Source organism: Schistocerca cancellata, chromosome 1, assembly GCF_023864275.1.
Source record: "Schistocerca cancellata isolate TAMUIC-IGC-003103 chromosome 1, iqSchCanc2.1, whole genome shotgun sequence".
NCBI lineage: Eukaryota > Metazoa > Arthropoda > Insecta > Orthoptera > Acrididae > Schistocerca > Schistocerca cancellata.
In genome coordinates this window covers 985,746,091-985,890,269 of record NC_064626.1, presented here as the reverse complement: position 1 = coordinate 985,890,269, position 144,179 = coordinate 985,746,091, and the positions used below count along the sequence as shown (strand labels likewise).

The 144,179-nt window shown below is 39.0% G+C and overlaps 1 protein-coding gene across 1 annotated transcript; it reads left to right on the top strand.

Annotated features, from left to right (window-relative positions):
* The first annotated feature begins 76,795 nt into the window (after nucleotides 1-76,795).
* Nucleotides 76,796-143,936, top strand: LOC126088524 (sulfhydryl oxidase 1-like). The gene is made up of 3 exons (XM_049906686.1): nucleotides 76,796-77,187; nucleotides 107,369-107,621; nucleotides 133,172-143,936. The coding sequence occupies exons 1-3, from the start codon at nucleotides 76,914-76,916 to the stop codon at nucleotides 134,577-134,579; spliced, it is 1,935 nt and encodes a 644-aa protein (XP_049762643.1). The 5' UTR covers nucleotides 76,796-76,913; the 3' UTR covers nucleotides 134,580-143,936.
* Nucleotides 143,937-144,179: the final 243 nt, after the last annotated feature.

The window sequence follows — 144,179 nt, the reverse complement described above, 5'->3', positions numbered from 1 at the left end:
ACGATGTGTATAGTATATTCTTGTTAATGCTTGTGAATTCTGACCCATTTACTCTTCATGATGAGGTATTGCATCTTCTTTCGTTCATTCCGAAGGTGAAATTCCCATTTCATAGTAATCCACTGTGGTTTGTTTAATTTATTTCTTTTACACGTTATTGCTTTCTGAAAAGCATTTAAATCATATACCCATTAAATAAAAACTGGTTTCTAGTGATATAATTAAGCATACAGCATAGCATGACAGAAAACGTATTATGTCAAAAAAGTAAAATAGTCACGATGTTGAGATATGATAAGACAAAATGTCAAAGTCAACTGGTGTTTGTTACATCTTAAACATTTCATAGTGCATACAAACAAACAGGAAAACAATCATACATACATGAAAAATGGAAAATGTGCACGGTCTGATGGGTAACGAGAAGAAAAGCGACCTGCTAACCTTACCTTGCCAGGCACTTGCCAAGAAAAAATACGATAATCATCAGTAAGTAATCACATAAATATAATTGCATAAGTGGTCATATAAAAATCAGGAAATGGCATTACAGTGTGATAAATCATAAAGTATGTTCATTCAATAAAGGATTTAATATTGGAGACATGGTGATTGCCTTTACTTTTTCTGGTTCTCAGAGTTTCGACGTGTACTAGATTCGGGTGAGGAATGCTGCGAATTCGATATGGACCTGCATATAGAAGCTCAAATTTACTACATCTATTCTTTCCTCTGTTGGATAGATAGTGTGTACGTACTAATATCTTCTGTCCAATGTGAAAGTCACGGCGTGTACAAACCTGTTTTTGCTGTCTTCTCCGGCGCTCTGCGGCACGTTTGATGTTGTTCAGCGCAATGTCAATTATTTCATGGTGTCGTAATCGACGAGATGTAGGAAAGGATACTAATTCTTTAATTTTGTTAGGTAGTTCAACATTTTTCATTATAACAGTCGGAGATAGCATAGTAGATTCATTTGGTATGGAGTTAATTACATCCCGGAATGACAGTATGTGTGTATCCCAATCAATATGTTTTTTTTTATGGCAGTATATTCTACACAGTTTACCAATTTCTTTCGGTAGTCGTTCACAAGGGTTCGAAGAAGCATCGTACCTGGATATATAGATCGGAGAAATGTTTCTAGCTCGTAACATACGTGTCCATATAGCAGATCGAAACTGTGATCCATTGTCGGAAATTACTTTCAATAAATGCCCTACATGGAATAAAAAATGTTTTACAAATGCTTTCGAAACAGATTTAGCAGTAGCTTTGCGTAACGGAGTGAAGGTAACAAATTTTGAAGTGAGTTCAACAGCGACAAAGATGTAGCAAAAACCTCTATTAGTTCTGGGAATCGGACCAAAAATGTCTACAGCGGCCATGTGTCTCAATTTAACATGTACAATGGGATGTAATGGAGGAATATGTGAAGTCGTATCTGACTTAGCTTTCTGGCAGATTTTACAAGACGCTAAAACTCGTCGAATACGTTTCTCCATGTTGGCAAAGTAACAGTTCTGTCTCAGTATAAGAAAACATTTTCTGGCTCCGTAGTGTGCGTTACTTAAATGAGTATACCAAATTAATTTGTTAACAAGTTCGTCAGGAATACATAGTAACCAGTTGTTGCTGTCAGGGTGAGAGCGGCGAACCAGGATATTATTGCGTACAGTGTAATGGTTTCTAATGGTAACATTATTCCTATCTTGCCAAAGGTGTTTAATTTCTTTCCATACGTTGTCTTTACTCTGCTCTTGTGCTATGTCTCGTAATGACGACGAAATGAAATTTTCAAATGCAACTTGTTGAATATACATGACGCTGAAATTTGCTTTGCAGAAGTTGGTTGCGATGTCTTGCTGATTGTTGCTAAGAGAACGGGATAGTGCGTCTGCTACAATATTTTGTGTACCCGGAATGTGAACAATTGTAAAATTAAATTCCTGTAAATAAAGTTTCCATCTGCTTAATCTGTCGTGTGTAAATTTTGCGCAAAGTAAAAACTGTATAGCTCTATGATCTGTGTAAACGGTAGTGTGTCTTCCACAAAGAAAATGCCGAAATCTCGTAAATGCCCATACAACACATAATGTTTCAAGTTCTGTGACAGAATAATTGCGTTCAGCAGGTGACAGAATGCGACTCGCAAAGGCGATGTTTTTAATTACTGTAGAACCATCTTCTTCAATTTCCTGAAAAATGTGTACGCCTAAAGCGGTGTTAGAACTATCAGTGGCAATGTAAAAAATTTCTAGTAAGATCTGGATGTGATAAAAGTGGTGCATTCAACAAAGCTTGTTTCAGATTAGCAAATTCAGACTATTGGTTTTTCATGTAAAAGTGTGTCTCAGATGTCGTCAAAAGTAATACCATTTTCGTGAACAAGATTTTCTGTGTGTCACAAGTATTGCTTACGTTGCTGGAAGATGCAGCCTGTACTGTATCTAGTCAAATTCTATCTGACGTGCTGTTATTTGCAGGAGGATGCTGTGGCATTTCGATTATTTGTACTGTTCTGTTACTTTGTCCTGACGTATTACGTTTGGGATGATATCTACTGTCTGGTTCATTCATGATAATTTGTTGTTGCGGATGATTCTGCTGCTGGTAAAACCGACTGTTATTAAACGTACGCTGAAAATTGTGCTCAAATGATAGTCATTTCTATGCGGCGCGTTGCGGTACGAGTTAAAATGATGTGTTTTCTGTACGTAGTTATTTCCTTGTTGTGGTGCGTTACTATTTGGTGGAGCCGACGCTATACGTGTAGGCGGCGAAACATTAAAGCTTGGTTGACCTTGCAGACTGCATTGTCGGTTAGGTATGCTAACCGGTTGGTTTTGTTGCTGTTGTTGGGAAAAAAACTCTATTGTTACCAAAATGTGGTTCCTGTTGCTGATAATTTTGACGATACTGATAAAATTTTGCCTGCTATTAAAATTACGCTGGTAGTTCTTGTCGCTTCGGGAATGTCTAATGAAACTGTCACTTTCGGTAAAACTTGTCATATCAGGTTTTCTTTACTAATTCCTAATTATAGATAGGTCGATAGTTGAAGAGCTGTTTTGATAGATATAAAGGATAGTAGAAGAGAAGGCAGCAATGCAGAAAACTAAAGATGAAACAGCACTACTACGGCTCGGGGCCCTGTGCACGCTACGGCACATATTCATCGAAGTGTAATGAATCCCCTGAGGTCTATTACGCGCTACAAATAAATTTTAGTTTCTACGTTACAGGCAATGCCGGGAAAATTCTAAAACAAATTGTCGTATCCAGTCCAATGCAAGTTTCTGCATTACAGGCCAAGCTGATGAAAATACAAAAGCAAATTGTCGTATCCAGTACAAAGCGTGAATCTGTGTTCTGTCATTATTAAGTACCTTAAATTTTTTTACGGATAAAAAATGCTTATAATCAACGTTGTCGTCTCTGAATGTGAGAACAGGTTCAGGATTGCGTGAGAATCTATTTATTTGTGTCTCTTCGGATTCTAAGTCGCGTGGTCTCTGTAAATTACTTCAGTTATACTGGCTGTGTGAGTGTGACAAATGTTCGGAACGTGGCGTATGCTGTGACGTGTTAGTGATTGAAACATTTTTCATTTCTGTCACTTTAATACGTTCGTCAATTTGGCTGATCTGTTGTTCAAATTTCTTATCGAGTTCCGTATCCAGAGTGCGTGAAACTTCTGCTGCCATTAATTTAAACTCGTCGCGTATCTGTGTTGCATTTTCGGAACATTGTTCAGTGACTGTACTACATTCATCTCTAAGTAATTTCGTTGTGGCTACACGTGTACTACTTAATTCTTGTACAACAGATCTAATTTCTTCACTACTGTTCCTAGCACAAGCCTCAATTTCCTCACGTAATTGTTCTTCAGTATCATAACGTTGCACGGAAACGGCTGTAATCTGTTCACTAAGTTGTTTGTTCTGTTCATTAAGGTTGTCGTGTTTTTCGTTCGTCTGTTTGAAACTTTCATTAAATTGTTTGCACGATTCATTAAGTTGTTTATAATTGTTATCTAATGTTTCACTCAGTTGTTTAGAATTGTTGTCTAATTTTTCATTTAGTTGTTTGAGATTTTCATTATTTTCATTAAGTTGTTTGTAATGGTTATCTAGTTTTTCATTCATTTGTAGTAATAATGCGATAACTTGATCCCAGCCAAAATTAGCGGCTCTATTCTCTGTACTGTGTGATGGTGTATCTGCATGTGTCACGCTTTGTGTAACCATTTGGTCATTCTGTGATTCTCGAAAAGGTTTGCCAATCGGGTGTGCACTGTTGGTCACTACAACGGAATCAAATAAACATGACGTGTTTTGTGAATATTGTTCACCTTCGTTAGAAACAATTATCTGTTCACTACGTAAATTTTGCAAATTAGGCGTGTCAAACTGGACAGCGTTCATTGCAACGGAACGTGCCGCGTCATCAATTGTCGTTAAATTAACAGAGGACACAATTGAATTTGTTTGCTCATCATTAGAATTAAAATCATTACTAGTGATCAGTAGGCACTGATTATCTGTAATTAGACGATTATCACTATTACACGGAGTGTCGCAAATATTATCAGTCAAATTATTCGAGTTGGCTATTTCACTCATTGCACATCGCGATGTACTGTTAACAGTTTTTCGCGGCATTTTTCACAAATCAAAAAATAAGCACAAAAATGAAACAAAGACAAAGCAAGAATGGAACAAACACAAGTACAACAAAGAGCAATAAATTGCCGATGATCTGTGAAAGAAAAAGTGACAAGTTAGTAAATGCGTTGCACCAGATGCAAACTACATTTAAGTAAATAAGAGCAGATATATGACTACTTCTCAGAGATTCACAAAGAAATCCGATCCTGGCCGGTTGTCGCCAAGTGTAACCTCCCCACAAAAAAAAAAAAATAATATAATAATAATAAATAATATTGATAGTGATTCTAATTTGTGTGTAACCTCACAACAAAACTGGTTCCCATTTATAACCTCCCTACAGAAATTCATTCACATTTAACCTCCACACAAAATTTGTTTCCCATTTAATGTAAGCTCGAAACAGAAAAATTCCTAAACCTCGTAATAAAAAATAAATTCAGTAACCTGGTAGAATTTGGACGACAGCAGCGCTGCGTCATGGCCCTGTAAGATCATTCTGAATAAAAAAAGGAAAAATTCGTACCTCAATAAAAACGGCGAATATATCTGCTCTTATATAAAATTTTTCCGGGACAGCTCTGTGCAATGCTGGCCGATTGATTTGTCATTTATGAAAGGAAGCAACTGATTTTTCTTTTGTAACAATAGGAATGATCATGGATTGAAGAAATTAGTAAATTCTTTAAATTGAAATGAATGTTTTTTTTTAGAAATTACTTTATATCACTAAGATTATTATTAGGACATTTTTAAAAGATTTACATGGGACTTTACATAACATTACTAGATGTGCGCGAGGCTGCTTTTTACCTTATACAATAATACACAGGCTCCGGCATCGCTGCACCGCGACCGGCCCAGCCAACAAGATACACCAGACCAGAGCAGACACGCGACTGCTCGCTAGCAACAACTTACTGCTGCTACTACACAGTTCGTACTGCAGTCAACACTGCTCTTTGGTCTCAGATTCTCTTATAGCTTACATATCGCAGGCAGCACATACCTCTTACAAGCTTCTGTGAAGTTTGGAAGGTAGGAGACGAGGTACTGGTGGAATTAAAGCTGTGAGGACGAACCGTCAGTAGTGCTTGAATAGCTCAGTCAGTAGAATACTTTCCCATGAAAGGCAAAGCTCCCAAGTTCGAGTCTCGGTTCAAATGGTTCAAATGGCTCTGAGAACTATGGGACTTAACATCTGAGGTCATCAGTCCCCTAGAACTTAGAACTACTTAAACCTAACTAACCTAAGGACATCACACACATCCATGCCCGAGGCAGGATTCGAACCTGCGACCGTAGCGGTCGCGCGGTTCCAGACTGAGGCGCCTAGAACCGCTTGGCCACAACGGCCGGCGTAGTCTCGGTCCGGCACACAGTTTTTATCTGCCTGGGAGTTTCATATCAACACACACACTGCTGCAGAGTGAAAATTTCATTATCTACCAGTATGTCGGGGAGAGTCAAGAGTTCGTTAGTTCGACAATGAAGGAAAACCGTCGCATAGAAAGAGGTTCCAGAAGCACAAAATAACTTTGAAACTGAAATCTTAACCAGATTTTGCCAGAATCCTCGCAGGTTATTGTTGAAGTAAAATTAGTTAGTAACATAAATGAATAAATACATTTAATTCCTACTACTTACCGAGTTTTCTTACTTTGGCCTCACTCCTAAGGCCGAGCCCTATGTGAGCGACAGAAGCGACCGACAGCGGGAGACTTCTGGATAAGCGACACTCCAGCGACAAGTAGCAACATCAGGCGAAAAGCTGGGATGTCCTACGTGCGAGCGACCATGTCGCGCTACAAGACGGCTGCTAAGAGCCAACCAGTTGTTTCTATTCAACGGCGCCGCTAAACTGTAGAATACTGTAGCTGGAGAGTAAGGCTACAAAATTAGAAAGTGAAAAGGAATGCTGTGCATGAAATTTACAAAGAGAGGAATCTCCATCGAGAATTTCATAAATCTCATCAGCTACGAAGGTCACCATACAAATTCTTCGAATGCACTTGATTGAGCAGAGGAGCACTAGACTATCTCATCAATAAATTAAATACGAATGTTTTTTACATGATCAAGAACTTTGAACAGCCGCTAAATGAGGAAAATTGGCTGACTACATGACGAACTGCCCTAAATCCTTAGATAAAATCACAGATGATATTCGAATATCATGCTTAGCATGACCATAACGTCACCAGTACCAGTCGGACACATCAAGCACCATCTGACACACATTTCTGATTTCATCGTCGACTTCAGTTACGCTCACACATACATAACGACCACGCGTTCTCCTCGACCTAAAGATTTTTACACCCCACTGCTTCGTTACATATCCAGCATCAATATCGAACTCAGACAGCAGTCCAAGCGGTGGCCCACTGTTTGGCGTCATATCCACCAGCCTTTTCTTCCCTCCAACGTCCGGGCAACATGATACCACGTCGCAAATGGAAAATTCGCCACAAATCAACGTCTCCACTTTGTTCAACATGCCACCTCGTGGATGACGATGTCCACCAACTGACTTGTGCTGCCAGCAGTGACGTTTGAAAACTTGGCCGACAGTTCGTTGACTGTTACCTCCGCGTTTCGCCGGATTCGATTGACCCATGGACTTTTATCTATCCTGGGGATACTTATTTCCCCGCCACCAAAAATCATGCGATTGTATGGGTCAAGGATGGACGATCACCTTCATGTATAATGTTGGCGACAAATCGCGCCTTGATTTCTGGCAGTACTTACAAACCGCCCACAGTGAAGTTGAGCACCAACCGTGCTACCGCACCTTCTTCGCCAATTACCTACACGCGATCTCTACGTCATCCCCGCTCAGTTGGATGGTGCCACACGCCGACAACACCCCCACCCCCACCCCACCCCCCCTGCCGACGTCTGAGACTCTCCGTGCTGCTTTCATTATCGTAACCCACAGTGGAGTAGGCGCATGGACACGAGCCTCCTTTCTTTTATGCACTATCTCAGAACACGCTAGTTATTCTCCCCACTCTACTGACTATTGCTTCACACTCCTTAGCTTACATCAGTATTTTTATTATTTTTTCCTACACCTTGTTAATCAAAAAATTGCTCGCCTTGTTCGAGTGTAATGTCTCTTGTTATTTCCGCTGGAAGGATGGCATTTCTGTTGTATTTAAGCTTGTACCAATAAAGATAATTTGTTCATTTACCCTGTTCCTGGTAAAAAAATAATAATAAAATAAAATAAAAAAGATAAATAAAGAAGCTACTTGGAGAGAGTGATTCAGGGATGGGGGGGGGGGGGGCATCGCGGCCAGGCCTCGGGTTTGCCCGCCTTGTTCTCCACCTGTTCGTAACTGACCACTCTTCTCTAAAAAAAAAAAAAATTAAAAAAGGCGAATGAGTGGATGAACAAAAAAATCCGGTGTCTTCTTATACACTCCTGGAAATTGAAATAAGAACACCGTGAATTCATTGTCCCAGGAAGGGGAAACTTTATTGACACATTCCTGGGGTCAGATACATCACATGATCACACTGACAGAACCACATGCACATAGACACAGGCAACAGAGTATGCACAATGTCGGCACTAGTACAGAGTATATCCACCTTTCGCAGCAATGCAGGCTGCTATTCTCCCATGGAGACGATCGTAGAGATGCTGGATGTAGTCCTGTGGAACGGCTTGCCATGCCATTTCCACCTGGCGCCTCAGTTGGACCAGCGTTCGTGCTGGACGTGCAGACCGCGTGAGACGACGCTTCATCCAGTCCCAAACATGCTCAATGGGGGACAGATCCGGAGATCTTGCTGGCCAGGGTAGTTGACTTACACCTTCTAGAGCACGTTGGGTGGCACGGGATACATGCGGACGTGCATTGTCCTGTTGGAACAGCAAGTTCCCTTGCCGGTCTAGGAATGGTAGAACGATGGGTTCGATGACGGTTTGGATGTACCGTGCACTATTCAGTGTCCCCTCGACGATCACCAGTGGTGTACGGCCAGTGTAGGAGATCGCTCCCCACTCCATGATGCCGGGTGTTGGCCCTGTGTGCCTCGGTCGTATGCAGTCCTGATTGTGGCGCTCACCTGCACGGCGCCAAACACGCATACGACCATATTGGCACCAAGGCTCATCGCTGAAGACGACACGTCTCCATTCGTCCCTCTATTCACGCCTGTCGCGACACCACTGGAGGCGGGCTGCACGATGTTGGGGCGTGAGCGGAAGACGGCCTAACGGTGTGCGGGACCGTAGCCCAGCTTCATGGAGACGGTTGCGAATGGTCCTCGCCGATACCCCAGGAGCAACAGTGTCCCTAATTTGCTGGGAAGTGGCGGTGCGGTCCCCTACGGCACTGCGTAGGATCCTACGGTCTTGGCGTGCATCCGTGCGTCGCTGCGGTCCGGTCCCAGGTCGACGGGCACGTGCACCTTCCGCCGACCACTGGCGACAACATCGATGTACTGTGGAGACCTCACGCCCCACGTGTTGAGCAATTCGGCGGTACGTCCACCCGGCCTCCCGCATGCCCACTATACGCCCTCGCTCAAAGTCCGTCAACTGCACATACGGTTCACGTCCACGCTGTCGCGGCATGCTACCAGTGTTAAAGACTGCGATGGAGCTCCGTATGCCATGGCAAACTGGCTGACACTGACGGCGGCGGTGCACAAATGCTGCGCAGCTAGCGCCATTCGACGGCCAACACCGCGGTTCCTGGTGTGTCCGCTGTGCCGTGCGTGTGATCATTGCCTGTACAGCCCTCTCGCAGTGTCCGGAGCAAGTATGGTGGGTCTGACACACCGGTGTCAATGTGTTCTTTTTTCCATTTCCAGGAGTGTATTTTAACTGACTCAGTTACAGTTCTCTATACTAAGTTTTATGCAGAGGCCTACTGGTGTGGCGGTAGCGTTGCAGTTCATGATGGCGTGCTTCATAAAGTACTAGGTTGAAATCTGGTGTCTTCTTAATTTTAACTGACTCAGTTACAATTCGACATACTAAGTGTTATGTATAATGGTGTAACGGTAGCGTTTACAGTTCGTGATGGAGTGCTTCATAAAGTACTAGGTTCAAATTCGGTGTCTTTTTGTATTTTAAATGCCTCAGCTACAATTCTGTATACTAAGTTTTATGTATACTGTTTACAATGTATTGCTAAGTATATTTTTAAGTTCTTGCCAAAGAACTTGATCTTTAAGTGTATCACACAAGTTAAATTCCTAATAAATTACAATGAACCATGAAGTTTTGCAGATATTTGATGTTGCGAACGTAATTCATCAGCAGTCAGTGTTAAGGCCAAGCGTTTCAATTAATCTAAATAGTCTGTAAAATTAAAGCATACAATATTTTTGAAAAGAAAGTCAAACGTTTATGTAATGATTTGTCTAAAAGTGTGAAATAAAAAATATTAGGGAAACGTTTGGTGCACCTCATTTTCTGTTCATGATTTCGAACATCACTCAAAGGCACGTAGAACGTTTCTCTGATCTACTTATTTCTTTTACACAAATCATTTCATAAAATATTTGATTTCTTTCATTTTTTATTTTCAAGTTTTATCCAGAAAGCAAGATCTTACTTATTCCTCATTTGCCTTCCTAACGTATTTGATTCGAAGGAAGCCTCTTTCACATGTAAATATCGGACCAATGTATCTGTTTATGTGCAAAATAGCTAGGCTTTGAACAGATGAAATTTTTGACACTTCATTTATATAGCTTGGCAGCAGCTTTTCGTGAAATATTTCAATTTTTCCTCAACTCATTAACTAAGTTTTCGTTAATTACCCTGATTGCCTTCATGTAGTTTAATATTTTAATGCAAAACTAGACCTCACGCTGGTAACTTTAATACCCCGTTTACCTGTTTCTCTCCCTTTGTGTTGCTATGAAAATACGGAAAAAAACTCATTGTGTAATTTATAGGGAGGCTTGTTTTCGCTCTGCTCACGCGTTTACAAAAACTTATCGAGTGTTAATCAAACAATAAAATAGTCCTTTCTGCGTGCTGTCATTTCCAAAAATCATCCTTTCGGTATCTTGAACCGTTTATGAGATAGGACGATTTTTCGACCACTTGATTCCCGAAGCGCAGGAAAGATTCGCTACCCGTCCGGGGAAATAACAACCAATATCTCAAGAATGAATAGAGGTATCATTCCGGTCTCAACTTTAAATACAATTTAGATACACTTCTGGCCATTAAAATTGCTATACCAAGAAGAAATGCAGATGATAAACGGGTATTCATTGGACAAATATATTATACTAGAACTGACATGTGATTACATTTTCACGCAATTTGGGTGCATAGATCCTGATAAATCAGTACCCTGAACAACCACCTCTGGCCGTAATAACAGAGCTTGGATGGCGTGTACAGGTACAACTGCACATGCAGCTCCAACACGATACCACACGTCATCAAGAGTAGTGACTGGCGTATTGTGACGAGTCAGTTGTTCGGCTACCATTGACCAGACGTTTTCAATTGGTGAGAGATCTGGAGAACGTGCTGGCCAGGGCAGCAGTCGAACATTTTCTGTATCCAGAAAGGCCGGTACAGGACCTGCAACATGCCTTCGTGCATTATCCTGCTGAAATGTATGGTTTCGTAGGAATCGAATGAAGGGTAGAGACACGGGTCGTAACACATCTGAAATGTAACGTCCACTGTTCAAAGTGCCGTCAATGCGAACAAGAGGTGACGGAGACGTGTAATCAATGGCACCGCATACCATCACGCCAAATGATACGCCAGTATGGCGATCACGAATGACGTTTTGCCATTTGTGCACCCAGGTTCGTCGTTGAGTACACCATCGCAGGCGCTCCCGTCTGTGATGCAGCGTCAAGGGTAACCGCAGCCATGGTCTCCGAGCTGATAGTCCATGCTGCTGCAAACGTCGTCGAACTGTTCGTGCAGATGGTTGTCTTGCAAACGTCCCCATCTGTTGACTAAGGGATCGAGACGTGGCTGCACGATCCGTTTCAGCCATGCGGATAAGATGCCTGTCATCTCGACTGCTAGTGATACGAGGCCATTGGGATACAGCACGGCGTTCCGTATTACCCTCCCGAACCCACCGATTCCATATTCTGCTAACAGCCATTCGATCTCGACCAACGCGAGCAGCAATATCGTGATACGATAAACCGCAATCGCGATAGGCTACACTCCGACCTTTATTAAAGTCGGAAACGAGATGATACGCATTTCTCCTCCTTACACGAGGCATCACAACAACGTTTCACCGGGCAACGCCGGTCAACTGCTGTTTGTGTATGAGAAATCGTTTGGAAACTTTCCTCATGTCAGCACGTTGTAGGTGTCGGTACCGGCGCCAACCTTGTGTAAATGCTCTATAAAACTAATCATTTGCATATCACAGCATCTTCTTCCTGTCGGTTAAATTTCGCGTCTGTAGCACGTCATATTCGTGGTGTAGCAATTTTAATGGCTAGTAGTGTATTTCACAGCTGCCGTCGCGCCCGTCCTCTGTTTTGCCGAGAAGACACGTGACTGTCGCTCTCTGTCGCGCGTTATGAATTCAAACGTCGCCGGTTGCAGCGGGAGACAGGCAGCGACACAGATGTCGCTCATGTAGGACACTTCCGTAACTATACCTGCGGCTGTGTTTCGTCGCCTGAAGCTGAAGCGCGCTGTCGGTCGCACGCAGGACGCGGCCCAAGCAAATGCTAGGTACAACCCATAGCGCCAGTACTTTGTTTTCGTGAAGTTTTGCTCAGTAGAGGCACAACTAGGATGTACCTCGATAATGCAATGCTTAGCAAGCTGTCTCTGATCTGGCCTATAATACAAGAAGCAACAGACGTAGATCTTAACCAAGAGGGCCTATACCTGCGGTTGTGTTTTGTCGCCTGAAGCTGAAGCGCGCTGTCGGTCGCACGTAGGACGCGGCCTAAGCTAATGCTAGGTACAGCCCATGGCGCCAGTACTTTGTTTTCGTGAAGTTTTGCTCAGTAGAGGCACAACTAGGATGTACCTCGATAATGCAATGCTTAGCAAGCTGTCTCTGATCTGGCCTATAATACAAGAAGCAACAGACGTAGATCTTAACCAAGAGGGCCTATACCTGCGGTTGTGTTTTGTCGCCTGAAGCTGAAGCGCGCTGTCGGTCGCACGTAGGACGCGGCCTAAGCTAATGCTAGGTACAGCCCATGGCGCCAGTATTTTGTTTTCGTGAAGTTTTGCTCAGTAGAGGCACAACTAGGATGTACCTCGATAATGCAATGCTTAGCAAGCTGTCTCTGATCTGGCCTATAATACAAGAAGCAACAGACGTAGATCTTAACCAAGAGGGCCTATACCTGCGGTTGTGTTTTGTCCCCTGAAGCTGAAGCGCGCTGTCGGTCGCACGTAGGACGCGGCCTAAGCTAATGCTAGGTAAAGCCCATGGCGCCAGTACTTTGTTTTCGTGAAGTTTTGCTCAGTAGAGGCACAACTAGGATGTACCTCGATAATGCAATGCTTAGCAAGCTGTCTCTGATCTGGCCTATAATACAAGAAGCAACAGACGTAGATCTTAACCAAGAGGGCTTTCAGTGGCTATGATGTTGAGAAACAAATAGTTTAAGAATCATGGATTTTTTTGATAATTCATGAACAGCCAATGATTCTCTCTGCTCCCAAGCTGCTAATAGAAGTGGTAAAGGCTGCCAGTCTTGCTTGCGAGAGGAAAGCGGAGCCCACCATTTGCAGCATAGAACCGTTTGCGGACCTCTGGTACAGAGCCGAGTGGAGGGTCTAAATCAGAGGCTCAGACGGTTCTGCGACCATGTAAGCTGCAGATTCTTCAACTTGCGTCTTTGGGTAGTCGGGTTTCGGTTTCCGCTGAATAAGTCAGAAGTCCACTACACATATGAGGCCGCTACACGGATAGCAGTGGCTGTGTGATGTGGACTGGGCGGTTTCTTAGGTTAGTGGGTCTTGGGGAAAAACAAAAAGGGCTTAAGTATCAAAGGATGCAAGTCGAACACAGGAAGAAGGGCGATCCAGGAACCATCTGTATAACAGTTGTAAACTGTCTTAGCTGTGTTGGGAAAATACCAGAGCTCCAGCGCTAATAGAAAGCACTGATGCTCAACTCTTTATAGGTACTGAAAGCTCCCAATAGCTGGAGAAAAGTTCAGCGGAAATTTTACCGAAGGTCATAAGGCTGCTCCCAAGGGACAGGCTAAAAACAGTTGGCGGTGGTGTGTTTTTTGCGGTTAGAAACAGTTTATCTTGTAGCAAAATTGAAGTAGATAGTTCTTGTGAGTTATGGGCAGCGACCAAGGCCATGGCCATGGCCGAAATCGGATGATACAGTTGAGAAAGGTTCACAGAAAACATGAGTTTAATTTCAAACACATACCCGACTCATACAATAATGGTTGGCGGTGACTTTAATTTACCTTCAGTAAGTTGGCAAAAATACATGTTTAAATACGGAGGTTCGCGTAAAACATCAACCGAAATGATGCTAAGCGCATTGTCTAAAAATTATTTCGAGCAGTTAGTTCATGAGCTCATGCGAATAGTAAACGATTGTGAAAAAAAGTTTGATCTATTAACAACAAATAATCCTGAGCTAATAAAGAGTATCAAAATGGATACAGGAATTACTGAACGCAGAGTTATCGTAGCGAGACTGAATATCGTAATCGCCAACTCCTCCAAAAACTGACGTGAAATATACCTATTCAAAAAAAGCAGATAAAAATTCACTTGACGCCTTCCTGAGAGACAATCTGAACGTCTTCCAAATTTAACAATGAAAATGTAGACCAAGTGTGGCTTGAATTCAAAGAAATAGTATCGACAGAAATTGAGAGATTTATACCAAATAAATTAACAAACGACGGAGCTGATTCCCCTTGGTACACAAAACGGGTCAGAACACTGTTGCAGAAACAACGAAAAAAGCATGCCAAATTTAAACGAACGCAAAATATAGAAGCTTGGGGTAGATGCTTATAGCAGTTTCCACAATGAAACCTTGTCTCGAAAACTGGCAGAAAATCCAAAGAGATTCTGGTTGTATATAACGTATGCTAGCGGCAAGAGACAATCAATGCCTTCTCTGCGCGATAGCAATGGAAATACTATCGACGACAGTGCTGCCAAAGCAGAGTTACTAAAGACAGCCTTCCGAAATTTCTTCACCAAAGAAGATTGAGTAAATATTCCAGAATTATCAAGAACAGCTGCCAACATTATTATCTTAGAAGTAGATATCCTCGGAATAGTGAAGCAACTTAAATCACTTAATAAAACCAAGTCCTCCTGTCCAGACTGTATACCAATTAAGTTCCTTTCAGACTGTTCTGATGCAATAGCTCCATACATGACAATCATATACAGCCGCTCGCTCGACGAAAGATCCGTACCCAAAGATTGGAAAGTTTCACATGTCACACCAATATTCAAGAAAGATAGGAGGAGTAATTTACCACATTACAGGCTCATATGATTAACGTCGATAGGCAGCACCATTTTGGAACATATGTTGTATTTGAATATTATCAATTACTTCGTAGAGAACGGTCTGTTGACATACAGTGAAGACGGATTTGGAAAACATCGTTCTTGTAGAATACAACTAGCTCTACACACACGAAGTATTGAGTGCTATTGACAAGGGATTTCAAATTAATTCAGGATTTCTAGATTTCCAGAAGGCTTTCGACACTGTACCACAGCAGCGGCTTGTAGTGAAATTGCGTGCATACGGAATATCGTCTCAGTTACGTGAGTGGATTCGTGATATTCCCGTCAGAGAGGTCACAGTTCGTAGTAACTGACATAAAGTTATCGAGTAGAACAGAAGTGATTTCTAGCGTTCCCCAACGTAGTGTTACAGGCCCTCTGCTATTCCTTATCTATATAAACGATTTAGGGGACAATCTGAGCAGCCGTCTTAGATTGTTTTCAGATGACGTGTCATTTATCGTCTCGTAAAGTCATCAGAATATCAAAACAAACTGCAAAACTATTTTAAAAAGATGTATGTATGGTGTGAAAATTGGCAATTGACCCTAAATGATGAAAATTGTGAGGTCATCCACATGAGTGCTAAAAGGAATCCGTTAACCTTCGGTTACACGGTAAAACAGTCAAATCTAACGGCCATAAATTCAACTAAATAGCTAGGAATTACAATTACGAACATATTAAATTGGAAAAACACATAAAAATGTTGTGGGGAAGGCAAAACAAAGAATGCGCTTTATTGGCAGAACACTCACACGAGGCGAGAGGTCTACTAAAGAGACTGCCTGCACTACGCTTGTCCGTCCTCTTTCGGAGTACTGCTGTGCGCTGCGGGATCCTTACCAGACAGGATTAATGGAGTACATCGAGAAAGTTCAAAGTAGGGCAGCAAGTTTTGTATTATCGAGAAATAGGAGAGAGAGTGTCATGACCATGATGCAGGATTTGGTGGTGGACATAATTAAAACGAAGGTGTTTCTCATTGTGTCGCGATCTCCTCACGAAGTTTCAATAACCAATTTTCTCCTGTGAATGCGAAAATATTTTGTTGACATCGACCTACACAGGGAGAAATGGTTATCATAATAAAATAAGAGAAATCAGAGTTCTCGCGGAAAGATAAAGGCGTTCGTTTTTTCCGCGCTGTTCGAGACTGGAAAAATAGAGAATTATTGTGAAGGTTGTTCGATGAACCCTCTGCGAGGCACTTAAGTGTGATGTGCAGAGTATCCATTTCGATGTAGATGTGGATTAATATTTTAGTTTCAAGCCGATTCACTATACACTCCGAGGAGTTACTGGTTAGGTAGGAAGCACGCCTACGTGTTAGAGCGTAAATAACATTATCGGTTCGTATGTACAGAGGGCACCGAACAGACTTCGCTTAAGATAGCCATATCGCCTGCTGACACAACTTCATGTGACCGCCCCTTGCTCAGTTTGACGGAGATTAAGACATGTTGCTTCGTAAGTTAGACTGCTCCCTCAGGAGTAAAAAAATGCACGCTACATGGGAATATAAGATCGAGTGTTGTTAGTTTAAATAAAAAGCTTCTAGGCGTGTAACCACTCATGTTGAAATTTGCACAAACATAATAGCCAGTGTTGTAAAACACCATGATGCTGGCCTTTGCAAATGCAGCCTGCTTTGTATCCTCGAAAAAGTAACGAAATTCGGAGAAAGGACTTTCTTTTCTGCAGTCTTTTAACATAGCGATAATCGAAATATTGACAGACTTGGTTAGTGTTAATTTAGTCCTATTTAAACAAAATACAGAGTTTTTCCACAGACTACACCCCACCTAAGGCTTCCGCAAAAGGGTACCGCAAATATTAACGGTAAACATGGCGAAGAGACAAGTAAAAGAAATATCTTCCATCTGGTTACAAAGTTAAACACCAAATAGTTGGGGCGCATATCTCTCCTTGCTATGCCTATGAAGGATTACCTTGCCAAGTCTAAGTGAACATCTACGTCTACATACTCTGCAATCTACTGTTAAGCGAATGGCAGAAGATACTCATTGTTAGCGTAGTACGACCTGATAGAGTTTATTCCCGTCTCAGTCGCATTTGGAGAGTGGGAAGAATGACTGGTGATGCCTGCTGTGTACTCATAGTTTCACTGTATGTATACTTAGGCAGCGGCGTAGCTTGTCTTAGACGGGTCCTGTATCAAAATTTGTTGCGGAGCATTTTTACCCGACTGTGGCGAAGTTCAAAAGGAGGGTAAAGGTTTTCACAAAAGAAACAAATAAAGATTTATTGATTGCGTATAGGTTACACAGGTAAGTAATTATTGACAATTAATGCTCCTAGGACCGAGGTTAACCAAACAGTTCAAATACATACATTTCTCGCCTTTTTTCCTGCAAACTTACTTATTAAATCACCTACAGCTGCAGACGATTTTAGTTTTTCGAGATGTTCTGCTTCTATAGACAGCACTGACAACTCTGGAAGCCGCTCTTGGCTCATAGAAGTCCCAAGACAGTTTTTAATCAGTTGTAATTTCGAAAAACTTCTTTAAGCTGTTGCAGTTTAACAGGAAGGGTCAAAAATAGGAAACATGCTGTTATGACTTCCAGAAAACTGGATGCAAGGCTATTGAATATCAAGTAATCAGTAATAATTCCGTGACTTCTTTAATGGCATGGATTTTCTGAATTTCACTTATCAAGTACATTTTCAAAGAATTTAATTGTTCATACAGATCAAGTGACATGTGTTTACTGTAATAGCAGTCAGTTTTCCCACTTCCTATTTTACTATTTCATTTGAAAATGATAAAGAGTTTCTCCAGTAGTAACACTTCGAATGTACTACTAAGGTCGCAAGTAGGTGGGCTGGGCCATCTGTGGCTCATACTGTTAGTTCAGGTTGCCTCTATCAGGGGCAGCTATGCACTCAGGGACAAACCTATTGTTCTCCTTTGATTGACAGATAGTTAAACTATTGTTCTCCTAAAAGGATCCTTCCTTTTGATAGATAGACACTTAACCTATTCTACTCACACCCCTACACCCCCTCCCCACCCAAAACTCAGGAAACCTCCCTACCCTACCCCCCCCCCCCCCCGGCTGGCCAGAGTGGCCGAGCGGTTCTAGGCGCTTCAGTCCGGAACCACGCAATCTCTACAGTCACAGGTTCGAATCCTGCCTTGGGCATGGATGTGTGTGATGTCCTTAGGTTAGTTAGGTTTAAGTAGTTCTAAGTTCTAGGGGTCTGATGACCTCAGATGTGAAGTCCCATAGTGCTCAGAGCCATATGAACCATTTGAACCTCCCCCCCCTCCCTACCTGCTACAGTGTTACAGGTACACTTTCAGGTCTGAGTTATTGGAATAGCCCCTCTCACTCTTATCAATTTGATTGACATGTACTTAATCTATTGTTCTCCCTTGATTGACAGGCCCTTAACCTATTGTTCTGCTAAAAGGAACCTTCCTTTTGATTGACAGGCCTCTAACCTATTGTCCCCTCCCCCTCCCACTCCCCTGCCCCGCAGCAAACCACCAACCCACTCCCTCCATCTCGCTGTTACAGCTACACATTTGATATAAATTTGATTAACTATTTAATTAAACCTAACCTCTTCCCCCACCTCTCCCAGGAAATAGTGGGAAATTCAACTTTCACCAGAACAATGCAACACACCATGGCTACATCCACTAACCTAAGAAAATCCCGGGAAGAAAGGTCACTTGGGCAACCTCCACTAACCTAAGTCATCCGACTGCCATCTCTTCCTAGGAATTGGCAGGAAAAGTACGCAGCCTGTGCTGGATAGGATGGATGTAAGTCTTTATTTTGCAGGCAGTCTTTATTTAAACAATTTGAGGCAGTACCGCCATCCAGTGCGTCCACCACGAGATCCAGAGACCAACTGACCTAGTACACAGTACCGCCACCAGAGGGTGCCATCGCCCCTCTCATGACGTAACCCAAGCTGGCATTCTGGTGTGGAAAATGGTGGAGAAAGGACTCAGCCTGTGCTGGGCTGCTCGAGAGAGGAAGGAGTGTACTTTATTTATTTCGGAATAATTTGCTATGGATGGATTTGCCACAGTGTATTTATCACACCGATACAAAACACTCACCCTGATGTGTTTGAGCTCACAGTAAATAGTCTACATACCTGCAAACTACTTGTAAATAATGCAGTACACTGATGTGCAGAGACACAAACAACTCTGGGCAAACATGTTGCATAACCCAATGTTCAGCACTGTACTCTGGGTGTGTTAACCTAACAATCGCCCCTTTGTCGATACTTAAATTATTGTCCTGTTAAGTACTTTTCCATGTCACCCTCACTGCCTTAAATTATTGTACCGCCTTTGATACCAAATTAAGTAATTAGTTATGTTTTTTCTGGTACACGTTTCGAATTTCACATGCTTTTGAACATCATTTCTGGCACATGCTTCTTTGTCACCCACCCCCTTAAACTATTGTACTGTGTTTTACATAAAAATTATGCAAATTAACATAGTGTTCTGCACTTAACCTGCTGTTCTACTCCATTTCAGCCACTCACACACACCCTCCCCTTAACTATCGTACTGCTAACATCACATTGATATAAAAAATTTATTCAAATTAATTAAATCGATATTCTTCACATGTATAGGGTAGTTTTTTTTAATTTGTAGCATTCTATTGCTTGGTGAAATCAATGGAATATAGTTTAAACAAAAGATGGATAGTAAAAAACACATCCCGCCATCCCCTGTCCATTGGACTGCACAGGACATTACTGCATATGCTCCCAAGAGTCAGGATGCACCGGCGGCCCCCAAGAACTGACAATGTGGCTATCAGTTGCCGAACCATGCACAGGTGACAGTTCAGCCCCCCCCCCCCCAGGCTGCTTTCTCTTACTCTCGATCCTTATGCGACAGTGGAGCTGCGTCTAGCCTTGCTTACCTGCCCAACATGGCTGACGCATCACTGCAAAATGCGCGCCCATAGCAACACACCATCGCAAGAGCATCTAAGGAGGTTCTCAATGTTATACTGATGTCACATCACTATGTAAAATAAGAGCCAAGTCGACCTCTCGTATAGTGTCCCAGAAATAGTTCAAAAAATGGCTCTGAGCACTATGGGACTTAACGTCTGAGGTCATCAGTCCCCTAGAACTTAGAAGTACTTAAACCTAACTAACCTAAGGACATCACACACATTCATGCCCGAGGTAGGATTCGAACCTGCGACTGTAGTAGTCGCGCAGTTCCAGACTGTAGCGCCTTGAACCACTCGGCCACCCTGGCTGGCCCAGAAATAGTTAACACTCTCCTTTGTAAGAGCTTTCATGATGTCTCAGCTTTTCAGCATGGAAATTCTTGCCCTAGCAGAAACTGCTTAAGAAAATTGCGCAGAATAACGTCGAATGCAATCTTCCTCATTGTTCTAACATTGCATCCCGTTCATCATGTGTTACCCTTCCTGCCTTCAACACTGCAAATGTTCTCACCAATATGTGGAGACTCCTATTTCCCAGCACAAAGGACATCTTGTGAATGAATGGAGCATTATGAATGGCTGTTGTCGAATTTATCTCCTGGATTACTGATGCCGCCAGTGTGGAAGCACTGTCCGCCTTTTTCTTTCTGGCTGAAGACGAAACTTTCAGAGGCAAAAAACTATTTTCACAGACAGCTATATTGCAGCAATAATTAAACCTTGCAGTGCCCTACATATCGTTAAATACAGAAAGACTCTTACTCAACTGCACTGCACTCCCACTGAGGACAGGAGCTTGAATATTAGAGCATGAAACTGGTCTCCAACTGTGTCACTGTAGTAAACATACAATTCATATCCTGTGCCATACAAAACTCCTTTTACATCATTTGTACATATACCGCTAAGACAACCAGCATAAGCACATGCACCATAGGTATACTCATGGCACTAGATATTCCCCACGAGGTTGGATGGTCATCCACTCCCAACTCATGATCAGTGTGTCCTCAGTGGATCAAAGTCACTATCAGAACTGTTGTAGACATCGGGGCTGCTCCCTTAGGCACAAACGCGTTACTGTTTCTGGGCTGACCTGCTTGCTTGCCTGCTTGTTTTTCTACACACATCTCCAGACTCTGAGTTTACAAGAACATATGTAATTTCGCATGATTTGCCTAAATATCATACCAATTATGTGATACTTCATGATATGCAACACATTGTAATATCGCTTACATTGCTTTCGTGATAGCGTGGAAATTTGAGAAGATTCAATATGGACATGTGTTTGCGCTGGATCATTATTCCTTCCCATGTAAATTGTCCGGTTGACTGCTTCTGCACATTTTGCACCTTTATTTAGTTGAGGGTACATCGATTGTGGTGTGTGCATCTAGCAGGTGAAAGACAGGTGGGAGGCACATTTGCTGGTTCTCTAGACATAAGAAGCACCATGGTTGACTTTGTAAATTATAGGGATGATTTGGAATCTAGTACATCACTGACACTGGTATTCGCCATTGGAAATATCTCCTCTATCTTCTTTCAAGTTTTCATGTAAAGGTCTTCCCAGATGGGAAAAATTTCTAGTTACTTAGTGGTTTACAGCATGCTCCATCTTGCTGATGTTTCGGGTTTCTAGAGAAATAATTTCCAGTCTATATCTTCGGAATTAAGTTGCGTGAGTGGTACTGCAATGCAGTTCTGATAGTGACTTCGATCCACTGAGGACACACTGGTTGGGAGTGGATGACCATCCAACCTCGTGGGGAATATCTAGTACCATGAGTATAGCTATGGTGCATGTGCTTATGCTGGTTGTCTTAGCGGTATATGTACAAATGATGTAAAAGGAGTGATTTTGCATGGCACAGGATATGAATTGTATGTTTACTACAGTGACACAGTTGGAGACCAGTTTCATGCTCTAATATTCAAGCTCCTGTCCTCAGTGGGAGTGCAGTGCAGTTGAGTAAGAGTCTTTCTGTATTTAACGATATGTAGGGCACTGCAAGGTTTAATTATTGCTGCAATATAGCTGTCTGTGAAAATAGTTTTTTGCCTCTGAAAGTTTCGTCTTCAGCCAGAAAGAAAAAGGCGGACAGTGCTTCCACACTGGCGGCATCAGTAATCCAGGAGATAAATTCGACAACAGCCATTCATAATGCTCCATTCATTCACAAGATGTCCTTTGTGCTGGGAAATAGAAGTCTCCACTTATTGGTAAGAACGTTTCCATGTGTTGAAAGCAGGAAGGGTAACACATGATGAACGGGTTGCAATGTTAGAACCACGAGGAAGAATGCATTCGACGTTATTCTGCGCTATTTTCGTAAACAGTTTCTGTTAGGGCAAGAATTTCCATGTAGACAAGCTGAGACAACATGAAAGCTCTTACAAAGGCAGCGTTAACTATTTCTGGGACACTATACGATTTCCGAGAGGTCGACTTGGTTCTTATTTTACATAGTGATGTGACATCAGTATAACATTGACAACCTCTTTAGATGCACTTGCCATGGTGTGTAGCTATGTGCGCGCATTTCACAATGATGCATCAGCCATGTTGGGCAGGTAAGCACAGTTAGATGCAGTTCAACTGTCGCGTAAGTATCGAGAGTAAGAGAAAGCAGCCTGTGCTATTCTAGGAACCAATGGAATAGATTTCTATAGCGCTGGACCCGCAACTCTGTGTCATCGCGCCAGCAACACTGCCTAGGTGAACACATATTTCGACAGGAATTTCTCAGGTGTCAAGTATGAAAGGGATGCTGCTGCCTCATCCATGGGGGGGGGGGGGGGCCTAAACTGTCACCTGTGCACGTTTCGGCAACTGATAGCCACATTGTCATTTCTTGAGGGCCGCCGGTGCATCCTGACTCTTGGGAGCATATGCAGTAGTGTCCTGTGCAGTCCAATGGACAGGGGATGGCGGGTTGTGTTTTTTACTATCCATCTTCTGTTTAAACTATATTCCATTGATTTCACCAAGCAATAGAATGCTGCAAATTAAAAAAACTACCCTATACATATGAAGAATATCGATTTAATTAATTTGAATAAATTTTTTATATCAATGTGATGTTAGCAGTACGATAGTTAAGGGGAGGGTGTGCGTGAGTGGCTGAAATGGAGTAGAACAGCAGGATAAGTACAGAACACTATGTTAATTTGCATAATTTTTATGTAAAACACAGTACAATAGTTTAAGGGGGTGGGTGGCAAAGAAGCATGTGCCAGAAATGATGTTCAAAAGCATGTGAAATTCGAAACGTGTACCAGAAAAAACATAACTAATTACTTAATTTGGTATCAAAGGTGGTACAATAGTTTAAGGCAGTGGGGGTGATATGGAAAAGTACTTAACAGGACAATAAGTGTCGACAAAGGGGCGAATGTTAGGTTAACACACCCAGAGTACAGTGCTGAACATTGGGTTATGCAACATGTTTGCCCAGAGTTGTTTGTGTCTCTGCACATCAGTGTACTGCATTATTTACAAGTAGTTTGCAGGTATGTAGACTATTTACTGTGAGCTCAAACACATCAGGGTGAGTGTTTTGTATCAGTGTGATAAATACACTGTGGCAAATCCATCCATAGCAAATTATTCCGAAATAAATAAAGTACACTCCTTCCTCTCTCGAGCAGCCCAGCACAGGCTGAGTCCTTTCTCCATCATTTTCCACACCAGAATGCCAGCTTGGGTTACATCATGGGAGGGGTGATGGCACCCTCTTTTGGCAGTACTCCGTACTAGGTCAGTTGGTCTCTGGATCTCATGGTGGACGCACTGGATGGTGGTACTGCCTCAAATTGTTTAAATAAAGACTGCCTGCAAAATAAAGACTTACATCCATTCTATCCAGCATAGGCTGAGCCCTTTTCCCGCCAATTCCTAGGAAGAGATGGCGGTCGGATGACTTAGGTTAGTGGAGGTTGCCCAAGTGACCTTTTTTCCTGCCATTTTCTTAGGTCAGTGGATGTAGCTATGGTGTGTTGCATTGTTCTGCTGGTATTTGAACTTCCCACCATTTTCTGGGTGAGTGGGGGAGGTGGTTAGGTTTAATTAAATAGTTAATCAAATTTATATCAAACATGTACCTGTAACAGTGAGAGGGAGGGGGTGGGTTGGAGGTTTCCTGGGGGGAGAGGAGTGGGAGGGGGGAGGGGACAATCGGTTAGAGACCTGTCAATCAAAAGGAAGGACCCTTTTAGCAGAAAAATAGGTCAAGGGCCCGTCAATCAAAGGTAGACAATAGGTTAAGTACCTGTTAACATCGAGTATAGATTTAAGTGTCAGGAAGTCATTTCTGAAAGTATTTGTATGGAGTGTAGCCATGTATGGAAGTGAAACATGGATGGTAAATAGTTTGGACAAGAAGAGAATAGAAGCTTTTGAAATGTGGTGCTACAGAAGAATGCTGAAGATTAGAGGGTAGATCACATAACTAATGAGGAAGTATTGAATAGGATTGGGGAGAAGAGAAGTTTGTGGCACAACTTGACCAGAAGAAGGGATCGGTTGGTAGGACATGTTCTGAGGCATCAAGGGATCACCAATTTAGTATTGGAGGGCAGCGTGGAGGGTAAAAATCGTAGAGGGAGACCAAGAGATGAATACACTAAGCAGATTCAGAAGGATGTAGGTTGCAGTAGGTACTGGGAGATGAAGAAGCTTGCACAGGATAGAGTAGCATGGAGAGCTGCATCAAACCAGTCTCAGGACTGAAGACAACAACAACAAACAAACAACCTGTTAATCAAACTGATAAGAGTGAGAGGGGCTATTGCAATAACTCAGACCTGAAAGTGTACCTGTAGCACAATAGCAGCGAGGGGGGGGGGAGGTTTCCTGAGTAGTGGGAGTGGGGGGTGGAGGGGTGTGGTTAGAATAGGTTAAGTGCCTGTCAATCAAAAGGAACGTTCCTTTTAGCAGAACAATAGGTGAACTACCTGTCAATCAAAGGAGAACAATAGGTTTGCCTCTGAGTGCGTACCTGCCCCTGATGTAGGCAACCTGCACTAACAAAATGTGCCATGGACGGCCTAGCCAGTCCTAAGGTTACAGAGGCTTTGAAATCTTTGTTTAGTTTCAGGAATTAATATATCTAAACAGCAACAGTACACATTGACTTTAAAGTACGATTCCGGGTCTGAAATTCTCTCACCTTCTGATAACTCATCGAATTATGGCTTCATCAACTTCCGTCTTTAATTTTTGATTGCAGTTGTAACCCCCCCCCCCCCACTCTTTTGCTAGGTCTCTCAGCTCATTTAGCAATCCATGGAATGAATTTTGATTTCTTATTTCGCTCAGTCTATTCAAAAGATTACCTATGAAAATACTAGCTTTCTATAGGTCATTATTTTCATGCTGTAGAGCCTTAGGAACTGGATTAATGATTTCAAATAATGAATAAAAAAGAAGAAAAGCACTTATAACCGTAGTTCTCTATAATATTAATAGTATTTTTATAGACTGGCTAGTGAGATAGCTTTTGAACATAAAAGAAAGAGGTTGGTTGGGTTGTTTGGGGGAAGAGACCAAACAGCTTGGTCATCGGTCTTACTGGATTAAGGAAGGGCGGGGCGGAAGTCGGCCATGCCCTTTCAAATGAACCATCCCGGCATTTGCCTGGAGCCATTTAGGAAAATCAAGGCAAACTTAAATCAGGATGGCCAGACGAGGGATTGAACTGTCGTCCTCCCAAATGCGAGTCCAGTGTGCTATAAGAAAGAGGGACAACATGGAAATAGAAAGAGTGGATGGTGCACTAGGCGAAAAACCACAGGAGTTTTTGAAGAGATGGCAAGAATACATTGAATGTCTGTATAAGGGGGATGAAATATAAAGCGGAATTAAGGTTGGAGAGGAGCAATACGTGCCAGAAGATGTAAAGGGATTCACCAACTTGGAAGCAGAAGTAGAAAAGGCGCTGAAGAAGATGAAGAATAGGAAGACATGTGGAATTGATGATTTTCCAGCAGAATTGTTGAAGAGTCTGGGAAACAAGGCAAGAAAAGAAATAATCTATGAGATATAATGAGATATAATGAGATATATGACAAAGGGGATTGGCCTGACGTCTTCCTGGCAACAGTTATGATACCAATAGAGAAAAAGAGAAACAATAAAAAAGTGAAGAGTTTAGGACCATCAGTCTAATTTTTCATGCAGCTAAAGTATTGCTGAGAGTGTTGAATAGAAAGCTATATGGCAAGCTGGATAGAGGGATTGCAGAGGAGCAGCTCGTATTTAGAAGAGGAAAAGGAACAAGAGATGCTATAGGCCAGTTAAGAACTACAGGGGAAGATATATTGAAAAAGGTAGAGAAATCATTGCTGTTTTTATAGATTTAGAAAAGGCTTTTGACAGAGTTCAGTGGAACAAGCTGATGGATATTCTGAAATGAGTAGATTGTAAAGAGAGATGACTGATACAGAATCTATATTTACACCAGAAAGTAAGGATAATGATTGGAAATGAAATGTCAGAAGGGAACAGCATTAGACAAAGTGTTAGACAAGGTTGTTGCCTTTCCTCACTGTTGTTTAATGCATACCTTGAAGAGATGTTTGCAAAAGGCTTAGGTGGGAAAAGAGGAATATGTATTGGTGGAAAGAGAATGTATAAGATTTGCTGATGACATGGTATTAGTGGCAGAAAGTGAGTGGACAGTGAATAACATGCTGAAAAATCTGAATGTAGCTTTTGTGGAATATGGACGTAAATAAACTCAGCGAAAACAATGAGTATAGTCATCAGTACACGACGCAGGATGTCCAATATTAAAATAGAACAATCTGCATTTAAGTATCTTGGAATCACAATAACTGAAGACTAGAGATGTCACCATGGGGTGAAAAACCGGAATTGCCATAGCGAAGGAGGCATTCAACAGAAAGAGGAGGCTGTTATATGGCAAATTAGATAAGGGTCTAAGGAAAAGGCTTGGCAAATGTTTTGTTTCGAGTGTGGCACTACATGGGGCAGAAACATGGATGCTGAGACGAAAGGATGAAAAAAGTTTAGAAGCATTTGAGATGTGGATGTGGAGGAGAATGGAAATAATAAGCTGGATGGAAAGAGTGAGTAATGAAAGAGTATTGGAAAGGGCTGGTGAGAGAAGATGTCTGCTGAAGGTTATAAGAGAAAGGAAAAAGAACAGGTTGGGACATTTATTGAGAAGGGAGTGCTTGCTAGCAGATGCTGTGGAAGGACTGGTTTGTGGGAGAAGACTGAAAGGAAGAAGGAGATACAAGATGATAGACGACATAAAGGGAAGAGGAAATTATGCAGACCTGAAGAGGATGGTAGAAGACTGGACAGCCCTGAGAACTACCAGGTGAAAACCTGCCTTTTGGCAGAACAATACTGATGATGCTAATGATGATACTTTGACATTCGTCATGCTCGTCTTTTTTAATGGAACTTAAATTTATCTGGTACAAAGATTGCATTATTAATGAATAATTTTTCTTTATAGCTAGTAAGGGGTTGTGTCTTGAAGACCATCTAGTAGGGCATACCTTCTTAAGGGTAATTTTGTATTTTTAATACGTATCGTCACTCAGCATTGACCAGCGTTTTATACTATTGCCAAAAAAATATACATATTTTTCAAAATTATCGAAAAAAACTGACACTTTTGGCAGCATCATTTAAAATTAAATTTAATGCGTATGCCGCACAATGAATATATCAGCATCTTTTATAAGGGCTTGTAATCCTCCATACACACCCGACATAACATTTGCTCCACCCAATCCCTGCCTTCTAGATTTGGACAAATGAATTCTATGTTCTTTTACAGTATTAAAAATTTCAATTTTAAGCCCTTCTGCAATATAGCCAGCAACTGATATAAAACCCAAAAAGGACTCGAAGGTTTTTATTTCTTTGGCACACGATCATCATTTTCTGCTGTCGAGATGTATCGAAAAACTACAGAAAGTTGCTCAGTTTTTTATAGGTCTTGAGTTTTATCCAAAATAATGGCCACAAATGGAGCTTTTTTAATTTATAAAACAGTCTTTTCTCTTACTGCGGTAGCAAGTAAATTAAGAATCTCATTTTGAACCGTGGTGCTCAAATAATTTACTTCACCTTTGGGCTTTAAATAAGTTCTTTGAAAATAGGATCGTAATTCGATAGTAAACGTAAAATTGACATGAAATTTTCAGATTGAGAATTATGGCCTCTTAGAGGTAAATTGCATGAAGCTAAAGTAGTTATGACATTAATAAAACTATGCGATACATCTCGCCAGAAAGTAATTTTACTACTGGATACACTTTGCAGTAAAGCATCTATGGCATTACCTTGTAACCAATTATTAAAAGACAGAGCCATGTTTATACACTGCTGTGAGTTTTCATGGTGACATAGACTGAAGAGCCAAAGAAACTGATACACCTGCCTAATATCGATAAGGACCCCGCGAGCACGCAGAAGTGCTACAACACTGTGTGGAATGGACGCGACTAACGTCTAAAGTACTGCTGGAGGGAAATTATACCATGAATCCTGCAGGGCTGTCCATAAATCCGTAAGAGTACAAGGGGGTGGACATCTCTTCTCAACAGCTCGTTACAAGGCATCCCAGATATGCCCAATGAGGTTCTTGTCTGGGGAGTTTCGTGGCCAGTGGAAGTGTTTAAATTCAGAAGAGTGTTCCTGGAGCAATTGTGTAGCAATTCTGGACGAGTGGGCTGTCGCATTATCCTACTGGAATTGCCCAAGTCCGTCAGAATGCACAATGGACATGATTCGATGCAGGTGATAAGACAGGATGCTTACGTACGTGTCACCTGTCAGAGTCGTATCTCGACATATCTCCAATTGTTCATGCCTCACACCATGACAGAACCTCCACCAGCTTCAACAGTCCCCTGCTGACAAGCAGGGTCCACTGATTCATGAGGTTGTCTCCATACCTTGTAACCTCCCCCTCTCTTATCGACCTTAATTATAGTGAAAAATTAAACCACGTCCACCTAATGGAATTTGGGAAAAGCAATTGTCACCGAAGTTAATTTGTCGGTAAAGAGGGAGGAAAGGGTTACATCTGGCTGAAAGGAAAAACGCAAATGAAATAGGTGAAAATTAATTTTGAGAAAGGGTAAAACTATTAAAGAAAGTAAATGTGCGGTCGTTACGTTAACAATTAATTGGCGTTAATTATATATTTGAGATTTGGCACTTATATTGAAAATTATTAAAATGAGTGAAGGCAACAATTACCAAAATTTGGTAGACTTGGATACGGAACAATCGATCGAACAGTGGGAAACACGCACCGTGGAACCCATTGTTCAGGGGGATCCGCAAGTTGGAATATTTGCGTGATCGCCGCACAGAATCCGAAATAGTCTGGGAACTCTATGGGAAGCTTCCAGATGATACAAAACGCTACATAGGAAGCAATTACAGGACAATCAACGATTTCCTGGAAAGAGTTGAGGACGAGGACAATTGGCGCAATAATCGCCACAGTGGTAGAGGCCGTGGTAACAACAACGGGTACCACAACAACGATAACCACGGGAATGATGCATACCGCAACCATGGCAGCAATAACAATAATGGTTCGGACCGTAATAACAATCGGTACAATGCAAATAATAACAGGAATGACGGACACAAATATCATACTAGCGTGATACGGGCTTCGCAGAATAGTAATAACGCCAGAGGGTGTGATCAGCCGCCTGAGCAGCATCCGGGGAACGTATCAGCTGGGACGAGACAGGGAAATCATTAGCCGCGCCGGTGAGGGGCCGACCGGGCGTGGAGAAATTTTGGCGGCCCAATAACAAGAGAAAACCGAGATGTCGTCGTTATGAAAATTCCGTATGGAATAATCAATGGCGGGAGAGTGTGCCAGTGTTAGGAGAAAGGAGTGCGCCCACAAGTAGTAGATCAGCTGTAGACACGGCAGTAGAAAATACATTCACTGTCAGTGAGAACAATTTAAGTAGTGTTTCGGAAATCTATTATAAAGTGGCAGCTGTAACACCCGCAGCAGAACTGGAGACTGAGTTTAAGAATGATTCGCAATTGTTGAGAGAAGATGAGATGTCGGATAACACGTCCGTCATCGAGCGAGGGGATGCAGAGAGGGATGAGGTCTGGTTAAAGCAGTTCGGTCGCTTATACGACGTACTAACAGATAATAGGCGCCTGTACGGGAGAAGTGTTTATGGGGAGCGCGGGCAGGAATCGCCGCGTCTCGTCCTGCAGAAAGATAGTGTTTGTGAAGTGATACAAAGTTCTGGCCATAACCGGCAGACTTTACCAGAAATAGTTGATGTTAATGGGGAGCACGAGCAAGATTCGTCCCGTTTCGTCCCGCAGGAGTTGGATGTTGAAGTAGTAACGGAAAGTTCTGGCCCTAACCGGCAGACCTTACCGAAAGTTATAGTGGTAGAAGTAGCCGACCCATCCGACGCAAAACTGCAGTTTAAACATTGCGAGAGTATTAAGGAGAAACATTACGAAAATTTTAGTGATAGCCGGACACGACTGGTAGAAAAGCACGTAGATTACAGCGTGTATGAGGTTAGAGCTGACGTTATACGGTCAGACGGTAGCAGTGTGGGTTGCACAGATCCAGAGGAAGTAATTGCAGATACTACTGGGCACATTCCTCTAGGTAGATTGGCAGATGAGATCAATCTGACCAAAGAGGAATCAACGAAGGTGACAATTAGTGAATTGATAGCAAAGCAACACTCACTAGTTGACGAGTTACAGGAAAAGGTTTCAGTATTGGAGGCGGAGCTACAGACTAAACCTCAGGACAAACGTGTTGAAATTAAAACTGTATGTGAAAAGAGGCTGAAAAAAGCCGCCAGACAAGTCGGATTTAGGATCAAAGCCAGATGGTTTTTTCTGGAATGACCTGGATATAGACGAGGACTTACTGTGGGAAAATGAAGAAACAGTCGAGGACAAGTGTAGACAGATAGTAGTGTCTGTTAATATGCACGACCTACAACTAAACGTGTTGATTGACACCGGTGCAGAATTGAGTGCTGTATCTGGGAAAATATTTGAGTTACTGAAAGACAGACCTGGCATCGTAGTTTTGCCAGTAACAGGAGTGAAAATTATCGGTGCTACTGGGAAGGCCAGTAAACCGGTCACAAAATAGATTTTTGTCAACTTCGAGACATGTGGGGCACGATTTGAACAAGAGTTTGTCGTCGTGCCAGACTTGACTACGGAAGTAATTATCGGGTTAGATTGGCTATTAAAGTACCGTACAGTGAATAATTGCGAAAGCAAAACTTTGACGTGTACGTCACAAGATAAAACAATAGTAGTTAGTTTTGACGAAGTAGGAGACGGTGTGCATAGGCAATACCAGCCTATACACATTGTTAACTGGCTGGATGCTATTGACGTAGGTATGAATTTAAACTGCTGTAATGTGAGGAATCTCGGTATTGACAATAGTGCAGAAAGTGAATTGGAAAGTACTGTAGACGGTGTGTCAAACGTAAGACGAGGCCTGTATGAAGTAATAATGAGGAATAAGAGTGTGTTTTCAGACAAACCGGGACTTGTGGAAGGATAAATGCAAGTTGCATGTAATTCCGCACGAACCATTCTTCGTGAGACCGTATGCTATACCGCTGTCCAAAAAGAAAGCAGTGCAACGGGAGATGGATAAGATGATCGAATGGGGAGTGATTGAAAGAAGTACGAGTCCATACAATAACGGTTTGGTCATTGTAACAAAACGGGATGGTAGTGTGTGTATTGTGATTGACGCACGCACGCTGAATAGGGTCGTTCAATGCAAAACAGACAGACCAGAGAGTATGGAGGAGATTTTGCAACGTTTTCATGACGTAAAGTTCATGACTAGACTCGATCTGACAGCTAGTTACTGGCAAATAGAACTCGAAGAAGAATCTAGGCCATACACCGCTTTCTTGTTCGCGGGCAGGTGTTATCAGTATAGAGTACTGCCGTTTGGACTTAATATGTCTGTGTCCGTATTCATCAGGGCCCTAGATAAAGTGCTCGGCCCGGTTTTGAGTTCAAGACCTATAGTTGGCCAATGCCACTTGGCATGACCATTGCGACGTGATAGATGAAGTTTTTAGAACATTGCGCCGTGGCGGAATGACTCTAAAGCTAAAGAAATGCGAATTTGTGAAGCAGGAACTGAAATTTTTAGGGCATGTAATTTCCACTGCTGGTATTACGAAAGACCCAGAGAAACTAGAGGCAATAAGGAATTGTCCTCCACCCAAGTCTAGGAAACAGTTAAAAAGTTTTCTAGGGCTAACAGGATTTTACCGTAAATTTGTAAAAGGACAAGTGTTTAATGATGAAAATTTGAATAACCTCTTATGCAAAAATGTTCCGTTTGTGTGGACTTACGGATCTCAGGCCGCTTTCGAGAAATTAAAAGACGAGTTGTTAAGATCTAACATACTATTTCATTCTGATTTATCGCTACCCTTCCATCTGGGAACGGATTCGTCGAATTACGGGGTGGGGGTAGAACTGTTCCAAGAAGTTGGTAAAGGACAGGATAAAGAACACCGAACGATAGCGTTCGCGAGTCGAACTTTATCAAAAAATGAGCGAAACTACACGATTTCTGAGAAGGAGTGTCTCGCTATCGTGTGGGGATTAAAGAAGTTCAAGGGTTACCTATGGGACCGTAAGGTGATTATTCATACGGACCATAAGGCGCTCACTTATCTGAAGGATTGTAAACTACTTCACGAAAGACTGACTAGGTGGTCGCTGTATTTATAGCAATTTAACTATGACATCTGTTACGTAAAAGGAACCGACAATTGCGTAGCGGATGCGCTGTCGCGGTTGCCCGAGTCTAATCAAAATGTATTGAAAGATGAGTCAGATGGAGTGGTCAAATTATACTATTTTAAAGAAGTTGAGGGACGTAAATTAATAGTGAACATCTGTAAGAATCTACGTCATCATCAAAACGAGGATGGTTGTTTCAATATGGTGAAAACCCGATATGACGAAAGGAGTCCAGAAGGAGAGAAATTAAGGAAGTATTACAAGATATACGATCATATCTTGTACATACGTAAGGGTGAAGGTAGTAATATTTGGCGGGTATGCTGGCCCACCAAATACGTCTTGGAAATAATAGACTACTACCATTTGGCGTATGGTCACTGTGGACCAAATCAATATACGGAAAAGCTGAGTGAAGTAGTGCATTTTAACAACATGTTAAAACGCGTAACTGACAGAGTGAAAACTTGCGATTTATGTCAGAAGGTGAAGGTTACCAACTGTACGAGTCTTGGTCCTATGCAAAGTATAAGGCCTAACGACACATTTGAATTACTGTGCGTGGACTTGTACAGACCTTTGCCCAAGTCATCAGGAAACTTTGCCTACATTTTAGTAGTGCTAGAAGCTTTTACCAAGTTCATCAAACTAAACCCGATTACGAAAGCTACAGCCAAAGCGGTCTATAGCAAGCTTGTGAATGATTATTTTGTTCATATTCGTAAGCCCAAGCTGATTCTATCAGACAATGGGGCACAATTTACTTCTAAGTTGTGGAATGAAGGCATGGAAAGTAATGGGGTCGAGGTGATTCATATTTCAGCTTATTGTCCGGCTGGGAATCCCGCTGAGAGGTATATGCGCGAGATAGGCCGACTTTACCGTACCTATTGCCATTGCAACTATAGGGCATGGGGCAAATATGTAGCAGTAGTTGAGAGAATTATCAACATCTTGAGACACGAATCTACGGGATTTTCTCCAGAGGAAATCCTGTTGGATGACAAAAGTAAAAGTTTAGTGGAAGAGATAATCAAATTCCCTCCACGGATTGACATTAGCATTGGTGTGAAAAAAGATCGTTTGCGTGAAGTAATGAAGCTAAAAGCCGATGTTCGCATACATCGTCATGAGGCTAAAGCGCATTTTGCTAATTTTGCAATCGGAGACTTAGTACTTGTAAAAGCTCATGAGAAATCGAGCGAGATAGACAATGAAATGTCTAAATTTAAGTTTGTTTATAATGGACCATATAAAGTCATTGGTATACCTCACACAAATGCTTATTGCTTAGAGTATCCAAGTTCTGGAAAACTATTAGGTATATGGAACATTGTAGACTTGAAATTGTACCAACCAAGGATTGATTAATACCACAGAATGGGTAATTTGTACTGTATGTAAATATAGAGTATAAGACTTAAGGATTTGCCATGTTGCCATGCTTTTGCCTGACAAAGAGGACATTAAAGAAGTTGTAATTAATAAGTAATTATTTTTTACTAAATGATTTAAGAGAGAGTGATTATTAATCAATTGAAAAATTCAAGCTGCAATTTTAAGTTTTCAGCTGAGTCACAGTAGATTAAGGAATGTAAATATGATTTTGTAACTAGCCGTAAGATTTCATAAATATGTGATTTACTAGTCATTGCCGATGTACTTAGATGCTGTTTTAAGTTTCAGGCTAGTACATGCGTATGATGATAGACAGTGTTGAGTTATCCACTGTGATAGTGTTAACGGACTCCTTGAGATTACTCGGGAGTGAGTTTTTCCGAAAGAATTCAGTGAAACGGACGTTCCGGAAGTGCTGTGACAAGGGCGAGTGAGATCAAGCGTGCCACACAGGCGGGCGCAACAATACTGGCGAGGCGGAGTCGCTGTCGGCTCTTGTGCCACTGTCGGCTCTTGTGCTGTTGTCGGCATTCTTTGTACTTGCGGGTATGGAAGGCGGAGTTGCTTTTCTTCCCGGACAGCCTATGTGAAAGAATTCTGTTGTCAACATTTATGTTTTTGTCGATCTGCTGTAGATTATTTTCTTGCTTAGCATTAAGTGAACTCTCAAGACGAGAATATTAATTATGAAAAGGTTATATAAAATGTGTTTTCTATGTAATTAATTATTAATTTGCGTATTATGATATACCTGTTTTTTATGACCATGTACTCTGATTAATTTTGTAAATAGTATTCCATTTCTTGATACTATTAGGAAATTTGATTTTTTGGATAGCTAAACCATTTTCTACCTTTTCTATGAATGCCTGCACTCAATTATTATGGTCTAAAAATTGGTTTATGGTTAATTAGCCTAATGCTAAATTTTCTTGATGTTTTGAGCATATGCATTTCAGCTGTCTTTTTCTTCCTTTTTGGGACATTTTCTGAGTCTGTTTAGGTTACACGAACACCCTCAGACAATGTGGGACACGTGTAACGCCGGAAATGCGTATCCTTCTATTTCCATCTATTGCACTGCCAATTTTTTTCCTTATTTTGTTACCTGAATAAATAACATTTCTGCGTCTTTGTATATTGTAATTGTTTTACTATTTGTATACACACACACACACACACACACACACACACACACACACACACACACATATATATATATATATATATATATATATATATATATATATATATATATACACACACACAAAGAGTGCATTTATGTCGATGTTTGGTTTGGTTTGTTTTGTGAATATTATTTGTGTATATATACGCTGGGTCTGGCCTAGGGAAAACTATGCTATCGAACGAATACATCGATAGGTCGTTTGCAGAACCAAAGTGTTTAGGATCTTTGGTAGTGTTAAATCTGTCGCGTGGAGCACGGGCAGAGAGAGTCTGGCGGGAATAGGCCTGCGGAGCAGGTGTGTTGTGTGACGCTCCCGCGAGTTGCCGCGCTTTCGCCGTTTGGCAGCATGTAATTGCGCTCGACTTGCTATGATATTCTCTGACACGGTGTCACGGTCGGGAAGCATTAGCTGGCACACGTCAAGAGCCCGTTTCGCCTGGTGACCGTGTCGAGAAGAAGGCGTGCCAACATCCAGCTTCTGCAACAGCGACGGCCGACAATGAGTGACTGTCGCCACCTCCTCGATCGACGGCTTTAAAACTTCAATCAACCAACAAGGAAGACTGGAAGCACGTAAAGTTTTAGAACGGTATGGCAAGACCTCAGCTTTTAAAATTGTTGCATCACAAAATTACAGCAACTTAGCATGAACTTTTGTTGCTCATTGTCCCAATTGCATTACCAAGCAGGGTCCCTTCCTTTTCCGAAATGAACCCGAGTATCATTGAAATTCAGACGCCAGCATTAAAGTAATATCATTCCATTTCACTGATTAAATTTCAAAGTTCAGTTCAGATATTCATAGCTGGCTACAATATTTAGATTACACAAGCACAAATTAAGAGTGCAAGTTTTGTTACCGTATTTTAGCTTACCTGTGGCTGTAGCTTAGCTTGGTATGTACTAAATTTTACTATTGTTAATTGTTCAGAATCATTTACTTCAAGTTCAAAGTTAAATCTCTTATTTGTAAATTGCGGAGATTCAAGTAGCTTATGAAATGATAGTTGAGGTAGCCCAAAACTAACCTTATTTTATTGAATTACGTAGTGCTTCAGAAACAAAGTTCTCTATTAATTTCAGTCACTAAATTGACTTAGAATTTTCCGGTTTTATTAATATATATATATATATATATATATATATATATATATATATATATATATACACAAATAGTAAAACAATTACAATATATAAATAGACAGAAATGTCATATCTTCAGGAGACAAAATAAGGAAAAAATTTATAGTATATTAGATGGAAATAGGAGGATATGCATTTCTGGCGTTACACGTGCCCGTCATTGTCTGAGGATGTTCGTATAACCTAAACAGACTCAGAAAATGTCCCAAAAAAGAAACAGTGGAAATGCATATGCTCAAAAGATCAAGAAATTTTAGCATTAGGCTGATTAAGCATAAACCAATTTTTAGACCATAATAATTGAGTGCAGACACTCCTAATCTTATTCCACTCTGTCATCTTACACAAAAGAAAAAAGGTTGACAACATATTAAAATTCATAGAAAACATAGAAAATGGTTTAGCTATTCTAAAATCGTCAAAATTCCTAACAGTATCAAGAAATGGAATTCTATTTGCAAAATTAACCAGAGTACTTGGTCATAAAATACAGGTATATCAAAATACACAAATTCATAATTAATTACATAGAAAACACATTTTATATAACCTTTTTATAATTGATATTCTCGTCATGAGTGTCCACTTAACACTAAACAAGAAAATAATATACAGCAGATCGACATAAAAATAAATATTAACAGCAGAATTCTTTCATATCAGCTGATCGGGAAGAAAAATAACTCCGCCTTCCGTACCTGTAAGTAGAAAGAACGCCAACAGCGGCACAAGAGCCAACAGCGGCTCCGCCTCGCCAGTATTGTTGCGCCCGCCTGTGCGGTATGCTTGATCTCACTCGCCTTTGTATCGGCATTTCCAGAACGTCCATTTCACTTAATTCTTTCGGAAAAACTCACTCCCGAGTAATCTCAAGGAGTCCATTAACACTATCACAGTGGATAACTCAACACTGTCCATCATCACACGCATGTACTAGCCTGAAACTTAAAACAGCGACTAAGTACATCGGCCATGACTAGTAAATCACATATTTGTGAAATCTTACAGCTAGTTACAAAATCATATTTACATTCTTTAATCTACTGTGACTCAACTGAAACCTTAAAATAGCATATTGGATTTTTTAATTGATTAAGAATCAGTTACCCTTAAATCATTTAATCAAAATTAATTACATATCAGTTACAACTTCTTTAATGTCCTCTTGGTCAGGCAAAAGCATGACAATCTAGCAAATCCTTAAATCTTACACTCTATATTTACATACTGCGCAAATTACCTGTTCTGTGGTATTAATCAATCCTAGGTTGGTACAACTTCATGTCTACAATGTTCCATATACCTAATAGTTTTCCAGAACTTGAATATTCTAAGCAAAAAGCATTTGTGTGAGGTATACCAATGACTTTACATGGTCCATTACAAACAAACTTAAATTTAGAGATTTCATTGTCTATCTCGTTCGATTTCTCATGAGCATTTTCAAGTACTAAGTCTCCGATTTTTCCCGAGGGCATGCAGCTTTACTGTATGATTAAATGATGATGGCGTCCTCTTGGATAAAATATTCCGGAGGTAAAATAGTCCCCCATTCGGATCTCCGGGCGGGGACTACTCAAGAGGATGTCGTTATCAGGAGAAAGAAAATTGGCGTTCTACGGATCGGAGCGTGGAATGTCAGATCCCTTAATCGGGCAGGTAGGTTAGAAAATTTAAAAGGGAAATGGATAGGTTAGAGTTAGATATAGTGGGAATTAGTGAAGTTCAGTGGCAGGAGGAACAAACTTCTGGTCAGGTTACTACAGGGTTATAAACACAAAGTCAAATAGGGGTAATGCAGGAGTAGATTTAATAATGAATAGGAAAATAGGAATGCGGGTAAGCTACTACAGACAGCATAGTGAACACATTATTGTGGCCAAGATAGATATGAAGCCCACACCTACTACAGTAGTGCAAGTTTATATGCCAACTAGCTCTGCAGATGACGAAGTAATTGAAGAAATGTATGATGAAATAAAAGAAATTATTCAGATAGTGAAGGGAGACGAAAAATTAATAGTCATGGGTGACTGGAATTCGAGTGTAGGAAAAGGGAGAGAAGGAAACATAGTAGGTAAATATGGATTGGGGCTAAGAAATGCAAGAGGTAGCCGCCTGGTAGAATTTTGCACAGAGCACAACTTGATCATAGCTAACACTTGGTTTAAGAATCATGAAAGAAGGTTGTATACATGGAAGAACCCTGGAGATACTAAAAGGTATCAGACAGATTATATAATGGTAAGACAGTGATTTAGGAACCAGGTTTTAAATTGTAAGAAATTTCCAGGGGCAGATGTGGACTCTGACCACAATCTATTGGTTATGACCTGTAGATTAAAACTAAAGAAACTGCAAGAAGGTGGGAATTTAAGGAGATGGGACCTGGATAAACTGAAAGAACCAGAGGTTGTACAGAGTTTCAGGGAGAGCATAAGGGAACAATTGACAGGAATGGGGGAAAGAAATACAGTAGAAGAACAATGGGTAGCTTTGAGGGACGAAGTAGTGAAGGCAGCAGAGGATCAAGTAGGTAAAAAGACGAGAGCTAGTAGAAATCCTTGCGTAACAGAAGAAATATTGAATTTAATTGATGAAAGGAGAAGATATAAAAATGCAGTAAACGAAGCAGGCAAAAAGGAATACAAACGTCTCAAACATGAGATCGACAGGAAGTGCAAAATGGCTAAGCAGGGATGGCTAGAGGACAAATGTAAGGCTGTAGAGGCTTATCTCACTAGGGGTAAGATAGATACTGTCTACAGGAAAATTAAAGTGACCTTTGGAGATAAGAGAACCACTTGTATGAACATCAAGAGTTCAGATGGAAACCCAGTTCTAAGCAAAGAAGGGAAAGCAGAAAGGTGGAAGGAATATATAGAGCGTCTATACAAGGGCAATGTACTTGAGGACAATATTATGGAAATGGAAGAGGATGTAGATGAAGATGAAATGGGAGATACGATACCGCGTGAAGAGTTTGACAGAGCACAGAAGGACCTGAGTTGAAACAAGGCCCCCAGAGTAGACAACATTCCATTGGAACTACTGACGGCCTTGGGAGAACCAGTCCTGACAAAACTCTACCATCTGATGAGCAAGATGTATGAAACAGGCGAAATACCCTCAGACTTCAAGAAGAATATAATAATTCTAATCCCAAAGAAAGCAGGTGTTGAGAGATGTGAAAATTACCGAACAATCAGTTTAATGAGGCACAGCTGCAAAATACTAACACGAATTCTTTACAGACGAATGGAAAAACTAGTAGAAGCCGACCTCAAGGAAGATCAATTTGGATTCCGTCGAAATACTGGAACACGTGAGGCAATACTGACCTTACGACTTATCTTAGAAGAAAGATCAAGGAAAGGCAAACCTATGTTTCTAGCATTTGTAGATTAAGAGAAAGCTTTTGACAATGTTGATTGGAATACTCTCTTTCAAATTCTAAAGGTGGCAGGGGTAAAATACAGGGAGCGAAAGGCTATTTACAATTTGTACAGAAACCAGATGGCAGTTATAAGAGTCGAGGGACATGAAAGGGAAGCAGTGGTTGGGAAGGGAGTTAGACAGGGTTGTAGCCTCTCCCCGATGTTATTCAAACTGTATATTGAGATATTGAGCAAGCAGTAAAGGAAACAAAAGAAAAATTTGGAGTAGGTGTTAAAATCCATGGAGAAGAAATAAAAACTCTGAGGTTCGCCGATGACATTGTAATTCTGTCAGAGACAGCAAAGGACTTGGGAGAGCAGTTGAACGGAATGGATAGTGTCTTGAAGGGAGGATATAAGATGAACATCAACAAAAGCAAAACGAGGATAATGGAATGTAGTCGAATAAAGTCGGGTGGTGCTGAGGGAATTAGATTAGGAAATGAGACACTTAAAGTAGTAAAGGAGTTTTGCTATTTGGGGAGCAAAATAACTGATGATGGTCGAAGTAGAGAGGATATAAAATGTAGACTGGCAATGGCAAGGAAAGCCTTTCTGAAGAAGAGAAATTTGTTAACACCGAGTATAGATTTAAGTGTCAGGAAGTCATTTCTGAAAGTATTTGTATGGAGTGTAGCCATGTATGGAAGTGAAACATGGACGATTAATAGTTTGGACAAGAAGAGAATAGAAGCTTTCGAAATGTGGTGCTACAGAAGAATGCTGAAGATTAGATGGGTAGATCACATAACTAATGAGGAAGTATTGAATAGGATTGGGGAGAAGAGAAGTTTGTGGCAGAACTTGACCAGAAGAAGGGATCGGTTGGTAGGACATGTTCTGAGACATCAAGGGATCATCAATTTAGTATTGGAGGGCAGCGTGGAGGGTAAAAATCGTAGGGGGAGACCAAGAGATGAATACACTAAGCAGATTCAGAAGGATGTAGGTTGCAGTAGGTACTGGGAAATAAAGAAGTTTGCACAGGATAGAGTAGCATGGAGAGCTGCATCAAACCAGTCCAAGGACTGAAGACCACAACAACAACAAGTCTCCGATTGCAAACTTAGCAAAATGCGTCGTGACGATGTATGCGAGCATCGGCTTTTAGCTTCATTACTTCTCGCAAACGATCTTTTTTCACACCAATACTAATGTCAATGCCGAGATTCCACACGTTACAGTAGTTCAAATTCATACCTACGTCAATGGCATCCAGCCAGTCAACAATGTGTATAGGATGGTATTGCCTATCCACACCGTCTCCTGCCTCGTCGAAACTAACTACAGGACTGCGAAGAGAAAAAGAGGGAGCAGGAAGCAATTACAGAACAATCAATGATTTCGTGGAAATAGTTGAGGACGAGGACAATTGGCGCAATAATCGCCACTGTGGTAGAGGCCGTGGTAACAACAACGGGTACCACAACAACCACAACAAGGATAACCATGGGAATAATGCATACCGAAACCATGGCAGCAATAAGAGTAATGGTTCGGACCATAATAACAATCGGTAAAATGCAAATAATAACAGGAATGACAGAAACCATTATCATACCAACGTGATAAGGGCTTCGCAGAATAGTAATGACGCCAGAGGGTATGATCAGCTGCCTCAGCAGCATCCGGGAAGCGGATCTGCTGGGACCAGACAGGGAAACCATTTGCCGCGCCGGTGAGGGGCCGACCGGGCGTGGAGAAATTTTGGCGGCCCAATAACAGGAGATAACCGAGATGTCGTCGTTATGAAAATTGCGTGTGGAATAAACAACGGCGGGAGAGTGTTAGGAGAAAGGAGTGCGCCCACAAGTAGTAGATCAGCTGTAGACATGGCAGTAGAAAATACATTTACTGTCAGTGAGAACAATTTAAGCAGTGCTCCGGAAATCGATTATAAAGTGGCAGCTGTAACTGGAGACTGAGTTTAAGAATGATTCGCAATTGTTGAGAGAAGATCAAATGTCGGATAAAACGTCCGTCATCGAGCGATGGGATGCAGAGAGGGGTGAGGTCTGGTTACGGCAGTTCGGTCGCTTATACGACGAACTAAGAGATTATAGGGGCTTGTATGGAAGAAGTGTTTATGGGGAGCGCGTGCAGGATTTTCCGCGTCTCGTCCCGCAGGAAGATAGTGTTTGTGAAATGATAGAAAGTTCTGGCCATAACCGGCAGACTTTACCAGAAATAGCTGATGTTAATGGGGAGCACGAGCAAGATTCGTCGTGTTTCATACCGCAAGAGTTGGATGTTGAAGTAGTAACGGAAAATACTGGCCCTGACCGGCAGACTTAACCGAAAGTTACAGTGTTAGAAGTGGGCGACCCATCTGACGCAAAACTCCAGTTTAAACATTGCGAAAGTATTGAGGAGTAAGATTACGAGAATTTCAGTGATAGCCGGAGACGATTTGTAGAAAAGCACGTAGATTACAGCGTGTATGAGGTTAGAGTTGACGTTATACGGTCAGACGGTAGCAGTGTGGGTTGCGCAGATCCGGAGGAAGTAATTGAAGATACTACTGGGCACATTCCTCTAGGTAGATTGGCGGATGAGCTCAATCTGACCAAAGAGGAATCAACGAAGGTGACAATTAGTGAATTGATAGCAAAGCAACACTCACTAGTTGACGAGTTACAGGAAAAGGTTTCGGTATTGGAGGCGAAGCTACAGACTAAGCCTCAGGACAAACGTGTTGAAATTAAAATTGTATGTGAAAAGAGGCTGAAAAAGCCGCCAGATAAGCCGGATTTAGGATCAAAGCCAGATGGTTTTTTCTGGAATGACCTGGATATAGACGAGGACTTACTGTGGGAAAATAAAGAAACAGTCGAGGACAAGTGTAGACAGATAGTAGTGTCTGTTAATATGCACGACCTACAACTAAACGTGTTGATTGACACCAGTGCGGAATTGTGTGCTGTATTCGGAAAATATTTGAGTTACTGAAAGACAGACCTGGTATCGTAGTTATGCCAGTAACAGGAGTGAAAATTATCGGTGCTACTGGGAAGGCCAGTAAACCGGTCACAAAACAGATTTTTGTCAACTTCGTGATATGTGGGGCACGATTTGAACAAGAGTTAGTCGTCGTGCCAGACTTACTTACGGAAGTAATTATCGGGTTAGATTGGTTATTAAAGTACCGTGCTGTTATTAATTGCGAAAGCAAAACTTTGATATGTACGTGACAAGATAAAACAATAGTAGTTAGTTTTGACGAGGCAGGAGATGGTGTGCATAGGCAATACCAGCCTATACACATTGTTAAGTGGCCGGATGCCATTGACTTAGGTACGAATTTGAACTTCTGTAACGTGAGGAATCTCGGCATTGACAATAGTGTAGAAAGTGAATTGGATACTATTGTAGACGGTGTGTCAAACATAACACATGAACAAAGACGAGGCCTGTGTGAAGTAATAATGAGAAACAAGACTGTGTTTTCAGACAAACCGGGATTTGTGGAAGAGATAATCAACTTCCCTCCATGGATTGACATAAGTACTGGTGTGAAGAAAGATCGTTTGCGAGAAGTAATGAAGCTAAAAGCCGATGCTCGCATACGTCGTCATGATGCTAAAGCGCGTTTTGCTAAGTTTGCAGTTGGAGACTTAGTACTTGTAAAAACTCATGAGAAATCGAGCGAGATAGAGAATGAATCTCTAAATTTAAGTTTGTTTATAATGGACCATATAAAGTCATTGGTGTACCTCACACAAATGCTTATTGCTTAGAGTATCCAAGCTCTGGAAAACTATTAGGTATACGGAACATTGTAGACTTGAAATTGTACCAACCAAGGATTGATTAATACCACAGAATGGGTAATTTGTACTGTATGTAAATATAGAGTATAAGATTTAAGGATTTGTCATGTTGCCATGCTTTTGCCTGACCAAGAGGACATTAAAGAAGTTGTAATTAATAAGTAATTATTTTTTACTAAATGATTTAAGAGAGAGTGAATATTAATCAATTGAAAAATCCAAGCTGCTATTTTAAATTTTCTGCTGAGTCACAGTAGATTAAGGAATGTATATATGATTTTATAACTAGCTGTAAGATTTCATAAATATGTGATTTACTAGTCATTGCCGATGTACTTAGTCGCTGTTTTAAGTTTCAGGCTAGTACATGCGTGTGATGATGGACCGTGTTGAGTTATCCACTGTGACAGTGTTAATGAACTCCTTGAGATTACTCGGGAGTGAGTTTGTCTGAAAGAGTTCAGTGAAACGGACGTTCTGGAAATGCTGTTACACAGGTGAGTGAGATCAAGCGTGCCGCACAGGCGGGCGCAATAATACTGGCGAGGCGGAGTCGCTGTTGGCTCTTGTACCGCTGTCGGCTCTTGTGCCGCTGTCGGCATTCTTTGTACTTGCGAGTATGGAAGGCGGAGTTGTTTTTCTTCCCGGACAGCTGATGTGAAAGAATTCTGCTGTCAATATTTATGTTTTTTTTTTCGATCTGCTGTATATTGTTTTCTTGTTTAACGTTAAGTGGATTCTCATGACGAGAATATTAATTATGAAAAGGTTATATAAAAATGTGTATTCTATGTAATTAATTATTAATTTATGTAATTTGATATGCCTGTTTTTATGACCATGTACTCTGGTTAATTTTGCAAATAGAATTCCATTTCTTGATACCGTTAAGAATTTTGATTTTTTGGATAGCTAAACCATTTTCTATATTTTCTATGAATTTTAATATGTTGTCAACCTGTTTTCTTTTGTGTAAGATGACAGAGTGGAATAAGATTAGGAGTGTCTGCACTCAATTATTATGGTCTAAAAATTGGTTTATGGTTAATTAGCCTAACGCTAAATTTTCTTGATGTTTTGAGCATATGCATTTCAGCTGTCTTTTTTTTCCTTTTTGGGACATTTTCTGAGTCTGTTCAGATTACACGAACATACTCAGACAATGTGGGGCACATGTAACGCCGGAAATGCATATCCTCCTATTTCCATCTATTGTATTATAAATTTTTTCCTTATTTTGTTACCTGAATATATGACATTACTGTGCTTTCATATATTGTAATTGTTTTACTATTTGTATATATATGTTTATGCATCTATGTCGATGTATAATTGGTTTGTTTTGTAAATATTATTTGTATTTTACTCTGAGTCTTGCCTAGGGAAAGCTACGCTGTCGAACGAATACATCGATAGGTCATGTGGAGTACCAGAGTGTTTAGGATCTTTGGTAGTGTTAACTTTGCCGCATGGAGCGTGGGCAGAGCAGTAAGAGTCTGGCTGGTGTAGTGCAGTGGAGCAGGTGTGTTGTACGATGCTCCCGCGAGTTGCCGCGCTTTCAGGGTTTGGCAGCATGTAATTGCGCTCAACTTGCTATGATAGTTTCTGACATGGTATCGCGGACGGGAAGCATTATCTCACGCACATCAAGAGCCCGTTTCGCTTGGTGACCGTGTCGAGAAGAAGGCGCGCCAACATCCAGCTTCTGCAACAGCGACGGCCGACAATGAGTGACTGTCGCCACCTCCGCGATCGACGGCTTCAAACCTTCAATCAACCAACAAGGAAGACTGGAAGCACGTAAAGTTTTAGTACTATAGTAACTGAAAAAGAAAGGTTATTACACGTATAATTAGCACTAGAAGCGTGGCAACTGAAGGTTGACACGTGTAGTGTGAAAACTGAAAGTTTGTTAGAAGTAATAAATTTCGCTACACTCTGTTTTAATTTAGCAAAAGAATTAATAAAAGCGGAAAATTGTAAGTTAATTTAGTGACTGAAATTAATAGTGAGCTTTGTTTCTGAAGCACATCGAAATTCAGTAAAATACGGTTAGTCTTGGGCTACCTCAACAATCATTTCATAAGCTACTTGAATCTACGCAATTTAGAAATAAGAGATTTAACTTTGAACTTGAAGTAAATGATTCTGAACAATTAACAATAGTAAAATTTAGTACATACCAATCTGAGCTGCAGTCACAGTTAAGCTAAAATACGGTAACAAAACTTGCACTCTTAATTTGTGCTTGTGTAATCTAAATACTGTAGCCAGCTATGAATACCTTAACTGAACTTTGACATTAAAGCAGTGAAATCGAATGATATTTCTTTAATGCTGGCGTTTGAATTTCAACGACACTCAGGTTCATTTCGGGAAAGGAAGGTACCCTGCTTGGTAATGCAATTGGGACAATGAGAAACAAAGGTTCATGCTAAGTTGCTGCATTTTTGTGATGCATCAGTTTGAAAAGCTGAGGTCTGCCATACAGTTCTAAAACTTTACGTGCTACCAGTCTTCCTTGTTGGTTGATTGAAGGTTTGCAGTCGTCGATCGGGGAGGTGGCGACAGCCACTCATTGTCGGCCGTCGCTGTTGCAGAAGCTGGATGTTGGCGCGCCTTCTTCTCGACACGGTCTCCAGCCGAAACAGGCTCTTGATGTGTGCCAGCTAACGCTTCCCGTCCGCGACACCGTGTCAGAAACTATCATAGCAAGTCGAGCGCAATTACATGCTGCCAAACCCGAAAGCGCGGCAACTCTCGGGAGCGCCGCACAACACACCTGCTCAACCGCACTACTCCAGCCAGACTCCCTCTGCTCTGCCCGCGCTCCACGCGACGGAGTTCACAGTACCAAAGATCCTAAACACTTTGGTTCTCCACACGAGAATCTGCAGCAATTTGTGGAAGTGTTGCACTTCTGTCACGTTGAACGATTCTCTTCAATCGACGTTGGTCCCGTTCATGCAGGATCTTGTTCCGGTGGCAGCAATGTCGAAGATTTGATGTTTTATCGGATTCCTGATATTCACGGTACACTCGTGAAATTATTATTAATATTGAGAATTTTTGGAAATTATTTAAACTGTGGGATTAAAAATGTTACTTAAACAGATCTTTATTTTTTAATCAATCTTTAAATCAGGTCCGGCGAGCCTAAATGGTATCACGGGCCTCCTTCATGACGTGCAACGTCAAATCAGGCCATATTTTGTCTATTGTTCAGTCTTAAGATCGCTGCGGTGTGGGGAGTTGCGAGGTGCAGGAACCGGATGAACAAAGGTGCGCTGGAAGAAGTGAAATAAATAGACCGAATTTGCGCCATCTCATTCAGTGCAAACAAAACGCACACACACACACACAAATACCATTTTCCTGTCGTGTCAAACGACAGCTATGGTGGAGATTCGACGAATATAAGTGACACTTCGTGGAAGCACTTTCTTTGCAGAGTCATTGATATTCGTTTGTGGTATATGTTCCTGCCAAAGAATATGACATTAATGTAAGCCAATTCTGATACAGAAATTTCATGAGTAAGAGAAATACTGTACTTATTAAACTAGTACGATCCTATTACGTGCCCTTGAGACATTGGAAAAGTACACTCCTGGAAATGGAAAAAAGAACACATTGACACCGGTGTGTCAGACCCACCATACTTGCTCCGGACACTGCGAGAGGGCTGTACAAGCAATGATCACACGCACGGCACAGCGGACACACCAGGAACCGCGGTGTTGGCCGTCGAATGGCGCTAGCTGCGCAGCATTTGTGCACCGCCGCCGTCAGTGTCAGCCAGTTTGCCGTGGCATACGGAGCTCCATCGCAGTCTTTAACACTGGTAGCATGCCGCGACAGCGTGGACGTGAACCGTATGTGCAGTTGACGGACTTTGAGCGAGGGCGTATAGTGGGCATGCGGGAGGCCGGGTGGACGTACCGCCGAATTGCTCAAGACGTGGGGCGTGAGGTCTCCACAGTACATCGATGTTGTCGCCAGTGGTCGGCGGAAGGTGCACGTGCCCGTCGGCCTGGGACCGGACCGCAGCGACGCACGGATGCACGCCAAGACCGTAGGATCCTACGCAGTGCCGTAGGGGACCGCACCGCCACTTCCCAGCAAATTAGGGACACTGTTGCTCCTGGGGTATCGGCGAGGACCATTCGCAACCGTCTCCATGAAGCTGGGCTACGGTGCCGCACACCGTTAGGCCGTCTTCCGCTCACGCCCCAACATCGTGCAGCCCGCCTCCAGTGGTGTCGCGACAGGCGTGAATGGAGGGACGAATGGAGACGTGTCGTCTTCAGCGATGAGAGTCGCTTCTGCCTTGGTGCCAATGATGGTCGTATGCGTGTTTGGCGCCGTGCAGGTGAGCGCCACAATCAGGACTGCATACGACCGAGGCACACAGGGCCAACACCCGGCATCATGGTGTGGGGAGCGATCTCCTACACTGGCCGTACACCACTGGTGATCGTCGAGGGGACACTGAATAGTGCACGGTACATCCAAACCGTCATCGAACCCATCGTTCTACCATTCCTAGAGCGGCAAGGGAACTTGCTGTTCCAACAGGACAATGCACGTCCGCATGTATCCCGTGACACCCAACGTGCTCTAGAAGGTGTAAGTCAACTACCCTGGCCAGCAAGATCTCCGGATCTGTCCCCCATTGAGCATGTTTGGGACTGGATGAAGTGTCGTCTCACGCGGTCTGCACTTCCAGCACGAACGCAGGTCCAACTGAGGCGCCAGGAGGAAATGGCATGGCAAGCCGTTCCACAGGACTACATCCAGCATCTCTACGATCGTCTCCATGGGAGAATAGCAGCCTGCATTGCTGCGAAAGGTGGATATACACTGTACTAGTGCCGACATTGTGCATGCTCTGTTGCCTGTGTCTATGTGCCTGTGGTTCTGTCAGTGTGATCATGTGACGTATCTGACCCCAGGAATGTGTCAATAAAGTTTCCCCTTCCTGGGACAATGAATTCACGGTGTTCTTATTTCAATTTCCAGGAGTGTAATAGATAGTGTGCCAGGAAAACTTTCCTCACCCATCTAGTAATATTAGAGATTCAACTTAGCTCTCAATAAAGCGATAATAACATCAATAAAAAATACACAGCGTAACTCATACCGCAGCGCAACAAAAATGATCACTGCACAGATTGGCTGATGTTTCAAAGCAGCACGAAAAGTTCTAAGCATGACGGGCGAGATTCCTTCTGAACAAACGTGGATCTTCAAAATGCGAATCAAATAGTGGAGTACATGGCTTAATTTGGGCCGGAACACGCTTGAACAGCGCTTCGGCACCTTCAAGGGAACTTTTTTTTTGAAACCTAGTGGACGAAATCCGCACCGGAAACTGCAAGTACTACACTTATTTTAAAACGTAATGTAAAATACAATCCGCCTCTTCACAGGAAAGATGAACTTAATAGTCATTGGACCGTGTGTTACGAAAGAGTGTCAGCAATTTGTTTGCAAAAAACATACCTCTCGAATATCAATTAGCAATACCTCCAAAACTGCATAGTGGGTTGACTGACCTCTCTGTATTTGTGCTCTTCTCATTTGTAATCCTTTGCGAGTTTGGTGTATATCGAGAAATATTTCTGTTCGTTCATGTTAAACTTTTGCAAAGTGTTTTTAACGTACATATACTGTAGTATTCCTGTTCTTTTTCGATATACACTACTGGCCATTAAAACTGCTACACCAAGAAGAAATGCAGATGATAAACGGGTATTCATTGGACAAATATATTACACTAGAACTGACATGCGATTACATTTTCACACAATTTGGGTGCTTGGATCCTAAGAAATCAGTACCCAGAACAACCAACTCTGGCCGTAATAACATCCTTGATACTCCTGGGCATTGAGTCAAACACAGCTTGGATGGCGTGTACAGGTACAACGGCACATGCAGCTTCATCACGATACCACAGTTCATCAAGAGTAGTGGCTGGCGTATTGTGACGAGCCAGTTGCTCGGCCACCATTGACCAGACGTTTTCAGTTGGTGAGAGATCTAGAGAATATGCTGGCCAGGGCAGCAGTCGAACATTTTCTGTATCCAGAAAGGCCCGTACAAGACCTGCAACATGCGGTCGTGCATTATCCTGCTGAAATGTAGGGTTTCGCAGGGATCACATGAAGGGTAGAGACACGGGTCGTAAGACATCTGAAATGTAACGTCCACTGTTCAAACTGCAGTCAATGCGAACAAGAGGTGACCGCGACGTGTAACCCATGGCACCCCATACCATCACGCCGGGTGATACGTCAGTATGACGACGACGAATACACGCTTCCAATGTGCGTTCACCGCGATATCGCCAAACACTGATGCGACCATCGTGATGCTGTAAACAGAACCAGGATTCATCCTGAGAAAATGATGTTTTGCCATTCGTGCACCCAGGTTCGTCGTTGAGTACACCATCGCAGGTGCTCCTGTCTGTGATGCAGCGTCAAGGGTAACCGCAGCCATGGTCTCCGAGCTGCTGCAAACGTCGTCGAACTGTTCGTGCAGATGATTGTTTTCTTGCAAACGTCCCCGTCTTTTGACTCAGGGAGCGAGACATGGCTGCACGATCCGTTACAGCCATGCGGATAAGATGCCTGTCATCTCGACTGCTAGTGATACGAGGCCATTGGGATCCAGCACGGCGTTCCGTATTACCCTCCTGATCCCACCGATTCCATATTCTGCTAGCAGTAATTGGATCTTGACCAACGCGAGCAGCAATGTTGCGATACGATTAATCGCAATCGCGATAGGCTACAATCTGACCTTTATCAAAGTCGGAAACGTGATGGTACGCATTACTCCTCCTTACATGAGGCATCACAACAACGTTTCACCAGGCAACGCCGGTCAACTGCTGTTCGTGTATGAGAAATCGGTTGGAAACTTTCCTCATGTCAGGTGTCGCCACCGGCGGCAATCTTGTGTGAATGATCTGAAAAGCTAATCATTTTCATATCACAGCATCTTCTTCCTGTCGGTTAAATTTCACGTCTGTAGCACGTCTTCTTCGTGGTGTAGCAATTCTAATGGCCAGTCGTGTAAAATGTGCCTTTCTTTTCTTTGGTGAGATATTTTTCATACTCTCCATTCGTGGCAAATGAATGTAGTAATAAATGATGTTTTCCAAGGCGCATCAAGATTAGGAACAAATACTTGAAGCAGCTGTTAGACAAAATTAATGGTCTTGGGGAATACATAACCAGGAATTAATATCCTTGATTCAGATGTTTTTGTCCCACCTATAATCCATAAATTCATCGAACGTACTCGAAATTCCATTATCGTCCTTACAACAAATTTTCCATCTGGCCATTTCACCCACAAAGCGCAAATGTCTGTGAAACATCTTTTTATAATCTTTGGTTAAATGTACGTACACGTTGATAATCGCGGCTACCGACCTACAATATGTTAGAAACGAGTCAGCAACGGATAGTTGGCTCTAGTTACATTTCTTGCATTCAGTTCGGAAACAAATTACTGTAACATCGGATTTGTGATAAAATGAAATTTATTTACGCTTGGGACTGAGAAAGAGTTCGTAATTCGCCTTAACCGAAATTTATGTTAACCGACAAAATTTACTGTTAGAACTAATGTATTCCTGCCTGGACCAAATTTTTTTCGCCTTGAGCGATTTCCCGCTAACGAGGTGAAACAGTAATGTGGTACTATACTGACAAAAGTTTCTTTGATTAAATGTGTACTTAATAAAATCTGCCTTGACTGCTTTTATTTTTCATCGCCCTTTCCACACCAGATGTGTTGGTAGAGATCTGTTCTTGGTATAAGCTGACTGTTATAAACAAATTTAATGTATCACCAACCTGTTAATTATGTACAATAAAAATTTATTTAATTAATACACTCTGCACGAAGCATGTAAAATTAAACATCCATGTACGTACACCTAATGCTGAAAAACTTGTGTCTATAAAATTATGGAATGTATTTTCTTATAAAGGTGCGTACTGCGTGTGTACAAATCTAGCGGACGCGCTGCACGCATGTATTTACCTAGTGCAACGTGTTCAACTAGACGATAGACCTAGATGCAACTTTTCACACGCCGCCGCTCTCGAGCGACATGTATAGCATGCGGGCCCTTACTCTAACGCTGTGGTTTTTTACCATGATTAGAATACACTGAAGCGCTAGAGAAACTGGTATAGGAATGCGTATTCAAATATAGATATGTAAACAGGCAGGATACGGCGCTACGGTCTGCCGCGCCTATATATGCAATTGTCTGGCACAATTGTTACATCGGTTACTGCTGCTACAATGGCAGGTTATCAAGATTTAAGTGAGTTTGAACGTGGTGTTTATAGTCTGCGCACGAGCGATGAGACACAGCATCTCCGATGTAACAATGAAGTGGGGATTTTCCCGTACGACCATTTCAAGGGTGTATCACGTATATCAGGAATCCGGTAAAACATCAAATCTCCGAAGTCGCTGCGGCTGGAAAAAGATCCTGCAAGAACGGGATCAACAACGACTGAATACAATCGTTCAACAACAACGACTGAATACAATCGTTTTACGTGACAGAAGTGCAATCTTTCCGCAAATTGCTGCAGATTTCAATGCTGACCCATCGACAAGTGACAGCGTGAGGATCATTCAATGGAACATTATTGATATGGGCTTTCGGAGCTGAAGGCGAAGGTGACTGCACGACACAAAGCTATGAGCCTCGCCTGGGTCTGTCGACACCGACAGTGGACTGTTGATGACTGAATACATGTTGCCTGATCGGACGAGTTTCGTTTCAGATTGTATCGAGTGCATGGACGTGTACGGGTATAGAGACAACCTCATGAATCCATGGACGCTGCATGTCAGTAGATGACTGTTTAAGCTGGTGGAGGCTCTGTCGTGGTGAGGGGCATTTGCAGTTGGAGTGATATGGGACCTCTGATACGTCTAGATACAACTCTTGACAGGTGACACGTTCGTAAGCTTCCTCTATGATCACACACCTGATACATCCAGAATTGCTATGAGTGGCTCCAGGAACACTCTTCTGATTTTAAACACTTCCGTTGACCACCAAACTCGCCAGATATGAACACTGTTGAGCATATATGGGATGCCTTGCAACGTGCTGTTGAGAAGAGATCTCCACCTCCTCGTACTGTTACGGATTTATGGACAACCCTGCAAGATTCATGGTGTCAGTTCCCTCCAGTCCTGCTGCAGACGTTAGTCGAGTCCATCCCACGTCGTGTTGCGGCACTTCTGCGTGTTCGCGGGGGCTCTTCACGAGTTTAGGCAGGTGTACTAGTTTCTTTGGCCCTTCAGTTTAAAATTGTGTATGTTGTACATTTCCGCGACGACGTGTAATGATACGTATGAGTCCTACGTTACACAGCCTAGAAGGCTACATAACGTGACCTAAATTATAAACAAGAAGTATTTTTTTCTGTGGATATAGATAAGTTTTTAGTACTTACCATTGCAAAGCAAATTGCGCACAACATCTGATTTCTGAACAATGAAGAAATTTTGGGCAATTTCTTTATGACTTCCTTCTTCTGTTTATTTATTCTTTTCGTAGCTCAGTTGGGGTAATCTGTCTTTCTTTCTCTCATTTCTTTCACAATTAAACTTATTAACGAACAAATAATCATCACATTTACAACGTTTGAACATCATGAACCGAATGCACAGACTGAAATTAACGCGTATAGATTGTTCTCATTCAACTGAAAAGGAGAAATACCGTAAATATTGTTGTCTGCTGACGTGAACCGCGTGAAATCTGAGACGTTTAGTGTTGTCAACATGTGGACGCCCGGTTCATTAAGCGTTTATTGTACTGCCTAAGACTTGAGCGTTCACCTTGACTGAGACTGTGGAAAACATTTTACTAATTTTTGCTAACACATGTCGCGGCCACTGTAGCCGGGACCCCCCTATCATTGACACGACTGATACGGCCATAGCTAGGCCCTCGTATTTACGTGACAAAAGGTTTACTTTTGAGAACTTTCGGATGCTTACGTGTGTTGTGCGTAATCTAATGTATTTCGTGGTAAATAGTGAGCTTTAGTTGTGTATTCTGTAAACTTTAACAGCAATAGCTTTTTCAGGAAATCATTTCCGTCCTTATTGCAGCGCAGGTGGTTTTGTGATTAGTGTAGTGTTCCACTTTTTAACCTCTTTGACCTGTTCCTTCTAAAACAGTGTTTGAAATTTTACGATTGCGACGTAGTCTTAGTTCTTGCAGATGCAACTGCAGCGCTATGATATCGTGTTTTGCACACGTTACTATTGTGGTGTCGTGTTTTCATTTTATTTTATTTACACGTCAAGTTCCGTAGGACCAAATTGAGGAGCAAATCTCCAAGGTCATGGAACGTGTCACTACGTGAAATTACAACATTAAAGAAATAACAGATAAAAATAAAATGTTTATGGACCCGAAAAAAGTCAGACCATAATCAACAGTACAACAAGAATCAGCTTAGTTTTTCTAGGAACCCCTCGACAGTATAGAAGGAGTGACCCATGAGGAAAATCTCCAGTTTCGATTTGAAAGCGCATGTATTACTGCTAAGATTTTTCAATTCCACTGGTAGCTTATTGAAAATGTATGAGTAATGTATTGCACACCTTTCTGCTACACTGTCCGCAGTGAAATACTAGGAAAAGACTTAAAAACGGTGTTTATAAAGAAGAGACATTTAAAAATTGAATAATGAGTGGACACTAGCCGCTCAGGCGAATATGCATTTTTCTCATGTATCCATATTATAATAATTACTCTGTGTAAGTTTCTAGGGCAAAGAAATATAAAGAGGCACCCGAAACAAAATGATCTAATGAGAAGACAAGATGCGCTCTTTTGTTAATTTTTTAGTCGTCTTCACTTCTTCTCTTGTCTTGGTTGCGTGTAGATGGACATCTTGCGAGTGCTGGCAAATGTAAGCAATTTGTGCTAATTAAGCAGATAAAATATTGATTTAATATTATTGTTCACTTTTAATTTGTAAGAGGTGATTCCGATTTCGTGTCCGCCTTCCTTGATTTGACCTGCATTCGAGTAATTTACAGTGCAATAATCGCAGCGACCGATGCAGCCAACGACGCCATTACGTGCCCATATTAACTTATAAAACTTAGCGGAAGCGAAAAACTCGCCCGCTATTAACATAATATACATTTTTCTCCACAGCCGCCCGACGTTGCAGAAAATACGTAGCTTTAAGATTCTCATTTTCAGTACAACAGCCGAGACCCAAAGCCAGGAGTCCGACCACAATGCAATGATTAACGGAGATTAAAAAAAAATACTCTCGCGCCTGTGTGGGCCGCAATTGTAATTAATAACTAAAGATTGTTTGCTTTAAAGTGAACCGAGTAGCCGAGGAAATTAATATGAAAAGCTTATTCCATTGTACAACTTATATGCCCATGTTTTAAGATTCAGCGAGTCTTAATTCATTAACGTAACAAATAATTTCCACTGAAGATTAATATTTTTAAAAAAGAGACAACTTCACAAAAGCATTTAATTGTAAACCAAAACTGAATGAAAGTGATTAAGGCCAACCACGTAAGGCGGCGACAATCACCATTACCAATCAATTTGTGTAGTAAATAACAAATTAAATTACGACGGCCGACGAACGTGAGACTGCACAAGAGTTAAGGAAGTCCGATCCAAATGCAGGTTTGATTTCTGCCGAATATTAACTGAGTGAAAGCTGCTTATTCCTGGGAATAAGCTAATATTGTTAACAAGAAATGACAGTAAATATATATATTGAGAGGCCAATGTCAAAATATCCAGACTCGTGAACAGGGTTGGCATGACGTTCGTGAACTTACACCACTTATTGCATGAACCACGCGTTTATGAGCAAAAAACATCCTTTTAGAATGGGAAGAGTTATCACAAAATATAATACCACACGACATAAGCGAATAAAAATAAGCAAAGTAGAATAATTTTTGTGTCGAACGATCACTCACTTCAGATACCGTTCGAACAGTAAAACTGGCAGAATGAAGTCTTTGAACAAGATCCTGAACGTGGGCTTTCCACGACAGTTTACAATCTCTTTGAACACCTAGAAATTTGAACTGTTCAGTTTCACTAATCATATTCCCATTCTGTGAAATTAAACGTCAGGTATTGTTCAACTGTGTGCTATGTGTTAGAAACTGTAAAAACTGAGTCTTACTATGATTTAGCATTAGTTTATTTTCTATAAGCCATGAACTTATGTCATGAACTGCACTCTTTGAAACCGAACCAGTGTTGCACACAACATTCTTTTCTACCAAGCTAGTGTCATCAGCAAACAGAAATATTTTAGAGTTACCTGTAATACAAGAGGGCATATCATTTATATAAAATAATAAACAGGAGTGGCTCCAACACTGTTTCCTGGGGCAACCCTCACTTGACCATACCCCACTCAGATTCTACATCACAGCAGTTCTCAACACTCTGAATAATGACCTTTTGCTGTCTGTTGCTAAAGTAAGAGGCGAACCAATTATGAGCTACTCCTTGTATTCCGTAATGGTCCAACTTCCAGAGCAATATTTTGTGATCAACATCATCAAATGACTTAGTTAAATCAAAGAATATGCCTAGCGTTCGAAAGCTTTTGTTTAACCCATCCAGTACCTCACAGAGAAAAGAGAATATAACATTTTAAGTTGTCAAATGACTTCTACAGCCGAACTGTACATTTGATAGCAAATTGTTAGATATAAAGTGATCAATTATCCTTACATACATGACAGTTTCAACAACTTAAGTAAACACTGATGGAATAGAAATAGGTCTAAAATTGTCTACACTATCTCTTTCTCTCTTTTTATAAAGCAGTTTTACTACTGAGTACTTTAATCGATAAGGAAACTGACTATCCCTAAAGGAAAATTTATAAATATGGCTAAATACAGAGCTAACATGAGCAGCACAATACTCTGCTATGCACTCCATCATATCCATGAGAGTCCTTAGTCTTCAGTGATTTAATTATTGACTCAATTTCCCCCTTGTCTGTATCATAGAGGAGTATTTCAGACATCAATATCAGAAAGAGGTTATATGATTCCCTATAGAAACTAAATTTTTGTTTAATTCACCAGCAATGCTCAGAAAATGACTGTTAAATATTGTACATATATCTGATTTATCAGTAACAGAAATATTTTTACTATGAACTGATTTTATATCGTCGACCTTGTGCTGCTGACCAGACACTTCCTTCACAACTGACCATATGGTCATTCCTGTGAATGAGCTATTTTATTTGCATACCACATACTCTGTGCCTTCCTAATAAAATTTTTAAGCACCTTACAGTACTGTTTGTAATGGGCTACTGTAACTTGATTGTGCCTACTTCTAACATTTTGATATAATTCCTGCTTTGTTCTACATGATATCATTATTTCACTAGTCAGCCACCCGGGCTGCCTTTTATTGTTGGTACCCCCTTTAGAACGTTCTAATGGTAAGCAATTCTCAAAGAGCATGAGAAATGTGTTAAGGAAATCATTATATTTATCATCTACATTATTGGCATTATAAACACCCTGCCACTCTTGTTCCTTGATGAGGTTTAAAAAAGTCTCTATTGCTGTTGGATTAATTTTCCTACATAGTTTTAATTATTTATGACATTCGTTTGAGTACAAAAGGCCATTCATCATTTTACTAACAGAATGCTCATCTAGTAATGAAGAATGAATAAAATATTGCCTATGGGAGTGCTACTGTTCCTTGCACCCTAGTTGGAAAACACAGTATGCATCAGATCATATGAATTTAGGACATCTACTAGCATCCTTTTTCTTGCACCATCATGTAAAAAATTTATATTGAAGTCACCACAGATATCTAATTTCTGGTACTTTCTATAAAGTGAATCAAGACACCTCTCTAGCTCGAGCAGAAATGCTCTGAAGTCAGAGTTAGGGGACCTATAAACAACAACAATTAGAAGTTTAATTTCACTAATTTCAACAGCCCTTGCAAAACATTCAAATATCTGTTCAGTCAGTGCCATGGTACACCTATGGACTCAAATGGAATACTGTTTTTTACATACACGACCACTCCCCCACCCCACAAGAAACTCCTTGAAAAACAGCCAGTTAATCTCTATACCGGCAAAGGAAGCCTCTGAATTGTCAAATTATTTAAGTGGTGCTCCGATATACCAATAATTTCAGAGTCAACATCTATAAGCAATACACTAACTTTATCTCTAACACATCTTATATTTTGATGAAATATGCTAATTCCTTCTCTACTTGGAAACGTGATGACCTCTGAAGGTGAGCACTTTGTTAGAGAGAGTTCCTTTAAGCTGATTTAACCTAAAAAAGGTGCAGCTCTAACACCAACTACTACAGCAATTTTTCCATGGATGATTCCACCACCACCTACTACAGTGTCACCTATAAGCTTGCCAGCCTCCCCTTCCCATACCTATTGAGGTGCAGGCCATGCCTAGTGAAACCCAGTCTATTGATATACTCAACTGGCACCACTGAAATGTGAGCAATGCCTTCTTCAATCAGTGTCTTCTCCAGCCTCATGTTATCACACTTAACAGCCACATTAAGTTGAGGCCGATCATAACACTGAAACAGTTACACAAAATGCACATTAGTGCCACCAGTTTGAGTAGCTATCTTTACCAGGTCACCACCTACATCATATTCCCTGTCCATATCAAGACTGTTCCCTGCTCCACTCACTATCGCTATCTGATCCTCCTTTGTAAAATTCCTACATAGCTCCCCTGTACTGTCAGTCACCTGTGCCAACCCTGTGCTAGGCTTCACAATGCTAGTGACCTGGAACTCACTCCCCAATACTTCCTGCAACTGTCGGTCCACGCCTCTACTGTGCGAACTACCTAGCAGCAGAACCCACTTCTTACTGCTAGACTTTGCAACTGACCTAGGCCTCCTAACTGCTGCATGTTCCCTACACCTACAGATACAAGGCTCCTCTCCATTCAAGTCTGGCAGTTGGTCAGGTCTATTGCATATACGCAAACTATAACTGTCTGAATATATCTTCCTCCTAGCTGCCTTCTTGCCAACTCTCAGTTCCCATTCCCCAGCACCCTTCACCCTCCTCAATCTGTCTAGCTCCTCCTTTGTGTGTTGTAACTGTATCTGAAGGGCACAGATCTTAAGCAGAGTGTAGATGTCGATGTAGAGCTCAACTCACATGGCAGTCTCCAGCTTTTTTCCACAGGAAGTGCAATCTTTGTAAGCCGATTTTCAACTGTTTTTTTGTACGAAGTGTACATACGCAACTCAGTAGCTCATATATGTGCATGCTGGAGAGCACATTTGTATGAAAATGATATTAATTGGACTCAAATGATTTGCAGCTTCCAGAGATAGCTTGTATATTAGAGAAGGAAGACAGAAGTACGAAATAAAAACAAAAAGAGCGTGAGTCCGAAAAATGTCATTACGTGGTATAGAAGGGGGACTTCACACTCTATACAAGGAGCTGGTGAAAGAAGACTCTGTATTTTGTATTTTAGAATGTTAGAGCACCAGTTTTTTCATTTCTTATATCAAATTGCACCCATAATTATTTAAAGTAACACATCCTGTGGAAAACTGGTGTGCTTAAGGTTAAGTTTAGTCGCTAGTCCAGTGCAAATTTTTATGCAATAGTCATACCTCTTTCAGTAACTTTCCTTCAAGATTTATATATTTTCTTTAAATTCTGTATTTGGTTTTTAATAGTTCAAGTGCCTTATTTGTAGTGGGGTTAGCTAGTGAAATCACATAAATATTGACCACTGATGTTTGCAAAACTGTTTCACACACAATCCATAGAGCTACTGAAGAATAAACAAGGCTGCCACAAACATATATTTAAACAGACAACTTGCAATGTCTGAAGGTTGAAAGGTGGCTACACTGAGCCACAGCGCCAGAGATCGTGCCAGAGAGTATTGTTCCGCCGCCTCCACTGGCAGTGCTTATTGAGAGGTAGCGGCAGGCAGTTCTTGCCGAGAAGTTGTGGTGGACACTGCTTGTCGTGAAGTCGGAGTGGATATGTGGTAGTAGGGAGTGTTTGTTCCATGTTTTATGCAGTTATTTGATGGGAGAGATAGCAGATGTTATTCTAATGGAGATATTGTAATGATCAGAGTGCATTTCGTCAATATATATGAAGGTAATAAAACGCTATGTTCTTTTATTATTTGTGTATCGCAAATAATGCATCATTACAGGTTCAGTCAACAAAGCATCTGGCTTGTGTTCTTGTATTAGAGTGTAATTCTGCTTTCCTTACGCAATTATAGTATTTCTAATTTTCTTTTATCACGTCAGTATAATTGGTATTTAAAAAGTCTTGTCTTGTTGAAAAAGAACCGTGCCAGATGTGCGTTGAGTCATACTACCACACACAGAACAGCTACACTTGTGCTTTGTTGGCCTCGTAGATTTTATAGTTGCTGGGGACTTAATTAATTAATTGTGTTAACAGAAATTTTCTTACATTCTTTGTTGTCATTCTAAGCAGTCAGATTGTGTACTAAAACTAGTCAGGGCCAGCCGTTTACGAGACTTGCGTAATCGGACAGACAGCTACAAAAAAATATTTGCATTCCTTTTATTTAAAATAAAGCCCCCATGCACGTGGCGACCGCTGCTTCAGATCGTCCCTTGGAATCTTCTGATTGTAAAAATAGTAGACAGTAGTCTTGTAGTAGTAATTTGTAGTTTAGTAATTGTAGTCTATTTTGCATGTGTAGATTTGGTAATTGTCATTCTTCTAATGGTATTTTCTTTTTTATGAATTTGATTTGTTGTCTTGTATACGCGTTTGACGATTTAGTGCAATTATTTCAATTGTTCGTCAATCGTGTTTGAGGGAAACATTTCGAGTGAATGGTATTGTTGGACATAAGGAGGCATTGTGTGTAATTTTCGTACAGTGACGAGTTTTCTATGTTTTGTAAATGATTACGCGATTAACGAAAAAGGCAAAAATGATGAATAGTGTGAAGGACGAAATTGTTAACATGGCGAACTCGCCAACACAGGAGAACAGTGTGATGAATAATGATGTGGAAAACAATGTAATAAGTCGGGAAAATAGTCCGGAACCATTTCAAAATTTTTCTCATTCAGAAAATTCACAGAATACGAGATTAACGATAGAAGATTCTGGAATAGTATCGAACACAGATAGCTTTACAGCTATGACGAAGGAAGCTAGTTTTGCGGGAAATGTTAGGGGCGAAAAGAATTTCGAACCGGCTAATATGGAGCAGTTAATGGGTGTAATATTAAATTTGGGATCTGAATTAAAAACAGAGATAGGGACAATTAAAACACAGATGGGAACAATGGAAACACGGTTAGACTCACTGGGATCACAGATGGGAACAATGGAAACACAGTTTGGATCTGAATTAAAAACAGAGATGGGAACTTTGGAAACACGGTTAGATTCACGAATAGGGACATGTTTCAAAAATATGAAAGAGGAATTAAAGAAAGAAATCAGAGAAGAAGTACAACCGATTTTGAATGCTCACAATAATAGATTAGTTGCAGTAGAGATTAGACAAAGGGAACAGGATAGAGAACAGGAAGAAAGAGATCGCGTGATAGTACAGAAATTTTCAGAGTTAAATTTACAACGTGCAAAAGATAAGGAAGAAATATTTGGGAGAATCGGGGAATCCGTACCAAATGACAGATTAAATAACCTAACACAACAGCATGAACAGTTAACTACTAAATGTGTTAATACCGAAACCCGAGTCGCGACACTTACGGAAGACGTAAATAAACAGAGAGAAAAATAGGTGATTTAGCGGAAAGAGTTGAGAAGATATCAGATAAATTGACAAATCTTAGTTTACATGGGGACAAAGATTCAGATGATACAGCACCATTGCCATTTGCAGAAACCGAAGAGTACCAGAACATAAATAAGCGTGTTGAAAATCAGGGAAAATCTAATGAACGCGTGAAAAGGGAATTTGAGGCATTAAAAAACAAGTCAAACAGATTGAAGGCGAAATCGTAGGAAAAGACGGCACAAGAAATTTAGAATCACAGATACCAGAGGGGTTTGAAGAAAATAATTTGTTTCATTTACGGGATGCAACAAGAGAGCGCCAGGCGCGTGAATTTAATAATAATCGACATTGGGACTGGGACAGACGCGGTTGGTCTTTGTCGCCACGAGGCGAAAACTTTGACTATAAACACTTTTTGACTGTTCGGAAATTTAAGATCTTCCGCAATTCTAAGAATGACATACATCTATGTGCATGGTTAGATCAATTTATGTACGCACTCCCACCAAATTGGCCACTAAGTCACAAACTGGAATTTATGTGTGGATATTTAGAAAACGAACCAGCGACGAGGATGCGCGCACTCATTAGAGATTGTAATAGCCTAAATGATTTTTATCATGCATTTCTATCGGCATATTGGTCCGAAAACACGCAAGACAGAGTCAAACACAGTCTTATTATGCAGCGTAATTTCAAACAGTCTGAGTTCCGCACGCCAGCGGAATATTTTGAAGACATGATTCGAAAGAATCAGTTCCTTTCCAACCCTTATAGCCCGACTGAATTAATTCACATTTGTTTAACTAAGCTGCCACAACCCATAAGACAAATTGCTTTAGCCGGAAGAGGTAAAGACGACATTGAGACTTTTAAGACTTTGTTGCAAGAACTTGAGTATGACAACGACGACGGGACTTCTTGTAACTTTTTCAGTAACAGTAATTACAATAGATTTTCAGAGAAAAGGGATAGTGATCGGAACGGGCGTTATATGGGTAACTTTGAGAATGACAGACGTAACAGACAGGACAATAGATACCAGCCTTATGACAATAACAGACGTTCTAACAGAAACTACACAGACAATTATAATAACGGTAATTCGTACCGGAATGATCAATCATACGGAAACAGTAATCGGTATTATCAAGACAGAAATTATTCAAACAGTAATAGAAATTCTTACTACAAAAATAATCAGGGTAGTAGATACAACAATAATTTCAGAAGTGACAGTCGAAATTACACAAGAAGTAGTTATGCAGACAGACAGGAAAACAGAAATTTTAATAACAGACACAACCAAGAATTTGTATCTAACAGACAGGAGGGACCTAATTGGCATCCTCCACGTGACAGAACTTCAGAGAGACAAGTTCAAATCGTAGAAATTGATCCGCGAAATGACGCGAATACTCAAAGACGTGACGCAAACAATCGACAATGACTTGCAGCTTCGGCTTCTGGCAGCAATATAGATGGTGCAGAAAGTAATGACACTACGGCTTTACACTACGTACGCCTGGAAGACATGAGAGACATTTTGTTAGACGAAAACGAAAATTATGTAGACGCATTTTTACATCCTGTTATTGAAGTATGTGTGGGTAAGAATAAGTTCACTGCAGTTTTAGATTCTGGGAGCCCGTTGAACGTCATTAGTGAATCAGTTTTTCGTATATGTGAAAGAACTATTGCCTGTCCTGTGTTACCTATTTCTAAAACTACAATTCGAGGAGCGATTTCTGGAAAAAGTGAAGAAGTTAAACAACAGACCAACCTAAATTTCAATTGTCAATGATACGAATTTTCTGCTAATTTTATTATTGTTCCATTACTCAGTACACAAATTATATTAGGTATGGAGTTTCTTAACGCACATAAGGCAATTTTGAACTTTAAAGAAGGAAGTGTGAATTTGACTGTTGCCGGAATGCCGAAATGTTTGAAATTTTTCGAGTGTTTAACAAGATCTGAGTCAGATACAAAATGTTTAAGGTTTCTTACTTCTGATGTTTTCGTTGAGCATTATGACGACAATGTGTTTATTCATGACAATGACAATAGATACAGAGACGCGATGGATGATATAATTAATAGTGAAGAATTAATTAATGAAAAGGTTAAGAAAGCTGAAGTGCCAGATGACGTTGCAAGAGAAGAGTTGCACCACATTTTGACTTCACATGCTACAGTATTTAGTCATCACACAGGAACTATACAAGGCTTACAATATTTATTTAAAGTAAAAGAACACACACCATTTCGAGGGAAAACGTACGCTATTCCTTTGGCTTACAGAGACAAGGTTAAGAATGAACTTCAGTACATGTTAGATCAGGGCATTTTTGAGCCTGCAGTCAGTCCTTATACTAGCCCATTACACGTTGTTCTTAAAAAGGATGGGTCAATTCGTTTGGTTCTGGATTCCAGACAGATAAATAATATCATCATTCCTGAAACTGAACGCCCACAAAATTTAGATGAATTTCTTCAACATTTCCATGGAATTAAAGTTTTATCCACGATTGATATGTGCGCAAGTTTTTGGCAAATAGAACTCCACCCTGATTGTAGAAAATATACTGCCTTTTTAGCCTTTGGTAACTGTTACCAGTTTCGGAAATTACCGTTTGGACTTACTGTATCTTCAGCAGCATTCATTCGTAGCTTAAATGAAATTTTACCTGTTTATCTTCGTGACAACATTACTTCATATGTTGACGACATTCTTATTGCTAAACGTTCTTGGAGTGAGCACAACAAAATTTTGGATTCATTATTACGTATCTTTGCAAGAGTTGGCATTACAGTGAACTTAGAAAAATCTGAATTTGGTCGTTCTCAGGTGAAATTTCTCGGTCACATTATTTCTACAGAAGGTATTCTTCCTGATCCAGAGAAACTAGACGCTATTCGTAATTATGCTGATCCTACTACAAAACGTGATGTTCGTAGTTTCCTTGGTGTCTGTAATTTTCTTAGACGCTTTGTTAAATTGGACAATTTGGCCACACCTCGTTTATGTGAACTATCTGGAAAGAAATCTAATTGGTGTTGGGATGACGAAGCTCAGTCAGAATTTGAACAACTCCGTGATGCTTTAGTTGCTGCTCCACTTCTTTCACATCCAGATTTATCTAAAGATTTTTGTTTGGCGACGGATTCATCTCACAAAGGCCTAGGTGCACATTTATTTCAAGAGATAGAAGAAAACGGCGTTGTAGTCCAGAAAACTATTGTATTTGGAAGTCGTGTTCTATCTAAATCAGAAAAGAATTATTCGATTACGGAACTTGAAGCTTTGGCTGTTGTTTGGGCTTTTACAAAATTTCGAACATTTTTGTTTGGCAGACATACTAAGGTTTACACCGATCATCGAGCTCTGGAGTTTCTTATGTCGACAAAATTAACTCATGGCAGATTGTCACGATGGGCGTTGTACCTACAGGAATTTGATTTTAGTATTGTTTACATACAGGGTTCTTCAAATATTGTTGCTGATGCTTTATCACATGCACCTGTGGGTTTGAAACAAAGTGCTGAAGAGGACTGCATAGAAAACAATTATTGTTTGATGTATATTCAAGGTGTTGCGTTTGAGAACTTTATTTCGTCTTCGCTCCAGGACATCGCTAAGAAGCAAAATAAGGATCCAATCTGGAAGGACATTAAGGAGAAGTGGAGGAGAAAGGAAAGCGTAGCGATTAGACAGCATTATTTAGTTCGCAACGACATTCTTTTTAAACGAAAATCGGTCGACAACTATGTTTGGTTAGTTTGTATTCCTGATGAGTGGGTTAATAAGGTAATTTGGTATACGCATTTCAGTTATGCACACTTTGGTCCCAGAAAATGCTTTCATAAATTGCGAGAAAATTGCTACTTCAGAAATATGGAAAAACGTATTCGATCTGTTCTTGCCAAATGCAAATTATGTCAAAAGGCTAAGCCGCCAACAATTTCTCATAGAGCACTGTTGTTTCCTATCATTCCAGCAAAATTAAAGGACATGGCTGCAGTTGATTTGTTCGGTCCAGTGGTTCGTTCTACTAATGGTTTTGCGTACATTTTCGTAGCAGTGGAGTTGACATCAAAATATGTGTGTTTTACACCGTTACGCAAAGCAACAGCTCGTTCAGTATCTAGTGCTTTCATTAACCATTTTCTTAAAGAAGTTGGTCATGTTGATAAGGTTATATCAGATAATGGATCACAGTTTCGTTCTAAAATTTGGCTTCGTACTCTACGGCGTCGTAAAATTAAACCAATTTTCATTTAACTTTTTCACCCTCAATCTAACGCTTCAGAGAGATGGATGAAGGAAATCAATAAATTGTGTCGTCTTTATTGTCATCAGAATCACAGAACGTGGGATCAGTATCTTCATATTTTTCAAAATATTCTGAATGAACTTCCTAATGACTCAACTTCTTTACCGCCTATACTGATATTAAAAACCAAAGCACCGACAAATCGCATTTCTGAAATCGTTCCTTTTCCGCCTACACGGAAACTGCGGCATTCTGAAGTTGTCAACCTGACTCTGCAAAATATTGCATCTGCGGCTGCTAGAAGAGAGAAATCAGCGAAGCGTCCTGGTCGTTTAAAAATTTTGTCAGTTGGTCAAAAAGTGTTAATTAAGTCTCACCGTTTGTCTCACAAAGGAAAAGGCTTGTGTCGCAAATTTTTTCTGCTTTATAACGGTCCATATAGGATTCGCAAAATTATTCATGATAACACTGTTGAAGTAGAAACTCTTAAATCACGACGCTCTAAAGGAATACATCATACAGTATATCTAACGTTAAAATTTTTGTGGAATGATATACTTTTGAAAAATTTTTGTAGAATGACATACTTGTGAGAAACTAACAGCTACATGTAAACACGCAGAGAGTACAAGGATACCGCACTGTGTTTTGGCGGCGGCATATACTCAAAGCAACAGTCAAGTCTGCGCGCCGCACAGGGCAGTCGTTGACCGCAAACAATTGCTTCCTACGTCACGCGCCTACAGCTGATCGAGCGCTCAGTGCGAATGCACTGACAGCCGTAAACAAATACACAGTCTTTCTCCGAATAAAATCAGTATAAAGCTATAGTGACTTGATGAATTATGTTATTAACATTCAGTATTTTTCAGGATACGGTTCTATAAAATATTTAAGAACTTCAGGTAAATGCTGTGCGTGTCCGACGTTAAGACGACTTGCTATCGAGAAAATTTCAGGAAAAATGTCATTTCGAAGAAGAAAGTAATAAACTAAAAAGGTAACTATTAATTGAGTTTATTTTTCAGGTAACATATTTCCACTTAGGTACGTACTTTAGACGCAATTTGCTGCTCGCGATTACATGATTCATACTTTGTGCTAATTTCATGTTCTATGAATTTACTTGTGAAGCGACGTGCTTGCGTACGTTAACTGATTTTGACAATGATTATTAATGAACTGAGTTGTAACTTGTGTATATTATGCATCGCTTGGCTGCTATGCTTTTTCACTGATGTCATATTTTTTAATTATGTGCCTGCTGTGCTTATTTATTTAAATTATAATTGTCACCTGATTAATTGTGCTGACTGTGGTAATGTATGTAGGTTACACTTTGTCATTTATCTGCTTGCGCCTTCATGTTTACTTATTATGATTACATATGAACATTTATTTGCGTATGCTGATATGATGTTAATGACCTGTTTATTATGTAAGGTATATGTTTACTGCTATGCGTATGGATTGCATATTTATACATTTCTGTTTGTTGTCATAACTACTCTTTAATTTGGTATATAGCAATGCTGATGTACAGTGTACAAACATAGAGTTTGGGTTACGCTGTGGTATGGGTTACGGATTGTTCGCTTGGCGAAGCCTCGTTGTAGAAATTGTGCTGCATCCACTTGTTGACATTCTGTTCACTACTGGTATATTTACTCGCTATTACTTGTTTTGCTTACGCTTAGTGCTTTATATTTTAACATAAGAAAATGAACTGCAGTAATTCGACGAGCGACTTTAGTACAAGAAACGTCATAGAAGTCACATGAGCTGGAGGTTTTATGGAAGCTGTATAAATTTATGCTAATAGGAACGAAGCTAACGACATGACATACCAAAACTAGGTTTAGACCATTGACAGTTATTACACTGCATTTTTCGTGAGCAATTGAAATAGGAAGTGACACTTGACACAAGAAATACTCCACATGTTTGCTTCTGTTTGCCATAATTCTTGAAGTGGTGTACACACTGTGAAATATTATGATCATTTACACTCCGTAATCATAATTAATTACTGAGAGTTATTCGAACTAAGTCTGTTAGAGGTCATGTATGCATTTCTTTTGTTTATAATTCATAATGAGTAGAAGATTTGGGTCAGATGGATTACACAGAGGTTGTGTGTTGACAGTATGTCTTCGGATTGTATGGGATGATGAGGTTTGCATTAGGATTTTATCTGTACTTGTTCGAGGAGACTGACTAGAGGAAAGAGTTGTTATGGAAGTGAAATGATTGGTAATAAGGTTTATATGTATCGACGTATTGAAGAGGTGTTATTGAGGTATTATTGAGATTGTGTGAAGCTAATGATTATTGGAGTTTTGGCGGATAAGGGGTAAAGTAAGTGAGGTGCATTTTTTTTTTGTTGGTCTATATGGAACAAGGAGGATGAAGATAGCAGACTAGAACACTAAAGTGGAAGGAAGATTGTCTACACACACTTTGTTAAATCACTAAGCAGTATGTACTTTTTTTTGGGAGAGAGGAAGTATTTGCATATCTTGGCACACTGACAGTTGTTCAGCAACCGTACATTTCGATCTGGCTTGGCAAACATTGGTCTTGACATGATGACTATGACGTTGACTTAACTATTATTGACTGTTATACATTGCTGCCACTACCACTTGATACACATGATGAACATCAAATTTTGACAGAATTGCATTTACACAGTTAACACTATTCAATTACACAGTAGTACTCAATGTGGATGAAAGGTGAGTGAGTTTGTTTTGTGTGTTTTCCTTTCCTAATCCTACCCACCTATCTCCTAAATATTATTTTATTTGTTTGTAGTGGCTTGCACTGACACCCATAAATATTATAGGTTTACTGATGTTTGTGTATTTGTAATAGTTAATATGACAATTATCTGACATCATTTGTGTGTTTATTAGAATTTGTATGTTTAGTGTAAGAGCATTGTAAAAGCATTTGTATGTGTATTCAAACTATTGTTCATGCTTGAACTGTCTGAGTAGTGATGGTGAATATTATGAACTGTTACCTGCACTTTTCAACATGATGTGTGATACTTAGAAATGTTTAATTTCTGCTGATGAACTGTGTGATCAGTGATAGTAAATATTATGGACTGTTACTTGTACTTTTTCTACATGATTGGTGCCACTAGGACATGTTTAATTTCTGCTGATGAACAGTGTGATTAGTGATAGTGAATATTATGGACTGCTGTCTGCACCTACTCAACATTGCTGGGTGCCATTGATGGACTGCTTCTACTGAAATGATGTCACCTGTTGGAGTCTGCACCTGCTCAACATTGCTGGGTGCCACAGATGGAACTGCTTCTACTGAAATGATGTTACTTCTTGCTGTCTGCACCTACTCAACATTGCTGGGTGCCACTGATGGACTGCTTCTACTGAAATGATGTCACCTGATGGTGTCTGCACCTACTCAATATTGCTGGGTGCCACTGATGGACTGCTTCTACTGAAATGATGTCACCTGATGGAGTCTGCACCTACTCAACATTGCTGGGTGCCACAGATGGAACTGCTTCCACTGAAATGATGTTACTTCTTGCTGTCTGCACCTACTCAACATTGCTGGGTGCCACTGATGGACTGCTTCTACTGAAATGATGTCACCTGATGGAGTCTGCACCTACTCAACATTGCTGGGTGCCACAGATGGAACTGCTTCTACTGAAATGATGTTACTTCTTGCTGTCTGCACCTACTCAACATTGCTGGGTGCCACTGATGGACTGCTTCTACTGAAATGATGTCACCTGATGGTGTCTGCACCTACTCAACATTGCTGGGTGCCACTGATGGACTGCTTCTACTGAAATGATGTCACCTGATGGTGTCTGCACCTACTCAACATTGCTGGGTGCCACTGATGGACTGCTTCTACTGAAATGATGTCACCTGATGCTGTCTGCACCTACTCAACATTGCTGGGTGCCACTGATGGACTGCTTCTACTGAGATGATGTCACTTGTTGCTGTAGCACCTATTCAACATTGCTGGGTGCTACTGCTGGAACTGTCAACTACTTGTTGTGAAAACATTTTATGTGAATATTTGTATAAACTGATTTTTTGTGTATTACTATTTGTGAAAAGTTATGAGACTCTTACCTGTACACATTCGGTATTGCTGACGCTATTAATTGAACTGTTTAACCACATAATACTTGTGTAAACTATTATGTAAAGTCATATGTATGAAAGAATTTGTATTCCTTACTGTATTTTATACATTAGGCTATTGAAAGGTCAGTACAAAGCCAAAATTTTATCTAGTTATATGATATTTACGTATTAATATTATCTTTTATTTGTGTCTGTATTTTTTTGACGAATTTGGTGGTATTTTCACCACCAATGCTGGCAAAAATACCATCAAATTCTAGCCCGTGGAGGAGGGGCATATGAAAGGTGGCTACACTGAGCCACAGCGCCAGAGATCGCGCCAGAGAGTATTGTTCCGCCGCCTCCACTCGCAGTGCTTATTGAGAGGTAGCGGCAGGCAGTTCTTGCCGAGAAGTTGTGGTGGACACTGCTTGTCGTGAAGTCGGAGTGGATATGTGGTAGCAGGGAGTGTTTGTTCCATGTTTTATGCAGTTATTTGATGGGAGAGATAGCAGATGTTATTCTAATGGAGATATTGTAATGATCAGAGTGCATTTCGTCAATATATATGAAGGTAATAAAACGCTATGTTCTTTTATTATTTGTGTATCGCAAATAATGCATCATTACAGGTTCAGTCAACAAAGCATCTGGCTTGTGTTCTTGTATTAGAGTGTAATTCTGCTTTCCTTACGCAATTATAGTATTTCTAATTTTCTTTTATCACGTCAGTATAATTGGTATTTAAAAATTCTTGTCTTGTTGAAGAAGAACCGTGCCAGATGTGCGTTGAGTCATACTACCACACACAGAACAGCTACACTTGTGCTTTGCTGGCCTCGTAGATTTTATAGTTGCTGGGGACTTAATTAATTAATTGTGTTAACAGAAATTTTCTTACATTCTTTGTTGTCATTCTAAGCAGTCAGATTGCGTACTAAAACTAGTCAGGGCCAGCCGTTTACGAGACTTGCGTAATCGGACAGACAGCTACAAAAAAATATTTGCATTCCTTTTATTTAAAATAAAGCCCCCATGCAAGGTTTCAGTCCATTTCTTTATGAATCTCTACAAACGCCTGACAACATTTAAAAAATTCCATTTATTAATCAATCTGATTCTACCCAAGCTACTTTTTTGACTTCAAGTTGCAGCCATATTGTAGTCCATTTCATTGTAAAATATTCAGTATGATACCAGCATGTATAAAAATCATCTTTATAAATATAGCGAGGGCAGGCAATTTAGTGCCACTTCACTGCATTGGTTAATCTTTCATCATTTATTATAAATCTTAACAGAAGGAATAACGAATTAAACAATTTTCAAAAGATAATGAACAACAAACCACTGATATCAACCACGAAAACCACAATGAAATGAAATATGGAGATCTGTGCGTGGCCATGTATTGGGAGGAAATGGGTTTGGGGTCATGTTATCAACAACAGGTGGATGGCATCAATCATCAAAACTTTCCTCCCAAGAAACCTTGATAGTGCTGTGACATGGTGTGACGGGATGGCCAATGTGGATGTCACAATTTGAAATGCATTGCAGAATGTTTTGACAGGACGGGACTTGATGTAACTACCAATGTGGTCTCAACACAGATTACCTTGATAGACATGTTTCACACAACTTGCGATTCATTCATCTACTGTGACTTACTACTAAAGGCCAATTCACACTGACTGTCACAACATGTCACATCCCATCCCATCAAAACATTCTGCAACGCATTTCATATGTCATGATACATCACAGCACTGTCAAGGTTCCTTGGGCAGAAAGTTTTGACAGCTGACATCATCCATCTGTTGTTGATTACATGAACCCCAAGCTTATTTGCTTCCAATACATCTTTTGTTGTGGTAAATATCAGTTGTTCTTTGTTTGTTATTTGTTGTAAATCGTTTCGTTTTGTTATTTCTTTTACTAAAATTTGTAATAAATGACAAAAGATTAATTGAAGCAGTGAGGCAGCAGTCTGAATTGTATGAGATGAGTATACTGAATCACTTGCCCTCTATTAAATTTATAAAGTGGGTTTTTATGTGTACCAGTATGAATTTCATATATTTTACAATGAATTACATTGTAGTATGGCTGCAGCTTGAAGTGAAAAATTGATTGTGGGTAGAATCAAATTGATTAGTATTTGTATGTTAACTAGTATTTGTATGTTGTCAGGCATTTGTAGCGTTTCATAAAGAAATGGACTGAAACCTTGTTACACTGCAAGTTGTTTATTTAAATATGTGTTTGTGGCAGGCCTATTTATTGTTCAGTAACTCTCCGATTGTGTGTGAAACAGTTTTGAAAGCATCAGGGGTCAATATTATGTGGTTTCACTGGCTAACCCCAGTACAAATAAGGCACTTAAACTCGCAAAAGCCAAACAAAAAACTTAAAGAAAACCTATAAAGCTTGAAGGGAAGATATTAAGAGAGATATGAGTATTGCACAAAAATTTACACTGGAGTAGCAACTAAAATTAAACCAAGTTTTCATGGGATGTGATGGCAGCTCGTAATACTGCATTCCTTTTAGTGATTCTGTGTGCAACTTGACGTAACAAATGAAAAAAACTGATACATCTACTTTCTAAAATACAAATTGAAGATTTCACTTCATCAAGCTTCTTGTACAGTGTGCAAATTCTCTTTCTGTTTTACTTAATTGACATTTTTTGGATCTACACTCTTTTTTGTGTTGTCTTCCTTCTCCACAAATCACATTATTCCTGCAAGCTGCAAACCATTTGAGTCCAATGAATGCCGTTTTCAAACAAATGTGGACTCTAGCTTTCATGTGCACTTTGTACATAAAAAAGTTGTAAATCATCTTGCTTAATATTTCAAAGACCCTGTTCACTCAGTTTAAACCTAAACAATCAAAAATCAGAGACATCAGTGTCATACATAAAAATGAAGTTATGGAAGAAGCTCAGTTCATTAAATTCTTAGGACCAAACTTGGACAAAAATCTAAGATGGCAACACTTGATCAGATATTTAGCAACAAACAAAGCTGTGAGTACAATACTGAAGTAATAGATACAGGCTTTTCTGACCATATGGCTTTAAAAATGATAATAAGGAATGAGAACAATAAGAAATACACAGTCACTGAAAAATATGAAAAAAGAAGACTTATTAATCGCAAACAACATAAGGGTGTTTAATAGTATTCTAAAAAGGGTGCAGTGGGGCATAGAACAAACTGATGATGTAGACAAAAAGTATGACAGTTTTCTCATTAATTATAAATATTGCAACTATGTAGTGTTCCCATTATAAAAGAGTTAAAGTCAGTGAGAAGACAACACATGAGTAACACAAGGGATTAAAAAAATCAGCAACCACCCTTAGAAACCTAAGCAAACATGCTAAAACAAATACAACAATAAAACTATACTATAGGAAATATAGAAGGGTCTATAGGAAAGTTCTACAGGCAGAAAAAAGGCTAAGCTATGATTCATACATTAATAAGGGAAGCAATAAATCAAAATCGATTTGGAAGGTTATAAACAATAGCATAGGAAAATGTAAGACCAAGACCCACAATTTCAAAATTAAAAGTGAGGGTAAAGTGATGCGCAACAGGTAGCCAATATATTCAATGAACATTATGTGAACATAGCACTGAACCCAATTAAAAGTCTGTGCAATTCAAACAACAAAAATTTAAAAGTACCAACTTGTGAAAAGACAATGTTTCCCAGTAACAGAATGTGAAGTTACAAATGCTATTAATAAACTAAAAATAAAATGTCTTGTGGTATTGACGGAATTACAGACAAGGTAATCTATTAGTATAGATATTCACTTAACTGGCATTATTAATACTTCTTTCAGGACAGGAATGTTTTCATCAAAACTAAAACTCTCCATAATAAAGCACTTCACAAAATGGATAGTACAGCTGAGACAAATAATTATAGACCAGTGTCATTATTGTCTGGTTTCTCTAAAGTAACTGAAAGAGAAATGTATGAAAGTCCAGCTGACTTTCTGAATAAAAATAAAATACTGATTAATGCTCAAAATGGGTTTAGAAGGAACAGATCCACAGAAACGGCAGTCTTCCAATTCATGAAAATCTAAAGCGTTTGATCTAATCAGCCATGACTTATTACATATGAAACTAAAATTTGATGGGGTTTGGGGACTTGCCTTCAAATGGTTCAAGTCTTATCTCTCTGATAGACAACAGAAAGAAAAAATATGACATGAAGGCAAAGAGTATCTTCCAGATTAAAAAAAAAAAAAAAACAGCTATGGAGTGCCCCAGGGTTCCGTGTTAGACCCTCTATTGTTCTTGGTGTACATAAACGAATTGCCAAACCATCTGACAGTTGCAGAAATGGTGATGTTCACTGATAACACCAGCATTTTTATAAAAGGGCACACTCAGGATAATCTACAGCAGAGTGTGTCTAGGACAATAAATGAGACATGAAAATGGTTTAGCGATGATTCTTTGATCAGAAATAGGGCTAAAATGGTATTGATGAATTTCAGTCATATTAAAAGGAAATCTAGAAGAAGAGTAAATGCGGAGTTAGGGAACTATGTTATTGCACAAGATCCATACACAAAATTCCTAGGTATATAGGTGGATGAGCACTTTAGATGGGAAAAGCATCTAGAAGTTTTGAGTAAAAAATTAAGTAAATCCTGCTATGTGCTAAGAATGCTTCGGGAATGTTGCAACATTGAATCATTGCTGTGTGACTGTTATGCTTACATGAACAGTTTGCTTAGATGTGATGTGATCTTCTGGGGAAATACAGGTATGGCAAAACAAGCTTTCAAACTTCGAAACAAGGGCTATTAGAGTAATGAAAAGGGTTCCCTGCAGAGTGTCATGCAGAGAAATATTTAAAGAATTTAAAACAATGACTCTTCCTAGCTTATACATCTATGAATGTGTATGCTTTCTGAAAACTCACCAGGAATTTTCAACAGTAAATAATCCGGTTCATAAACATGAAACAAGGAACAGGGATGATTTTCACAGAGACACCCACAAAGGAGCACTCTATCAAGAAAGTGTGAACTACCAGCCCAAAATACTTTTTAGTGCATTGCCTTCTACAAAAAATAAAATTAAAGAATTTCGTAAATTCAAGGTAGATCTTACACAGTTTTTACTAAGACATAGTTTTTTCTGAATATGGAAAAGTAATACTGTTTATATATACTGATATAAAATATTTGTATTTATTATCCAAGTTTATGAAACAAATTAAATACAAGAAACTATATTGTAATTGACTACATCCGTATGATGTATATTGTTAATGGGTGAATAAAGAGATTGGATTGGATTGTCTAGCTACTAAATTAAACATCATTGATTTTGCAGTGGCCATGCTATCTGGTGTGACAGACATCAAGAGTGGGCAGCTGGTATATCACAATTATTCTGAATCCATAATTAGATATGATTTCATTTTTCGGGGCAATTCAAGTCGCATGCCACGAATCTTACTATTTCGGAAAAGAATCATTAGAAAGATGTGTGCTGCCTCTCCAAGAACATCCTGTCGCCCACACTTCAAGAACCTAAAAATATTACCTATCTCTCCAATGTACATATCTGAGATTATCATCTTTGTACACAATAATCCTAAGGTACGGTAACGAAAGGAAACCGTTTCAAACATACATACAGCACTAGACACAAAGAAATTTTAATGCTTACAACATATCACATAAAACTCTGTCAACAGACACCAAGGTATATGAGAATGAAAGTCAACAGAAAACTCAAGGGTAGAGATGTGCTGATCATGAATGTAGGTTCACTGGAGCGAAAGTTATAAGATGTCCTGGTTGAAAAAAGCTACTGTTCAATTGAGGAATTTATGACCGATGAGAGGCTTATTTGAACGATTGAGTATTTAATATTGTAATGTAGTGTATAATATTGTATGTATAAAATGATGTCTGAGGATTTAGACAGTAACGTACACCACGAGAAAAAAAGTTTAATAATGTGTTCAACATAAAGCTGTGCTGATAAAATTAGTGCTAAAAAATTATGTAACCATGTATATCCTAGCGAAAAAGTGACATGTCTCCTGTAGGATGCGAACAGATCATTTCTATAATGTCTGTTATGAGACGAATACAAATACAATATAATCGCAATTCCCGCGAAAAACGCTGTTGCGGACAGCCATGCGAGCTAATGTCACGCGACTTGAGGTACCATGACGTGACTGTGAATATACGGTGCCGTGACGGCCAGTGTGAATTGGCCTAAAAAAACGCTGGTGTTCCTTTTGAGACGCGGCATGTTCTGAAGTCTTCTGTCTCCTGAATAATCTGGTTCTGATAACGTGTACTGTTTTGGTACAAATTCTCGTCAGACTACTGACGAAAGCTATGAAATGCATTACTAATTTGCCACAAGGCAACAAATTTGTTGTTTATCTTCAGTAGAATCGTCGAAGAACCGCTACTCTTCTTGCAAGGGAACGAGTCGTCTGTTTTACTTTTCGTCTTTGAGCAGAGATAACGGGACTGCGAAGTCAAAGAATTTACTCCAAGAAGCAGTGATGTCAGAATTCGTCTGTATGTTTTGAAAGAGCGACGCGTCAAAACATAATAGTATGTCCTGAAGAAGTTACTGTCATGCGCACAGCGTTCCTGTCAAGTTATCCGTTGATGTGGTAGATATCCTTGGATATAGTCTTTCAGTGAAGTGTTTCTCCAGAACCCCAGAAGTAACATTGAAAGAGCGCAGTATGTCTCTGAACAAAAATGTAATTATTTTAGTTTCTCTAATGTTACTGGCATTAGGAGTTATTGCAACAATTCCAGCGAGACATATCTTAAATGTGACACCCAACAGAGGTCTTTATGACGATGATTCGAAAGTGACAGTACTGAATACTACAAGTTTCAAGACCGCTGTCTTTCACACAAATAACGCTTGGTTAGTTGAATTTTACAGTAGCTGGTGTGGCTTTTGTCAGAGGTATGCACCGACTTGGAAAGCAGTCGCTGCAAGCACATACGGTATGTATTGTTTTACTTTATTAACCTCGATATAAGGTTTACATACCATTAGATAGTAATCAACGACGTTCTATAGCAATATTCTCTAAAGACAGTGTTTTACTATTCTTAGAAACATATTGTTAAACTGCCACACCCTTTTGTTGCGGGATGATCAATTTACTTTTTGTAAACTGAGCATAAGTAACATTTGTCTTGTAGCAAAAGCTATTTGTGTATCGCGTGAAAAGCAGCCAGTGAAGTACTGCCAAGCTCTGTTTACAATATTGAGAGTGCTGACAGTTGCTAATCTGTAATTTATTTTTCTATAGTTTGTATGAAAAGCAGTAATAGAAGACTTGTCAGGGGAAGAAATTCACCGTTATGGTAACATTAGCAAGTATCGAAAACTCTCACTAAGTAAATTCCATCATAATCTTAATCAACTGGCCAGATTCTACTAGGTCTATGTCTGTAAACATCTATAAAATGAAGTAGTAAAACTTCCTATAATATAGTATACTTACAAAATATTTTGGTATCCTAGATAGTGAATTTTGATTTTATGAACTTTACTGCATCATGTTATACTTCTGCAGTGATGTAATTTACCATTGGTAACTTTTAAGAATTTTCCTGTTCCGTTCTACCGTGCGTTAATATAATACTTGCTTACATTGGTGGCCAGTCGGAGTGGCTGAGCGGTTCTAGGCGCTACAGTCTGGAATCGCGCGACTGCTTGGGTCACAGGTTTGAATCCTGCCTCAGGCATGAATGTGTGTGATGTCCTTAGGTTAGGTAGGTTTAAGTAGTTCTAAGTTCTAAAGGACTGATGACCTCAGAAGTTAAGTCCCATAGTGCTCAGAGCCATTTGAACCCCTTTTGAGCCTACATTGGTATAAAATGTATCAAAGGTGGGGCATGTTTTATTGTAAAATGGTAAATGATTGAGTTACTATTTGTTCAAGAAAGGCTCATCACAACAGCAAATAAGTTGTTGCTGTATTACTAAGTAGTAGGTCAGAGAAACACAGAGTTATTTTCATTCTCAAAGTGAGTAATTGTGGTTTATATTCTAAACATATGGAAATTGGTTTTTGTAAGGAACACCTTACAAAATGTAGAAAAAAAACTTTTAGCGTATATAGAGGGAAGGTATGGGGTATTCAGAAAGTCTCTCCGCAGTGCTGTATGATTGTTAGTCATGCGTGCCGTATGATTGTTCACCTGCCTGGGTTACTTCCATTCTTCCATTCAAGTGGACTCTCCCAACAATACTCAATAAATTAATAACTTGTGTTTCTTTGAGTTTCATTTCGGTATATTCACTGCGACATATGGCACGCACAGCTAACAATCATACGGCACTGTGGAGAGACTTCTTTTGTAACAACCTGTATTATGATGTTTCTGGTATATCTTGCAAACTTCTAAGGAAATAGCAGAACTTTATGTGTAGCTCTCCTTGTTAAATTTTAGTACCTCCTCCATTTAACAATAAGTAAATTGATTTACTAATTGTAACACACTTGATCAGAGCTGTAGTGGTAATCAACAGCAGGAAAAGATTTTATGGGCTTTTTTGCAATTTGTAATAGACAGGTGTTAAAATTATATACAATAATAAGAATGATAAATTTATTGTTCATTCTTGGAAGGTATAGAAACTGTAAATGTTTTCAGGTTGTTTTACCTATAGCATATAGAATCAAGAAGATTGCTGTAGTGTTTTGTTTACTTTACATGGTCTTAAATGTGCAGGCTGATATATGCAAGACAGAGAGCTTATATCATATGCTTTGTGCTGTAAAATCGTTGCTCTTGGCAAACTGAAGTGTGTGCCATGGTCCATGTGAAAGACCAAGCACCTAAAATGTTCCCTTTTTTTGTTTTATGCTGCTGGACTGTAAGGTTCTGCTAGTGTGATGTTTTCCTTTGTAAAGGAAAGAAATACACAAATTCTATAGCTCTTTCTAAAAGGATTGGGCTGATGCATAAGTTCATAGCGTTTGTTTTTGCATGTTGGTATTTAGGTTGCTATGGGTTTATTTATTAATTGTAATTTTTATTTGTAGTTCACAGTTGCTGTTTGAATTTGCTTATTGTCCTTTTGTCATTTGGAGACAGTGAGTGGAGCTGTGGATGTTAGAAAATGGAGTGCCAAGTAGAGAAATTGGAACATTTCCAACTTACTCTACTGTTTTAGTCCAGTAGAGGGGTAACAGCAGCAGAGGCAGCTAGAAACACTTGTGCCATGTTTAGAGATTATGCCATTGATCAAAGTACAGCAAGAAATTTGTATTCTTGTTTTAAGAGGATCATTTTCACATTAGTGATTTGCAGCTCTACTGTATAGTTAAATGATGATGGCTTCCTCTTGGGTAAAATATTCTGGAGGTAAAATAGTCCCCTACTGGGATCTCTGGGCACAGACTCTTCAGGAGAAACAAAACAGGCCTTCTCCAGAACAGAGCAAGGAATATTAGGTTCTTTAATTGGGCAGGTAGGCTAGAAAATTTTGACATTAGTGACTTTCCATAGTCAGGAAAACCTTTGAGGATTTGATGAAGATTGCTTAAACACATAATCCACATTGCTGATCCACATCACTGTACTTGAGAACTGGTAATTGTGATGAACTGTGATCATTTTCACCATCGTGTGACACTTAAATGCAATGGTGAAGGTTAAAAAATTGTGTTTATGGGTACCACATGCTCTAAGCCAAAATCACAAAAACAGTGGGTGGCCATATGTGCATCTCTGCTTGCTCATCATCAATTGGCTCGTGAACAACACCAGACATTCCTATTCTGTATCATTACTGATGATAAGAAATGGTGTCTTTGTGCTAAAGTAAGGAAATGAAAGCAATGGTTGAGCCCAAACAAAGCAGCAACTCCCCCTACAAAGATCTGCACACATCCAAACCAAATAATGTTGTGCATCTGGTGGAACAGCAATGGTTTGGTGTATTGTGAATTGCCTGCCTTAGGTGTAACCATCACTGCTGACATGTATTGTCAACAACTGAAATGTCTTGCAGATGCAGCCCAAGAACAACAACCACAAAGACTGCGTGAAGTGATGTTACTCCATGACAATGCCTGCCCTAATTCTGCGAGACTACAAAAAAAAAAAAACTCTATACGGGAGTTGGGTCTGGGAGACATTCCACACCTTCCTTGTGTACCTGATCTTGCATCCTCATATTTTTCACCTTTTCCACTTTCTGTCGAACGAACTTTAAGTAAATTCCTTTCTGAATGAAAAAACGCTGTGAACATGACTCCGCAAGTTCTTTGCCTAAAATCCACATGATTTTTACAGGCACAGAATAAAAAGTTGTGTCAGCATTGGCAGACTGTTATAGATAATGAAGGAGGATATATTGATGACTTAAGTCTCTGTTATGTGTATCTGTTGTGTTTGGAAAAATGCTACAAACTTACATGCCAATCAAATACATAGATCAGTTGGAGTACTGAAATAAAATCTGGATGAATAAAATGACAGTTGCTGTATTTCTTAATAAAATGATTAGTTCTGAATAATATTTCTGACTCTAGATTGATCTGCATCTATACTCTGCAAATCACCATGAGATGCACGGCAGAGGGTATGCCCCATTATTAGGATTTCTTTCTGTTCCATTCACATATGGAGTGTGGGAAGAATGATTGTTTGAATGCTTCTGTTTTCAGTAATTATTCTAATTGCATCCTCACTATCCATGTGTGAGTGATGTGTAGTTCCTGTCTTATTCATTAGGTACTGAACCCTAATTTCCGTGCCACTAACAGCCTTTACGTACAACCAGAAACCCTTTGGATTTTGTGAAATGTTATTTGACAACATTCTGCTATGGTAGTAATTGAAGGCATCACACATTGCTCACTTGACAGCCAAATGTGTTTCATTCAACATCTCTCCTTCTATAGTCCTCCATTTTGTTTTACACCTGTTATACAGTAATCTGATTCTTTAGAAGTTTCTTTACAGTGAATATATACCATGGAGGTTCCCTCCCATTATGAACTGTTCTACTAGGTACATATCTATCCAGTGGATGGTCAACCATTACTTTAAACTTGAACCAGAGTTAATCTACATGCTCTTGACCTATGCTGAAGTTTAAAGTTCCTCATTGAGATATGACATCACTGATTTTTTAAAAAAATCTGATTTACTGCTGGTATATATCTTTCTGCTTGTTTTAGTTGTCCTTTGTATGTTGCTAATCATTGTTGCAACAATCACTGGTCACTGACACCAGTTTCGATGTGGACATCCTCAAAGAGGTCAGGTCTGTTTGTTGCCATTAGATCCAATATATTTCCATCATGAGTGGGGTTCCTAACTATGTGCCTATACAGGTAGTTTTCAGATAAGGCATTTAGTAAAGTTTCACAGGATGTCTTGTCACGCCCATCACAAACAAAACTGTAACTTTCCCAATTAATTGTTGGATGATTATTGTCTCCACTGATGACTACAGTATGATGGGGAACTTATGTACAGATGAACTGAGGTGTTCTCTGAAGATGAGTTTGGTGAGCGATAGGGGTGTGTGTGTGTGTGTGTGTGTGTGTGTGTGTGTGTGTGTGTGTGTGTTTTTCATCTATTTTTGGTGAAGCTTTATTTGTGAAGTCTTTCTGTTGTGCCTATCTGTGACTCAGCATCTCCTCTATATGGTGACTAGCAACTTTCCTTTTCATAATATTGTTACATTCCATCCTGGATTTTCCATCACATGCAGCTTCAGTTTCTATCTCCGTGGATTTGAGTTTTTTGTCTACCACGCCAAATACACCATCTCCATTCCCATTTGCCTATCCTTTCAGTATGCACTTAAATTTATTGCAAAAATCTCACTGCTATCAGTTCTAGGTTTCAACCAGTTCCCTGTACCTAGCATTATGTGAGCTTCACTGCTTTTCATGAGCGCTTCAAATTCTGGCACTTTGTTGTGAATGCATTGGCAGTTTACCATTAGGATTTCAATACTGTCACCTTTTGACATTACAGTGATACTTCTGGATTTTCTACAGCTATTGTTATCTGGATTGGATGGAGAGTCACGCAATCTTAAAAACAACAACCACCTTGTGTGCACCTCACACACAATCAGCTACCTGAGTAGCAGCCTCTGATGTGTAGTGCAACTGGACCTATTTAAGGGGATCCCACAGTTGTCAGCTCCATGGCACAAGACCAGGAAGTCGCAGCATAGCATGTCACAGAACCTTCGAAGTATCTGGTTCAATCCTTCCACTTGACTCAGAAACAAAGGACCACGATCAGTTCTGGGGACGATGCTGCAAATTGTGAGCTTCACTGAAACTCCATGCACAAGGCTGGTCATCGGGAACCTTCTCTGCCAGTCACTGGAATGACCCAAGAAAGACTTTGGAGCCCAGAAGACCGCCACCATTTGTTCCAATGTGTGCCACAATCCGCAGTTGGTTCCACCTTGTTCCATCAGTGGCTGTTGGAATAGCATCTTCAACATGTTAAATAAGATGCCAAGGAATACACACTGAGTGCATGTGGAGTCCTTTCCTGTCCCTTGCTGCAATTTATCTAAGGGGTACCATCATTCACCATATGTTTGAACTGCCGATGATTGATTGACCCCTACCATTGTGCATTTACCTCCTCCTGACATCAGACAAAACTGGTTTCCCCACAACAGGTGAAGTGAGTCCCACAGGGTCAGTTTCAGACAGCACCTCAAACTTAGTGGTTAGGGGGATCGGTAGAACATCCTGAGTGCTCCCGGGTCCCCATCCACTCTGTACAGGACAAGTCACTTGCAGTCAAGTAGATGGGCAATGGCAGATCCTGTACTTCCTGCAGATAAGACAGGATCCACAGGAGAGGATAGTATTTGAGGTACCTCTGGTACAGGTATCGCAGGTACACAACTCTTGGGAGCTCTTCCAGCACACTGATTCGCAACAGCTGTCAATTGTTTGACAGTAGTCAGGGTGACTTACAACTGCTGATGGATGTCATCCAACTCATCCTGTGTCTGAAAACAGCATTCACAGTGGGGCTGCATTTTGGCTGGTGCAATATATTACAAGACAATGGAGAAAGGACTTTAAATTAAACCTGCTGATTATCTTTTAACCTGTAGAGCTAAAAAGTTGCTAAATGCAGATACATAAAATGAGATTTCTGTTAACACTACACAAAGAACTGTGATAAAAATTATCAGTTTCCTACAACATTTTGATGTTAATTATAGTTATTTTAATATAGATTGTCAGCCAACAGCAGACAGAATTTTTAACTCATTGAGATGAACTAGTTTGTTCTCTGCACTTAGCACTGTAGCTGTTGTTTGAATTTGTTGCTCAAGCTGAGATGTTGTTTCACCTGTCACATTTTCTATGCTGTGATGAGGTAAATCTGCACTATACGAAACATACTCACCAATGCTGTTGATGCTGTACAACCACAACAGAGGAGTATCTTTTGAAAAACTAGACAAATGTGTGGTTACTGAAGAGGAGCTGCAGCCTTTAAAGTAGTTGCAGGGGCAACAGTCTGGATGATTGGCTGATCTGGCCTTGTGACATCAGCCATAATGGCCTTCCTATGCTGATACTGTGAATGGCTGAAAGCAAGGGGAAAATACAGCCATAATTTTTCCTCGGGGCATGCACCTCTACTGTATAGTTAAATGATGATGGCTTCCTCTTGGGTAAAATATTCAGGAAGTAAAATAGTCCACTATTTGGAACTCTGGGCTGGGACTCTTCAGGAGCGTGTCATCATCAGGAGAAACAAAACTAGCATTCTGCAGAACAGAGCGGGGAATATTAGGTCCTTTAATTGGGCAGGTAGACTAGAAATTTTAAAGAGGAAAATCGATAGGTCATAGTTAGCCACAGCGGGAATTAGTGGAGTTTGGTCGCAGCAGGAACATGAATTATGGTTAGGGGAATCCACGCTTATGAATATAAAATCAGTAGGGATAATGCAACAGTAGGTTTAATAATCAATAAGAAAATAGGAATGCAGATAAGCTACTATGAATAGCATACACATTATCATAGCAAGAGAGACACAGTAGGTCAAGTTTATATGTCAACTAGCTCTGAAGATGAAGAGGCTGAAGAAATGTATGATGAGGCAGAAGAAATTATTCCAATAGTTAAGTGAGATGAAAGTTTGAGAGCGATGGGCACTGGAATTTGATAGTAGATACAAGAAAATAAGGATAAGCAGTGAGTAAATATGGACTGGGAGAAACGAATGAAAGAGGAAGCTGTCTGGTAGAATTCTTCACAGAAGATGGTTTAATCATCACTAATACATGATTTAAGAATCATGATAGAGGGTTTTATATGTTGGAGAGACCTACAGACACTGGAAGGTTTCAGATTGATTATGTAATAGGAAGACAAAGGTTTTGGAACCAGATTTTAAATTGTAAGATATTTCCAGATGCAGATGTGGACACTGACCACAATGTGTTAGTTATGAACTGTAGATTGAAACTGAAGAAATTTCAGAAAAGTAGGAAATTAAAGAAATGGAACCTGGATAAGTTGAAAGAATTAGAAGTTGTTGAGAGTTTCTCAGGGGGAATTTTGCAACAATTGACAAGAACTGTGGAAAGGAATACACTAGAAGACAAGTGGGTAGTTTTGAGAGATGAACTGGTGAAGGCAGCAGAGGATCAATAGGTAAAGAGACAAGATCTAGTATAAATCCTTCGGTAATACAGGAGGTACTGAATTTAATTAATGAAATGAGAAAATATAGAAATTTAGTAGATGAAGCAGGTGAAAGGGAATACAAATGTCTAAAAAATGAGATTGTCAGGAGGTGCAAGATGACTAAGCAGAAATGCTAGAGGACAAATGTAAGGATTTTGGAAGCATATATAACAAAGGGTTGAGATATGTACTACGTACAGGAAATTTACAGAAGCCCTTGGAGAAAATAGAAGCAGCTGTATGAATATCAAGAGCTCAGGTGGGAAACTAGCCCTAAGCAAAGAAAGAAAAGCTGAAAAGTGTAAGGTGTATATAGAGGGCCTATACAAGGGAGATGAACTTGAAGGCAATAGTATAAAAATGGAAGAGGATATAGATGAAGATGAGAGGCAGATATAATCCTGCAAGAAGAATTTGACAGAGCACTGAAGGATGTAAGTCGAAACGAGACCCCAGAAGTAGACAACATTCGATCAGAACTACTGATAGCCTTAGAAGAGCCAGCTATGCCAGAGCTCTTCTATCTGGTGTAAAAGATGTATGAGATAGCCAAAATATCATCAGGCTCAAAGAATAATGTAATAATTCCAACTCCAAAGAAAGCAGATGCTGATAGCTGTGAATATAACTGAACTATCAGTTTAATAAGTCTCGGTTACTAAATACTGACACAGATCATCAGAAGAATGGAAAAACTAGTAGAAACTGACCCTACAGGAGATCAGTTTGGATTCTGAAAAAATGTTGCAACATGGGAGGCAGTACTGTTCCTATAGCTTCTCTTAGAAAATACTTTTTTAAGGGAAGGCAAACCTATGTTTATAGCATTTGTAGACTTAGAGAAAGCTTTTGACAATGTTGACTGGAATACTCTCTTTGAAATTCTGAACTAAGCAGGGTTAAAATATGGGGAGGCAAAGGCTGTTTACAACTTGTACAGGAAGCAGACAGATGTTACAAGAGTTGAGAGGCATGAAAGGAAAAAAATTTGGAATAGGAAATAAAGTTCAGGGAGAAAAAATAAACACTTTGATGTTTACTGATGACATTGTAATTCTGTCAGAGACAGCAATATTGGAAGAGCAGTTGAAAGGAATTGACAAGATCTTCAAAGGAGAAGTTAAGATGATCATCAACAAAACAGGGAAAGTGGAATGTAGTTGAATTAAGTAAGGTGCTGGTGAGGGGAAATGATTATGAAACGACACTTAAAGTAGTAGATGAATTTTGCTGTTACGGTAGCAAAATAACTGATGATGGCTGAAATGGAAAGGATGTAAAATGTAGACTGGCACTGGCAAGAAAAGTGTTTCTAAAGAAGAGAAATTTGTTAACATTGAATACAGATTTAAGCGGTAGGAAATCTTTTCTGATAGTATATGCATGGAGTGTAGCTATGTATGGAAGTGAAACATGGATGATAAACAGTTTATAAAACAAGAGAACAGAAGCTTTTGAAATGTGGTGCTACAGAAGACTGCTGAAGAATAAATGTGTAGATCATGTAACTAATTTTAGATAAAAGTAATTTGTGGCACAACCAGACTAGAAGGAGGCAGTGGTTGATAGGACACATTCTGAGACTACAAGAGATCACCAGTTCAGTATTAGAGGAAAGTGTGGGAGGTAAAAATCATAGAGCTAGACCAAGAGATGAATATAGTAAACAGATTCAGAAGGATGTAGGTTACAGCAGTTATTCGGAGATGGAAGCGACTTGCACAGTATAGAGCAACTTGGAGGGGTGCATTAAACCAGTCTTTAGACTGAAGATAACATCATCAACAACAAGAAAAACAATAGGAGCACATGGACAGCCAATAGAAAAGCTGATTATAACACTTGCTGTGCAATGTGAGATCCTTCTACTATTACTGAACATTTTGGTACCTTGGTAATGTCACTTGTGTTTTGGAAGAGTGGGTTACAAATTTCCCTTGAGTCAACTTGATTTAAGTTTCCTATGGTGTTGTAAAGCAGTCTGGGGATTGTTGTGTTAATTCTTTAACCAAGTCCATGGCCAATTTGCTTCCCCAAGCTCTTGTAATCTGAGCTTGTGCTTCATTTGTAGTGATCCCTTCACCACCCACTGTTTGTCTCATGTATCAAACATTGTACAAGGTCATAGAGTAAGTTTTGTCAATTAAAATATTAATCTTTATAATTGTCTACCATTTCCTTCTTTGTCAGAGACTGTTAATTATGGTTTCCAATGCAGACTTAGTGTTCAGGGAGAATAACTTTGACTTCCATGGAAATGGCCTTTATTCTACATATAAGCTGTCTCTGTGTCTAACAAGAAATGTATTGTATTGTCCACTGAATACTCATTGAACTAAATCCCACATAGGGAGAGAAGATTCATATAAGTAATACTGTTAATTCCACAACAACCTGCTTATGCTAAAAAGGGGCATATTTTCTACTGTAGGCTGTAAACTAACCTCATACAAAAGAGAAAAAAAAAGGTAAGGCACTCTCCATCCAGTTAAGATAATGATAGGTGTAAGAGACCGTGAAGCCTTATTGTAAGACACAAAGAAATGCTGCTCCACTGTTGAGCCTTTTAAAATCTAAGTGATGAATTGCTGTATCATTTGCAACAGTGTCTCAGAACTTTAAACCTTCCTAAAAGGCATTACAGATCACTTAATTCTAACATCAAAAAGCAAACCTAAAAGTCATGGCAACCATATTTTTGGGGGTAAAGGTAAGTGTATATCAAAAGGATAGACCAATGATAAATTGAGGTGGTGCATTCATCATAGTAGACAGGAAACTCAAATTCTTCAGTGTTGAAACTATAGCTGTATGTTTGGTCATTTGGGCAAAATTCAGTATCTATGTTTGGCATAAACTTATAGTTGGCTGCTCCTGTTGAACACAAGACTGATCCTCAAATGCAAACAAACACATTAGAGAAAACCTCATCTCTCTAATACATATAAATGTAGCCCAGTCATGCTCTCCTCATTTGAAAAAACTAAAACAAAAAAAGAAAACAAAGAAATTACAAAAATCTTAAAACATAACTATAATTTAATACTATACCACATCCTGGATTTTCTGTTGTTTGATAACTATTATTTACACACATGTGGAACTAGGCAGAAGCTTAACTGGCACTTAATACAGGAAGTACAAACTTGTACAAAAGAGGCGTATACAATACTCTAGGTTTATTATATAACCATACGTCGTCTTATTTAAAATGCTACTGACATTAAATATGAGAATGTGCTGGAAAAGTAATGTCTCAAATTTTTTTAATGTGAAAACTCTTACAGTATTTTAAATGAAGCAAACATTATTAATACTCCACACCTTTAGTCTTCATGTCTACATAATTACTTCTCAACGTAGTTACCTTGGCGGCATACGCAGTTCTCCCACTGACAGACCAGTTTGTTGATACCATAACTGCAGAATGTTTAACTTCATTGATGGAGCTACAATGTCAGCTCTACTTGCACTGCTTCATCAGTATCAAAGTGGAATCCTTGAAGGTGTTCTTTAAGTTCTGGAAGCAGATGAAAATTGGGTGGGGCCAAGTCCGGACTGCATGGAGGGTGATCGATGACAGTGAGGCCATTGTGTTGGCTTATTTTAGCAGCAGAGGGTTGAAACTTGTGTCAGTGAAGCAGAAAAATCAGCCGAGCAATATGCGTGACATGTAATACCTCAGCCAGTATTGAGAACAGAATAAAAAATGTAGAAGCAGTACTTTTCAGCTCATCCTCATAATTTAAGGTAAATTTGAAACAATTGTTGCTTGACCACTGCTTCTGCTCTGTTTCTAAATTTCTGGAACATCATAACAAGTAAATCTCTTCTATCAATGTCATTTTATATTATAATTTACTTTGATTGTGTTGATCATGTAGTCTCATTTAATAATTATAGCTATTGTATGTACCCGCAATGTAGTAAGTCAATTTATATTATTGTGTGCTTTGATTGTGTTGATCCTGTAGTAACAATGACCTTTGTAACCATAAATTAATTACATTTATCCTGTATCTTATACCATGTGTACATAAAGTGTAGTAAAAATGATTTCATGGACCAAATAAATAAATAAATAAATTGATAAATAGTCCTACTATAACCAAGTAGGATAATTATGATTTCAAGGAGGGTGACGAGACATCCTGCTAAAAAAAATTCTAAAATTTTTCTGTCAAAATTACTTACAGCAGATTGTTGAGAACTCTACTAAAGATGGAAATATATTAGATCTAACGGCATTAAATAGACATGATCTCTTCAACATTGTCCAGATTGAAACTGTTAACAGTGAGCATGAGTCAGTTTAGAACTAGTGAATACTGAAGTACAAAGGGCAGCTGAAACAATTTACATGTTTAATAAACAAGATAAATATGAAGCAGTGTCATATCTCAACAAAAAAACCTGAAATGTGTAGCACTAGAGAGGAGCATGCAGAGGAACTGTGACTGAAGGAGGATAGTTGATCAAGAACTGAATACATGTGTACCTAGTTGAACAGTTGGGAGGTAATACATTTTCTGTAAAGAAACCTGTACAGAGACAATGACTACAGAACTGTTGAGGCTTCCATGACCACTTTTCATGTATTGCCTGTTGGCTTCAGTATTGGGTTCTTTAGCCAACATTTAATGACTTGCCTGACATTTTGCCATCATGAGTGGCTGCCATTGTCAAAGGTTCACTTCCATTACTGCTGACAGCCTACACTATAGGGACATCAAAATGAGAGTTGAATGAAATGTGTTTGGATGTTCAAAAGGGCAATGTTGCAATCTTCAACTGCAACTGAATCTTACAGAAAGATCTCACAAAAAATTCACCTAGTGAGGTGGCACAGTAACGAGACACCGAATTCATATTTGGGAGGATGTGGTTCAAACCTGAGTCCGGCCATTCAAACTTAGGTTTTCTGTGATTTTTGTAAATTGCCAGGCAAATACCAGGACGATCCCTTTGAAATGGCATAACTGATTTCCTAGCTATCCTTGAAACATTCTGAGCATGTACTTTGTCTCTAATGACCTTGATGTTAGTTGGATGTTAAACCTTAGTCTCCCTTCCTTCCTTAAAAAAAATTCTAGTCAAATAAAATACAAAGGCTGTTAGTGAAATCACAGTGCTTTTAAATGTTCCTTTACAAAGAACAGGGATCCAGGAATATAGGTTCAGTTTAATTTTCACACCATTGAATAGATGAGTGGTGTAGATATTAGTGTCAGTGTTATTCAGAAACTGAACAAGGCTCCAGGGCCTAATGGAATACCTATCATATTCTACACAGAGTTTTCTTCTGAGTTAGCCCCTCTCTTAACTTTGATACACTGTAGATCCCACAAACAAAAAACTGGGATTAAGAGGACTATTCAATACTAGCTATTGGCTTTACCCAGTGAAGTAATGTTAATGGCTGCTGTGACATCACTTTTTGGTGTGTATTTCAACAGCTTGGTAATTAGTTGGTGAAGCCAATAAACGTGAAGGCAAACAATCTGCCACTGATATGTGGCTTTTGAACATACTGCTGTGATTTTTCTCTTGAACAGTTTGTGCCTATATTATGTACTACATTTAAGAAATGGTTATTAAACACATTTGCCATGTGTACCTCATCATTTATTGTCCTTCCATTTAATTCAGTAGTGATGTCATCCAGTTCTCTGACTGGTTGTTCTGTTTCTTGTTTCACTACATTCGATGTAGTCTTTAGTATGTTGTTGGAATTACTGATTTCTGACATAATGTGCATTTTCTTTTTCTTTTTAAATAGATTTTCTTAGTAATTTTGAGTAATTTCTATAGTGTGCAGCTACTACAGGATCTCTATTTGTTCTTGCAAACAGATATAGTTCCCTTTTCCTTTAGCTCGATACTTTAATCCCTCCAGTAATCCGTGTTTTTTTACACGGCTGTTTAATCCACCCATCCATCACATGCCTAGCCGATACACCTGCCACCTCTCCCTCTGCGTTCCTAGCCAGCAAACCACCTGCCTCCAAGCAACTAGCTCCCCCCCCCCCCCCCCCCAAACCCCAACCCCACTTCCAATCTCCCACCTCTCTGTCCCTGCACACACCCCACTAGACACAACCCCTACCCTACCCAGTCCAAATGCAGAACTGCAATAAAGGCATTGTGCATCCAACTGGCACAGTGGAGGGTGTGTGTGTGTGTATCTCAACTTGAGAAATAATTAATTCCGAAAGCTGACAAGTTATCTTTCTCTGATGACGAGTCAATGGTTCTGCTATTTGGTGAGCAGTTTCACAACACTGCACAAGTCTGTTACAAATATATCATTTACTTTTAAAGCTATGTGCTCATCATCATCATCACCACAACCACCACCACAACCAGCATCTCTGGTTACACCGTCTACTTCTTTACTGTATCCTGTATATGCTGTCCAGTCACACTAATGTGACCACCTGTCAAAAGCCCGAATAACCATCTTTTGCGAGACATGCATAAAGAGAGTTACTGAGGTTCTGTAAGTTACTGACAGGGATGTGGAGTCATGCTGACTCCAGTGCTGTGACTGGCTGCACGGGTTTCTCGGTTGAAGATCCGTGGCACAAACATCCCGATTGAGGTTGTCCCACAGATCCTGAATTGGATTTAAATCCAGGGCATTTGATGGCCAGGTGAGAACAGTAAACTCATTGTGGTGTTCTGTGAACCACACACTTACACTGAGTTGTGTGATACATTACATTGTCCCGGTGGTAGATACCATCGTACCAAGGAAGCACAAACGGCATGTAGGGGTGGACATGGTCCCCAGGGATCGATGCATATTTGTGTTGATCCATTGTGCCTTCAGAATGACAAACTCACCCAGGGAATGCAATGAAAACATTCCCAAGACCATAATGCTCCCTCATCTGACTTGGACCTTTCCAACAATTGTTGCAGGGCTGTACAGGCAAATGGTCATCTGTCCAAAGGAGCATAAAATGTGATTCATATAAAAAGGCCTCCTTTTGTGACTTGGGGGACTTCTGGTTGCGCAATTTTTTAAATTTCAGCCTCTGTTGCTGATGAACAGCAGTCAACATGGGTACATGAACCAGGCGCCTGCTGTGGAGGCCCATACACACAACGTTCACTGAATGATTATCAAGAAGATGCTGTTGGTAGCTCCTTGGTTCATCTGGGTGGTAAGTTGTTCACCAGTTGTGTGTCTATTCACCCACACATCCTCGCAGCCATTTTCACCCATGTCATCTGTGGCCCGTGGTGCACTAAAGTGGCTTTGGATGGAACCATTTTGCCATGGATGGTATACTTTAACCATGGCGGCACATCAGTAGTTTAGAGACTTAACCATTTCAAAGATGCTTCCATGTTTGACCCAAAAGCCAATGATCATGCCCTTTTGGACATAAGATATCAGACAAATTGCTCCATTTCCACATTACAACAGTGACTACAGTTTTTCACGTCCCCTGTCCCCCTCCCCCAACACGCTTTATGTACCATATACCGTCCACTGCTAGTGCTGCCATTGGTGATCTGTGAGTGATTATTGCATGTTAAGGCCAAACACAGATAGTGGTGACGTTAATGTGACTGGACTGTGTATTAAGACAGAATACAACCTCAAAAATACTGAGACATACAGATGTGTAATGATCAGCACACGGAAGTGTGTGTGCTTATGAAGTAGTACTGAAAGCAGTTCTCTACCAATTGTAACAATTTATTGATGCCCACTGGGAAATTTTGACTTGTTTATGAAAAATATGGTGTGCATACTATACTGTATGTTGGACAGCAGCAAATGGTTAGTAATGTGTGGTGATTTAATAATGCAGATTTTCTAAGGGTCTCCAGGGTCACAGTTCTTCTAACAAGCATGGGAAACCTGGAATTCTCAGGAAATTACATTTTACCTGGAAAAATCATGGAAATCTCAGGAATTTCATAAAAATCATAGAATTCTGTGTTTTTAACCTAAAGTTGTAACTGAATTTCATTGAGTTTTATAAACCACAAATTTTAAAATACTTAATATCACAAAATGCTTTAATTATATCAGTATTATTCTCTATAAACTATCAGTGTTTAAAACTGCAGTTAAAATACTGCTTATGGCTGGTATATAGCGTAGCCGAGAGGAAAGAAAAATCATTATTGTGGTATGCTGTATGCTGCCTCCCTCACCCCTGCTCACCATTAATTTATCAGGAGCTTCTTTACACCATATTTCTCCTCTGGAATTCTCAGGGAAGTTTTTTCTGAGTTTAAGTAGCCACTCTGGAGTCTGATCTGGAAGCCTTATTTGGATCCTAATATTTGTTCTCAATAATTAATGTTCCAACATGGACAGATAAAGAAAGTAGAACCCTAATTGATAATGTTTTCATTGATGAAGCTCAAAGCAAGAAAATAGCTATATTCTCAGTGAATAATGCTCTGGTGATTGTTATGTACAGTTAGTTATGATAAATAAGATAATGCCTTACAGCATTGATACCCCTCAGTTGAAACTGGTTAGAATAATTAATGACTGCAGAATTAATGTTTTTAAGAATCATTAACATTGATACGCAGGAGGATTTTGGAACATATATTGTGTTCAAACATTATGAATTACCTCAATGAGACTGAGCGAGGTGGTACAGTGGTTAGCATGCTGGACTCACATTCCAGAGGACAATGGTTCAAACTTATGCCCACCCATCCTGATTTAGGTTTTCTGCGATTTCCCTAAATCGCTTCAGGCAAATGCTGGCCTTCCTCCACCCCCCACCCCCCCCTAAACCAACCAACCTACCTCAGAGAGAACAACCTATTGACACAAAGTCAACACAGATTTAGAAAACATCATTCTTGTGAAACACAACTAGCTCTTTACTCGTATGAAGTGTTGAGTGATATTGACAAGGAATTTCAAATTGATTCCACATTTATAGATTTCCAGAAGGCTCTTTCCACTCTACATTGCAAGCAGCTGGTAATCAAATTGCATGCTTATGGAATATCATCTGAGCTATGTGACTGTATTCATGATTTCCTGTCAGAGAGTCACAGTTTGTAGTAATCAATGGGAAGTCATGCAGTAAAACAGAAGGCTCTGAATAACCGGACATCACCCATTGGTATTTTTTGTGATCTCTCAAAGGCCTTTAATTGTGTAAATCATGGAATTCTTTTAGATAAGCTAAATCATTATGGTTTGAGTGGGGCAGTGCACAAATGGTTTAATTCATACTTAACTGGAAGAATGCAGAAAGTTGAAATAAGTGGTTCATGTATGTTAAAACAACAGCTGATTCCTCAAACTGGTGGGCTATCAAGTATGGGGTCCCACAGGGTTTGGTCTTAGGTCCTTTACTGTTCTTGATATACATTAATGACTTACCATTCCACATTGATGAAGATGCAAAGTTAGTTCTTTTTGCTGATGATACAAGTATAGTAATAACATCCAAAAACCAAGAACTAAGTGACGTAATTGTAAATCATGTTTTTCACAAAATTGTTAAGTGGTTCTCAGCAAACGGACTGTCTTTAAATTTTGATAAAACTCAGTATATACAGTTCCGTACAATAAATGGCACAACTCCAGTAATAAGTCTAGACTCTGTAGCTAAGGTAGAATTTTCAAAATTTTTAGGTGTGTCCATTGATGAGAGGTTAAACTGGAAGCAACACATGGATGGTCTGCTGAAAGGTTTGAGTTCAGCTACGTATGCTATTAGGGTTATTGCAAATTTTGGTGATAAGAATCTCAGTAAATTAGCTTACTGTGCCTACTTTCATTCACTGCTTTCGTATGGCATCATATTCTGGGGTAATTCATTGTTGAGTAGAAAAGTATTCATTGCTCAAAAACATGTAATCAGAATAATTGCTGGAGCCCACCCACGGTCATCCTGCAGACATCTATTTAAGGATCTAGGGACCCTCACAGTATATATATATTCACTTATGAAGTTTGTTGTTAATAATCCAACCCAGTTCAAAAGTAATAGCAGTGTGCATAGCTATAACACCAGGAGAATGGATGATCTTCACTATGCAGGATTAAATCTCACTTTGGCACAGAAAGGGGTAAATTATGCTGCCACAAAAGTCTTTGGTCACCTACCAGACAGCATAAAAAGCCTGACAGATAGCCAACTAACATTTAAAAATAAATTAAAAGAATTTCTAGATGACAACTCCTTCTACTCATTGGCTGAATTTTTAGATATAAATTAAGGGGAAAAAAACTTAAACATTAGTGTCATGCAATATTTTGTGTAATGTAATATCTTGTACAGACATCTTTTATTAACCTGACAGGTTCCGCATCATCACGAAGTGTCGTATTCATGATCTATGGAACAAGTATTAATCTAATCTAAGTGATTTCTGCCATCCCCCAAGATAGTTTTACAGGCCCTCTGCTGTTCCTTATCTATATAAATGATTTAGGAGACAATCTGAGTGGCTGTCTTAGGTTGTTTGCAGGGTATGCTGTTGTTTATTGTCTAGTGAATCATCAGAAGATCAAAACAAATTGCAAAACAGATTCAGGAAAGTTACCTGTATGCTGTGAAAATTGGCAGTTGACCCTAATTAATGAAAAGTGTGAGGTCATTTACACAAGTGCTAAAAGGAAACAATGAAACATCAGTTGCACAAGAAATATGTTAAATCTAAAGGCCATAAATCCAACTAAATACTTAGGATTTATGATTATGAACAACTTAAATTGGAAAGAACACACAGAAAATGTTGTGGGGAAGGCGAACCAAAGACTGTGTTTTATTGGTGGAACACTTAGAAGATGCAATAGATCTACTAAAGAGACTACCTACACTACTCTTGTCCATCCTTTTTTTTGGAGTATTGCTTTGTAGAATGGGATCCTCTTATGAAGAGCAGCACATTTTGTTGTATCGAGGAATAGGGAAAAGATTGTCACTGACATAATACAGGATTTGGGATGGACATAATTAAAACAAGGGTGTATTTCATTGTGGCAGAATCTTCTCACAAAATTTCGGTCAAAAGCTTTTCCCTCTGAATGTGAAAATATTTTGTTTTTGGTGACCTACATAGGGTGGAATGAACGTCATAATAAAATATGGAAACAAGAGCTTACACGGACTGATATAGGTGTTCATTTTTTTCATGCACTGTTCAAGATTGGAATAATGGAGATTTATTGTGAAGGTGGTTTGATGAAACCAATGCCAGGCACTTAAGTGTGGTTTGCAGAGTATCCATGTAGATGTAGAAGAAAAGTTTACAGGAAATGAACCAGCATGAAATTTATAATCAATCAAATGTTAAGATAAAATTTAATCTAGTCCATGAGAAATTATTGTTTGAGAATAGCTGACCATATAAGCTAATCAGAAACAACATGAAACATGCAAGGAAAAAAGAAAAGACATGGATAATTGGAGGGATTAAAGTCGGATCACTAGAGGGATGCAAGTATCATGTGAAAGGAATGGAAAAATGTACAATGTGCAACAGAATTAAAGGATCACTTTTTCAAAACTCTGTAATTGTCTTCCATGTTGTTGTGGTCTTCAGTCCTGAAACTGGTTTGATGCAGCTCTCTATGCTACTCTATCCTGTGCAAGCTTCTTCATCTCCCAGTACCTACTGCAACCTACATCCTTCTGAATCTGCTTAGTGTATTCATCTCTTGGTCTCCCTCTACGATTTTTACCCTCCACGCTGCCCTCCAATGCTAAATTTGTGATCCCTCGATGCCTCAGAACATGTCCTACCAACCGATCCCTTCTTCTAGTCAAGTTGTGCCACAAACTTCTCTTCTCCCCAATCCTATTCAATACCTCCTCATTAGTTACATGATCTACCCACCTTATCTTCAGCATACTTCTGTAGCACCACATTTCGAAAGCTTCTATTCTCTTCTTGTCCAAACTAGTTATCGTCCATGTCTCACTTCCATACATGACTACACTCCATACAAATACTTTCAGAAATGACTTCCTGACACTTAAATCTATACTCAATGTTAACAAATTTCTCTTCTCCAGAAACGCTTTCCTTGCCATTGCCAGTCTACATTTTATATCCTCTCTACTTCGACCATCATCAGTTATTTTGCTCCCCAAATAGCAAAACTCCTTTACTACTTTAAGTTTCTCATTTCCTAATCTAATTCTCTCAGCATCACCCGACTTAATCTGACTACATTCCATTATCCTCGTTTTGCTTTTGTTGATGTTCATCTTATATCCTTCTTTCAAGACACTGTCCATTCCGTTCAACTGCTCTTCCAAGTCCTTTGCTGCCTCTGACAGAATTACAATGTCATCGGCGAACCTCAGAGTTTTTATTTCTTCTCCATGGATTTTAATACCTACTCCGAATTTTTCTTTTGTTTCCTTTACTGCTTGCTCAATATACAGATTGAATAACGTCGGGGAGAGGCTACAACCCTGTCTTACTCCCTTCCCAACCACTGCTTCCCTTTCATGTCCCTCGACTCTTATAACTGCCATCTGCTTTCTGTACAAATTGTAAATAGCCTTTCGCTCCCTGTATTTTACCCCTGCCACCTGTAGAATTTGAAAGAGAGTATTCCAGTCAACATTGTCAAAAGCTTTCTCCAAGTCTACAAATGCTATAAACATAGGTTTGCCTTTCCTTATTCTTTCTTCTAAGTTGAGTCGTAAGGTCATTATTGCCTCACGCGTTCCAGTGTTTCTACGGAATCCAAACTGATCTTCCTTGAGGTCGGCATCTACTAGTTTTTCCATTCGTCTGTAAAGAATTCGTGTTAGTATTTTGCAGCTGTGGCTTATTAAACTGATTGTTTGGTAATTTTCACATCTGTCAACACCTGCTTTCTTTGGGATTGGAATTATTATATTCTTCTTGAAGTCTGAGGATATTTCGCCTGTCTCATACATCTTACTCACCAGATGGTAGAGTTTTGTCAGGACTGCTCCCAAGGCCGTCAGTAGTTCCAATGGAATGTTGTCTACTCCAGGGGCCTTGTTTCGACTCAGGTCTTTCAGTGCTCTGTCAAACTCTTCACACAGTATCATATCTCCCATTTCATCTTCATCTACATCCTCTTCCATTTCCATAATATTGTCCTCAAGTACATCGCCCTTGTATAGACCCTCTATATACTCCTTCCACCTTTCTGCTTTCCCTTCTTTGCTTAAAACTGGGTTTCCATCTGAGCTCTTGATGTTCATACAAGTGGTTCTCTTATCTCCAAAGGTCTCTTTAATTTTCCTGTAGGCAGTATCTATCTTACCCCTCGTGAGATAAGCCTCTACATCCTTAAATTTGTCCTCTAGCCATCCCTGCTTAGCCATTTTGCACTTCCTGTCGATCTCATTTTTGAGACGTTTGTATTGCTTTTTGTTTGCTTCATTTACTGCATTTTTATATTTTCCCTTTCATCAATTAAATTCAATATTTCTTCTGTTACCCAAGGATTTCTACTAGCCCTCGTCTTTTTACCTACTTGATCCTCTGCTGCCTTCACTACTTCATCCCTCAAAGCTACCCATTCTTCTTCTACTGTATTTCTTTCCCCCATTCCTGTCAATTGTTCCCTTATGCTCTCCCTGAAACTCTGTACAATCTCTGGTTCTTTCAGTTTATCCAGGTCCCATCTCTTTAAATTCCCACCTCTTTGCAGTTTCTTCAGTTTTAATCTACAGGTCATAACCAATAGATTGTGGTCACCTGGAAATGTCTTACAATTTAAAACCTGGTTCCTAAATATCTGTCTTACCATTATATTATCTATCTGATACCTTTTAGTATCTCCAGGGTTCTTTCATGTATACAACCTTCTGTCATGATTCTTAAACCAAGTGTTAGCTATGATTAAGTTGTGCTCTGCGCAAAATTCTACCAGGCGGCTTCCTCTTTCATTTCTTAGCCCCAATCCATATTCACCTACTACGTTTCCTTCTCTCCCTTTTCCTACTACCGAATTCCAGTCACCCATGACTATTAAATTTTCGTCACCCTTCACTATCTGAATAATTTCTTTTATTTCATCATACATTTCTTCAATTTCTTCGTCATCTGCAGAGCTAGTTGGCATATAAACTTGTACTACTGTAGTAGGTGTGGGCTTCGTATCTATCTTGGCCACAATAATGCGTTCACTATGCTGTTTGCAGTAGCTTACCCACATTCCTATTTTCCTATTCATTATTAAACCTACTCCTGCATTACCCCTATTTGATTTTGTGTTTATAACCCTGTAGTCACCTGACCAGAAGTCTAGTTCCTCCTGCCACCGAACTTCACTGATTCCCACTATATCTAACTTTAACCTATCCATTTCCCTTTTTAAATTTTCTAACCTACCTGCCCGATTAAGTGATTTGACATTCCATGCTCCGATCCGTAGAACGCCAGTTTTCTTTCTCCTGATAACGACATCCTCCTGAGTAGTCCCCGCCCGGAGATTCGAATGGGGGACTATTTTACCTCCGGAATATTTTACCCAAGAGGACGCCATCATCATTTAACAATACAGTAAAGCTGCATGCCCTCGGGAAAAATTACGGCTATAGTTTCCCCTTGCTTTCAGCCGTTCGCAGTACCAGCACAGCAAGGCCGTTTTGGTTAGTGTTACAAGGCCAGATCAGTCAATCATCCAGACTGTTGCCCGTGCAACTACTGAAAAGGCTGCTGCCCCTCTTCAGGAACCACACGTTTGTCTGGCCTCTCAACAGATACCCCTCCGTTGTGGTTGCACCTATGGTACGGCTATCTGTATCGCTGAGGAACGCAAGCCTCCCCACCAACGGCAAGGTCCATGGTTCATGGGGGGAGGAATTATGTGATGCATAATTCTGAAATTTGGCTCAAAGGTGCCTACAATCTCCCTCTGTTATGGTTCAAAAGTGTCACCCTGTGCCATCACTGGGCTTGACGACACTTCAAACAGCAAGATGTCTACACTTGCAAAAGAAAAGCCCAAAGCTCTGAAGTTCATGTGAAGTGAAAAATAATGATATCCCAGTGGCACCAAATTTCACCAGTTCTGCCCAGTGTTGCTATCAACGTGTCTGATGATGGGAACGTTGTCAAGCCGGCCGGTGCGGCCGAATGATTCTAAGTGCTTCAGTCTGGAACCGCGTGACTGCTATGGTTGCAGGTTTGAATCCTGCCTCGGGCATGGATGTGTGTGATGTCCTTAGGTTAGTTAGGTTTAAGTAGTTCTAAGTTCTATGGGACTGATGACCTCAGATGTTCAGAGCCATTTGAACCATTTGAACATTGTCACACTCTATCTTAGCCACATATAACCTCTTCTTTTAATGCTGCTGTGACGGAGATCAGAACTGTGATTCCCAGCATCGAAATAATGCAGTTTTCTTATGTGTGGTTGAGGAAAACATTTCAGACACACAACCACTTGGAATCGACATGAAATGGCATTGGAAAGTGGCATAAAGTGAGTCACTGATACCATCCGTTTCCTTGGGAAGTTTCTCACACGTTTTGCTGTGGAAAACAACTGTTTGCAATGCAGTGAGAAACAGGAAGACAATCTTGACAATCTTTGATACTGCGGACATCTCACTGACACTTCAACCCTCCTCTGAGGACAGCATTGGTTAGCAATCCTATTGAATGTGATCTCACCTCTTTGGACTACAGTACAACAATAATGTTTTCTCTGGTGTGTAGTGTAGAATGGTAAGGGACTATTCAAAACCATGCAATGAAATTTGAGCATGATTTGAAGCAGCAAGGGGTCTTATGCTTTTTCGGTGGTCCTGTTTCACGGCCTCCTGTGGCACGATCATGGAGGGGTGTGACATTGACACATGTGTGAATAAAATAGAAAAGGGTCCCTCTAAGATCCCCAGTTCAACAATGACCTCAGTGGCACCTTTTCCATTTATTGGAATTTTAAAAATGTGCCATTACAGAGAAAACCTTCAAAGAGTGCTAGGTGCCTCCCTGTAGGCAACCAATTGATGCAGTTCCGGTGCCAGTTGCTTTCAAGAAACATGCGCATTATGTCATAAGTTAGAAATTCCAAAAACTATCTTACGGCTATAGGGAATGTAGTGAAACAAGAGACAGGACAACAGGCCAAAAAATAGGATAACATTATTTTTGAAGTAAATGGAGTGGCTATAAATGACCAGTCACAAGTAGTTGACATGTTCAATAATGATTTCCTAAATGTATTGAAAATATTGGAACAGACAATTTAAGAGGAAAAATCACAGCATTGTTGAACAATTTTCATAAAATTTGGTTTTATGAATCACCTACTTCTCACTTTGAAATAAAGGGAATTATGTATTCTCTCAAAAATAAAATCTTATCTGGATTTGATGGTTTTTCCAACAGAGTTTAAAGGTTTGCTCCCATATAAAAAGTCCTCTATCATCTGAAATATGGAATGGATCACTAACTGAAGGAATTTTTCTAGAGGGTTTGAAATATGCTGTAGTTAAACTCCTCTCTAAGAAAGATGTTAAGAGAGATGTCAATAGCTATCAGCCTGTTTCATTACTGACATCATTTTCAGTAATTTTTGAGGTGGTGATGGATTATAGAATAGTATCTCAACTGAACTGTAATAATATCCCCAGTAAATCACAGTTTGGATTTCACAAGAGAGTGCCATTTACTTGTTCATTCAACAAATTTTACAAGCATTAAATAATGAAATAACAGTAGTTGATAATTTCTAGAACCTGTCTAAGGCATTTGTTTGAGTGAATCACAATATTCTCATAGATAAACTGAGCTTTTATGCAATTCATGGTGTAGCTAACCAATGAATAATGTCATATATCACCAAAAAATGTAGGAAGTTGTGATCACATACTGAATTCTCCAAGGCTCTATCTTAGGTCTTCCATTGTTTCTCATACTGGTAAACCGTCTTCCATCTAATAAACAAGAAGTAATATTAGTTCTGTTTGTGGGTGACACTAATATTGTAATCAATACAAGCAGCAACAGAAGAAATGGTAAACAATAGTTTTCTATGAATGTTCTCATTCTCAATTTCAAAAAGACATTTCATGTTTAATTCTGTACGAGAAAATAATTAATTGGGTCAAAACCTCAAAATTATTAGGTGTCGATATAGATGAGAATTTAAACTGGAAAAAGCAAGTTTTGGAACAACTTAAACAACTTAGTTCAGCCACATTTGCATTTAGAGTCATTGTAGATCTTGGGGAAAGACAAATTAGTAAGTTAACATATTTTGCATATTTTCATTCAGTAATGCCTTATGGAATAATGCCCTGGGGTGACTCACTTGTAGAAAGAAATTCTTCATTGCTCAGTAATATACTGTAAGAATAATATGTGGTGCTCACTAGTAATTATGTAATCATATGTTTAAGGACTTGGGCATTTTGACTAGTGCTTGAGTGTAAGTTTATTCTGTCACAAAGTTGTAAATGATACACTGCATTTCAGAAGGAACAGTAATGTATATCATTACAATAGCAGAAGGAAAAATGATACTCATTGCTCCACATAACAGTTGTCTTTAGCACTAAAAGGAATGCTGAAGGCTGCAATCAAAATATTTTTTATCACTTACCCAGCGATATAAAATGTCTGATAAATTGCAGAGTAAATTTTGAAAAGAAACTAAAAAGTTTCTTTGAGAACTCCTGTTCTGTAGAAGAATTTCTGTTACTGTAATGCGTAAAAGGTGTTGGGCAGGAATTACTAACTCACATAAGTATATTTAAAAAAGAAATTAGGGAACAGTATTTTTTATAAATGGTCAGCATGTAGCCATATTTACAAATTAATTTATACATGTGATATGGATGTAAAATGACATGTTCCACATCATTATGATTTATCATGCAAATGGAACTTGAATCTAACTAAATAATTCTCTCTAAATTGGTGCTTGATTTGGCTATCTTTTTCTTGTAAATAAATGTGCTTCGGTGTCTGTGTTGCTTTCTTCAGTGTTGTGCTGTATGCCTTGTAAAGAGCTGCATTATAAACTGATGTAGTTTCTTTTCTATCCTACAAGACATCTTCATTTCCTGAATAATCCTTGGAGGTTTGTTTGTAGACTTTGTTTAATCAAATTTACTCCGTGAGAAAATAGTTTTCAAATAAAATGAAGATTTTTTTCTTTTGTATCATGAGCACTATATACATCAACCTAGCCTATCTCTTTGGATAGATGACTAAACTACTCAATTTTTGGCTTATTAACTCTCCATTCAAACTTGGATTTAGTAGAGTTGTATCCTGATTAGCATTTAACATAAGTTGCATGTCATGGTCTGAGAGCTCATTGACTGTTGGTTTTCTAACATGGTAGATCTGTCTATAAATATATTATTAGTGAATGTGTCTGAGCAATTATCTACCCTAGATGGAAAGTTTGCAATAGGAAATATGTGAGTGGCATTTGTTAGTCTAATGTCTGTATCTGTTTATCAGAAGCTGAGCTGTTGCTAGTGACAGTCAGTACAGTAACTGAATCATTGTGTAATTTAACACCAAGTCAACTATGTAAGATGCCACAAAGCAGTGGTGTTTATGCATATATCCATGATTAATGACTTCTTGTAGATAGATTTTGTGTGCTTGTTGGCCTCTGTAAGTTATTGCTTCATTGTGCATCATTTTGTTGTTTATAAAGTGTCTAACTACAAGCAACAAACAAAAAACTTTATCACATGCTGTAAAATTGAAACTGACTGAAAAACGCAATTGATAGGAAACTTAGGTGATGACCTAAAATTTAATATGGGAAAAAGTTTAAAATACCATAAGTGATAAAGACCAAATCAAATATGATTGTTTAAAAGAAGCAAGAAAAGTAAACAACAACAATGAAGTTTTATGTAGTTTGTTGTTAAATGATCAAATTAATGTAACATTAATGATGGGGTGGCTATTTCAGAGCTAATGACTCAGTTGTTAAACCTCTTTATAAGAAAGGTGACAAGAAAGACTTAAATAATTGTCATCCTGTTTCCTTACTGATGTCTTTCTCTAAAATATTTGAAAAAATAATGTACTCGAGTAGTCTCATATTTCAGTAGAAATAACTTACTTTGTGCATTGTAGTGTGGATTCCAGAAGGGTTGCTCAACTGAGAAGCTATTTATACATTCACTCATCAAATATTACAGTCTTTAAGTAATAAAATATGGCCAGTTGTTATCTTCTGTGATCATTTCAATGTGTTCACCTTGTAAATCATGTAACTGTCTTAAAAAAAGGTACTTTCATGGATTCAATGCCTTTACACACAAACGATATGAATCACACTTAACAAGCAGAATTCAAAAAGTTGTGTTGAATAATTCAGACACTGTTGAAAGGAGACAAAATTTTAGTGACTGCAGAGAAATCGTGGAGTGAGGCCCACAAGGTTCAGTTTTGGGTCCAATTGTGTTATTTATGTAAATGAATGACATTCCATTTAATTCATTAAGCGGAAGTTGCACTTTTGCAGTTGATACTAATGTTATAGTAAATCCCATTAGAGGGAAAGCAACAGAAGAGATTGTTAATGATGCTTTCCAAAAAATCATTAAGTAGTTCCCTGAAAATGAGCTCTACCTAAATTTTGAGATAACATACTATATTCATTGCTGTACAATAACTAGAGAGATATCAATAATTGATGTAGCACCTGAACAGGAGTCAGTAAATAGGGTAGAAGGCTCCAAATTTTTGGATGTACTTATTGATGAAAACTTGAACAGAAAGAAGCTCAAATAATTAAATTAAACTGCTTTTGCTCTTTGTCTAATTGCTAAACTGGGAAACAATGATATTAACCTCCTGGCATATTTTGCATATTTCCATTCAATAATATCTTATGGAATAATTTTCTGTGGTTCTGTGGTAACTTATTACTTACAAAAAAATATTGATTGCAAAAAAGTGAGTAGTGAGATAATATTTGTTGTTCATCTGTGGTCGTCAAGTAGGCACCTCTTCAAGGAGTTGGGCATTTTAACTGCTCCATGACAGTATACATATTTCCTAATTAAAGTTATCATAAATAATCTATCACAATTTCAGAAAAATAATGATGTCCATACTTGCAATGCTAGAGGGAAAAAGACCTTTATTGTACTATTTATTTAAGGTGTCAGTGGCTCAGAAAGGAGTTCAGTATACAGCAAAAAAACTGAGTTCAGTATACAGCAAAAAAACTTCTGATCGTTTGCCCAATACCATATATTGTCTGACAGGTATCAAAGCATGTTTTAAATCTAGCGTAAAATCATTTATCTTGGACTTTTCTTTGTAGTCCATGGATGATTTTTGATTTAGAAACTTGTAGCCTGTTAGAAAATCACTACTGAGTATTAGGACTAAAAATAATATGTTCATTTATGTTAATATTGATCATGTATACATGTCCTGTAAACTGTTCATTCCACATCATTTCGATAAAAGAATAGTTGAAATGATTGACTGAATACCTTACTATCTTATGAACTAACAAACAAACAAATGTTATAGGGGGTTCAGCAGGTAGGAAAAACAAATTAAGAGCATTTTGTGGTGGCTAGTTTCAGTTTGGTGAATGGTAAAATGCCAATTTCAAAACTGTAGAAGATTGGAAAGACAGTTGTCATTGAAAAAACCACCTCCTCGCCCCCCCCCCCCCCCCCCAATTGGGAGCCTGTTGTCAGAGGGAAACTTACTCTGCCCTGATTATTCAGTGATCTTCTTTACTTCAATTGACTGTGGATGCCCCACATGAGGAAGTTGGCAAAGTTGTTGATCTCCTAAAGAAGGCGGTTGTCCTAAGTGTAAAAGAATTAAAAATGAAAACATTGGTGCCTAATGTCTGTAAATAGCTTGAAACCAAGTACCACAAAAAACACCATTTCTTAAACAAAGTTAAAGATACATGGTGGCAGTTGTCAGTGTTCCCACAAATTCTCCTTTCAGACAAACCTAGATGATTTAATGAAATCAGTTAAATGAAAAGGTGGAGGGGGAATTTATAAAATTTTTGTCATATTGCAATCTTCTGTTGTATGAAAATGTTGACGTCTTGAATTTCTGTTGAAAATGAGTAGTTGTTTCTTTTAAGATTAGAGATGGAATTGTAGAAATACCTGTGAAAACTATAAGCATAGTACAGTTAGTCATTATGAAGTTTATTTTTGTGCAGTTTTACTGGTAGTAACTTCAGAAGCGTCTATTGCAGCAAGAATATGCAAGTTTCAAATAGTGGTTGTCTTGTCACAGTGGCTAAAACTAAAATGTTAGCACAGTATCAGAAATGGATTTGTTAAGAGTGTATGACACTAAGTAAAGGCTATCCTCAACAACAAAATCTGGCTGTTATCCAGTCCAGTTTCAATGCCCAGTTGCTCAGTTCTCTGACAGTAGACCCCACTTGCCCCATATTCCCTCTCAAGACACTGGGGTAGATCCACTCATGTCAGCCTTCAGACATATATCTGTAAGCTCACATTGTAGCATACTCACAGCTGTGAAGGTGCATTGGGGCAAGGAGCTGGTGATAAAGACATCTGGCATAGTGAGCCTGTGAATTCCCACTGTGCTTGTGAGACTTGTTGAAACTCGAGCACTGTTTGTCACAGTGCTATGGCAATGAAGAAGGCATACTACAAAATTTCATGGTAGGCATGTACATTCTATACTGGATAGAACCACATTTAGCTGGGGTAGTTCTGGCTGGGATAGTTTCAAGCTTATGTTGTGGCCATCAGTCTGAAGACGTGTGATACAGTTCTCCACATTACTCTTGAGGAAGCATCTTCATCTCCAAATAACTACTACAATATGCAACCATTAGAACTTGCTTACTGTATTCACCTCCTGGTCTCTCTACAAATTTTGCCCCAATTCTATTCATTTCATTCTCATTGGCAATGCAATCTGCCTGTCTAATCTTCAGCAGTTTGCTGTAGCACCAGTGTTCTAAAATATCTATTCCCCTCTTGTCTGAACTGCTTCAGGTTTCATTTCCATACAAGGCTACACTACTCCCAAGTCCCTTCAAGAAAGACTTTCTAACACAAAAATTTATATTCAGTGTTAACAAATTTCTCTTCTTGAGAAACGCCTGTCTTGCCATTGCCAGTGTACATTTTATATCCTCTGTTACTTTCAGTTTCTTATTTCCTAATCTGATTCCTTCAGTATCATTTAATTTAATTCGACTACATCCCATTACCCTTGTTTTCCTTTTGTTGTTGTTCATTTTTTATCTTCCTTTCAAGACACTGTCTATTCCAGCCAAACTGCCCTTGCAAGTCCTTGTCTACCTCTAGCAGAATTACAAAGTCTTTTGCAAACCTCAAAGTATTTATTTCTTCTCCCTGAACTTTATTCACTTCTCTGAACTTTTCTTTGATTTTCTTACTGCTTGCTCAGTGTACTGTGTAAGTTGATAAGAGTTGTGTACAGAATTTTTTATAACTTTTTCTTCTTGCCTTAATCTTGAATTACCGATAAACTCTGCAGCTTTTCATTTTCTGTTGCAGGTTGGAAAGATGTCCTTATTTCTGCTGCTGTTGATTGTGCAAATGAAGACAACACACCATTATGCCGAGAATATGAAATTATGAAATACCCAACTGTAAAGTTTTTTGGTGCTAACACTAAAGCAGGTGACATGGGTACAGAAATCGCAAAAGGAAATTCAGCAGATGAGTTAGTACATAATGCTATTAACATGCTAAAAAAGGAACAAGCTGATGGAAGAGGTTTCAATTGGCCTAACATTACACCATACAGGTAAATTTACTGTCATTACATGGTTCTGCGTGATACCATTTATCTGAGTGATCTCAATAAAACTTTGATTAGTAAAGAAAAATGTCAGTAGGCTAAAAATGTTTTGAGCTTCTACTGCACTGTACTGCGAGATGCACATTTAACGTCTATAGAAGGAACAGTGTGAGATGGTGCAGGTAAGTTCAGGAAGAGCAGATTCCAAATCCCTGTCCAGAAGTCTAAATTAAGATTTCATGTGGTTTCCCAAAATCACTAAGGGCTAATGCCAGGGCAGTTCCTTTGGAAAGGACCCAATCAATCTACCTTCTCATCCTTGTCTTCTCTGGGCCTGTGCTCCATCTTTCATGACAATACCTTTGACAGAATATGAAACCTTTATCTTCCTTTCCTCTCTAAACAAAGAATTAAGAAAAATAAAAATTGACAATGCTATTCCAGCAGTGGAAACTAATTTGCAGGCAAATAGGATACCAAACTGGTTGCCCTTTCAGATCTTGCTCTCAAAGATGTCATTTTTGGTAGCTAATAAAAAAGAGTGATAGAATCATAAATCACCAATCCACTTGGAAGAGCACAAGGATTTGGTGAAACAGGAACGTTTTCTGACATGCTTAGGTGTGAAAACCATGTTGGTTGAATGGTGAGCACAAAATAGAACTTCTGGTTAATAATTGGACTCAAGGTTACTACCTTGTCTGGCTTCATACTACTGAAAATAGAGAGGAAATACTAGTAGTTAGAAACTATATCTTAAGCTGCATTCCAAACAATGCAAGCGTAAAGGTTTGGTGGAGGATGAGAGTGGGAGCAAAGTCATAAACATAAATTTTTAATTTTTTCATTTCACCCTTTTTTGTCATTGCTAGAGTCTGTTGGTATTTTACTGCATTCTGCCATTTTGTGAAATACTGCTATTGATGATTCATTCATTCAGGAAATATGTAGTAACCATCAGAATCCAAATTTTACTATTTCATTTATGTGCTAATTTATGTAACTGATTCAGTGTAAAGGAGACTCATCAGTGTAAATTGTTTCTTTCATCATTGTCATCATTTTTCTGCTGCAGCAGTTGATGTTGCAGATAAGACTTCTACAACTTTTTTTCCCTATGGAGATGTTTTTCATTTAATACATTTTATTCATAATAAGCCCGAGGGGGACCTGCAGGGAACTACCCTTTTCAAATGCCTGCACCTCTTATAATCTTACCCTCCCTCACATGACCAGTAGATTTTCACTGTTCTAAATAATTGATTCGTTTCATAAGCTTTGAAAGGAGTAAGATGGATGAATGAATGAGAGGAGTAAGATTTACAAATAACATTTTTTTACTTATCTTCTTATCTTGTAGTTGGCTCCATTTCATCATGTCTAGGGGTTGGTTCTTAAGGCTGAATTTCTTTTCCTTTTCCTTTTTTTTTAATGACATTATAATGTCTAAGTAAGTCTGCTCTTTTATTTTTATTATGTAACATTTTTCTGTATCACAATGTCTTTACAATTTTCACTTCTATAACCTCACAAATTACATTGTTATTGCTAAACATAACAACACATCTGATTATCACACCGGAGGCATGCCCACTACTCACTTATTTTGTGATACTAACAATATTCCAAAGAGTTTACAAAACAAAAAGTTTGCAAACTTTCTTGACAAAAGAATAATCTTTACCCAGTTATATCATTATTTTGTAAATGAATCCAGAAATAAATTTAATAGTTATCATCAGATTGCATAATTAATAATAGGAATTTTAAGTATGCCAGATATTTCATAATTTCAAATATTTCTAAAAGAAAAGTAATTTTAACTGTACATACAGAGTTAATACGTATTGATTGCAATAAAGTAATTTCTTTTTATACATTTTAGCCTGAAATATACCACATCATATACAAAATCATATGAAATTCTTTTAGTTAAACTGCTGAGTTAATATTAACCTATAAAAGATTCGAAAATATTGTTGGTATCGATTACTTCTGTTGAATAAAGTTAACAGGGTGTCCCTTTACACTGTACAACCACTTCAGTTATGGGTCTCCAAATGCTGTTTTCTAATTCTAGCTGTTGTTGAGTGCTACACTTGCTCTAATTTTGTTTCCTGTTGGCAAAAATGTAGGCCCTTCTTTTCTGTTGCCTGGAGACAGTTCTTATTTTGTTTAGTAATTGTTGTTGATTTTGGTCCATATGTTAGTGGAGGTAGTAGGCATTTTTGTAAAGCTTGAGCTTAGAAATTAGTGGTAATGTTGCAAGCCAAAGTACACTAAACACTCACTAATTTGGTCCTCAGTAGTCCGGCATCTCAGTAATCTGGCCCACATCAAGCCTTTAGTCACTCAAGCGGGTGTTGGATGAAATGCTGTTTATGACATCAAAAAGGAAGGTGATGATATTCAACAGTTGTTGTTGTTATTGTGCTCTTTAGTCCAGAGACTGGTTTGATGCTGCTGTCTGTGCTACTCTATCCTGTACAAGCTTCTTCATCTCCAAGTAACTTACTGCAACCTACATCCTTCTGAATCTGCTTAGTGTATTCATCTCTTGGTCTCCCTCTATGATTTTATCCTCCACACTTCTCTCCAATACTAAACTCTTGATCCCTTGATGCCTCAGAATGCGTCCGACCAACCATGCCCTTCTTTTAGTCAGGTTGTGACACAAATTCCTCTTCTCCCCAGTTCTGTTCAGTACCTCCTGATTAATTATGTGATCTACCCTTCTCATCTTCAGCATTCTTATGTAGCACAACATTTCGAAAGCTTGTATTCTCTTCTTGTCTAAACTATTTATCATCCATATTTCACTTCCATACATGGATACACTTCATACAAATACTTTCAGAAAAGACTTACAGACACTTGAACCTATGCTCGATGTTAACAAATATCTCTTCTTTGGAAATGCTTTCCTTGCCATAGCCAGTCTAAATTTTATATCCTCTCTACTTCGACCATCATCAGTTATTTCGCTCCCCAAATTGCGAAACTTACCTACTGTAAATGTCTCATTTCCTAACCTAATTCCCCCAGCACCACTTGATTTAATTCAACTGCATTCCATTATCCTCATTTTGCTTTTTTTGATATTTCTCTTATATCCTCCTTTCAAGACACTGTACATTCTGTTCAACAGCTCATCCAGGTCCTTTGCTGTCTGTAACAGAATTACAGTGTCATCGGCAAACCTCAGAGTTTTTTTTTTTTTTTTTTCCCTGGATTTTAATTCCTACTCCTACTCCAAATGTTTCTTTTGTTTACTTTATTGCTTGCTCAATATACAGATTGAATAACATCACCCAGGCTACAACCCTGTCTTACTCCCTTCTCAACCACTGCTTCCCTTTCATGCCCCTTGATTCTTATGACTGTCATCTGGTTTCTGTACAAATTGTAAAAAGCCTTTTGGTCCCAGTATTTTACCCATGCCACCTTCAGAATTTGAAAGAGAGTATCAGTCAACATTGCCAAAAGCTTTCTCTAAGTTTACAAATGCTAGAAACGTAAGTTTGCCTTTTCTTAATCCATCTTCTAAGATAAGTCATATTGCTTTTATAATCCAATATTTCCATGGAATCCAAACTGATCTTTCCTGAGGTCGGCTTCTACCAGTTTTTCCATTCGTCTGTCAACACCTGCTTTCTTTGGGATTGGAATTATTATATTCTTCTTGAAGTGTGAGGGTATTTCACCTGTCTCATACACCTTGCTCATGAGATGGTAGAATTTTGTCATAGTTGGCTCTCCCAAGCCTATTAGTAGTTCTAATGGAATGTTGTCGACTCCCGGGACCTTTTATTGACTTATGTGTTTAAGTGCTTTGTCAAGTTCTTCACACAGTATCATATCTCCCATTTCATCTACATCTGTGTGCTCTTCCATTTCCATAATATTGCCCTCAAGTACATCGCCCTTCTATAGCCCCTCTATATCCTCCTTCCACCTTTCTGCTTTTCTTTATTTGCTTAGGACTAGTTTCCCATTGAGCTCTTGACATTCATACAGGTGGTTCTCTTTCCTCCAAAGGTCTCTCTAATTTTCCTGTATCTATTTTACCCCTAGTGATATATGCCTCTACATCCATACACTTGTCCCCTAGCCATCCCTGCTTAGCCATTTTGCACTTCTTGTCAGTCTCATTTTTGAGATGTTTGTATTTCATTTCATGTGCTTCATTTACTGCATTTTTATATTTTCTCCTTTATTAGTTAAATTCAATATTTCTTCTGTTACCCAAGGATTTCTACTAGCCCTCGTCTTTTTACCTACTTGATCCTCTGCTGCCTTCTCTATTTCATCTCTGAAAGCTACCTGTTCTTCTTCTGCTGTATTTTTTTCCCCTGTATTTGTCAGTCGTTCCCTAATACTCTTTCTGAAACTCTCTACAGCCTTTGGTTCTTTCAGTTTATCCAGGTACGATCTACTTGAATTCTTACTTTTTTGCAGTTTCTTCAGTTTTAATCTGTTGTTCATAACCAATAAATTGTGGTAGGAGTCCACATCTGCCCCTGGAAATGTCTTACTTAACAATTTAAAACCTTGTTCTTAAATCTCTGTCTTACCATTATATAATCTATCTGAAATCTTCCAGTGTCTCCAGGCCTCTTCCACATGTACAGCCTTCTTTCATGATTCTTAAACGAAGTGTTAGCTATGATTAAGTTATGGCTCTGCACAAAATTCTACCAGGCGGCTTCCTCTTTCATTCCTTACACCCAGTCTATGTTCACCTACTATTTTCCTTCTCTCCTTTCCCTATTATCGAATTCCAATCCTCCATGACTATTAAATTTTTGTTCCCTTTTACTAACTGAATTATTTCTGTTATCGCATAATACATTTCTTCAATCTCTTTATCATGTGCGGAGCTAGTTGGCATATAAAATTGTACCACTGTGGTAAGTGTGGGCTTCATGTCTATACATCAACAGTATATACCCCAAAAGGTGAGTGAGTTGGGAAAACGGAAGGTTATGCAAAAGATAGAGAATGAGAACTGGTTGTAGCTGTTTATATGTGGTTCATGCAACAACACAGTACAGGAATTCCAGTCAGTGACCCAATAATGAAGGAAAAAGGATTTGCATTTAATAAAAAACTTGGTAGCAGTAACTTGTTTGCAACAAGCGAGGTTTGGCCGTCAAACTGTTAAAAAATGATATGGCACTCAGCAGCTGGCAGTCACTGAGGAAAGTCACTCAGCTAACAAAAAATATGCAGAAGTGTTTGTGAAGAATATACAGACATGATAGAAGAAGAAGATTTTACTGCTGATGCCTTGTACAATGCTGATAAAACCAGGTCTCTTTTACAAGGTGCTTCCCTCAAAAACATGAGCTGCTGAGAGTAAGATGTAAGCTATACAAACAACAGAGACAACACATAATGTTCATGGTGAGTTATAATACAAATGGGAGTCATAAACTACCACTCATACTCTTCGTCCGATCAAGCCTTGGAAGGCCCAATGTTACGGACTGTTTGCCATGTCATCATCAGCCGAGAGGTGTCATTGAATGTGGACATGGAGGGGCATGTGGTCAGCACATGCTCTTCCATCCATTGTCAGTTTTCGTGACTGCAGCTGCTACTCCTCAATCAGGTAGCTCCTCAATTGGCTTCACAAGGACAGAGTGCACACCCCTTGCCAACAGCACTCGGCAGAACCAGATGGTCACCAATCCAAGTGCTAACCAAACCCAAGAGTACGTAATTTCACTGACCTGACAGTAACCGGTGTTACAATTGTGACAAGGCCATTGGAAACCTACTGGTTATAATGATTGGGAAAGCCTAACTTCCCCATTGTTTACAACACATAACTGACGGTGCTCCCGGTCACCAATCTGATCATCATCATCATCATCATCATCATCATCATCATCATCATCATCATTTAATACTGATTATGCCTTTCAGTGTTCAGTCTGGAGCATAGCCCCCCTTATACAGTTCCTCCATGATCCCCTATTCAGTGCTAACATTGGTGCCTCTTCTGATGTTATACCTATTACTTCAAAATCATTCTTAACTGAATCCAGATACCTTCTCCTCGGTCTGCCCCGACTCCTCCTACCCTCTACTGCTGAATCCATGAGTCTCTTGGGTAACCTTGCTTCTCCCATGCGTGTAACATGACCCCACCATCTAAGCCTGTTCGCCCTGACTGCTACATCTATAGAGTTCATTCCCAGTTTTTCTTTGATTTCCTCATTGTGGACACCCTCCTGCCATTGTTCCCATCTACTAGTACCTGCAATCATCCTAGCTACTTTCATATCCGTAACCTCAACCTTGTTGATAAGGTAACCTGAATCCACCCAGCTTTCGCTCCCATGCAACAAAGTTGGTCGAAAGATTGAACGGTGCACAGATAACTTAGTCTTGGTACTGACTTCCTTCTTGCAGAAGAGAGTAGATCGTAGCTGAGTGCTCACTGCATTAGCTTTGCTACACCTCGCTTCCAGTTCTTTCACTATGTTGCCATCCTGTGAGAATATGCATCCTAAGTACTTGAAACCGTCCACCTGTTCTAACTTTGTTCCTCCTATTTGGCACTCAATCCGTTTATATTTCTTTCCCACTGACATTACTTTCGTTTTGGAGATGCTAATCTTCATACCATAGTCCTTACATTTCTGATCTAGCTCTGAAATATTACTTTGCAAGCTTTCAATCGAATCTCCCATCACAACTAAGTCATCCGCATATGCAAGACTGCTTATTTTGTGTTCACATATCTTAATCTCACCCAGCCAGTCTATTGTTTTCAACATATGATCCATAAATAATATGAACAACAATGGAGACAGGTTGCAGCCTTGTCTTACCCCTGAAACCACTCTGAACCATGAACTCAATTTACCGTCAACTCTAACTGCTGCCTGACTATCCATGTAAAGACCTTTAATTGCTTGCAAAAGTTTGCCTCCTATTCCATAATCTTGTAGAACAGACAATAACTTCCTCCTAGGAACCCGGTCATATGCCTTTTCTAGATCTATAAAGCATAGATACAATTCCCTGTTCCACTCATAACACTTCTCCATTATTTGCCGTAAGCTAAAGATCTGGTCCTGACAACCTCTAAGAGGCCTAAACCCACACTGATTTTCATCCAATTGGTCCTCAACTAATACTCGCACTTTCCTTTCAACAATACCTGAGAAGATTTTACCCACAACGCTGATTAAAGAGATACCTCTGTAGTTGTTACAATCTTTTCTGTTTCCATGTTTAAAGATTGGTGTGATTACTGCTTTTGTCCAGTCTGATGGAACCTGTCCCGACTCCCAGGCCATTTCAATTATCCTGTGTAGCCATTTAAGATCTGACATTCCACTGTATTTGATGAGTTCCGACTTAATTTCATCCACCCCAGCCGCTTTATTGCACTGCAATCTATTGACCATTTTTTCCACTTCCTCAAATGTGATCCTATTTCCATCATCATTCCTATCCCATTCTACCTCGAAATCTGAAAAATTACTGATCGCATTTTCGCCTACATTGAGCAACTCTTCAAAATATTCCCTCCATCTACCCAAGGCATCCACAGGATTCACCAGCAGTTTTCCTGACCTGTCCAAAATACTTGTCATTTCCTTCTTACCTCCCTTTCGAAGACTGCTAATTACACTCCAGAATGGTTTTCCAGCAGCTTGACCCATAGTCTCCAACCTGTTTCCAAAGTCTTCCCACGATTTCTTCTTCGATGCTGCAATTATCTGTTTGGCTTTGTTTCTTTCTTCAACATAACTTTCTCTGTCTACCTGGGTTCTGGTATGTAGCCATTTTTGATACGCCTTCTTTTTACTTTTACAGGCTGCCTTGACTGTATCATTCCACCAAGCTGTTTGCTTCATCCTACTTTTACACACTACTGTTCCAAAACATTCTTTAGCCACTTCTAGTACTGTGTCCCTGTACCTTGTCCATTCCTTTTCCAATGACTGTAATTGACTACATTCAAGTAACTGGTACCTTTCTGAGATCGCTGTTATGTACTTGTGCCTGATTTCCTTATCCTGAAGTTTCTCCACTCTTATCCTCCTACATATGGACCTGACCTCCTGCACTTTCAGCCTCACAATCCCAATTTCACTGCAGATTAAATAATGATCAGTGTCATCAAAGAATCCCCTGAATACACATGTGTCCCTCACAGCCTTCCTGAATTCCTGATCTGTTATTATATAGTCAATGACGGATCTGGTTCCCCTGCCTTCCCAAGTATACCGGTGAATGTTCTTTTGTTTAAAAAAGGAGTTTGTGATTACTAAGCCCATACTGGCACAGAAATCCAAGAGTTGTTTCCCGTTCCCGTTGGCCTCCATATCCTCTCCAAATTTACCCATAACCTTTTCATACCCTTCTGTTCGATTTCCAATCCTGGTGTTAAAATCACCCATGAGCAGAACACTATCCTTGTCCTTTACTCTAACAACTAAATCACTGAGTGCCTCATAAAAACTATCCATCATATCTTGATCTGTCCCTTCACAATGCGAATATACTGACACAATCCTAATTTTCTTGCTAGACACTGTCAAATCTATCCACATCAGTCGTTTGTTTACATACCTTATTGCAACTACGCTGGGTTCCATTTCTTTCCTGATGTAAAGCCCTACACCCCATTGTGCTATTCCTGCTTTGACTCCTGACAGGTAGACCTTGTATTCTCCCACTTCCTCTTCTTTGTCACCCCTTACCCGAATGTCACTAACAGCTAAAACGTCCAGCCCCATCACACTTGCAGCCTCTGCCATCTCTAACTTCTTCCCAGAGTAGCCCCCATTGATATTAATAGCTCCCCATCTCATTACCATTTGTTTGCCAAGTCGTATCTTAGGAGTCCCTGGTTTGTCAGTTAGAGGTGGGACTCCGTCACCTCCAAAGGTCCGAGGCATTTTGCTCTGATTATTGCCAGCATCATATTTAAAGTACCATGGAAGCAGGTTGCTAGCCTTACTTGCCCCGAGTCCCATTGGGTTTTACCCCTAACGGCTGAGGGACTAACCGGTGGATTTGGTAGTCTTTGCCGTATGAGCACAAAGGTGACCACGACTCAGAATATGTCCGAGATGCCCAGCCTTATTCCAAAGTAACTGGTATCCCGACTGTCAGGACCACTTACTTGGCCACTCGTACGTTGCCGTGGTTCATGAACTAGGACATGACTACAGGAACCCACACCATGAACCACCAATCTGATGTGACTGGAAAGTCTGATGGTATGCAAGCACTCTTTCTTCCTCCCAGTGTGATGGCCCTGATTCATCCCATGGACCAGGAAATTTCAGAATCAATTAAACATCATTTTTGACATGTGCTGTTTGTCTCCTTGCTGAACGAATATGATAACGACTCTGCTGTGATAATGAAGAGAAGCGGCAAAAGACAACCTCCTTGTTAGGCACCACTCATATTTTCAAATGAACGTGACCTTCCTCTCTGGAGCTGTACCAGACTTTTGGTTTCATCATATAATCGTCTTAATCACTTAATGATAACAGCAACTTTCTTATTCATCAGCTGTTCCCAATATGTCTGCATGGTAGGTGGTTATGGGCTTTCTTCATTTCCAGAAAACCAGTTATGTTTTTTATTTTTTTCCCAGCGATTCTTGCACACTATCCTGTGGCAAAAATGAGGCCAGTAGTTAGTAGTCTTTGAGGCTTAAAACTACATTTCTCTTTCTCATGTATAGATTAATGGCTTTTCTTGTTTTATTCTTAGGGATGGACTTAGATATTTAATCCACGGGATAATAGTTACACCTCAGCAGTTTGTGCTCTTATTTCTATCGCTCTCGTAAAATAATGGAATGATGACTCCTTGCTTCCATTTGTTAGGTACTGCATTTCTTATTTCCTAATTATGTTTAGGACTTTGTACAGTCATTGTTGACCAATCTCTCAAAGTGCTGTGATCATTTATATACTGACTTCATATGATCCTGAACTGTTGTTTCCAGTTTTAGATAGTGCTTCCTCAACTTAATCAAGTCAATCTACATGCCTTTACATTACTAGATCCATACACAGGAACGTCATCTGCATTACAGTTTAACATAGTACAATCTGCATCACACTTTAACACAGTATCATCTGCATTATTTCATTCCCTTCTTGCTTCCGTTTGTATTTGTGGACTACTAATCTAAAGAACTACTGTAAAGATTTTGATCTGGTTTTGTCTAATAGATATATGGATTCACAAGGAAGATTAGTGATGTGTTTATAGGGTAAAGGGATTCAGATTAGTGTATGCAATTCATTTGGCTGAACTATGATGAATTAAAGTCCACCACTACTGTGAAAACAATGGCATTGCCATCTAGTGGTAGACAGCAGCAAAGCTTGAGCAGAATCCGAGTTTGGCCAGGTAGTCTAGCATGTGCCCAAAAACTGAAAGGTCATGGGATCAAATTCTGATGAGATCATGGATCATTCAATGTCATTTAACCTAGCATTTAATTCTTAGTGATGTGGACATTTGCCAGATGCTGCGAAACTTGGTTCAGATTCCATGTGATACTGTAGACCTTATTTTCCCAGAGCAGAATCGAATTAAGTATGGTGGTTTAGTGGTGAAGCAGGGGCTTGGTAACCAAAAGGCCATGGGATCAAATCTCCATCGAATCACAGATTTTTCTCTTGTTACACAACCTAGCAGTCACCTTTCAATGATGTGGCAATTCACCAGAAACTAAATGCATTTTGGATTCTATGTTAAACTATAGGTCACCTTTTTCTGGTTGTGTAGCTGGTTAGGGAGACGCAAGTTGCTGAAGTGATGTCCTATTAAGACTTGCACTAGGACACTAAGCCACACAAAATTATTATCAGAATCTGCCCATGTACACATGTATGTTCTCCTTCTGTAAATGTTATAAATTAAAGTCCCCTGCCATCATTTTCTGTCTATATGTGAAGGCTGATCTCAAGAACTGCTGTAGGGATTCTGATAATGTTTTCACTAATAGATAAGTGTATATAATTTATAAATATTTGGTACAAATTAGCTGAACTGTGATGAAACATTGTTTAACATACCTGACTCTGTGCAGCCAGGTGCAGCCAGTCCGAAAACAAAGAAGGTATGTTTCTTGGGTCATGCTGCTGTGGCAGAACTTTCTGGCTCTGCTTATTTCATATCTTAATTTCTGCAATGCCTTGTTGCAGTTACAAGATACTCCTTTATAAGGGTGTCACATAAAAGATATGCGTGTTTCCATTGTTGCATGTTTAATTACTGACAGTTCTTGTGCTTGAAAATCTACGTAATCAGCCAGCCAGATTCCCAGAGGATGAAACACTCATCTCAGTTCTTCGCAGCTAGCCATAATGTTGTCATTGCATGCACATTTTCTGTGGTGTTCTTAGGTTCCCCTTCCAATGGCATATGTGGTCACTTAGTATTATTCCACACTCAACCTTACATCTTTCACAATGCATGCTGCTGCCATATTTACTAGAGCGGATGTTTGAGGTTTCTCTGACTCTCCCTTCATAAGCTGGTGGATTACATAGTGTATCCATTACATCTAGTTTGAGTTTAATGCTGGCTTTTGTTGTTGCCTTTGAGGGTCAGTAATCAGATGACTATGCCACAACACAGATTTCCCTTTTTACTCATTGACTCATTTACTCATAGGAAGTACAGTCCGAAAACAAAGCAAGTATGTTACAGTACACTTGTTTGCCCGCTGCTTGAATACTGCTCACCGGTGTGGGGTCCATACCAGATAGGGTTGATAGAAGAGATAGAGAAGATCCAATTGAGAGCAGCGCACTTCATTACAGCATCATTTAATAATCACGAAAGCATTACGGAGATGATAGATAGTCTCCAGTGGAAGACTCTGCAAGAGAGACGCTCAGTAGCTCGGTATGGGATTTTGTTGAATTTTCGAGAACATACCTTCACCGAGGAGTCAAGCGGTATATTGCTCCCTCTTATGTATATCTCACGATGAGACCATGAGGATAAGATCAGAGAAATTAGAGCCCACACAGAGCCATACAGACAATCTTTCTTTCTATGAACAATACGAGTCTGGAATAGAAGGGTGAACCGATAGAGGTACTCAAGGTACCCTCTGCCACACAACGCCAGGTGGCTTGCGGAGTATGGATGTAGATGTAGATGAAGACTACATCACTAAATTGAAAATAGATGAAAACCAGAACAAAAGTCTCCTTTCTAGTTAACATTTCCATGTAGATTATTTGCTCTGAGCAATACCATGATGTTTTTTGTCATTGTAATGGCCACATTAAATACAATGTTGGTCATTCCAAAACTGATACCTCCTACTTTTTATATTGACTTCAAATGATGGAGTCAGATTATGTTGATGTACTAATTTTTGAATCTTCCTGCTAATGTCCTGTTGGTTTTGTTTTCTTATGACAGCAGCTGCATTAGGGCAGATTTCCAAAATAGTGTTAGACATTGAGGTGCATATAAAACAGATATCTTCATTTATTCCTCACTGCCACTGAAATTGCACCAGGTAAAAGCACTGGCACCTGCTTAAGGTGTATAGAGATGATACAGTACATGTGAAGCTGTGGGTACTGTGTTTCAGTAATGATGAAAAGGATAAGGATGACATGCCATGCTTGGTCGACTCTGCCAGGGATCCATGCCTCATAATGAATAGCGTATGAGTCAACTCATATGTGATGATTGATGGATTGTGACCAAGGAATTGTGTGCACAGCTGAATTGAATATCAGTTCTCTTGCCTTAGGCAAGATGTTACAACCTTCGTTATTGCATATAGTGTGTGAGATGGTAGAGCTGATAATTACAAAAGACCCAAAAAAAAAAAAATTGATACAAATTTTTCAGGAGATGCTGGACCAGTACAGAGTTGAAAATGACAGTTTTCTGAATGCCATCATCACCAAAGAGGAAACATTGTGTCACTATTCAAAGACGTATTTCAGGACATACCCATCTGCTGTCAAAGTGATGTGCACTCTCTTTTGGAATAGGCAGTGTGTCTCTCTTTTGGAGGCCATGGAGCCTAAAGCAACTGTCAGTCCAGAAAGTTACAATATGACACTAACTACATGGAAAGATAAAATTCACAGAGTCAGGCCAGAGAAGAAGACAAACTTCCGTTTGCAACATGGTAATACGAGGGTTGAATGAAAAGTAATGCCTCCACCTTCGTTAATTTGGTTTGGGTGGGAATATTTTAATGAATCAAATGCAGAAATAAACCTTAGAATGTGATCTTTAATTACCAACATTCATTTTTCCACATAATCACCATCCAATTGGATATATTTCTGCCAACGATGAACAAGTTTTCTGAAGCAGTCACAGAAGAAGTTGACACTCTGTTTCCACAACCACAGTCTCACAGTTCTCTCAACATTGTTCATCAGTAGCATAATGATCTCCCCTCAGATTGTCTTTCATTATTATGAAAAGGTGGAAGTCAGGCAGTGCTAAATCTGGACTGTGCGGAAGATGCCGTATGGTGGTGAGATTCAGTCTCTGAAGTTCTGCTGTGTTGGCACGTGAAGTGTGTGGTCTGGCAGTGTCGTGCTGCAGGATAACATGTCCCTTTTCCTTTCTGACCCTTGTGAGCCATTTTCTCTGAGTGGTATGACGATCATCCTGAATCAATCTGTCAACATTTTGCTTGTGAAACTTGGTGGCTGCTGTCACAGGACGTCCAACCCTTTGTTTGTTACACAGGTCAGATGTTCCCACCTCAACATCTTCAAATTTACTCGCCCAATGACACACAGTACTCACATCAACACAATCACCATAAACTGCTTTCATTCTCTGATGAATCTCCTTTGGGGTGACTCCTTCTGCTGTCAAGAATTCAATGACTTCAGGCTGCTTAAATCGCATTGACAGGCTGCCTGCGCAGGGTTCCATACTTTACACTGTAACAACACAGCCGTTCAATGCTAAGGCCTCCTGCCAGCTGGAGCTGTAGAGAAGAGGCTATGTAACAAGCCAGTACCTGCCGCTTACCAATGCTGCCAACTGTTGAAGAATTACGAAGGTGGAGGGATTAATCTTCAGGCCACCCTCGTATTAAGCTGCGCAACAGTTTTGCGACTCTGGAACTCATTGCCAAAGTTTGCTTGCCTGTTGAGCCACACCACCAAACAGACCTAATTTAGCACTTTCAGACTTTCATATCTTCTGCCGTATGAAGAGACTATGTGGCAAACATTTTCCAGATTTTCATTTGTCAAAGCTGTAAGGCAACAGGTACCCTCATCTACTTTTGTTTGTCAAAAGTTCATAACAAATTGTGGTGACTATGTAGGAAAACAACAGAATTCAACATGTGTAACAGTTGGACATAAAGTCAAAAATATTGAAACAAATAGTTTTGTGCTGATGAGAACCTAGAAGCATGTGCTTGTGAGTTGTTCCTGCAGAATACTTCTCTGACAGCCTGCAGATAACCCTCCAGGAAACTTTCAGCTGTTTGTGGGAAATGTAGATGCATTATTGAACTGCCTGCCAGACAAAAAGAAACAATTACTAGTTTGTGTGTCAATCTAATTTCAGCACTTAATTTTACTACTCGTGTGCAGCAAAGTAGTAGAACACTGATTGATAACATTTTTATAGACACTGCTGAGGCTGAAACTATTAATATGTACCCAGTTGCTAATGGACTATCTGATCATGATGCATAATTATGGAAATAAATGGTAAGGGATCTTACAACGCTGGGGCAGGTTCAAAGAGTTATCCAGAAGATACATTTTTAAAAAAATAAGGCCATGGGTAAGTAAGGGTATTAAAATTAAATGTAAGAGGAAGAGGGAAATTTATATAAAGGCCAGAGTAAGTCAAGAGCCAATATTACTTTGTACTACAAAAAATATTGTGGTATTTTCAGGAAAGTCACTGAAGTATCAAGGAGTATGCATGTCCTAACATAAATAAATGATACAGGAACTAAGATTAAAATTATACGGGACATTGCCAAACAGGAGACAGGACAGCCAGTCATTGTGCAAGATAGCCGTTAAGCTAAACAACAATGTAGTGGGCTGATAATTCACAAGTTGCAAGTACTTCTAACAACCACTTTCTAAATGTAGCATGAAAAATAGGATTATATGTTTCAGTTGAAGAAGTAAGAGAATATATTAAAAATTTCATTCCACAAAACTTAAGCAACTAGAAGTAGCACCAACATTCTTCACTGAAATTAACACAGTTATAAAATTCTAAAAAACAAAAGCTCATGTGAGGTTGATGGAATTTCAAACAGAATTCTGAAAAGTTGTTCCAGCTTAATAATTAATTAGTGTAATGCACCACTGGCACAGGGAATTTTTCCAAACAGGCTACAATATGCGTTTGTTAAACCAATTCATAAGAAAGTTGACAAGACAAACCAAATAATTAACAACTATTGTCCAATTTTCTTACTGCCATCTTTTTCCAAAATATTTGAAAAAGTAATGTACTCAAGTGTAGTTGCATCACGTAAGTGGAAACAATTTACTTAGCTTATCACAGATTGGATTCCAGGAGGGTTGCTCAACTGAGAATGCTATTTATACATGTGATCTTCAAATAGTGCAAGTCTTAAATAATAATATATCATCAGCTGATATTTTTTGTGACATTTCCAAGGCTTTTGACTGTGTAGATCAAGTTACTCTCTTAGACAATCTCACATTTTATGGAATTGATGGCTTTATGCACAGCTGGTTTGTATCATACTTAATGAACAAAATACAGAAGGTTGTGCTGAATAATTCAGACAATGTCAGAAAGGTAGAAAATTTTAGTGTCTGGGGATAGATCACAAAGGAGTCCCACAGGGCTATTTTGGGTCCACTCATATTCCTCATACAAGTTGACAGCTATTTATTATATGAAATAAAATCATCATAACTTCTGATGGCTTGCATTCAGATGTTCAAACTGCACAGTTGTCCACTGGGCATGATGGGAATTAGTATGTGCTGAATGGTTTTGTATAGCAATGAAGCCCACTTTCATGTGGATGGGTTTGTCAATAAGCAAAACTGCCACATTTGTAGGACTGAGAATCCACATTTCATGATTGAGAAGTCTCTTCCCCCTCAACGTGTGACTGTATAGTGTATGGTGTACAGTCAGAGAATAATTGGTACGATATTCCTCGATAGCACAGTGACCACCAAATGCTGTGTGAAGTTTTTGGAAGATGATTTCATCCCCATTATCCAAAGGGACCCTGATTTCGACAGTATGTGGTTCATGCAAGACGGAGCTTGTCCCCATTGAAGTAGGAGAGTGTTCAATGTACTGAAGGAGCACTTTTGGGACTGCATTCCATGTAACATTCAGTGAGCAAAATTGGTACCTTTTGCAGATGGTACTAGTCTTGCAGTGAACCTCAGTGAGAGAAAGCAATAGAAGAGATGGTAAATAATATTTTCCAAAGAATTATTAAGTCATTCTCTGAATGGATTCTCCCTAAAGTTTGGAAAAGAAAAAAAACACTACATTCAGTTTTGTACAATAAGCAGAGTCATACCAATAATTGATGTAGAAAGTGAACAGGAGTCAGTAAATAGAGTAGAGTAGAATGCTGCAAATGTTTGGGGGTATATATTGATGAAAACTTGAACTGGAAGAAGCATATTACTTAGATTCTTAAACAGTTAATTTCAGCTCTTGTGCTCTTCATATAATTGCTTATTTCAAAACAAACATATCAACCTCCTGACATATTTAGTACATTTCCACTCAGTAATGTTGTTTGTGTTTTGTTACCTTTAAAAATTGGCTACTCTATGTCTCATACCATTTTTGTTGCAGAGTCATATCATCCACTGAAAAAGATTTCTTTTACCTCTGTAGACAGCAGCATACTTTCAGTGAGTTGTGTCCTATTGTATTCCCCATACACCTGCCCAGTTTCTGCCACACTCCTACTTCACTGATTACTTAACCTGTTTTAGATATAGTGCTACTATATTTTCAGGACAATTTGGGTAGTTTAATATAAGCTTAGATGAGAAGAGTGCACTTCTCAAGTTTTTGTACCTATGTTGTTTCTGTTTTGAAAAACCTGAAAATGCAAACTAAACTGCATGTTCATCAGAGAATAAGGAAGTTATAAAACATTCATTCCATTTCTTTTATTGCTATGCTATCAGATCAGAAGAGCGTTATCCTCACTGAAATAAAAAAGTTCTGACGATTATGGTTCTTGCATGTGTGTGTATCTCATATGCGAGAACACTACCCTCGTAATTCTGTTTGATCATACAGTTCTTATCCAAACATAATGAGCTGTGACAGGATACTGTCTATTCTCACATACTTTCACATAAGTAATAATTTATTAACCCAGGAAAAAGGAGAAAATGATTATTATCCACTTCACTTAGGGAGACTTTACCTAGGAATTGTGTGTGCCAATTTCCAGCATGCTACATGCAAATATGCCACCTCACAAAGTCACAATACATGAAGGTAAGTGTAAATTTCATGGCCATGCAAATCTCAGCCAACAATACCACAAAAACCGAAAGAAATATACGTTGAAGAGCCAAAGAAACTGATACACCTGTCTAATATTGTGTAGGGCCCACATGAGCACACAGAAGTGCCGCAATATGACGTGATTTTTACTCAGCTAATGTCTAAGTAGTGCTGGAGGGAACTGACATCATGAATCCTACAGGGCTGTCCATAAAACTGTAAGAGTACAAGAGGATGGACATCTCTCCTGGCTTTCCACACAATTCTAATGTTGGTGGTAAACCCAGTATATCACAACCTTCTGTGAAAATCTTCCTCAGGCACAGATTATTCTGGCTACTAACTGGAATATAATATTTGAAAAATTCTAACAGAAATAGGGAGGAAACAAAAATAATGTGTTATGTGTCCTCAGAGAGTCTATAAGTTACTTGGAAAAAGTGTGGCACAAGGAGTATAGTGAATGGAAAGCTGCTTTGAGTAAATTACTATGCTTCAGAATATGTATATTTTACAAATTACAAGTCACTGCTAAATGTTTCTGTCTGTATGTGAATGTTAATCTCAAAGACTATTGTAGAGATTTATATATACATATATATAAAAAACAAAGATGATGTGACTTACCAAATGAAAGTGCTGGCAGGTCGACAGACACACAAACGAACACAAACATACACACAAAAATTCAAGCTTTCGCAACAAACTGTTGCCTCATCAGGAAAGAGGGAAGGAGAGGGAAAGACGAAAGGATGTGGGTTTTAAGGGAGAGGGTAAGGAGTCATTCCAGTCCCGGGAGCGGAAAGACTTACCTTAGGGGGAAAAAAGGACGGGTATACACTCGCACACACACACATATCCATCCACACATATACAGACACATGGTCTGCTTGTGTCTGTATATGTGTGGATGGATATGTGTGTGTGTGCGAGTGTATACCCGTCCTTTTTTCCCCCTAAGGTAAGTCTTTCCGCTCCCGGGACTGGAATGACTCCTTACCCTCTCCCTTAAAACCCACATCCTTTCGTCTTTCCCTCTCCTTCCCTCTTTCCTGATGAGGCAACAGTTTGTTGCGAAAGCTTGAATTTTGTGTGTATGTTTGTGTTCGTTTGTGTGTCTGTCGACCTGCCAGCACTTTCATTTGGTAAGTCACATCATCTTTGTTTTTAGGTATATTTTTCCTTCGTGGAATGTTTCCTTCTATTATAACCATATATATATATAGTTATAATAGAAGGAAACATTCCACAAAGGAAAAATATACTTAAAAACAAAGATGATGTGACTTACAAAATGAAAACTTTGTGTGTATGTTTGTGTTCGTTTGTGTGTCTGTCGACCTGCCAGCACTTTCATTTGGTAAGTCACATCATCTTTGTTTTTAAGTACACACATATATATATATATATATATATATATATATATATATATATATATATATATATTTTCTTTTTTTTTTTTTTGCTAATAGATAAACTGATTCACAAGAATGTAAATATAATTTATAATTGTAATAATGATGTATTTACAATATATGCTCTATTATCTGTTCCACATTTAATTGACGTTTTGAGTGGCATCTCATGGCAATGATGGGAGCTATAAGCTGGTCAGCTACAGAGGAGGTGATATCTGGCAGGAAAACCAGTAACGTAAACAGTCGCCGCAACTCCAAAGAGTAGCGAAGCTTGACCAGAATCTGTATGTCTTATTGTATCTTCCCTACATATTTTTCTGTTGGTATGTGAAAGGGGCAGCAGCCTTTTCAGTAGTTGCAGGGGCAACAGTCTGGATGATTGACTGATCTGGCCTTGTAACACTAACCAAAACGGTCTAGCTGTGCTGGTACTGCGAACGGCTGAAAGCAAGGGGAAACTATAGCCGTAATTTTTCCCGAGGGCATGCAGCTTTACTTAATGGTTAAATGATGATGGCATCCTCTTGGGTAAAATATTCTGGAGGTAAAATAGTCCCCCATTCGGATCTCCGGGCTGGTACTACTCAAGACAACGTCGTTATCAGGAGAAAGAAAACTGGCATTCTACGGATCGGAGCGTGGAATGTCAGATCCCTTAATCGGGCAGGTAGGTTAGAAAATTTAAAAGGGAAATGGATAGGTTAAAGTTAGATATAGTGGGAATTAGTGAAGTTCATTGGCAGGAGGAACAAGACTTTTGGTCAGGTGAATACAGGGTTATAAATACAAAAACTAATAGGGCTAATGCAGAAGTAGGTTTAATAATGATTAAAAAAAATAGGAGTGTGGGTAAGCTACTACAAACAGCATAGTGAACGCATTGTTGTGGCCAAGATAGATACAAAGCCCATGCCTACTACAGTAGTACAACTTTATATGCCAACTGGCTCTGCAAATGATGAAGAAATTGATTAAATGTATGCTGAGATAAAAGAAATTATTAAGGTAGTGAAGGGAGACGAAAATTTAATAGTCATGGGTGACATGAATTTGAGAGTAGGAAAAGGGAGAGAAGAAAACATAGTGGGTGAATATGGATTGGGGGAGAGAAATGAGAGAAATGAAAGAGGAAGCCGTCTGGTAGAATTTTGCACAGAGCATAACTTAATCATAGCTAACACTTGGTTCAAGAATCATAAAAGAAGGTTGTATACATGGAAGAATCCTGGAGATACTAGAAGGTATCAGAAAGTTTATATAATGGTAAGACAGAGATTTTGTAACCAGGTTTTAAATTGTTAAGTAAGACGTTTCCAGGGGCAGATGTGGACTCTGACCACAATCTATTGGTTATGAACTGTAGATTAAAACTGAACAAACTGCAAAAAGGTGGGAATTTAAGGAGATGGGACCTGGATAAACTGAAAGAACCAGAGGTTGTACAGAGTTTCAGGGAGAGCATAAGGGAACAATTGACAGGAATGCGGGAAAGAAATACAGTAGAAGAAGAATGGGTAGCTCTGAGGGCTGAAGCAGTGAAGGCAGCAGAGGATCAAGTAGGATAAAAGACAAGGGCTACTAGAAATCCTTGGGTAACAGAAGAAATATTGAATTTAATTGATGAAAGGAGAAAATATAAAAACACAGTAAATGAAGCAGGCACAAAGGAATGCAAACATCTCAAAAATGAGATCGACAGGAAGTGCAAAATGGCAGAGCAGGGATGGCTAGAGGACAAATGTAAGGATGTAGAGGCTTATCTCACTAGGGGTAAGATAGATACTGCCTAAAGGAAAATTAAAGAGACCTTTGGAGAAAAGAGAGCCACTTGTACGAATATCAAGAGCTCAGATGGAAACCCAGTTCTAAGCAAAGAAGGGAAAGCAGAAAGGTGGAAGGAGTATATAGAGGGTCTATACAAGGGTGATGTACTTGAGGACAATATTATGGAAATGGAAGAGGATGTAGATGAAGACGAAATGGGAGATATGATACTGCGTGAAGAGTTTGACAGAGCACTGAAAGACCTGAGTCGAAACAAGGCCGCGGGAGTAGACAACATTCCAATAGAACTACTGACGGCCTTGGGAGAGCCAGTCCTGACAAAACTCTACCGTCTGGTGAGCAAGATGTATGAGACAGGCGAAATACCCTTGGACTTCAGGACTAATATAATAATTCCAATCCCAAAGAAAGCAGGTGCTGACTGATGTGAAAATTACCGAACTATCAGTTTAATAAGTCATAGCTGCAAAATACTAACACGAATTCTTTACAGGCAAATGGAAATACTGGTAGAAGCTGACCTCGGAGAAGATCAGTTTGGATTCCGTAGAAATGTTGGAACACGTGAGGCAATACTGACCCTACGACTTATCTTAGAAAATAGATTAAGGAAAGGCAAACCTACGTTTATAGCATTTGTAGACTTAGAGAAAGCTTTTGACAATGTTGACTGGAATAGTCTCTTTCAAATTCTAAAGATGGCAGGGGTAAAATACAGGGAGCGAAAGGCTATTTATAATTTGTACAGAAACCAGATGGCAGTTATAAGGGTCGAGGGGTATGAAAAGGAAGCAGTGGTTGGGAAGGGAGTGAGACAGGGTTGTAGTCTCTCCCCGATGTTATTCAATCTGTATATTGAGCAAGCAGCAAAGGAAACAAAAGAAAAATTCGGAGTAGGTATTAAAATCCATGGAGAAGAAATAAAAACGTTGAGGTTCACCGATGACGTAATTCTGTCAGAGACAGCGAAGGACTTGGAAGGAGGATATAAGATGAACATCAACAAAAGCAAAACGAGGATAATGGAATGTAGTCGAATTAAGTCAGGTGATGCTGAGGGAATTAGATTAGGAAATGAGACACTTAAAGTAGTGAAGGAGTTTTGCTATTTGGGGAGCAAAATAACTGATGATGGTCGAATTAGAGAAGATATAAAATGTAGACTGGCAATGGCAAGGAAAGCGTTTCTGAAGAAGAGAAATTTGTTAACATCGAGTATAGATTCAAGTGTCAGGAAGTCGTTTCTGAAAGTATTTGTATGGAGTGTAGCCATGTATGGAAGTGAAACATGGACGATAAATAGTTTGGACAAGAAGAGAATAGAAGCTTTCGAAATGTGGTGCTACAGAAGAATGCTGAAGATTAGATGGGTAGATCACATAACTAATGAGGAGGTATTGAATAGAATTGGGCAGAAGAGGAGTTTGTGGCACAACTTTACAAGAAGAAGGGACCGGTTGGTAGGACATGCTCTGAGGCATCAAGGGATCACAAATTTAGCATTGGAGGGCAGTGTGGAGGGTAAAAATCGTAGAGGGAGACCAAGAGATGAATACACTAAGCAGATTCAGAAGGATGTAGGTTGCGGTAAGTACTGGGAGATGAAGCAGCTTGCACAGGATAGACTAGCATGGAGACCTACATCAAACCAGTCTCAGGACTGAAGACAACAACAACAACAATGTGAAGGCTAATTTCAGGTGTTACTGTCAGGGTTTTGATAGTTTTCACTACTGGATAGAGTGATTCGTGCGGGAGGTTTGTGTATATAATATATTACTGCTACGCCCCCAACAATTAGTTCAGCCATAGATACTTAGTGCTATTGTGCAAAGTCACATTGGGTCTCTAGTTTATCATATAAAGCAGAAAACTGTTAAACTTTACATAAGATAAACTCTATGCTTCATTATGTATGCAAAAGAATCATGTTTATTTATGAAAAATTACATGCATGTATACTTCACCATTTGTTTCCAAAACAGTATGAAAGCATTTCTTATATGAAAGGATATGTAACTCAGGCCAAAGTATTAGACACTGTTTTACATTGGGAAGTTCAGATGTTTCAATAATGTACATGTTAGCACCACAATACAAAATAAGAGTTCTGTAACTTAAGGTTGGTAAATACAGCTTTGTGTCTTCAAATGTAGGTTTGCATGCTATGGATGAAGATTCAAACTCCTTAGAAAAGAATTCAACATAAGATGATTACAAACTACAAGGAGAATATCATACAAGATGGTTTTTGTTTTCCATTGTGCAAACACAAAAATTCAAACAACTGGCATGTAATCGCACCACAAGCCATGCTCCTACTGCTATGGGCTTTTATTGTGTAGACCATGTTTGAGCAAAAGTGCCTGGCAGAGGGTTCATTGAACCACCTTCACAAATCTCTGTTATTCCAATCTTGCACAGTGTGTGGAAAGAATGAACACCTATATATTTCCGTACAAGCTCTGATTTCCCTTATTTTATCATGGTGATCATTTCTCCCTATGTAGGTTGGTGTTTTTGCATTCACAGGAGAAAGTTGGTGATTGAAATTTCGTGAGAAGTGTCAGTCGCAGCGAAAAATGCCTTTCTTTTAATGATGCCCAGCCCAAACGCTGTATCATTTCAGTGACACACTCTCCCATATTTCGTGAAAATACAAAACATGCTGCCCTTCTTTGAACTTTTTCAGTGTACTCTGTCAGCCCTATCTGGCAAGGATCCCACACTGTGCAGCAGTATTCTAAAAGAGGATGGACAAGTGTAGTGTAGGCAGTCTCCTTAGTAGATCTGTTACATTTTCTAAGTGTCCTACCAATAAAATGCAGTGTTTGGGTAGCCTTCCCCACAACATTTTCTGTGTGTTCCTTTCAATTTAAGTTGCTTGTAATTGTAATTCGTAGGTATTTAGTTGAATTTATGACATTTAGATTTGACTGATTTATCATGTAATAAGTTTAACGGATTCCTTTTAGCACTCATGTGGATGACCTCTTACTATTAGTTACTTAGGGTCAACTGCCAATTTTCCCTCCATAGTGTGTTTTGTGCTTCTGGTGACTTTATTAGTTGATAAATGACTGCCTCATCTGTGAACAACCTAAGACGGCTGCTCAGATGGCCTCCCAAATTGTTTATATAGGTAAGGAACAGCAGAGGGCCTATAAGACTACCTCAGGGAAATGCAGAAATCACTTCTGTTTTACTCGATGACTTTCCATCAGTTCCTACGAACTGTGACCTCTCTGACAGGAAGGCATAAATTTAATCACATAACTGAAATGCTATTCCATAAGCACGCAATTTCACTGTAAGCCACTTGTGTGGTACAGTGTCAAAAGCCTTCTGGAAATCCAGAAATACGGAATCAATCTTCATACGAATAAAGAGCTAGTTGTGTTTCACAAGAATGATGTTTTCTAAGCCCATGTTGACTCTGTGTCAATAGACCGTTTTCTTTGCGGTAAGCCCGCATCTCGTGGTCGTGCGGTAGCGTTCTCGCTTCCCACGCCCGGGTTCCCGGGTTCGATTCCCAGCGGGGTCAGGGATTTTCTCTGCCTCGTGATGGCTGGGTGTTGTGTGCTGTCCTTAGGTTAGTTAGATTTAAGTAGTTCTAAGTTCTAGGGGACTTATGACCACAGCAGTTGAGTCCCATAGTGCTCAGAGCCATTTGAACCATTTGAACAATTGCGGTAATTCATAATGTTCAAACACAATATACAAGGGTTGAAACTTTTAATAGTGGCAACTATTTATTTACAGCTCGCACAAAATAGATACGTGTTTCAAAGTTTTACTGATCTTCAAAGTAGTCACCAGCATTGTGTATAACCCATTTCCAGTGATGTGGAAGTCGTAGCAGCACCAGTTGTGTTGACAGTTCGAGTGGCACATTCTATTGCCCGACTAATTTGTAGCAGTTCTGAAGCGAATGCCGTGAAGTGTTTCCTTCAGTTTAGAAATCGAGTTGAATTTACGAGGGCTTAAATCAGGGGAGTGCAGTAGGTGGTATAGCACTTAGCAGCCCCATCAGTCAATCATTTCAGTAACAGCTTGTACTGTATGTGCTTGAACACTGTCCTGCAAAATGATGGTCAGGTCCTGCAGAAAGTGTCATCACTTCTGTCTCTAAGCTGGTCATAGGTTGTGTTCCAAAAACAAACAGCATAGAGACTGATGGGGCTGCTAACTGCTGTACCACCTACTGCACTCCCCTGATTTAAGACCTCGTAAGTTCAACTCGATTTCTAAACTGAAAGGGGGGGGGAACGAAACCCACTTCACGGGATTTGCTTCAGAACTGCTACAAATTCGTTGGGCAATAGACCGTGTCGCTCAAACTGTCAACACAACTGGCACTGCTAAGAGTATCCTATGACTTCCACATCGCTGGCAATGGATTATACACAATGCTGCTGACTGCTTTGAAGGTCAGTAAAATTTTGAAACATGTATATATTTTGTACGATCTGTAAATAAATAGTTGCCACTATTAAAGTTCCAAGCCTCGTATGTTCCAGAATCCTGCTGCATTTTGATGTTAATGATATGGGCCTGCTGATTCGTTGTTTTTTATTTAACACAGTTTAATTGAAACACCGTTTCAACATATCTCTAGTGTAGCCACGAGTGGAATAAATCTCTCATTTCCTCATTGTGATACAACATTCCCTGACTACTGGCTGACTAGTACCAAAAGAGTGACTTGCAGAGTTATGGAACGATAAATTTGGAACATCATATAGCCAGACAGTTGATTTTTGTGAGTTCATGGGCTAGGGGTAGTGCACTAGATGCTATGCCCTGAATAAGTTTCTTGATTATTAATAAGTGTTTTATTTATTGCAGGAGCACTGATGTCCAGAACTTGTGGAAGAATGCTCCAGAAAGTGTTCAATATATTTTTCTTATATTTGAAGAAAGTGACTCATACATTGGATCTGAAGTAATTCTGGATCTTCACTTTGTCAAAGGAATACAAATACGAAATGTTTTGAACCAGAATGAAGCACTTGCAAAGTTGTTAGGCATTTCATCATATCCTAGTATGATAGTTTTGGAAAGAAGCAGTACTCCAGAACATCTTAGAGTTGTTGATAAGACAAGAGAAGAATTTCGAAAGGCTATTGAAATATTCTTGAGAAATAAAGGTATTGAATTTTCTGTAAATGAACAAACCAGTTCAAAAGAAAATAAGGACAGTGTTTTGAACTACGTTCAGAATGTGAAAGAGAATGGAAAAAGGCAGCCATCACATGATGTAGTTTTTCAAGCTGATTTAGAATTAGCAGTTCAGTATTCACTTAAACATGAGATACCATTGAAAAACGTAATTTCTGGTAAAATGCTTGATGCCCTTAGAAATTATCTAAGTGTTTTGGCTAAGTACTTCCCAACTGAATCAGAGGGTAAAGCTTATTTAAGAGCATTGCAAGGTAAAGCATTGGCCAATGTTTCTCAGTTGAAAGGTAGTGATTTTCTTGCTTATGTTAAAAAGCTTGAGCAGGGTATGAAATACTCATCCTTTATCAGTAACAGAGATTGGGTTGGTTGTAAGGGAAGTTCTCCTATTTATCGTGGCTACCCTTGTGGTCTTTGGACTTTATTCCATACTCTTACTGTCAACTCTGTCTTACAAAATGGAACAGATAAAAATTTTAAAAGTCTGGAGGTACTCGATGCTATGTTAGGGTACATTACACATTTCTTTGGTTGCCATGACTGTTCATTGCATTTTCAAGAAATGGCAGCAGAATCTATGCATTCTGATGTGCTAAAACCAGAGGATAGTATAATGTGGTTATGGAAGGCTCACAACAAAGTAAACAAACGTTTGGCAGGAGATACGACTGAAGATCCAAAACATCCGAAAATACAGTTTCCTTCTAGAGATAACTGTCCAGTTTGCAGACTTCGTGATGGTAGTTGGGATTATAATGAAATTCTAAAATACGTAAAATTGGTGTACCGTAGAGAGAATATAAAAACCATTCCTGTAGAAGACAGAATTAATCAACATTCAGGTAGTAACAATTTTGAAGTTTCAGAACTTCACAGTAATAGTTTTTCGAGTCTAAAAAATGCTGCTGCAAGTAATCAACGTTTTGGGTGGAATTTTAATATATTCGATGTGAGTCTTTGTGTTATTCTGTATCTTGTTTCAGCATGTATTCTGCTTCTAGTTTTCTTGAAGTTCATTGTAAGAAAAAAGTATAAGAAGAAGTACTACGTGCATGACTTGCTTGGAAAAGTATAAGAAACAATGATACAGCTGTAAACAATCCATTGTTCCTGAAACAGTATTTCTTCTATTTCAGTTGTCTATCTCCTTTTTGATAGAGAGATAATGTGTAAAAGGTTTTTTGAGTGGTGGGTAATGCAGTCATAACTGTTTCCTTTTAATTTGTAATTTAGTAACCATATGTTTTATGGAATATTTGTACATGAAATGTTGATATTTTGGTTTTGTTATTATTATTGTTTATGGTTTTTTTTAAAGGCAACAGTGGTTATCTATGTGGAAAAGTACTTCTTTCGAACCAGAATGTTTCTTTGAATGACCCAAGTAGATGATTTTAAAATGAAATGTTTCAATCACTCTCATCTAGAGGAATTCAACAATAGTGAAAATTCTTTTCTGTAATGTTCCACCTTTTCATATAAAGGTATACATTTTCTCATAATCCAAAAATATATAATTAAGTAGAATGTAGTACAGGGTTTTTGGGATTTTTATTGCCATTTTGTTGCACTTTTAATCCTTATGTTGATGATTCAATTGCCAGAAGGTATTCCACCAGGTACAGATTTTTTGTTTAAGAATGCACACGCTGTACCACACAATCCTCTCATTGCTAGTTTTTAATTTAGTCTCATTGCCATATTTATTTTTTCTGTCCAAGCATACCCTGGTTTCTTTTACCATACAGAAGACTGAAATTAGTCCAATTAGAATTGGTACATGTTGGGATAGGTTATAATATCACAATATTGAATTTTCTGTGAGTGTACAAGGTATTGAAGAGCATCAGAAAGATACAATAATGATGACAGTGGATCAGGTGCAAATTCAGTTGAGAAAGATTGTTAAAATAGAAAGAGGCAGAAAGGCATTATTTGTACAGTATTATTGCCCTGTCTTCATTATAATTCGGAGAGTACTTGAAATTTTATATTTCCCTATATTTAAAATTAAGGTAAGTGATATTCAAACAGAGCACAAGTGACCGCATTTGTAGACATATATTGTTCCAGTACTAAGACAGTTTTTTACTAGCCACACATAGTAAATAGATGTAATTTGCTATCTCGTTATCAACACAACAAATACTGAAGTGAAACTACCCTCTCTTGCACAAGTAGAGGTAGAATAAATGTGTGTTAAATTTAATACACCAAAAGAAGTTTTATAAACAGTTTTTGTGTTCAGTTATTTAACAGAACTTGTAAATTTAACTTTATTTTTCTCATACCACCCCTTTAACACCATACAGCATTCCCAAATGGACAATTTATTTTAATTACATTTACTTTTATCCACTCAGGACATATTCAGGTGTTCTCCCTGTGATACACAAACTTCAACCTTACTTGCAGTCATCAAATAAAGAGGCATTCTACATTTTCTGAGAACATTACAGGCTTGCCAATCCCCTCTTACTATGTCTATTGTCCTCTGTGACCTACTGCCTACGTCACTGTCAGTCCACTGTGAGCCCATATAAAAAAGACATAAAAAGGAAAAAATGTTCCCTCATTGAAAATAAATCTAAATTGCTTAACAGCATGCACTGTGATTGAATTTTTGCTGTAAAAAAGTTGTTGCAATACCCACTTCACTCTCAAACAGGAGTCTTGCAGTATATATTTCCTGTATCTCCCAGTTGATGTGAAAATGACCAATTTTTTGTTGACAGTTTGAAGTTGCAATAAAATTTGACTTTTGAAAAGCCTGACTATCTTGCTGTGTCTTTATTATTCATAACATTTTTATGCAATATATCCTGAAGCAACAAAGATTTGAAAAATATGGAAACTCGATAAATTAAATTATGCATGTTACTACTCACAAAATTCTCACACAAATAGTAACAAAATGTAGTGAATGAAATAATAAGTGCGGTGTATAGTAGCCCACAATTTGTTAACAGTACTTTTGGCATATTTCAGAAATCCATTTATATTGCACTGTAAGTAAAATTTCTTGAACATTTAACACTTTTCTTGTTTATTTATGAGAAGTTAATTACAAACACTAACTAGTGTCACAGTATACTTATTGCTTAAGGTAATTGCCCATATTCATTCATGTAGATTGTGCCTATTCTGTCTGTTTAACTCATTTGGTTTGTCTGCAGCCATTTTAGGCATAAGCAGATCTTTTGATATGTGTGAAACTACTATTTGCTGATCTGCACTGGAGACTCCCTACATTAATTCTTTTCAGTCTCAGTCTAAATAAACTGTGATTAGAATCTTAAATTTACGTAATTGTCTAAACAAATCTTTTAAAAGTGTATTTTCTTTCTCCAAAAAATTCATAATTTAAGCTACTGTTTTGATTTGGTTCTTTTCTTTCGCTATTTGAGTTACTTTTATGTCAGATTGAAAATGTCCTTCCATGCTTTTAGTAGTGATTGGCTTTTTATCTCTGTTAATAATTACGATAGGAATTTCTGCTAAATGCTACTGCCTCAACTATGTTCCAGACTATTGGAATCCAAATTTTCATAAGAATATTTAAGCAATTTTTTCTTTAGTGCGGAACTTAAATTGAGATTATCAACATTTCATGTACAATGACACTATTAATGAGTTGTCCTTGGATAATGTATTAATATTACATTATTTACACACAAATTTTATTTGTCAAATTAGAAAAGTAAATATCTTGTTTTTGCTTCTGAAAAATATGGCGTACGGTGTTATTTAATATACTCCAATATGTTGTTGGATCTTTTAATAGAATTTAAAATTAATTAAGCCCTTTGTACTTTATGATTATTCATATCTTATTAACTGTGATACATAACAGTGCCTTTTACAGGAACCTTTCTTTCCCAACTATCAAACATCACAATTTGAATTAATATTAATTATTTTAAGTACCAAAGATGAACAACAAACATTTTATTATGAGACTGAAGAATTTCACAATTGCATAAGGTCACATTTCTGTAATGTGTACATGTTCAAGAAATGTTTGATACATTTATTAAATGACAAAGCTGGTAGACTGGATATCACAAAAAATGTAACTTTTGTATCAAATAATACGAATTTTACAATATTTATAGAAAAAGAGAACATTTAGTGTTTGTAAGAAAGTGTGCAATTTTAGTCACTACTTAAACATTCATTAATTTTGTCTGAAAATAAGATTTATGTGGATTAAGAAAGGAAATTAAATTAATACATGTAAAAGCTGTGCAGTAAATGATGAGTTGCGTAATGTTTACCAGCAAAATATATTCTGTAACTTTCAATTTATATGTTTGTGTAATATAAAAATAAGAGAGAAGAAAATGTTGAGGAAACTACAAGAATTGTGAGTACATTCAGATAAAAGCATGAAAACAAGAAATGGTTACTGGCAATGTAGAATGTCTCATGATTGTAGCATACATTGCGTGCTCCAGTTGTATCAACATAAAGAGGGAAGTTAATACATCTCTTGTAACTGAAATTATTTTAAAGTTTGGGAATGAAATTCTATCTTTCTAATAGTTGGCCTGAGATGAATGAGACAATGCTACTTTGCCCAAGGAGAAATCTGTTTACAATAAATAGAAAAGAAACAAAACCTATGCCTGAGAAATCACAAAATGGCAGAGGCTTATATGCCACTGTATGTCCATATTCTTTGACATGTTTTGCCAGAGCATTCTTATCCTTCTCTCCTTTTGCATCTTTTATTTGTCTCTTTCTGTTTGCACGCCTCATTTGCAGTTTTTGAATTTTCCCTTGCCCTTGTTCTGAATGTTTCCTGCCGATAGTATAAATGGCAATTTTCTTGATTAGTTTGTAGTGTTAAACATTCTATCACACAGTGCACACTTACATGTTGTAGTCATTGTTCCTGTTCTTTTTATTTCTTTCGTGATTTGTAACTGTAAAAATGCAAATCTAAACTGTCTTGTTATTGTAATGAGTGTAGTGCTTTTTGTATTTCTTGATCTCTGTTGTTATTTTTGAGAGTGTTATCATTTTGCTATCAACAAGTCTACATTGCATTTGGTGTGATACTTGAAGTTTCTTCTGAAGAATCTGTGAGTACACTGACAAAAGAAAGTATTTTTAAAACAGAAAATCATGTTAAAACATACAGTATTAATTCAAAAAAATAGTGGTGTGTGTTAGATATGAATTGAATTATAAATAATGAATTGTATCAAATGATGATCTTGTGTGAATGGTGTGCTTGGAAAAGAAAATAGAATGAGCTTGTAAAAACATAAAAAGCTATGATGCTTATTAGTATTTGTACATATATTTAATCCTCTAGTATTTAAAATTTCTAGCCTAGCTCATCAAAGGGTTTCATCATATAGCTAGCAAGTTTTCATTCTCTTTTGTGTGTGCCTGTTAACAACTCACTGCTTCTGCTGTTCAGCGATTGGTGTCGGTTACTCCAATATTGTTTACATTCTACGAGAACTTTACTTCCTACATTAAAAAAGTGCTTTGAGTAGAAACAGAATGTGTGGTTGGCACAAATTCTGTTCTTAGCCATAGATTATAGAAATCTTAGGGGAAATCACATGTTTAACAGATTACTACCTGATTGTGTGGGTCTGCTCAGGTACTTATTTATCCTAATCTTGTGTCTGTCAGGAAATGGTATGGAATCCATCTATAGTACAAAGACAAATGTCTTTTACTTACATTATCTTATCTCCACAGTATTTTGTTGTTTAGGAATAGAAGTTAAATTCAGATTAACAGTGAACAAACTCCATTTTACGATACAACCTATTGTAAAACATGTTCTTTTCTCAGTGCAATATTGGACATCTTCCCCTCAGGAATATATTGTCAATTTTGTTCAGAGTTACAATGGACCAAGTCTCCAATAGTGTTGTGTAATGACACATGTTCATTGTGTATCTTTATGATTTAAATGTTTTGTAAATAAACAGTGAACCTTTTGAGTTTCAGTAGTTTGAAGAAGTGGGGAAAGACAAAAGGCCAACAGTATCTTGTATCAGCAAACATTTAAGAGAGAATGTGAGAAACTTCGAGCATGTAATTCTGTTTCCAGACTCGTGCGCTGTTCAAAACCTACACATACATCTACAAGGATACTCTGCAAATCATATTTAAGTGCCTGGCAGAGGGTTCATCGAACCTCCTTCACAATTCTGTTATTCCAATCTCGAATAGCACACGGAAAGAACGAACAGCTATACCTTTCTGTACGAGCTCTGATTTCCCTTATTTTATCATGATGATCATTTCGCCCTGTGTAGGTCGGTGTCAACAAAATATTTTTGCATTCGAAGGAGAAAGTTGGTAATTGGAATTTCGTGAGAAGATTCCGTTGCAATGAAAAATGCCTTTCTTTTAATGATGTCCAGCCCAAACCCTGTACCATTTCCGTGACACTCTCTCCCATATTTCTTGATAATACAAAATGTGCTGCCCTTCTTTGAATGTTTCTGATGTAGTCTGTCAGTCCTATTTGGTAAGGACCCCACACCGTGCAGCAGTATTCTAAAAGAGGATGGACAAGTGTAGTGTAGGCAGTCTCCTTAGTAGATCTATTACATTTTCCAAATGTCCTGCCAATAAATCACAGTCTTTGGTTAGCCTTCCCCACAATGGTATAAAAGATTAATATAGAAGACTATCGTAAAAATGGTCAGTAAGTTGTCATATTTTTCATTGTTAATGGGCATTATGAGTGTAAACTAACACTTTCGATATTACAGTAAGAGACTGCATTTATAATCCATTGAACAAGCATACAATTAACCATCATCTGTGAATAACTCCAGGGAAGCTGACCGATAACATTGAAAACCACCGATATCTCAACACATAACAGTTACTGTCATTTTAGGGCCTTACCCAGTTCATGCCTTGACAATGACAAATGACAGAGTTTACAACATGGTGGGAGAAGGTTAACTTCTCCCTGGACAATTGTTGAACATTATAGTCTGCATAATTGAAAGGATACAAAGTCCTAATAAAAAAGGCTAAGAAGTTCTAATTATTATGTATGCAACTGATATGTTGACAAATGCATTTTTTAAACCATGAATCCTTAAGACTAAGAAATATAATTACTTTGTTCCAAAGTCTACATCGTAATACCATCGTCACTTCTATTTGAGTCTGTTTCTGAACAATCTGATTCTAAATTTTTGATGATAGGTTCAAGGCTTATATCCATAATGACTTTCCTGTCAAATTCTTCTTTCTGAAGCTTTTCAGCATGCCACACAGACTGTGCCCACTCTGCAGGTGGGATGTTGTCTGTTAGCTCATTGTGTAATGCCTCATGCACAAGTGATTCACTGTGTGTTATCTTGAATGTATTGTTTTTTCTCCCACATAACCTTAAAACACTTTGCCCAAATTAATTCCATGGGGCTACAATGACAGTGACACATAGGTAAATGCAAAACTGTGTGATCCCATTCACATGCCAGGAAGTCAAGATTGTACATTCTGTCACGTGACTTGTGTAAATTAACGAGTTGCAGGAGATCGGTACGAGTTTGGTTTATATGGGACTTAATATTTTTATTTTTAAGCTGAGGGAAAAGAATCCGCTTTTGTGGTGTTTGTACTTGATGTTTTCTCTGTAACAGTTGAATTATAACTGGGAATGACCAACTTCAAAGCAAGGTACGACAAGAATTGTGAATCTTGTCGCAAAGCTGATAGTATTCATTGCCGAATGGTAATCACTGGTGTTTTTCTTACATGTAAATAAAAGTTTATTCTCAGAAATAAAACCAGAAGAGGAGTCAGTATGCAGAATAATCATCTGAGAACCCATCCCCAGGAGAACTTTAAAACCGCCAGTAACATCACTCATTTTCCAGCAGATGTTCTTGGAATGATTCTAATTGACCCAAGTTTCATCAAGGTAATACACTGTTGAACTACCTCCTTCTCTTGTATTGTGAATCTTTATATGGGATGTGGTTCTTGTTGCACCTTGTGTCACTTCTGTGAACTAAAAACTCTCTTCTTAACATATCTGGAACCAACATCTTTTAAAATTCTTTACCTTGACAAAGCACTTACCATTGAAGCCTGCATAACTGTAACATGTTTTTGTTATGTGGGGCATTCATCATTCAATGGAGCACTTTAAAACATCATTGTTAAAACCACCCATTTGTGTTACAGGTTCCTTGTGATTTCGATCCTTTCCAGGTGACATGAAACCAACTGTTTCTACAGTCCCTACAGCTCTGACACTTTTGTTTACAATTCTCTTTACAGTTCTCTTGCTGACACCACATTGTTCTGGAGTCCGTCCTTGAGTTTTCCAATGTTGACAGTAGGAGACCTGCTTTTAAATTCATGTTTGAAAAAGTTATAAATGCAGTAAATAATCCACCTCGCCAGCACTTCACATTTATTGCAATCACCTGACTTTTCTTAAAATCACACTTAAACATTTATAAGATATGCATTTACAGCTGTACTGCTGCAAGAAAAAAAGGAAACAAAAAAACTGATAGTAGAATGAATAATTCGGTGTCGCGAAGTACGCCAACAGTGCAGCATGTAGTAACTCTCTGCTAGCTGCTTGGACAGAGAATGAATATTATTGGCTGCTGGAGGCTAGTGGAGGTGGACACGCAGAATGACTGAAAATTGGTCCGTCTTCTTACATGATATGGCAGGCATAAAATGATTTACAGTAACCTTAGACACAGGTGTAATAGTTACTTTTCTGGTTAAAATCACATCTGCTTCAGCACTTTCTGAATGTTTTTACACAGACAAATAAATTGTTTTCAAACGTACTCCTCTGCTTTCAGCCTAGTCCTTGCAGTTTGTCATTTGATCAAATTTTATGATATTCCCAGTAAATGCCACCTTTACATTTTGATTGTATTTTTGTGATTTACATGATCAAAGACCTTAAAAAGATCTCAAAATATACCAATTAGCAATATTTTTTAGTAGAAGGATTCCAGTGAGATATTTGCAAAAGAGAATATAGCTCTAACTGTGGACAGATCCTTCTGAAATCAACACTGTCTTTTCATGACAATGTAAAAGCTGCTAAGATGCTTCACTGTATGGAGCTGTGATACAGTGCCTGAACTGAATCCATTGCTCTCGTGATCCAGGCTATTCAAAGCTTTCCAACACTTTGTACAATATTTTCTTCTGTTGTTTGTTCCTAAATTATGTTTGAAACAGTTTTCATAGTTACCTCTTGTATCCTCATGCGGGATTACTTGATGGATGTAGCAATCTACATCACTTCCTCTCCTTGAGTATTCCCACCCTCTCTCAAAGGTGAGAGAGAAATTGTGGGCTATTACATGATAAAATGATTTAAGATTTTCCGTAAAACAAAATAATTTTTTTAAAAAATGACAAATACTGTCTTGTCAATAAGCCTTTTTCAAAGGATATAGCTTTAGAAAATGAATCTCTCCACCAAAATAAATAACTTTCCTTAGTTGTTGGCAGTGACTTGAAAAATCTACTGCAATCAGTCCATTCATGTCTGATGATAAAATTCATTGGTCCTCTGCTATTCAGACTGAGTTAGATAACTTTTTCAGTCTCTTCACCCATTTTTATTCTTTCATGTACTATCCAAACCATATTACTAGAAATATTAAACTATCTCATTTTCCTACACGGTTGTTGGGTTCAGCTGTCTATAGCACAATTGAAAATAATCTAGTATTTCTCAACATATACCACCAGCCAACGAATGTTCTATTCCTTGTTGTTTTCTTATCTCTTTGTGTACTAAATTGCATCCTATATCTAACAACATTTTGGCAATATGTGGTTTGTTCCCTTCTCAGCTCTGCTTTAACTAATTTGAGGTACTCATACTCATTTTGTAGGAATCTTAAGTTTTTGTTGGCATCCTCAGTCTTTTTGTGGCCTTTCATTCACAAGATCTTAAAACAGTTTTCAAACATTCTTCATTATCTCTTTCTTCCATACCAGCTGGCAACAGGAACATGATTTTATTACATTTTATACATTCTAGATTATTTTTGTCAGTGAAAATTAAAGTTTTATGAGCGCAAAAAATTTGAATTTATCAAATCCTGGGTTTACTACTACTACTACTACTACTACTACTACTACTACTAATAATAATAATAATAATAATAATAATAATAATAGATTTTATTGTCTTTAGGCCATTACAGCAGTTGACAACATCAAATGAAGATAACAATTTACAATACAGTGTGATAAAGTATTGACAACTGAAATATTTTAGCTTATATTACAATAAATGTACAGTGGGTCATCTGTTGGATTACTGCATTTTAAGTTGAAGAACTCATTGATGCCAAGAACGGGTGGACAATTAACCATTCATGCAATCTTTCTTTGGATGTACATTCAGGAAGATCCTGTATAGCATGTGGCAGCTTATTAAATAGTTTGTGCCCTGTGACTTCATAGCTATTTATTGACGTTGATAATCTGTGGTAAGGTGTGTATATGTGTTTGATGCTTCTTGTATTGTAACAATGTACATTTTCTCTCTGTTTCACATCTTGTAGGTTCTTCTTCGTATAGATTAAGACATTGTATATATATTGAGCAAGCAGTAAAGGAAACAAAAGAAAAATTCGGATTAGGTATTAAAATCCATGGAGAAGAAATAAAAACTTTGAGGTTC

What these genes read in the sequence shown, in the direction of transcription:
- LOC126088524 (XM_049906686.1), top strand. Translation starts at nt 76,914, where the DNA reads ATGTCTCTGAACAAAAATGTAATTATTTTAGTTTCTCTAATGTTACTG. An exon ending in AGTCGCTGCAAGCACATACG is followed by an intron (nt 77,188 to 107,368) that starts GTATGTATTGTT and finishes TTTCTGTTGCAG; the next exon opens with GTTGGAAAGATGTCCTTATT. An exon ending in CCTAACATTACACCATACAG is followed by an intron (nt 107,622 to 133,171) that starts GTAAATTTACTG and finishes TATTTATTGCAG; the next exon opens with GAGCACTGATGTCCAGAACT.